The sequence below is a fragment of the Tauraco erythrolophus genome, chromosome 7 (assembly GCF_009769465.1).
Source record: "Tauraco erythrolophus isolate bTauEry1 chromosome 7, bTauEry1.pri, whole genome shotgun sequence".
In the NCBI taxonomy this organism is placed as follows: Eukaryota; Metazoa; Chordata; class Aves; order Musophagiformes; family Musophagidae; genus Tauraco; species Tauraco erythrolophus.
Genome location: NC_141471.1, coordinates 4,290,563 through 4,434,741, shown reverse-complemented (window position 1 = coordinate 4,434,741; position 144,179 = coordinate 4,290,563). Strand labels below are relative to the sequence as shown.

Below are 144,179 nucleotides of genomic sequence, written 5' to 3'. Positions count from 1 at the left end.
TCATTTGATCTCTTAGATATCATCTCAATTTTCCACTGTCAGGAAATACAGAACCAAACAAAATACAGACAGTCTGATGTGAGAAGAGAGCCTGATTAAGTCAGAGATTTTAAATCTTTTGAGGCTTTCTGAATTACAGGAGCTCCAGTCCCTAAAATTGTTCAATCTTTTCCCATCTTTACTATAAATTTTAGAAACACAGCAACAGTTCACACACATATAATATGTATAAAGAGCAACATGAAGTTCTGTGGAAGTGCATACAGCATAGGAAATAGATTATAATGTCATTTGGCTTTTATATGCTGTCTTTTCATCAGGAGACCTGAAAGACAACACTCAAGCAAACAGCATCATCTTTTGATTTACACAGATAAGATACTGCAGCACAATTGCTTTGTGCAGGATCTCCCCCTCCTTGCTCTTGGTAGAGCCATGAATGGAATGAGTGATTGTAGGGTTGAGTCTGCTGCTTTAATCATCAACCAGTGTTGCCTCTCATATACATACTGGCCACAAAAACTGTATCTCAGCCTGTGTCAAACCTGTTTTGGATCTTAGCTGATGGAAGTGGATGCAGCTCCCCAAAATTCAATGGAGCTATATCTAGATTTGTCAGCTGAAGATTGTGTTCACTATATTTCATATTAATGTATCCTTGCAATATACTACATCTATTCTAAGTGTTTCTTAATCTTTTATTGTTTCTACATCAAGCATTGCAGAATTTCCTAGCTGTATATAATTTAGACGTCTGAGAACACCATAACTTTCCATTTTAATTCCTCTTTCTAGTGGATAAGTATATAAAAGCATTCCTAATCAGTTAGCCTTACTTTCTAGGACAATCTCTGAATAAGTAAACTGTGACAAAAATGAGCTCTGCAATACTAAGTGCCTTAGATGGCTCTGGCGTGATCTAGACTTAATAACAGATGAGTCCAGCCTGTTTTCATGTTAGCTGTCAGAAGGAATGAAATCCCATTGGAATCTGGGGGTGTTTGAGACTGGAATTTTTCAGTCTTGAAGCACAAAAAGGTGAAAACTCTAGAAAACTGAAGTGACTTGGAAGCTAAGGTCTACCTTCAGACAGGTATCTTTCATGATCTTTCTCTCACAAGCTTTAGGTCTAAAACTGATGTGTGGAGGTAGCAGATCCTGAAACCAGTGTCAGGAACTTGTGTCAGTATGTAGCGGAGGTGTGAGGGAAAACAACTGCATCTTGAGTCCTCTAGATACCTTCTTAGTTCTGAACTTCAGCTCTGATGACATAAATTCTAGAAATAGGCCAGCGAGCCCAGCAGGTCTTTCCGTGTTAGAAAATCCTTGTGTGACCCCAAAAGCCTGAACCACACAGGCCACCCTTCTGGGAACCTGCTTCCCCAGAGGTCAAGACTGTCTGTAACTCAGTGGTTTTGTTTTACCTGTTATCTTCACAGAATCATAGAATGGTTTGGGTTGGAAGGGACCTCAAAGATCATCTAGTTCCAACGCCCCTGCCATGGACAGGGACACTTTCCACTGAATCAGGTTGCTCAAAGCCTCATCTTCTGCAACAGTATCCTCAGACTTTGGCCCAGTGAACTAACCTAATACCTCCTCCATGGCTCCCCAGACAGAAGCACAGTCCTGAGGGGACAGACAGAGAAAAAAGGCTTTTAACTGTAATTTCCTACGTTCCTTTGCCCCGAGCTCTTCCCAACAGACACGCGCTCCCCATTACCACTGCCTATGGTAAGTAATACTATACTGAATGTTGCTATTTTAAAGTAGTGGACTTTCTCCTCATTGCTTTGAATTCAGAAAGAAAACCACAAAATTAATTTCATTCTCCATTTTCAGCTCCGGATGAGGGCAACTAACTTCTCTGTCTGAGCAACGGAGCCAGCAAGTCTGCAGCCACATACACCACCTGCAGATAAGGCCAGTGAGCTATAGAGCAGTCCTCCTAGTTGGCTGGAAGGCATAAAAATCCACCCCAGCTTATGAAAGTGTACCATGATCTGCTGGCCTTTAGCATCTTGACTTCTCTTCAGGTTGGCGCTGATCACTCAACAGGCTCTGTGTTCAGTCAATGCACTGTGTCCCAAGCAGCTGGAGAAAGCCTGTGCTGGTTAACTCACGTCTGCAGGAGCTCAGTAGCTATTCTTTCCAGCTGGAAAAATTTGAATTGTTTCCAAACATTTTCCCTCCTGAAATAGCAGAACTGATATAAAGAGCTTACTTTGTCTGGCAAGTTTGGCTTTTGGAAATCTAGCTATTTCCCCTCTGCAGGTCTTGCCTCTCTCTCTCACCCTCACTCCTCCTTTTGTGGCAGGACAAGAAAGCTTAACCCAGAAAGCAGATGAACCCTAGGCAAAGTGGGCTGCAGCTAAAAAACAGCGAGTGGTTCAGGCATGCAGAGTACAAATGAACACAGTTACACAGTCAAAGAAGTAGTAGTAATAATAATAAATATGTAACTAAATAAATGACTCTCTCTTCTCCTCCAGATGTTTTACGAGTGAGCTTGCCTGTAACTAGAAGCAATTTCCTTCTATGTGCTAATCCTCTTTGGTTTCTCATGTTGACATAACATCCAGGTTTTCTGGATATATCAGGCTTTTTACCAGCTGTCACAGGACAGCAGCAGGATTTTGCTTTCAGCTGCACGTTTGCTAGTTAAACGTTGCAGGTCCAGAAAGACGCTAAAGCGATTAAGGAGAAACTGGACCCAGCACAGCATACATTATTCCTTTTGAGATGTAGACAGAGATTAATTTCATCTCACTTCAACCACCTTTGAACTTGCATCTTAGACTATTGGCCAAGATTTGACAGGTATGCTGACAGCAAAATGATATTCAAGTAAAATCCTGGTTGCTTTGGGAAAGCTGTGGGAAGTTATTGTTCCTCTCTATGTGGCACTTGTGAGGACGTATCTGCAATACTGTGTCTGGTTCAGTGCCTCCTGTTCAAGTGAGATGTTGACAAACATGAGTAAGGCAAGTGGAGGGCCATGAATGAGCTTTAGGGTCTACCAAACCAGGGAACATGATGCCTGAGAAGAGCCTGAAAGAGTTTGTTCAGCCTGGAGAAGGCTAAGGGAGATCTGACTGACTTCTTTTAACTATCAAGTAGGAGGTAATAGAGACGAGGAGCCAGACTGCTGAGGAGTGCAAAGTGAAAGAACAAGAGACAGTGTTTACAAGCTGAAGCAAGATAGATTCCCATCTTAAAAATGAAAACTGTTTTTCCATGACAGTGGTGAAGTATGGGAATGGGAGCTCTGAAAGGCTATGCAATCTTACAGAATCGCAGAATGGTTGAGGCGGGACTGAGTGCACCCTCTCAGCAAGTTTGCTGATGACACCAAGTTGCATGGTGTAGCCAACACGCTGGAGGGAAGGGATGCCATCCAGAGGGACGTGTATTAGCTTGAGAGGTGGGCCCATGCAAACCTCATGAAGTTCAACAAGGCCAAGTGCAAGGTCCTGCACCTAGGTCGGGGCAATCCCAAGCACAAGTACAGGCTGGGCAGAGAATAGATTGAGAGCAGCTCAGAGGAGAAGGACATGGGGGCGTTGACTGATGAGAAGCTTACCATGAGCCGGCAATGTGCACTGGCAGCTCAGAAAGCCAACTGTGTCCTGGGCAACATCCAAAGCAGCATGGCCAGCAGTTCGAGGGAGGGACTTCTGCCCCTCTGCTCTGCTCTCATGAGACACCCCCTACAGCACTGCATTCAGCTCTGGGGACCTCAGTACAGGAAAGACATGGAGCTGTTGAAGTGAGTCCAGAGGAGGGCCACAAAAATGATCTGAGGGCTGGAGCACCTCTGCTATGAGGACAGGCTGAGAGAGTTGGGGTTGTTCAGCCTGGATAAGGCTTTTCTTCCTACTTTTTGTATCAGTTTAAGTTCATGAACTCCAACTTTACGTATGCTTTCAGTGATGAGCTGTAAGTGCATGGTATTATTTTTTTAAAACAGAAATGGATGAGAAACATGTGCAAAGTAAAAGGATAATGCACGATAGGCATGTGAGGTCCTATATCTGACATAAATGTTGCATTGTGAGGAATTACCTGGAGGTGTACATTAAATTTGTGCACATAATTAGGGTAAGGTTGAGTGAACATCTGGATTTGGACTCAAGATGACCCAAAATTATTGACAACCATAGATATGACATGTAAATGTACTCAAATACTTATAAGAGGTAGGTTTGTTCCTTCCTACCAGGGAAGAAGCATAAGCCAGGGGGATGGTAAATCTCCCAAGTATAAGCAAGCTGAGCTGCTCTAGGCAAATGCCTCTCAGTTCTACTCCATCCAAAAAAAAAAAAAACAATTCAAAAAAAGACTTTTGGAGCCATTGCTAAATATCACCAGCCAGCCATAAGCACTGTACAACAGAACTGCTGTGAAAGACTGTGACAAGTTTTAACCATGAGGAAGCTTAACTTCTGGTTTCTAGACAAAAACTGCTAATTTTGTACCCGCAGCTGACTGCTCTTGGAAGAATGGCCCAGGTAGCCCACATCTGTCTAGTCGTTTGCTTCAGAACGAGTGCACTTCCCTAAGAACACTGATAAAACCAGTCTGGTATGACTTGTTAATTATTGACTGTTTCCCCGCTTATTTTGCTGGTAGGGCGTTAATTTTCTCCTTTCTGAGTAATTTTGAAATAATGACAAGAAATCATACTGGCCCACATGTGAACGTTAGAGCAATGAACGTGTTCATTCCCAGAGATTAAGCAATTTTTTAAAATATATATTTGAGTACCTACTTGGGAGAGCATAGGAATGAAATTCAGAGAAGCACAGTATCAACAAGAATTCTTGCTCCTAAGGCAAAACTATACGTATCTATTGAAGACATAATGTCAATTTATTGATTCTTATCTCAGTTTCCAGGTATTTAGCAGGTATTTAACATTCCTTGCCGAGATGATGTTATCTGGAATTCGCATTACTTCTGTGGCTGTCCAGTGCAGTTCTTAGTAAAAGGACTGATTTATCAGCACCAAGAGCACAGAGGTAACACTGGTCCTTCAAAAAGTGCTTCAACAAGTGCTATTAGAGCTACATAGAAATTTCTAAGCGATAAATACATTTTCCCTGAGAGCCAAAGATTCCCCATTTCCGTGCTTACTCAACAAAAATCCGAAAGTTTTTCACCCAATCAATACTGGTCCCTCAAGTTACACAGCTTGACAAAATCTTTTTTTGGAAGCGATATATTTGGTCACAACTAAAACAATTTAAAAAGACACGAAAAAGGAACCACCTCTGCCACTGCCGCTGTCTGAAGGTCCCTTCCAAAGTGTCCTGCAAAATAAAACACTTCCAAGGAAGGCTGTGATGATTCCTCATCATATCAATTCTTTCCATTAATTATGTCATTGTCAGGGGTCTCGGTGAGATGGGGCTTTGTCACGCTAGCTGCTGTAGCATCGCTTGAAGAACAAAAGTGTGATGTCAAAAGCTTGCAAACTAACTAGAAAAGAGCCAAGGTGAGCGAGAAAGGGACAGTTAGTCCTGTTTTTTTATACTGGAAGACTTGAGAGGCGAAATGATTAAAGAGCTTCCAAAAAGAGTCACAAAATATCTATCTTCATGCTGAGAACAGACTCCCGAAGTCTTTGGTCTCTTTGGAGCATGGCTGCAGGCTATTTGTCCTCGATACCAATCTGGTAAAGCTTTTAAGAGTATTTTTACTCAAGTCAGACAGAAAATTCCCTCTCTTATCTCCATACTACAGCCTGAAGCCTTCATACAATAGGTGAAAGTGTCCAACAACAGCACTTCAGCCACAACACACAGACTGCTCACCACCACGGTCTCAGCAACACCAGCCCCACTTACACACCAGCCACAGCATCATCTAAAAGCCTTCTGCAGAAAGGAACGGCTACCCACCCACCGACTGGCTGTCTAAGTGTTCAGGAGGACTGGAATAGCAAAGGAAGGGCTTATAATTGATTCGGTGCTAATCCTGACAGTAAATGTGAACAGCAACGGAGTCAGTGCCAGTAATTTTGTCTCCTCTTTATAGTCTTTGTTCTCAGGGTAGCCTGAAATTTGATCTTCCAGATTTGATCATAAAGTGGCCAACGACTCATCCTTGCAAGAATTACTGACTTTTCCCCGTTTTCTTCTTTTAGTACAACCTGGGATTTATCACATTTCACAGCTGCAAAATTTTACTGAAATTTGAGTTATAACAATCTATTTTCACAGAACTACACTAGAAATCTGATTATTTTCCTCACCAGAATGCTTTAAGCAACTATACTAAGGGCCTCTACAGGAGAATATCTAATTTGTCCCTTGATGCAAATCCAGTCATTCATTTGCTACATCTACATTTTCTACATCTACTCATAAGTGACATACAAGCCCTACAGCAGAATGAAGGTCCACGTGGTACCAAGAGAACTGTGCTTGACCAAACATTAACATTTCCCTTGACCAGATCCCAACACAAACATAATTAGTGTCTTTTTGTTTTAAACTAATACCACGAGTAGTTCATGCATATTGTAACCCTTTCTACTCACATCAAACCAAGATATAAAATATGCAGAAAACATTTATTTCACAAACAGAAATGTCATGCTTGGGAATGAAACAATTTACTGTTGGCAGCTAAAGAGAGTAACTTCTCTCCCCCATGTCATTAGGTTTCCTCTACTAATTCTGCCATAACTGAATGCTGAAGATGTGCTTTGCTTTACAAGAGAGTCATGCCCTTGGTAACAGACAGGCATGCTCTGGGCTTGTGGGTTTTTTTAAGAATTACAGCCTGGTCTTGAGGTGCAAATCCCTCCATTACAGAAGTACATCACGAATAACCCATTAAAGTCAATGGGGTCAAACCAGTGACCAGGTGACAAGATGATGGAAGAGCAGAAGCTGTGTTATTTGTACTGCAAAACTGTCACAAGCCTGTTCCCAGCCTGGAGTAGGCACTGCAAGTGATAGAAAGCATTTCCCCCAAAGCTTTCATTTCAAGGGGTGGAGATGACAAAAGGATGAATGATAAAACAGAAACCCAGAGAGAGAACAAGCCAGACTGACCCAATATGACATCAGACACTTAACTAGGAACATCATCTTCTCTCCTAAGCAATGTAGAGATGCTGGCACCTCCTGAGGGCTAGTGTATCCTCTTGTTGACCACATAGATCCAACTTAGGTCTCCAACTTAGGTGCCTATATCAACTACCAGAAAATCACGTCAAATAACTTCCCCATATGCATAAAAAGAAGTCACTAGCAAGATGACAGTAACCTCAATCCAGTGGATCAAAAACTGCCTGAACTGCCAAACTCAAAGGGTTGTGGTCAGTGGCATGAAGTTCACCTGAAGGCCAGTCACTAGTGCTATATGCCAGGGGACTGATACTGGGGCCAATATTGTCTGATCTATTCGCTAGTGACTTGCATGTTGAGATACAGTACATGTCGTGGGTTAGGCCGATCCGGCAACTAAACCCCACGCAGCTCTCCCACTCCAGTAAAATGGAGAGGAGAAAAATGTAATAGAAGAGCTGAGGGTAGAGACAGGAACAGAGGAGCACCCACCAACCACGTCCCGGGCAAAAGAGGCTGTTTTCTAAAAGCAAAACTATTTATTAACAGCTACCTACAAAGAGAAAAGCACACAAAAACGGTTACTTGAGAGAATAACAAGAAAACAAGGCCAGGTCTTAAAAACAACACCACTCCCCCGCTTTGCCTCTTCTTCCCGGCTCTACCTCCTCCCCCCAGCGGCGCAGGGGCAGGGAATGGGGGAGTGCAGGTCAGTTCATCCCAAGTTGTTACTGCAGCTTCTCTTAAAGGAGCAGGAGTCCTTACACCATTGTCCCTTGATCCAGTGGATCCCCTACTCACGGCGAAAGCGTGAATCCTGCCCGCTGGGAGGCAAATCCTACCCCATCGGGTTTGCCCCAAGTGCGGGCTTTACCAGTCCTGGACCTTTAAGGAGCCGTAGCCACTCGCTCCGGCGTGGGCCATCACACAGACTTTAACTGCGCTCCGGCGAGGGTCGGCATATCAACCTGAGGCTCAGGCATCTTCTTTAACAAACCACCTCCCCATCGGCGGGGGGCATCCCACAGACTCTAGATGCGCACCGTGCTCAGGCTCTGGCATCTCTTCTCGACGTGGATCCTCCACGGGCTGCAAGTGGGTCTCTGCTCGCTCCACTGAGGACTGGCTGCAAAGGGGCTGCTCGCAAGGGGGACTCAGCCGCAGGACTCGTTGTTCTGTTCCATCTTCATTGACCTCTTATCTGTGTGGCCGTTTCTCTCAGATCTCAGTCCTTTCTGGGTGAACTCAGCCCGGTGGGCACCCCAGGAGCAGGGCTCTACCCGAGTTCCCCAAGTGGCTCTGTCAGGGCCATCCTCGACGGGGTGGGCACCGGCCCGGCCAGGCGCCGGGAGCGGGGGCCATGCCCCCCTCCCATGCCCCCCTCCCGTCTCCTCGCCCCTGGGCACAGGCACACACCTTTCCGGTTCCTTTGTCCGACGTAAATAGGGCAATTCGCAGAGGCGCCGATTGGCTCAAGCCCCGAGGGGGATGGGAGTCCGGTCTGATGGGCAGCTTCTGCCACCCAGACCTCCCCCCCCCCCCCGACTTCAAACCATGACAGTACATTTTCAGCAAATTCCTAGACAATATGAAACTGGGAAGAGCGATTGATACACCAGACGATTGGTTGTGCTGCCATTCAAAGGGCCCTCCACAGGCTGGAGAAATGGGTAGAGAGGAATCTCATGAACTTAAGCCAAGGCAAATGCTATGTCCTGCACCTGGGGAGGAGCAACTCCATGTACCAGGATGGGCTGGGCACTGACCAGCTAGAAAGAAGTTTTGCAGAAAAAGTCCTGGAGGTCCTGGGAGCCACCAACCTCCATGTGCCACCAATGCGCCCTTGCAGGAAAGAAGGTAGGCAGCATCATGGGCTGCATTGAGAGAATCCTCACCAGCAGGTTGAGGGAGATGATCCTTCCCCTTTACTCAGTATTGGTGAGACATACATGGAGTGCTGTGTCCACCTCTCCTCAGTGTCTTCTGGTGTCTACCCAGTTCCAACAGCTCTCCACTGACAGTTGGCCTGGGTAGTTTTTCAGTGACTTACACCCATGCTCAATTAGATTTTCACCAACATTTTTGTTAACTGTGCTGATGAGACTATTGCTTGGGATGTGTCAAGAAGCCAAACCCAGAAAACATCTCCCTTATCTGAAAAGGCCCTTCTCCCTCTCAGAAAAGAGCAAACACTGTTGTGCATAAATGGTATTGATAGAAAAATTTTACAGTGAAAAAAAGTTGCTACAACTGTGATGAAACCTGATGTTTCAAAACATTAAAAATGCAATTTCAATAATTCATAAGTTCCAAAGAACAAGTTTTTATGTTTATGACAAAATTGGTGGCAGTTATGCCTCACAAAAGAAATAATTGATAGGATGAAATGGTTTTGCTTCAAGTCATTGCTTTTAGCAGAGTGCTTGAAAAAGAGATGAGATCCATCAAGACAAAAAAAATAAAATCATTAGACAGCAGTGAAAGTGTACCTAAGTGGTTACTTACTATTAAAAACTTCAATACTAATGACAGAACGAAAAAAATAAATTCAGAGTGAGAGAGGTTTGTTATACTCTACAACAACACACCCTCTCCGGGGCTCCCTTTGCCAACGCATGGGTTAACATGCTGCTTTTTTGTACATGCTGGTAGGTAGGATGCAACAGGTTTCCGCAGGGAAAACCACACTGAAAAGGGATGCACAGCCTCAGCCTGTCCAAAAGGGCAGCTACAGACTTCAAAACATCTCTCCCAGGACACTGTGGGAGATGCGATAATCGCCTGCACCAGAAATCACCCACCCTGTCCAAGGGTGCAGTTCAGTCTTGGGTCATGTCCAATCTGTCACAGCCCTCCTAAGCATACCCTCATGGTAGGCACATCCCAAACAAGACCATGTCCTGCAAGAGCATGTCCCAGGGAGATAAATACTCCAGCCACAAAACCATGCAGATCCCACGCCTGCTTCACAACCACAAGTGGCAAGCGCAGTATGAAGACTGTTTATTTTGAACACAAGGCACAGAGAGGCCAGTTGAGGTGACTGACTCTTCTCCCCCAGTTCCCTGGCATATGGATGCATTCACACTCCAGTTAGTGTGAAAAACAAGGAACTTGCTCACCCTTACACTGTCACTTGGGGAGAACAGTTACACCTCTGAAGCCCCCCATGGCCTGCACAGCCTCTCAGAGACTCTGCATGGTGCAGAGCACTGATGGGGTTGGGGGAAATGGAGGCACACATCACCCAAGTGACAAAACCATCCTCAGCTTGCCTGAGAGAAGAGCAGTGTGGAAGAAGGCAGACAATCCCTATGCTAGGGCAGGATGGCAAGTGGAAAGAGGAGGAGACCAACAGGCTCTACTTTGATAGCCTGTGCTCCTTGCAGATCCTTAACAGGGCTGAAGAGCATCTGTCCACATCCTGCCCAAACTCTGGAGAAAGCTACGGTGCAGCATCCATTCCACTCTGCTCCAGCAAGCTGCATGTTAGCAGAAACTTAATTTAATAGATTTTTCTTTCTGCACCTGCCTTTTCCTCGTTGTTCCCACTGAAAAGTCATAGGAAGGGCAAGGGAGCGTAATCCACAGCACGACTTTCCCATGCAGGTCTGAGAACTGTTCTATCAGCGAAACCTCATCTTAAAATTTCTAGTCCACTGTGCCATATCACAGTTTGAGAGCACGATAAAGAAGTGCAGGTCTCAAGGAGAGAGACTTTGCATTTAAGTTAGTGCAGCTGAGGCTGGTTTATTCCTGCTTTTATTTATTCTTTTCAATTCACTTGCCTCCACCTTCTCCACCTCCCATTGCGATCGCCGTGCTCAGCTGTCAGCTCCACAGGGCAGGCAGCCCTGAGTCTGGGCAGTTTTCACACCAGATAATGACACGTTGAGCATGAGAACACAGTTCCTGAGGCAGCAACTCTTTTCTGTGTCAGGCCCTCCTGGAGCTTCTCACCAGGGCAGAGATTGGAAATTCTCCGGCATCCCAGTCGCAATTATTATAAAAAAAGTGGCAGAGGGAGGAAGGCCAATTCTGATAACTGAGCCAGGCGAGCAGAAATTTGAGCTGCTCTGAGTGATTTATCACTTCAGACCACTGGTGTAATCCTTTCCAAATTCAATTACAGCTAATTAGAAAGAATTCTCCCTTCTGAGCTGATCACTTACAGTCCCAAGTTACCATTAAATCCTGCTGTAACAATGACCGTAAAAATCAACACTCTAAGGAAAGTTGTAAGGTTTGCTACCGATGTAACGCTACAGTTATACCATAATATACTTAATAGGTAGCCCTCTGGCATGCTGGTTGGTTCTGAGTAAAGCAAGATGGGATTACAGTCCTGAGTATCCTAATCTCTCATGTTTTACCTGTCCCCTCAATTGACATCAGATTACCTGGGAGAAGCAGCGCTTCAGAAACTGTTGTTGCACTTCACACCCAGCTTCACTTGGAACTACATTATCTTACTTGCAAAGAAGTGGTGTTATGGCTCCCATCCACTCATTTTTTGGTCTAGCACCAGCAGACATATGAACATATTATGAGCATACACTTAGTCCGGGGTCAAGTTCTGGTGACCAGCTCCAGCATTTGGTTTGGATAAAAACACTCTGTACAGTCAGCAATCTTCCCCTGATATTTGGGATGCATATAAAGCTGCTTGTTAGAATAATAATAATAAAAGGTAGTAACTTTAAGCCATAGGCTCAAGTCTGGAAAGGTTTTTAAAAGCCAAGCCTCCCTTTTCTTCTAAGAGCATTCAGTAGGATTAGATCTCATCCAACTGTCAGGAGTTAGCCATTTGTATTCTTCTATTAATCACTGTAAAACAAGGGTTTGGGAAGCAGTTACAAGACATAAAGCACCTTCCTCTGCTTACTGCCCTGTAGCAATAAGTGCTTAACTCCAGGGACTCTCTATTAGCAATTCTTTCATTGTGTTATCTGGATAATAAACCAACTGCTTACACAGCTTTTACTGACATGATCAACTATGGGATTCGAAGAGGCAGATCAAAGTTGCTGTTTGCTTTCAAACTGCCAAGGTCAACACAAGCCAGAACAGCAGTCACAGCAAATATATTGCACTCAGGAAGGACATGCTTCAAGAAGGAAAACAATTTTCTGGTGTTTTCACCCTCAACCGAAGCAAGACTTGTCAATGACTGACCCTATTACAATATTTGAAAATGAGTGTTTCATCTCACAGGCTTCAGAGCAGAGGCCGATGATAATTTTCAGAGTGTATCACACCCTCTGTGTTCATGAGGGCACAGAAAGGCATGCTAAATATATGATTTATCTAGAAGGATTCACTGCTCTCTGATACATCACCTCTTGAAAGGACTAGGATAGGATACTTCGAAGAAAAGCAGAATACCCGACTAGACCTTCAGTCCAAGAAAATAATACTTCACAGGGAAAGAAATTTCCTCTGGCTCTTACGGAGAACAGTTAAGCCATGTTGCACATGATGTAATTATCCACATTTTTATTACCTTTTGTGTCTTAATTACTATTACAGTATGCTTGGCAAACCGTCACTCAACAGCTTACAATCACAGTCTTTCACTACATTATTTCATTCATTAGATTATAAAAGCAGCCAAAGAAAGCTGCAACACAGATGCTGGTTTCTGTCCAGCTACAGTCCTCTAAGCTCACACAGCTGACTGTATGGGCAGGCCTATTTACTCATTTTAAATGAATTGCCCTTCAATTAGGCTGCACTGCATCTTTTTGGCACATTTCTACAACAGCTGAGAAACTGCAAGTATTAGACCCTGAGTAGATCATAGAATCATAGAATGGTTTGAGTTGGAAGGGATTTTAAAGATTGTTTCAACCCCACTGCCATGGGCAAGAATACCTTCCACTACACCACGTTGCTCAAAGTCTCATCCAACCTGGCCTCGAACACTTCCACAGCTTCTCTGGGCAACCTGTTCCAGTGCCTCACTACTCTCAGAGTGATGAATTTCTTCCTTAGACCTAATCTAAATCTCCCCTCTTTCAGTTTAAATCCATTGCCCCTTGACCTATCACCACATCCCCTTGCAAAAAGTCCCTCTCAAGGGACTCTCCCTCTGTAGGCCCCCTTTAGGCACTGGAAGGCTGCTCTCTCAAGTATTTTTTGTGTGTTTTGAGGATGGGGAGAGAAAGTTACTGTCAAAATGCTGAGTCGTCAGAGCAAACTTCATCCCAAAAGAGAAGCAGTAGTAGTTCGCAAGTGGAGGGTCATAAGAAGCCTCATTCAGTATGATTTTTACAAATTCTGTTCAGGTTGTCCTACTTGAAGCAAGGCTCAGCTCTGAACAAAGCTCTTCTGCTGTCAGGGCATTCATAACATTCCTCTCCCAGGCTCTCTGGAAGATAAGTAATGGAGCTGATCTCCTGCACCAGCACTGGGGATAGCAATGGATGTGGGCTAGGTCCTTGCCAATGACTTTCACAGGACTGGTAGGAATGCTAAGGATTTCAGACCTCTTTCCTGCATCGTGTTCCAAATCATGTAATCCTATTAAGGATATGAAGAATTAATAGGAAACTGAAGAAACAAACAAAAAATTACCTTTCCCAAATTACACTCAAAATATTGTTGGATAAATTAGAGAATAGAATAGACAATTTCAGTTGGATGGGACCTACAACGATCATCTAGTCCAATCGGTAACTGAGTAGTTTTACCTCTCCTGCTTTTTGCATCATTCAACCAGGTAAAAGAAGGAAAGTGCAGAATAAAGCCTGCCAGTTACACTGCGTCAGTGCAGTTAGGGACAGATGAGATTTGGAAGTCCCAAACCTGCACAGGCCCATGGCTATGACATAGCTATCACATACATAGAACGTGCAACAGCCTGCAGGCCACAAGCATCTAAGCTAACCTATCTGTGGGTAGTTCAGAAGGTGAGAAGCCAACAGAACGATTCATAAGAAGCTGTTATCTATTGACATCTTTCAAAGCAGGTGAGAAACCCAGAACAATGGTCAATGACCAGACTGGCATCTCCAAATAGTTCATCCACGTCCAGTAATGCTGGAGTGGAAATGGTGGGATATCTGCTGCCATGAATATGTCATTAGTTTATATTTGATTAATTTCCATTGCTGGATGCAGTAACTTTTGTTGTTCAAGACAGTAACCAGTAACAGGATGTTGTTCTTTCAGTGGACCAACAGGCACTTATCAGTAACCCAGCCGTCAGATGAAGCAGCATTCTCTAAGGACACGCTAGCAATAAAGTTGTTGAAGTGGGACCTACATAAATGTTCTTTTGTAGTAATCACCAACTTCAAAATTAAAAGTCTTTCTTGTCTGATGGATGGAGCTTTACTACGAGCCCAGTGGCATGCATCGATGTTGCCATTAAGATTTACAACACTCCTTGATGAGCGTGTCTAATTTTGGATGGAGGGGTCGTTTCATTTTGTATTGCACCTCAGAAATAGCTGCTTCTTCCACTCCCTACTCATCTTCAAAGCATCATGGAAAGCTTCCTCCTTTCCTCCGAGAAGATGTTTTCATAGCAGAAAAGGCCTTGTGAAATCAAATCACAAAATTATGCCATTCTTTGTTGCAAACGGTGTTTCAGTATGGTAGAAATTCACTTTCCAGTAGACACACAGGCCACCATCATTGTTCTACACATTGAGCTGTAAACTGCAAAAGTTTAGGCTCAGATTGATTTCTGGGATGCACCATCAGAACAGAGATTCACTTGTAAATAGGGAAATTTAACAAATGTTTTGTAATAAACAGTTGAAAATAAAATCTGCAGTTACTGGTCTGTTCATGTGCTATAAGTGATTGATTATGGATGTATGATAATGGTAGCTCATCTTAAGATTTCCACAGAGACACAAATCAGCTTTAATTAAAAGATGATATGAAAAATCACTTGTTGAAATAAGAGTTTGTTAATAAAACAGTGATAAATTACAAGGTGGATTAATTGGAGAGAAAGCACTCTACCACACTTAATTCAATTCTTCTGTGTGCTTTCACACAGACTGTACACACTCAAAGCACTTTAAGTGCACCTCTGTTCAGATGATTTAAGGAAAGAGAAACCTCAGTCTGTGATTCAGTGGTGGCATTCAGACAATATGGGGTGATTTAAAGGACCTAAAGCAGTGCTGAGGAAGCACATCTACACTATAGCAGTGTATTTTTCAAGATCGAGTGCACCCTCAGCAAGTCTGCAGAGGACACCAAGCTGAGTGGTGCGGTTGACACATCTGAGGGATGGGATGCCATCCAGGTGGACCTGGACAAGCTCAAGAAGTGGGCCCGTGTGAGCATCATGAAGATCAACAAGGCCAAGTGCAAGGTCCTGCACCTAGGTTGGGGCAACCTTTGGTATCAATACAGTCTGGGGAATGAAGAGATTGAGAGCAGCTCTGAAGGAGAGGACTTGGGGGTACTGGTAGATGAAAAGCTGGACATGAGGCAGCAATGTGCGCTGGCAGCCCAGAAAGCCAACCGTATCCTGGGCCACATCAAAAAAAGTGTGGCCAGCAGGTCGAGGGAGGTGATTCTGCCCCTCTACTCTGCTCTCAGGAGACCCCACCTGGAGTACTGCGTTCAGCTCTGGGGGCTTCAGTATTGGAAAGACATGGAGCTGTTGAAGTGAGTCCAGAGGAGGGCCACAAAAATGATCCAAGGGCTGGAGCACCTCTGCTATGGAGACAGGCTGAGAGAGTTGGAGTTGCTCAGCCTGGAGAAGAGAAGGCTCCGGGGTGATCTTATTGCAGCCTTCCAGTACCTAAATGAGGTCTACAAGAAAGATGGGGACAAACTTTTTAGCATGGCTTGTTGCAAGAGGACAAGGGGTAATGACTTTAAACTAAAAGAGAGTAGATTTAGACCAGATAGAAGAAAGAAATGTTTCACTCTGAGGGTGGTGAGGCACTGGAACAGGTTGTCCAGAGAGGTGGTAGATGCCCCATCCCTGGAAACATTCAAGGCCAGGTTGGACCCAACTCTGAGCAACCAGATCTAGTTGAAGATGTGCCTACTCACTGCTGGGGTGTTGGAATAGATGGCCTTTAAAAGTCCCTTCCACATCAAACTATTTTATGATTCTATGATTTTGAAGGATTATCATTTTAGCAATAGCACAGAACTTTTACAAAGCAAGTCTTCTCTTTAAACATTTGCACTGTGAGAAGTTTGAATACACTTTTGGTGCATTTTGGGTGGGTTTTCACCTTTTTTTCCCCTGTTGCTACTTCTATATTGCTAAATGCATATACACCATGAAGCAATCCCAGGCTCTCAGAGAAGCTCCTCCTGAATAGGTAGGTTCACTTCAGAAGCATGCAACTCAACTGTGTGGTATTACTGGAGCAGTTAGACAATTCCTGTTGTAGTGAACGTCTTTTCACCACTCAAAATATTGATGGTAACAGACTATGCAGCAGTCAACCAGATGTTTTTAACATGTAAATTGGAAGACACATGATGCAAGGGTGAGAACACAGTTTGCTGGGGCAGCACTGGAGGACAGGAGGAGCTCAGTCTTGTCTCTGCTGATCATGGAAATCCTGGAATGAGCCAAAGCCAAGATTCACTCCAGAAGGAGCTGATATTTTAATCCTGTAAAGGGCCTGGGAATTAACTAACATGGTAAATCACAGACCCTAGAAAGCAGGGAGCCAAGTTAGTTGACAGTGTAGACATGTCCTAGATTAGTACAGCGAGGTCTGTAGTAATCTGTTTTCCAAAAAAGTAAATTAGCCCATCAGGGACTGAGTGGTTTGTTGTCACTGGAAGGATCCTTAGTTTCTGAAAGATGTAAAATATCTACTTTCTGCAAGCCAGTCCTAACAGGATAACTGGCCATCTAGGATCTGTCATAGTGTCATCCATGTTTTTCATATTAAATGTAATTTTTTTTCAGTTCATTCTGTTCTGAGACCGATACCCCAAAAATATTCATGAGAAAGTATGCGGTTGAATTAATGTGGGTAAATAAACCTTTACGTGTTTGGGAAGGATTGTTTTTGTGCTTGATTTCTATTGCCATAGCAATTTGCAGTGGGATGGTTGGCACTGAAAAAAACCTGGTTCAGTAGCGGAACTGCAACAGAACACAGTATTAACAGAGCAGCAATGTCAGCGTCTTAATGTCTAAACATATCACGATTGATATCGGAGCAATACCAAGCAGATATATGAGTCACTAAATCGGAATCGTTAAATCAAAGCTGTTACCTTCTGCTTGTCCCCTTGCCTTTCCCAACAAAAAGCAGGCTTTACCAACGTTCCTCAGCTGCCCTCATCTTCAGAGCTAGGACTGAACAGAGCTCAGGTTCTCTTGCTTCCACACTCTTTTGAAAATTGCAGGAGCTGTTAGACCTGCTATTTGGCAGTAAAGGCAAAGAAAGACCTTGTATTAGAGAGATGTAGTAGGAAAAAAAACCAAAAACCCTAACCAACATATGATTCTTTTTTACAGGAGGCTGTCACTTTGAATTCACTGATAAACAGTAAGAAACATGGTATGAACAGATACTGCAGACTTTTGTGTCTCTGAGAGCTTTGTCACTGTAAGTGCTACTAATCACCGCTTCCACTGAAGACAATCTCTTCTTTGAGCAAGACAGGAGACCAGCTGTTCTGCAACAGGCTTACATTCTTCCTTTAAGCTTCAGTGGAATATCCTGTTGGTTTAGTTGTTTAATTGTTTGGTCTGACCAAAGCTTGCTAAGTAAAGTAAAATTAGACCCAGGAAGGAGTAATTTCATTGAATTTCCCTCCTCTGAGGGTGGACAGTAAGCACCAGCTGCTCAGCTGGTATGGTGAATCTGGCTATCAGGTCCCAGCTATTTTTCTAGACTTCCATCATCAGCAAATGGAGAGACAGGCACCTCCAGGAAGTGACTTATTCCACCTATTTGAGATCCTTCAGATGGCACATATCACTCACTTCTCCACGCACTGGCAAGGCAACCTAGCTCAGCCACCCAGAAGTCCAGCACCTAGTTCAAAGTCAGATGATCCCAGCTGCAAGAAGAAATCCATCCAGCTCCTTAAAGTATCTGATGTATTGTGAAGTCCTCAATCCACTGGATTCACTTTGCAACGAAACCGCAGCACTTGCACAGTTATTACATGATTCTTGTTTTCAGGGTAAAAGCTCTTAGTTTAAAAGCACTCTCATTTTGAAGGCAGGTTGTGTTTGGTGCAGATTTAGTGGATGTGCAGAAAAGCCCTTTACTAGTTCTCCCAGCATCTCCACTCTGCAAAAAAGAAGAAAAAGTAGGTCTGAAGTGATTAAACGCAGTAAAATTATAGTAACACTGACTCAAAGCTAAAACCAACTGGCTCCAGAATTTCTATGTGTTGAAAGCCGTACTGAAAGAATGCCACGGTATGCAGCCCTGAGCGGCAGTGACCATAAAGCACTTGTGCCAGGCAGGAGAAATGATCTTCCCGTCCCACATCTCTTCTCCCTTTACATGTGAGTCACTATACATCCTTTTTTCTTCTTGATCTATGCAGGCTTTCTTTCAGGTTAGCTCTGCAGTTCTAAAGAGAGCAGGAAACGTAGCTGGGTGCTAGTCTGGCTCAGTATCACTGCAAGGGGACAAAATACCACATGTAGAGATGAACTGGGGCTTCTCATTTGCACATCAGATTTCCCAGGAAGGGGCAGAGACGCTGAAAACCTGCTGTTTGATTTACAGATACTATTATGACATTGTATGGTTGGGAGGAGAGTCAGAAAAACGCTGCAGCAGAGTGTGACAATGGAAAGAGACAAATTTCCTACAATTTTGTATTTTATTATTTTTTTCCTAACATAGGCACTTCTTCTAGAGTACCCTAGCACTTTAATAGTCCAAAAGTGCCGTCAGCCAGCATGAGAGAGGACAGAATGCCTTGCAGTGGCTACAGAAGAACAAATTCATTTCGTGGTCGATACTGCTGGAACAAGCAGAGTTGTTTTGAATAACTGGAAGTGGAGAAAAAAAAAAAAAAGAGTGATTTAAATTGAACTCAGCTTGCTGACTGGCATGAAGGATTCATCAAGGCCTTTTAATAATTCTTCTGGACCCCTTTCTTGTGTCCCCACAGTAGTCCTTCGCTTTCCCCATTTCCTTCTCTATGTCTCAGGCTTCAGGCATCTCCAGTTCCTCTGTGCTGCTTCCCAGGAGCTGGCTTGTCCAGATGCTAAACTGGCTCTTTCTCAGTGACTGGCTGGACTTTAGATAGTGTATTTCTCAGCTGTTATTCAGACATATTCAGGTAGACTTTCCTTTTCAAGAGATGATTTAGATCAAGTAATCTTTGTTTTCAGTAGTGCTGCATCATAAAATTAGGCAATTATTCTTGTAAATCTGTCAAGGCTCTAAGCAATTATCTAATTCAGAACATTTAGAAGAAAAGGCAGGAAAATTCCACTCTCTAGTATGTGTTTCTTAGAGGAATTAGCCTGGGGGATACGGGCATGCTGATGAACTCAGCATGTATTGGGTGAGCTGGGTCAGCAGGCAAAAACGTCCATGAATATATGGTCATCTTAAAATACAGTTTTCCTTCGGCTGCATTCATCCTCCTTTCCTGTTCCGACTGCACCGAGTAAGAAAGGCTATTGCAAGGAATTGAATTTCTGCCTTCAGCTATCTAGTGGAAGGTTATAGGGAAGACAAACCCAGACTATCCTCAGAGGTGCACGCTGAAAGGACAAGAGGCAAAGGACACAAACTGCAGCAAGGAGAATTTCAGAGGATGTGAAGGAACAGCTTTTTTCAACATGAAACTGGTGCAGCACTGGGACAGGAGCCTGGAGGGTTTGTGGAATCTCTGACCTTGGGGATTTTCAGCACTCAGGTGATGAAAACCCCAAGCCACACAATGCGACTTTGAAGTGAATCCTGCTTAGGACAGAGGTTGGACAAGAGACCTTGAGAGATCCCTTCCAACCTAAATGGTTCTATAATTCTATCAAGCAGAGACACAATTCTGTAATTCTGTACTTCTAACAACCTTGCCAAGTAGAGGCAAGGCTGACTCAAGCAAGATCACTTCCCCCATCAAGCCAAAACCATGTGAACAGGGTCCCTTGTGCTGGGATCATAGAAGCTCCTTCAGCATCAAGTGGGTGTAACTGAGGTGAACCTAGTGTTGAATCTGAATTTATTAAAAACTTGGGTAGAGTGGCTCTCCAGTGACATTTTAGACTTGAAGACATTTTAAAATTACTCTTAAATTGCTAGAAAATGAGAAAGAATGACTAGAAAAGGTTTTAAACAAGTTATGCACGCTAACACATTCTCCTTATTCCCCCTCCCAGTGTTATGTCGCTCAGAGAGAGCAACACCTGGGCTCAAATCTCACTGCGAATACAGCATCTGACATCACTGAGTTTGTCTGCAACAGTGAAGCCTGCTGTTGCAGGAAGGCTGCTTTCTATCCCAATTTATCATGGAAGCACCATGCCTAGCTCTGCACTAGCATCCACACATATTTCGAAGCGTCCCCATTTTTCACAAAGCAGATGTACTGTTTCCCAGCCAGTTCTACTTGAAAGAGTCCCTATACCTCCCTCCATCTGCTCTCCAGGCCTACGCAGGCAACAAACTGTGCAACCTTGTAATGATGATCTTGGCTTTATGCCTCCACACAAAAAAAAAAAAAAAAAAAAAAAAAATCCTCCACTTCAGCTAGTTTTAGTATCTATAATTAGCTTCTACCAAAAAAACATGAACATAAGACTGTGGATATTTTCGCTAAAGTTTGAGTGATAATCTTAAAGAGAGAGCAGGAATATTTCAGAGCCACAAATGTTTCAAAGTTTAAGGATGTTTGTAATTTATAACAAGCTTCTAATATCAAAGGTATGCCTTCAATAAGAACGGAAACAGAATGGTAAGTGTTTGCTAGGGCTGCTGGAAAGGCAGGACACAATTTCCATTGGAATTTTACCTTTTCCTTCCCCCGGTGAAAAATTTTAATGTTTCTCGAGAACAGCAAATGCCAATACCTTTGATGGCTGGACAGACCTCAAGGTCTTCATTCAAAATTAGATGAACATGTGAAGTAGGAACGGTCCTCAGGCACAAAACATTTTAAATCCAAATTTTAAATACATCCGAATTTTGAAAGAGATTCCAGGTTCAGGGACTGTCTGTTACAGGAGGGAAGAACAACACTGACATCAAATATCAAAATACAAGTTTGGTATTATAGAAGATGAACACTCTTAACATCTGGAAGTTTTAATTGTAGCTTAACTGTAAATTACAGACTGAAATGGAAAGATTTGGCCTTACTTTTTCTACAAAATCTCAATTAAAAATCATTTCTACTTCCCCCATGTTCTCCTGAATTTCACTGTGCCTAATTTCAATTGAATGTTCTTGTTGTAATCAATTATTTAATCCCTACTTCACTTTCCAATCCAACACCACTTCTATAAAGGTTTTCTCTAAACAGTCCTGTGACACAAACAAAACCTCCCTGCACATCTGGATAAACGTGGGAGGAAGCAGAGGCTCTAACAATTAGACATTATTGTTAAACAGCGTAACACAAACGAGAACAGTTGTTCAAAAAAGGAACAGCATTGTCAGAAGGAAACAAATGCCCTGAAAAACAGAGCAATCAAAAGAGCTGACATTCAAAGATATGCTGGCAACAACTGTAACCTTATAGCCTCTTATCCCTGCTGGAGTAAACAGGTAATTGCTCATGCATAAACATAAGAAGGGCTTAGGCCTCAATAAATAAAGGATTAAACTTTGAGAACATCCACAAACACCAGGAGAAAACAAAAAGACTACAAACCCCTCTTAGGAAGCAAGCACAGTGTTAGGCTCTGACCTCCTGCACTTACAGCCCAGTTCTGTGAAGTCCTAACCATCCTCTAGGCTTTCTCCCTCCGCCTGATTTAAAACATGGGGAAAGTAATTAGTAAAATGGTGACATCCAAACTAATCAGCTCTTCCCGAGGCTCACTTGTGCAGCAAAACCTGTGTGACCCAGGCTGATGCATGTGAGATGTGCACCAGCTGTAACTTCTTCTCAGACTCCAAACACTTGCCGTTCGTGGACGTCACTAAACTCACTCCTGACTCAATTTCTATGAATCTTTGTTTTTAAACTCTTCTAAGCATGAATGAATTTCCCCACTATCAGAACTGCTGTTAATATAAGAGATAATCCAATCAAAGTGAGGTTTGCTGAGTGCCATTAAAAGTATATTTAAGAATAGAAGTGAGGTTTTGCCAGACCTGTCTGCTGCAGGTTTTCTTGCACCTTCTTTTGAAATATCCAGTATGGCCTGGACAGATCTAGCCTAAAAAACATTATGATTTTATTCTGTTGGTACTCCAAATTATGGAATTACCTCCAAGAGTTGGACTCCAAACCCTGCAGTGGGGTCTTGATCAGTTAATCCAGTTCTGAGTCGAAAGCATCTAAGATGACTGTTTGGGAATTTGCCATAACCCAGGGCTGTGGTGCAAATTCCTGGTACAGTTGCCTTGTATTTGATGGGAGCAATGCTGAGGACGGGAAAAATGGCCAGGAGAGCAGCCACAGAAACCGTAGGGTTGTTCTTAACATACGCACACACGCATGACTCTAAGTAGGTGCTTGAAAACCTATGGGTAACTTCAGCCTTATTTTACAAAGCAACCATTAACCATTCTCAATTATTGTGTAATTTCTGCAGATCTCCATAAACTTAATTTTTCACACAACGTGGGTACAAAACCCAAACAAGTTTGTAAACTGCTGCGCTGGAATTGATTCAAATTACAGTGTAATAAATGCAACTAGGCTTGAATTCCTGCAGGAGCTTGGGACAGACATCCTCTTACATTGGCTCTCTGCAAATACCCAAGCATTCCTGTTTTAGCAGAAATACTTGTTTCAAGCAGAAATTAGTTTCAAGATCTCATGGGTGCATATTTGAGGCTCCAAAGACTCTGTACACACACAAGTATGTTATTCATGCCAGAACTGCTCATCCAATCAAGGAACGGAAATGCTACTCCTGTTTGTGGTTCATTTACCCAAACGCTCCCAAATACCGCAACGGAAATTTAGAATAGTTGGGACCACTAAGACAGTGAAAATATTCAAAAAATGCATGATAAAAATTCTAACATTACACTAAAAATCCTGTGCTGCTCTCAGAAGGGGGAAAAAAAAGAAAAAAAAGCCTATGTTAAATGGGTTCCAAAGCACCTGGAACTGTTACTGGCCAAAAAAATAAAAGGGGCTTGGATAAGAAGTGGATGAGGATCTGTAAAAAATAGTTTAGATAATTCATTATGGAGAATATTATTCAAGTTCCACATTAAATTACACTTCAACTTTAATTAGTCAAAATTTTGCTACAATATGGAGTAAAAGGCAATATATTGTTTAAAGTTTCTCTTTTATTTACAATTAGGAGAACCTGAGGAGGCTTGGCTCTCCAAACAAGCATCTGGAAATAAAAAAATCATGAATCATGAGCTCACCCTAGTGTTTTAAAGTAAGACTGCAGTGAGGAACTAAAAAATCCTTCATGTTATACTTAGCATTTTCATAAATCACTTTACTTGTCTACCTTTTCCTTATTAAGCAAAAAAATTACTTGCCTAAACTCTGCTTTATTTTGTTAGTATTTAACAAATGCTTACTCATCTGGATCTCTCATTTCACAACAAATTGAACATACTCAGATGTTTTGGTGTGCATTTTGAAGCCAGTTAATCAATTAAGGTCAAAGCAGTAAATTACTGTTCGTTTTGCAGACTATAAGCATTGCAGCATTTATCACGGAGAATCCCTAGCAAATTGTCAGCTCAGATTTTCCTCCATAGCTCCAGCATAAGACACGAGAAAAGAGAGGAGAAAAGAGCAATAGCTAAAAATCTGAAGCATTTCACATGGGATTTACAAGAAATTCCCAATTCATTCATGACCTGGTTTTCAGAAACTAGTCCATTTACATAAATACAGCCTGCATGCAGCTACGTGCATCTTTCTAATTTTTCCTCCTCTTCCTGCCTTTTTAATTTTTCATTCTCAATAAAACAATACATTTCAAGCATACAGTTTGATGCTGTTAATGATGCACTCCAGCTGAGAGAGAAGAAAAAAAAACACCAGACACAGGGTTTTTGCAAAGCAATACTTATCACCTGTAAATTGGCAAAGCGACCAGTCTCCTTAGAGGGCAGAAAATATGAGGAGTGGGATGGCAAACACTTCACTTTTAACAGAAGCGTGCAGAGGGCTGCAAATTGTGGGAGAAAAGAAAAGGAAGGAGATGTCAAGCCTTTGAAAACTATGGTAAGAAAAGCTTTTTCAAGGACAGACGCAGAGCCTTCTGCAGTTTGCTCAGCACGGAGAAAAAAAACAGCGAGCGTGTTGCCTACAGCAGGTGAATTTCCTAACAGTTAGAAGCTGGTTGCACATTTTAGGGGAAGAAAAGAGCGTTTTGCAGCATGTAGAGCATTGTTCTCACACAGCCACCCTGCAGAGATGGGGGGGGGGGGGAACATCATAATTTCCCTGGATAGACCTGTGCTCCAAAGAAATGCAGCTATTTATGACATTTTCCCTTAGAAAAAGGGACAATAGTATGACATGAAGAAGAAAACCGCTTGACTGCGTCAATGCGCCAGTGTCACTGCGTACAAAAGAAACAGAATAGCGATGATTTGGTATGAGATGATGGTGATCAATTCATACCTGAAGTCGAAAACCACAGCAAACACACAGCAGGAGGAAAAGCTCGAGATGGACTGAGAAATTTGAGGGCAAAACTAAAGGAAATAGAGCACTTCTGTTTATTCTTAACAGCTCTGAAGATGTCTGAAAGGATGCTATGGTGTCCTTCTGGTTGCTTCATCTTCTTCTTAACCCCTTCCTCAAATCCCCTCCCAGAGGGCAAAAAAAAAGAGAGGGGAAAAAAAAGAAAGAAAGGGGATCTCAATCTCAACTAGAAAAACTCTTATTTCAATCTCAACCAAAACAACTGAGTTCTGCAAGAAGTGACTGCTTGAGGGTAAAGGTTCTAGAGAGGAGCTACAAGACCAAGGCTAGTCTGGAGAGGAAGCCCTACAGAATCCTTAAAAGCAAAAGTGTGATAGATTCAAGGCAACAATTAATTTTGCTGACAACAATACGCACAGAAAAATATCTCCTGCATTCTTTGACTCATATTCTTGCATTAAACACATGTTGTATCTGAAGGGAAAAAATTCTTAAAAATAAAAGGATGTTTGAAAACTGACTTGACAGTCAGAGCATGTATTTTGTTCCTGTAATTTTATTCTGCATTCTGTTTATTTCTCAGTCTATGTGCCAAAGCATATTATTGTTTACTACTGGTCCTGAGTTAATTATTTTCCTGACAACCGTGCCAATTCCGATTTAAATAACAAAATACACTCTCGATTTTCCACACAGTCGTATTGCTTTTACTAGAGATCATTCAGAAGCAGTGAAATCTTCCCACAAAGCTTATCAGTTTCTCTGGATCTTTGAGGGGCAGAACATTGTAGAAAAAAAATTCTGTGAGCCACTGAACTTACCGTGCTTCTGTTAAGGTCTGCAAGTAGACAACTGGGCACTGGCCTGAGGTTCTGTTAACTGAACAGACCATGAAAAACTACTGGACACAACATTAGAAACTTCTGAACATAAATAACAGAGAGAAATGCTGAAGAAAATGATACATAGAACTGTGAAGGATGGCTGGATTTCACACATGATGAATTGGGAGTTACCTGAGAGATGGCCAAATTCCAGAGGTAACCAGAGGGACCGCTTGGGGACCAGGATCTCACAAGGCCAACAAGACTCGGGTAATGTGGTACCACATAAGGCCCAGATAACCCAGGTAACAGTATCAGAAGTACCAAATTTGGATGCAGATATAGTAAAATCAGGATCAATGGGGAAATGTAATTAAGGATGGGTTGTTCATTTAGGAGGACATAGGAGTGGAGAAAGGAAAAGATCAAAGTGCATGGGGAAAGGAAAAGCAAGGAAAAATAGAAAGAAGGAGGAATAAAAGCCATGTGTAAGCAGGTCAGTACCCTGGTCTGACTGACCCTGTGCCAGACCACCCCAGTCTACCCTATCTCCTCATCAAATCCTAATCTTAACTATTCTGTGTGAGATCTCACTCTGTTCTCCATGTCTGAGGGTGATGTAAGTGTCAGCAACTTGGATAGAGCTTTGAGCAATCTGGTCTAGTGGAAGGGTGTCCCTGCCCACGGCAGGGGTGTTGGAACTAGATGATCTTGAAGGACCCTTCCCACCCAAACCATTCCATGATTCTATGAACTGAAGAGCAGACTATCAGCCACAGAGGTCTGTAGGTCTTGGTGCAAGCAACTGGAGGCACCAGCGCTGTGGGTACTTCACCAGGGAACATCAATTCTGTGTGCGTGTGGAGTGAGATTTGCTAACAAACTTCAGGCTGGACTAGCTGGTGAGTAGAAGATCCGCATCTGGTAAAGCCCAAGGTCTCAGCTGAAAACTTGTTATGGTCCTTGGACAGAGCTCAGGCATGGATATTAGATGAACGAGCCTGTGACAATATTTGAGAGATCTGCCAACATGGTGTGCTTGTGAATCTAGAGAGGCAAGGCGTGCAAACGTCTTTTCACTAGTGAACTTTAATCCAGACCTGATGGAGAAGGGTAAAAGCACTGGGCCATCTATGTTCATGTTTATATGAGTGCTGTTAGGAGCTCACGTATGCTGTCTTAGGGTACTCTAAGATGCTCTGTGTTTATCACCTTCTAGCAGCTGCCCTCTTCCACTACCATTCTTCTCTTGATGGAATCCCAGAAGAACATATAGACTTGTTCAGCAGATCTGGTGCACTCTGTATAGCTCACAGATCAGTCACAGCAGCCCCTGAACTCCTGTCCAGAAATAGATATCAGCAGCTTCACTCACTGCACTGCGTGAGCTGCTAGGAGAGATGACACGCCTGTTCCTTTCGGACACAAAGAGTAGCCCTAATCTGATCCTTTGACTTTCGGGATGGCATCAGGTGGACTCAGCAAAGGAAGAATGGTCATTATCAAAGCATTTCTATGCAGGAAAATTGCAACATTTCCTATTGTGATGGTTTGATGGGGGGGGTGGGGGGTCCTGGTGGCAGGAGAGGGGATTTGCTCCCTGTGACCTCCCTGGTTTTGGAACTGAGTTAGACCTGGTTCTGGCCACCAGATCAGACTCCCATCCTCCTCGGGGTTGAGCCAATCGGTGCCTCTGCAAATTGCCCTATTTAAGTCGGGACAAAGGAACCGGAAAAGGTGCTTTGCCCAGGAGCAAGGAGAGAAGGGAGGAGGGCACTGCCCCCACTCCCCGGCTCCCGGCTGGAGGCTGCCTGGTCCGGGCTGGCGCCACCCACTGAGGATGGCAGTGGCGGAACTGGCTGGGGAACTCGGGGAGCGCCCCGCTCATGGGGTGCCCGCCGGGCTGAGTTCACACAGAGAGGACTGAGATCTGGGAGAAACGGCCACATCGACACCAGGTCAGTGAAGATGGAGCGGGAGGAGGTGCCGGAGCTGAGTTTCCCCTGCAACCGGTGGTGAGATGGCAGGCAGCCCCCCTGCAACCAGGACGGCCTCGGTGGAGCAGAGACCCACTCGCAGCCCGTGGAGAAGAGATGCCTGACGGTCGTGAAGCATGGGATGCAGGACAAGGTAGAGAGGCATCTAGAGTCTGTGTGACAACCCACCCGGCGCAAGTGGCAACAACCCCTTAAGAATCTGAGACTGTGGTAAAGCCCGCACTGGAGCAATCCGTGGGGAAGGATTGCATCTTGCGGGTAGGACTCACGCTGGAGAAGTTTGTGGATTTTCCTCGTGAGTAGGGGATCCACTGGAGCACAGGAAAATGGTGTAAGGTCTCCTCCTCCTTTAAGAAAGGAGCGGCAGTAACAGCATGGATGAACTGACCTGCACTCCCCCATTCCCTGTGCCCCTGCGCCGCTGGGGGGAGGAGGTAGAGCCGGGAGGAAAAGGAAAGGTGGGGAGGGGGAAGGTGTCGGTTTTAAGATCTGGCTTTGTTTCCTTTTATCCTCTCAAGTAACCGGTTTTGTTTCCCTTTGTCCTTTTAAGTAACCGTTAATAAATTGTTTTGTTTTGAGAAAGCCCAGTCTGTTTTGCCCGGGACCATGGTTGGTGGGTGCTCCTTCTGTTCTTGTCTCGACCCTCAGTCCCTTTATTACATTTTTCTCCTCTCTACTTTACTGGGGAAGGAGTGAGAGGGCGGCTGTGTGGGGTTTAGTTGCCGGATCAGCCTAAACCACGACACCTATGAAGGGTAGAGAGAGCACAGAGAGGCTTGAAAAGGGGTGGGAAAGATGCATATACTGAAAGCGCAGCAGTCACCTAGATGAATATTCCCTCATATGGACTAGAGGAATTGTTACGTTTATATGTGTTGCTTACATAGACAAGAAAAACAGGCAACTTTTTAATGTAATGTACTTTGTACAAGCACTTCCAAACACTGCACAAGAGCTTCCTACTTTCAGGATCCTAAGCAAGCCATCAAAGCTACCACAGTATCAAGCCAATGGAGCTTGTTTCCATGGTAGTATGGGCTCAGGAGTACTTCCATGCCCACACAATTGCTCCAACAAGCAAAGAATGCATATCACAAAAAGGAAAAAAGGTTTGGTTGAAGTATAGTAATCTAAAATAGACTGCAGTGAAGAGAGGTTGGCTGATAGGAAATGCATCCATCCATGGCCTCTGTGCTCTCTCTTCTCCTGCTTTATGAATTGTAGGCCAACAAAGTTTTGTAAGAATCTCAGCAGACATCAGGACAGTTATCCAGTAAGACAGAATGAAATAAAAAGGGGAGAATACAAGAAAAATAGGCTATCGGCTACCATGTGAGAATTGCACAAAGGATGGGCAACAAAGCCGACTGTTATCAGACCCTACGTGAATGCTCCAAGTACAGTCCGACTGTTAAGCTGTATTGCTTCCGTATTTCCAACAGGATAATGACAAACGTTTCTTTATAACTATTTTTCAAGCATTGAGGTAAGACTACTGTCTCTGACTCCTGCTTCTTAACATCCTGCATTAGCAATTAGTCCCAGAGATTTTGACTAAATTAGTTTTTAACTATTCAAAATGCAATATTCACAGCCCCATATTAGGAAACTAATAGCAGCATCGTACCCAAAAGATGCACATGTCATTACACACATGCGTATAGTTAATGGTGAAGTATGCTTCAGGATATCCAGGAGTCTCTTAACAACAGGGCTGATGAAGAACAAGGTATCCCTCACATTCCTATATGAAATATTACAAAAATATTAAAAATTACACAGCTGCTTACTCTCAAGTCCTCAGACGCAATTATAAAACTCAGTGGTAGAAAAGTACATATTGTTTGCTTTCATTAGTGTGCTTCTAAGAATCACAGAATCACAGAATGATTTGGAAGAGACTTTAAAGATCATCTAGTTCCGACCTCCCTGCCATGGGCAGGGACACCTTCCACAAGATCAGGTTGCTCAAAGCCTCATCCAACCTGGCCTTGAACAATTCCAGGGATGGGGCATCCACAACTTAACTGGGCAACTTTCACTACTCTTATTGTAAAATATTTCTTCCTTAGATCTAATCAAAATCTCCCCTCTTTCAGTTTAAAGCCACTGGCCCTTGTCCTATCACTACATGCCCTTACAAAAAGTCCCTCTCCAGCTCTCTTGTAGGCCCCCTTTAGGTACTGGAAGGCTGCTAGAGGGTCTCCCCAGAGCCTTCTGTTCTCCAGGCTGAACAGCCCCAACTCTCTCAGCCTGTCTTCATAGCAGAGGTGTTCCAGCCCTCAGATCACCTTCGTGGCTCTCCTCTGGACTCGCTCTAGCAGCTCCATGTCCTTCTTGTGCTGGGGACTCCAGAGCTGAATGCAGTATTCCAGGTGGGGTGTCAGCAGAGCAGAGTAGAGGGGCAGAATCCCCTCCCTCACACTGCTGCCCACACTGCTTTGGATGCAGCCCAGGATGCAGTTGGCTTTCTGGGCTGCCAGCGCACACTTAAAAATTTAATTCTTACCCGTGTTTCATATCTTTTGCATAACAGAAAGCTGAGGTTACCATTAAACCAGTACTCTTTTTTCAGAGAATCAAGACAAAAAGATGGATGGAGTTCCACACTGAAACAATGCCATAACTCACGCTTCATGTTATACAAAGGATTGCTTGACTGTATTCCAAGCTGCATCTGGCACCTTTGTGATTACTTGCTCTCCGTTTGTAACTCTGGAACACGTAGAACTTCAGAGACCTTTAGAGAAACAGCCAAGGCTACCATGCAGTACAGATATAAAGGCTTTTTTGGAGCCTTATCCTTTGTTCCCAATCCTCCTTAAATTGACGAGGAGTGAAGAATGCTGAAAAAAAAGCCCGGTGCCATGCCTTTTCTTTTTACAAAATGAATCAGCTTTTCAATCCCATATCAAATAAGTTTTTAAGAAAATGTTAGCCAAACCATATTGGAGGAATCCAAACCATCTCCAAGAAGACAGTTATTAAACGAATCTTTTTGTTTAATATACTTGTTAAGCTATACATAGCAAGATAAACAAAATCCACTTGTGGACCAGGCAGATTCTGCTGGTTTCAGTCAATGAAACAGCAGAAAGCTACCTTGATACTAAAGTCTTCAGAGGGTGGTATTTCAGTGTGCTTTTTCTTAAGAGTGCATTCTTCCTGTATCATTTTTGACAGGCTAATTTTTGCAGCACCAATTTACAGCAGTATTCCTTCAGCAGAAAAGCAGTGTAACAGCTTTTAAGCATCAGAATTTAACATCTCATCCTTGAAAAGCAGCCCAAAATTTCTTGCCATTGTTGTTTTACTCTTCCAGTCATTTCTGCCTTTGATGTCTAACACTTAAATGAAGATAGTTCCCACAAACACAGGCAACAAGATACTGGTTTCAAGTCTCCTCTTTAAATGACAGATACTCAGTTGCCTGGAGGGAGATGACAGAGCAAGCTCCCATCAGACTTAACGTGCACCCACAAATAGAAAATGGCCAGGGTGTAAGTGGCACTGACTCACCTTCCTGAGCAGTGCAGCCCAGGACGGTAAGTCAGTGCAATGGTGATGTTCTACATGAATGGAAGAAGTCTTGACCTAGATGGGAACCTGGGAGGAAAGACGTGGCTGCATGGAGCACCAGGTCCACCTTCCTGAGTCCAGGGCTGGGACTGCAGCTGCCTCACTAAGGCGGGTGTGGTCTGGTCAAATTACTGAGTCTGGAGACCTGGTGGTGAGTTAAATGAAATGCTTGACATCTAATGGCCACCCAAATAGCAACAGATATCCCAAAGACCCAGTGAAAACACAGTCTTTCAAGAATGGGAAGATTAATGCTAAGTTATCAACTTTACAAGAATAACAGAGCCACATGTATGGGTGGGTGTGTTCCAATATATTTGAAGAATTATAGATGTTTGTAGTGTAACAGCAGTATGAAGACGTTATAGGAAAAGAGAAGCATGGAAGAATCCTTGAGGTTAGGAATCCCGTAGTGTAGTTCTAGTTTAGCACTGGAACTGGACACCACTGACACCCATTAGAGCAATGGCAGTGATCACGAAATGCTGAGCACAGAAACTGTAAATTTGGGACTGGTAGTGATAGGAGGAGTTAAATTACCTACATACAGAACGGGTTGGCGATTCATCAGAATGAGATCCAGAAACAAAACCCCTAGAAGAACCTGTATAGGAATCCACATGAGAGATGCTATTTTGGATTTAGACTCAAGTGGTGCTTGGGAACCAGTTCAAGTGGAATTGAAGAAGAGCTGTTCTTTAGCAGTGATCACAACGCAATTAGGTTACTATAGAACAGAGCAGGTGAGTGAAGAAAGCACTAGATAAAAAATGTGAAGAAATGGAACAACATAAAACCAAAGCGTTTAGTCAAGAAAAAGATGAAAAGAACAGCCCCAAAAGGAGGAACAATCAAATCTACAAACAATCTAAAAACTATACAGAATACTGGATTCGAAACCCAGATAAAACACGGACCTAAAGGGAAAAAAGGAGAAAAAAACCAACCAATTAATTCTTGCTTGGCTCAACAGGGAGTTAAGAAGGCTGTCAGAAAGAAAAGGTCAGAATTTAAAGAAATGGAAAACTTACCCACATGCAGAGAATAGAAAAGCCATACAACATGGCAGGTCAAAAGTAAACAAGAAATTAAGAGGATGGAAATTAATTCAAACAGCACCTTACAATGGATCAGCTTCATAGGAAAAAGTTCTTTAAAAATATTAAAAGCAGGACACCAGCTAAGGAATCAACAGGACTGCTTGATGAAGAAAGTGTAATAGGAGTACTCAGGGGTAGGAGAAAACACAGTGAATTTCTTGCACTGGTCTCTTCTGATGAAGACCTTGGGAAGATTCTCACATCTCCAACATCCTTTATAGGGAATCAGCTTCAATACACAAGAAATATTGGACCAAAGCGATAGTGCTAATTATACACCAGAGGGCTGGAGCACCTTTCCTATGAGGACAGGCTGAAAGAGTTGGGGCTGTTCAGCCTGGAGAAGACGAGGCTCCGGGGTGACCTTATAGCGGTCTTCCAGTACCTCAAGGGGGCCTACAAGAAAGATGGGGAGAGGCTGTTCAGGAGGGCCAGTTGTGATAGGACAAGGGGTAACGGTTTTAAAATAGAGGGAGGTAGATTCAGATTGGATATTAGGAAAAAATTTTTTACCATGAGAGTTGTAAAACACTGGAACAGGTTGCCCAGAGAGGTGGTGGATGCTCCATCTCTGGAGACGTTCAAGGCCAGGTTGGATGAGGCCCTGAGCAACCTGATCTAGTTGGAGATATCCCTGTTCCTTGCAGGGGGGTTGGACTAGATGACCTTTGAAGGTCCCTTCCAGCCCTAACCATTCTATGATTCTATGATTCTATGATTCTCTCAGATGTGAATCTGCAAAACTGCTGGCGAAGGAATGCCACCTGCCCTTACAAACACCTGCTCTGCCAAAAGCCTGCAGCACTGCTAACACAATTCCCATCTACAAGAAGGGATCCAGAAGGTGTCTTAGAATTATGGGCTCATGGTGATCTCCTTGGCAGTGACAGAGTCCGTAATAAATTTTAAGCACATGCACAAATACATTCGATTTGGAAAGAATCGGTACAGATTCGTAAAGGTAAATCCAGCCTCTCTAGGCTGCTGGACTTGTATTGAGTGCTGTCAGTCAGGATTTGGGTAAAGTGGATCCCATGGACATGATATATTTGTATTTTGAAATAACTTCTTATTAACCAGCTACGTTGCCCCGGGGTTGGAAAGAAGATATCACGTTCTATGATTCTATGATACACCCAGGACGTGACCAAAGAGCAACCATGCTCAGAAACATGTTAATACCACCTCCAGGTGATGATCAAAGTGCAGTACCATGCTTCCTAGAGCAACCACTCTGGGGACATTTCAAAAGCCTTTCAAGTTTCCTTGTTCAATACTGTTTCCTACTATGTATTTTAATACTTTTCGAGCTTATCTGCCGTAATTTCCAAAATTCCTGTTCACAGCAGCTTTAGAATAGAATACAGTCAACACAAACTACTCTACATTTTTAAATAAAATGTACAACTGCAGAACTGAAGCGAAATTATTTCTAATGAATATCTGCACTAACGAGCCAAGTTCAAGCTAAATGCATCATTTTGCTCAAACTCAAATTCTATAAATTGGAAGTGGGTGTCATAGCCTTCAAGAGCTTAAGCGTTGCTTTAAAAGAATCTGTCAATTATTTAATAGAAATTCTTTCCTAGTACAATGTGGCTGATCTATGTCTCACATCCAAGGTTAATTTAATGCTTAAAATGTAGCATTTCAAGTACTGTTGCATGCAATAATTTATCTTGGAAAAAATGCAGAGAACAAGGGAAGACAATTATTCATGTGAATAAGAGAACATGAATCACAAAGGAGAGAAAATTATATCTATATAATGCAGACATGCAAAGATCAATCCATTACACTAGGCGACACAAAGAAAGGAGATTTAAATTGTAGAGTAAAATTATAGCTACATACAACAGCTTTGTATTTTCTTTTTTTTTTTAAAAAAAAAAAAAGGTTCACTACAGATTCTGGCCAAGTGAGTCAAGGTGCTACTATGCCATCTGGAAAACCTCTTTAAACCCACTCAGATATATCTGTACTGTCAATATACTTCCTTCTAAAGGTCTCAAATGATCGAGAACACACACAAACACTTCGTAGTTCAATAGAGGAACCCACACCCGTTTAGACAAACGCTAGTCCCAAGGCAAACCCAAGGAGGGTAAGTATCAGGGATAGGACCTGCTTTCTCAGCAGGAAGACCAGACACCTGACTTTTTCTTTATCAGTGAGCCTAGACAATGATTAAAAAAAATAATAATAATAACGGAGACCTCCCATGAAGTCTCAAAGGCTGGTTTCATCCTTTTTCCAAGGACATTTCAGCAAGTGGCCAAGAATCAATCCACTTCTCTCCAGTAGGCTGGTATAACTGCCCACATTATTTGTGACCAAATCATTTCAGAGTCCCTGGCACTTTGAGGCATTTTTGAGGTCTGGCACCTTACTGTGGAGAAGCCCAGAGTCAGATGAAAAGACAAAAAACCACCTCCCTGTCCAGGGAGATTTGCTGCTTCCCCTGGATTTGGATCAGGGATGCTGAGGAAAGACTGCCAAGGCTCATCCATCCCTTGGACACTTGCTGCTCATTCACATGGGCAGCAATGATACAGTCAAGGGAGACTGTGAGCACACGGTCAAAACAAAAGGCCTGAATGACTAAAGCTCTGTGACAGGCAGACTACAGGTTACAATGGAGGAACTCAGAAACGCTGCCAAAGAATATGGAGATGTTGTTAGAAAAGCCAGAGCTCACCCATAGTTCATGCCTGTAGGAGACTTTCAGGGATAAAAAGTGCTTCTTCTCTCACACCAGTAGTGAAAGGCTGACCAAAGAAAACGTGGGCCTGTTGCTCAATGGATTAAATGACTTTACAGTGGCAAAGACACATAAGGTTAAGTTAGTCAATTCCTTCTTTGCCCCATTTTCCACTGACAAGGTCTCTCAGGTGTCTGAAACTCTCTCCACGGAGAAGATGAACCACTGGCAGCACATATGGCTGAAGTCAGAGATTACCTGTGAAAGCCTCACTCATCCAATTCCATAGGACTAGATGGGCTTCACCTAGGGGTGCTGAGAACTGAATGATATCATAGCAAGGCTGCTCTCCATCATTTTTGAAAAGTTGTGGAGACCCAGAGAGGTCCTCAGTCACTGATGAAAGACAAATGTTGCATCTGTCTTCAAAAATGGCCAAAAGTTCTACCCAGGGACCTAGAAGCTAGTCAGCTTTCCTTCAGTTTGTGGGGAAATGATGAAACAAGTCCTCCTGGAACACACTTCTGAGTGCATGAAGAAGACGGTGGTTCTTTTGAGTAGGACATAGAGGTCTTGGTAGTCAGCAAGCTGCACACCAGCCAGCAGTGTGCCCTGGCAGCAAAGGCAGCTGACAGCATCTTGGGCTGTATTAAAAGGAGCACAGCCTGTTAATCAACGAAAATTGACCGGAGGAAATTATTAACTCCTTTGGCTCTGTACTCATTAGATCACATCTACATAATTTGTAGACATGAAATGTCACATGCATTTCTGGGACCCCTGGTACAAGGAAAACACTGATCAATTGGATTGAGTTCAGTAGAGGGTCACCAAGATGGTCAGGGGCTGGAGCACGTGTCCTGTAAAAAGTGGCTGAGGGAACAGGGCTTGTTCAGCCTGGAGAAGAGAAAGGTGAAAAGAATAAGGGATCCGTTAGGTTGTGTGAGAAAAGGTTCAAGAGAAGGAGCAGAGAGGAACAACAGGCAAGGGAACCCAGATAACTTACCCAGAGAAAAAGAGACCCAGTTCTTCCCAGGGTAGTCACAGGAGAGCCACCAACGAGGCAATGAAAAGGCTCTCCAACACATCTGTCAGACTGGGGGGGGTTACACGATGTAGGGAAGAGCTTTACAGGATTGTTCAGAACTTACTAGGGATGTTTAGGGAAGGAACCAAAGGCAGGGGAAGGTAGGGATCAAGGTTATTTGGGAAAGATTAGATACAAGAAAATAGAAGAGTAAAGAGTTAGAAAGGGCTGGATGTGTGTTAGCCAGGGCTGGTCAGTTCGTTTGTCTTTCTGCACCTGGTCAGCACAGTCTGTCCTGTCTCCTCATTAAACTTAATTTCTAACTACTTTCCTGGGTAAGTGTCTCTCTACTCTGCAGCTATGTGTGTATACAGAGGTCTGAGTCATCTGTTTATTTTTCATGCTTTTAACTCATTTTTCCCCACACCTCTGATTGAGCTCAGGGCTGAAAAAAAGACAGGCAACAGAAAAAGAAACAACAGTAGACCTAAAAAATGCTTTAGTAGCAAGCAGCTCAACCAGCTTTCTTGTTTAGCACCTCAAACACCAGTCAAGTCCTTTGCTGTACAAATCAGTCACTCTTCAAACCCCTCATTTACAAAAACGCCGTTTATTCACAAAAAAGTTTATGCATTTCACGTTTAAAAAATCTTTACACATTTTACCTTCTCGTTTAACATACAACGGCATGTTCTGCATTTTAACAAAAGACACAAGAGCATTAACTAGGCAAATAAAGGTCATTTTAAACAGCATATAAAACATCATGCTTAAGTGCAACTACGTTCTCCAGAGCACAGAGCAGAGAACAAGAACAGTCAACAAACCTGCAGTGCACACATAATTTTGTGCAATTATACAAGTAATGCATAACTTGTTCTAATTACTTTGCACCGATATCAGATTCCGTTGCATTCCAAATTCTGTACCAAAAAGACGTCAGCTAACTCCAGGTTCCTTTTAAAAGCCAGAACTATTCTACTCACTGTGCATTACTCACTCTGGAAAATAACAGTATTTACAGACACCACAATATTCAAAGTATAATTCAAGAAGTCTTTCTGGACCTCACAGTTGCTGGTTTGCTGAAGCCGTCACTCACATCACTGGCAGCGTTTCCCTTAGCCCCTCACCAGATGAAGGTTTCCAGACCATGCACATTCAGTAGCTAGCAGTGCTGAACCAGCCTGATTAAACTGCACACCATGCTATCCCAGCTGCTAGGAGAGCAGTCAGTGAGCTCCAAGTGTCAACCATGATTGTCACCGACTGGGATCCTGAAGCTGGGACAGTGATATCTGGAAGTCTGATGACTAATTAAAACAGAAGCCCTAGTTCACGTTGATTAACAGACCTATACCGACTGGAGTGCCATTTACCCAGAGTGTGCCCACTCAGCAGCCCGTTGCTCAGACAGAGATTAAGGCTAAGTGGGAAATTTGCAGTTATCAGCCTCAGAAACCCCTTTGCAGCAGCTGTGGAGATGCTGGGAAAGTGGAGCAGGCGGGATGCAGCTGATGGCTTAAGATGTAGGTAAGAGCTGGTGCCCCATCTACAGGTTACACAGCATCCTGCTGCCAAAATGGACTTGCTGTATTAGGGGGGGCTGCCACTGACCTGGCAGCTGATGATGTTAATCAAGATTGTGGGACTATATGGATGAGGTGGCCAGGCACCCCTGTGTCTCAATGGCATCACACCCTGACAGATGCTGTCACTTGCAACCAAAAATCATTCTGAAAACCTTAGAGAAAGGGAATCTCAGGGAGTGGGAATCTCAGCTCCAAGATGCTATGCAGTTAGTTAACACAAAACCTGTAGTCCACCACGGTAGCTCTGCAGAAAATCAAACACCTCAGATTCAACTAGGTCATACACTATCAGCCAGCTCTGGGTGTGCTCAGACCAAGAGCTGAGGCTGCATCTCTCCGTCTGCAGCAGTAGAAATCCCTAAGGAGGGAGTCCCTACAACCTGAGGACCAAGATTTACCTACTGGGTGGCACCTGATGACAACAAAGTGAATACCTTTACATGTAACAAATAGAATGGAGTACCAATAAAATCATGTTGATACAGAAGGGAAACTGCTGCTGGTGAAATGCCTACACTACAATGAATTGACATTGTTTACCACCCACTTTGGTTTCACAGGTAGCCTCAGAGCTGCTAGCCTTATCAACCTGGGGATATATCCCATAAAGGTGTTGTTCTTTGCCTGTATGCTTCCTTTGCTCTACACTGCTACTACAGCCCTTTGGTTGCCCAAGTTATGGCAAATGACTCAAAGTGTTAGGATGAGTCTGGAGCACAAGTCTTATGAGGAGCAGCTGAGGGAACTGGGGTTGTTTAGCCTGGAGAAAAGGAGGCTCAGAAGAGACCTTGTTGCTCTCTACAACTACCTGAAAGGAGGTTGTAGTGCAGTGGGGGTCAGTCTCTTCTCCCAGGGAGCAAGAGGTAGAACAAGAGGAAATGGCCTCAGATTGCACCAGGGGAGGATTAGATTGGATATAGGAAAAATGTCTTCACTGAAAGGCTTGTCAAGCATTGGAATAGGTTACCCAGGGAAGTGGTTGAGTCCCTGAAGGTATTTAAAAGATGTGTAGACATGGGCTTAGGGACATGGTTTGGTGGTGGACTTGGCAGTGTTAGGTTTACAGTTGGACTCGATGATCTTAAAGGTCTTTTCCAACCTAAATGTTTCTTTTCTATGATAATCTTCACAATCTAGTCTTCATTATGTGGTTCACAGGGATGGAGTTTGCAATGTTGTAGGCTCTAAGAAGCAGTGGGACACAATAGTGACCTGTGAGAGAGGACATCACAAACCACCATGTCTCAGGCAAAATCACTTCCAAAATCACTGCCCTAAGACAAATCAAACAACAGTGGAAAAACCCACTGTATGCCAAAACTTAATCGAATCAGAGAAGTACTTGAGCTTAAATGCATTTAACAAAATATATGGAACTCTTTAGGGAACTCTCAAGGGGAAAGAATATACCATGCCAGGTCAGGTACGCTACTGAGAGAGCTCCAGCCTCTGATGCTTAACACCATGCTGGAGCAGGAACCACTATGCTTATTGCCTCAAACTCTCACATTGCTCATCTATTCAACAGATGAATTTTAATGGACTGAATGTATCATCTGGTGAAAATAAGGGAATATGAGACTGGGAAAGGGGAAGATACAAGTGTTTCTCTAATTGTTTTCTCTTTTTTTTTTTTTTCCCCCACTGTACTCAAATCATGGTCAAAGAGTGGTGGGCAACAAACTAGCTCAAGTAGAACATCCCAACTATAGACTGCTTCTCCTGCAACACTGTTTCTCAAACCTGAGTATCCCTGGCCATGCAGAGCTCCAAACTCTGTTCTCTGATCAAACTCGATCGTAGGGCATGCATGACTAGAGGTGACAAGATACTACTCTGGTAACACTAGGGATGACTCAGCTTGTCTTGCTGTTGCAGAGAAACATCTTGGCATTATTACTACTGACTACCATGACCAGAATATGCAGTTACGGAGATCCAGAAGGCTGTAGCTACTGTAATCCAGACTTGGCAGTAAATTTGGAGAAACACAGTAAAAATAGTCTAGCCAATGCTTTTAGGTAAGTCTTTTTTGCTAATATAGCATTTGGTAACAAGGCTTCCCAATGTCTGGACTATCTGTCTATAAATAGTGCATTTTCCAGGCAGATCTGCCCTACTCGGGCAACGTGGGATTGCATCCCTGCTGGTGATGGGTAACCCTTGACACTCAGCTCACCTTCCTCTGCAGAGCAGATCTGCTTTTGCTGCTCTCTGATGTTGGGAAAAGGGATAACATCACCAGAGGCTTCTAATTAAATGTTCTCCCAACTGTGCTCATGCTGAGCATAAAAGATACACATCCCCAGCAGGTGCCTTCCAACTCCTGTTGCTGCTGATCAAGAGGAACCCAAAAGACAGAGTGAGGGACTGACAGCCAGTGTCCCTTGTCCCTACATGCTGCACAGAAATGATCCTGCCCAGACCACTTGGACATACAGGTTTGGGTGCTTTGGAGTATGTGGCTAACAAGGTTACCAGCAGAAAAAGTATGTAAAGCAAGACAGATTTTCCATAGTAAAAATATCCCCTTCCCTATGATTTCACATTGAATTTTCTTACATCAATTTTCTACAGAAATAGCACATTTCCTTTCCCACTGCCTGACGCAACCTTATTGCTGGTGGATGAGAAGCTCAACATGAGCCGGCACCATGTGCTGGCAGCCCAGAAAGCCAACCGTGTCCTGGGCTGCATCCAAAGCATTGTGGGCAGCAGGTCGAGGGAGGGGATTCTGCCCCTCTGCTCTGCTCTCCTGAGACCCCACCTGGAACACTGCATTCAGCTCTGGAGTCCCCAACACAAGAAGGACATGGAGCTGCTGGAGTGGGTCCAGAGAAGGCCACGGAGATGATCTGAGGGCTGGAGCACCTCTGCTATGAAGACAGGCTGAGAGAGTTGGGGCTGTTCAGCCTGGAGAAGAGAAGGCTCCGGGGCGATCTTACAGCAGCCTTCCAGTACCTAAAGGGGGCCTACAGGAAAACTGGAGAGGGACTTTTTTCAAGGGCATGTAGTGATAGGACAAGGGACAGTGGCTTTAAACTGAAAGATGGGAGATTTAGATTAGATATAAGGAAGAAATTTTTTACCATGAGGGTGGTGAAACACTTTGAGCAACCTGATCTAGTGGAAGGTGTCCCTGGCCATGGCAGGGAGGTTAGAACTAGATGATCTTTAAGGTTCCTTCCAACTTAGACCACTCTATGATTCTATAATTATTCAGCTGAGGAACCTCGTGACCTCAGGGGTGTTTGCCTTGGGCTGCAGGGAGGTAGAGCATGTCATTGGCAGCTAATTTTGCAGTGGGGCTATGTTGAGAGATCCGCCACGTGCCAATGCAGCAAATGCTTTAGACCTAACTGAGCCTGCTGAGTACTTCTCGATGGCTGTGGATACTGTAGAGACATTGTCCCATGTACTCAACAACTACTCAGTTCGTGTAACAGTTATGATCACTGTACACTACAACCACTACTGTAGACACACTAAGAGACACTTCACGTAGATTAGTTAGTGATAAAGGTAAAACTCATAAAATCAGTATTACAAGGAGGCTGTTATGGAGACTCTGTTTCAGAAGCCCACTATTCTTTGGCTTTGCTTAATAGCAGTTCTTACCCGGCTTTGAAATGCAGTTTCCTGATTTCTTTCGGTTTGTATCCTGTCTGAGGTTGCTCTCTGTGTCCTTGGGAGACCTTGCATTACAGGGCATGTGAACACCCATTGTTAAGAGGACCCTAAGAGCTACTTCAGGGAAAATCAATCCCTACATCACCACCTCATGTAATCTCTTTGTCAGGTTAGAATCAATCTACTTTTAACAGTAAGGGTTAAATTGAAACCTGTCACTGCAATGGACAGTAACAGCAACAACCAAGTGGTACAGAGGGTACCAAAGTCATCCTCTCTGTACCGAAGTCGGTAGCTGCATCCAGAGCTTGTCTCGGTGATGCAATACCGACGTATGGGCACGAGAGGGCATTCCCGGCACTTAGTGTCAGCTTGGGAAAACCAACTTCCAAGAGCTGTTAGCTCTCTTGTAAGGAGACATGGATATCAAAAGCTGGCTGCAGGTGAACAGTGCTGTAACAGCATTCATCTGTTCTAAGAGAAATGGAGAGTAAAAGGCTGTTAGACATTGAGAAGGAAAAGCTCTTAAAGCCTGAGCTTTGTCATTTTATTTTATTACACTCCCTTCATATTTCACCACCTGCACCTAGATTTTCCCTCCCCCCACGCTCCCCAGACTCTCAATATAACTTTCTCCACGGGCCTCCTGTGGTTTCCCACTGTACTAGCATCTGCAGGACTTCCGTGGTCTGCTACTCTCATCTGATCAATACTGGTTTCCCACCCCTCTCTTCCCCTCTACCCCAGGAATTAGGGAGTTCTTCCTGCTCCACAAAACCAGGTCCATGCGGAATCAGCTTGTGAGCAGAAATTGTGTCATTTTTGCAGAGAACATTTAATTCCAAGTAGCTGAAAATACCGTGTGTGATGTCTCTACACAGCCAGAGCCGTGCTGCATTCACTGAGCAGTGGTTACATCGCACCATCCTCGTTCCTTCAGACACTTCAGTGACCAGTGTACTGGCTTTAGGTGGCAAGGTGTTGTTAGCAGGAGGGTGGAGAGTGGCTGCAGGAGTGGCCTCTGTGAGAAGAGACTCAGGTGGCCTCCATGCTGGACACTGCTGGTTCCAGACATCTTCACAATGGGCTGACTGCAGGACACAGCTGAGCCCATCAGTGAAGCCAGCAGTGGCTCTGTGAAAGCGTATTTAAGAAAGAGAAAAGTGTTGTGCAGCAGAGCGTGAGAGGTAAGGAAAAAGTGTGAGAAATAACCCTCCAGACACCAACATCAGTGAAGAAGGTGCTCCAGGCACCGGTTCCCCAGCAGCCCATGGAGGAGACCACGCCAGAGCAAGTATCCACACAGAAGACCCCATGCCAGAGCAGCGGAAAAGTGTGAAAAGGAAGGAGCAGCAGAGAGAAGCTGTTATGGACTGACTGCAATCCCCATTGCCTCTGCATCACTCAGTGGGGAGGACTTAGAACTGAGTCAGGAATGAAGGAGTGAAGTTGAGCCTGGGAAGAAGGAGGGGTGGGGAGAACACGTTTTCATTTTATTTTTCCTCACCATCATGCTCTATTTTTAAATTCAAAAGAAATTTAATTAAATTTCCCCAAGTTGAATCTGTTTTGCCCGTGATAGCAGTTGGTGTGTGATCTCCTCGTCTTTAGTCTAGACCCACAGGAAGGACCATTACTGCTAAATTGTTGTTACCAAAACCGTGTTCCTCTTTAATTTTGGAATACAGTTTCCTGGAATGAAGGGGGAGAAGGGAACACGTACACCATAGCAAGCATTCTTTCACATGCCACATCGTGTTCTAAGACAACACGAAATGCCAGTGAGTTAATGCTCAGCAGACAGCCAGTACTGACAACCGGAACAACACTCAAGCCCTTTGCATGTCAGATTTTCTGAACGAGTGGCAAATTACCTCTCCCAATATCCTGAGGGAACGTGATAGTTAAGGTCCACCACAAGGCTATATTCTTTTCCTCAGATGCCCGCAAAAGACATGGAGAAATTAACCGAAACTTTTGCAAAATGCCATTTCCTTAAACTCTCCAAGAGCTTGTCAGAGTCCAATACCTTCTGACCAGGTTCTTTTAGATATTCCACACATGGAGGGTATAATGTTTAATATCAAATGTACTTATCTGAAGATATTTGATGTTACATGAGATTTCTGATTTAGCAGAGCGATATAAAATATACCAACTCCACAACACAAATGTACACTACACTTGGCAAAATACAGCAACTGCACTGCACAGTTCAGTCTCGATACCAGCATGATCCCCATTCCCGGTGTCTGTAATATGTTCGTTGTTACGATGCTGGGCATCCCTGGTAACTGGGAAGAAATACATGGATCGCAGCCAGGCCAAGCCCGTTGCCGTCTTCAAAATGCTTTTGCTGGTTTTTTAGTTTTTACACTCTCTGTTGAGATGAGCCGTGTATACGTTCCCCACACGCCAGTCTGGTTAAATCTGGGAGACATTCACACTCTTTTAATGAACTCAGGGAGAAACATTTATGCCATCAAGTGATTCCCTCAAGTGTTGATAGCTGTTTATCTAAAACAAAGACCACCCTCAGGTCGCCTTTGTGTTGAGATAAAAGTCTGCTTCTTTGCACTATTCTCTGAGCACCATGGGCACATCACCCTTGCCCATCTCCACCTTGCAGGGGTTTATTCAGTGAGTCACATTCCACCCTTTGTCAGTCATGGAGCTGACATGCACTTGTGGCAGACTTAAGCCTGAGATTTCAGCCCACACCCTACCAAGTAAAATTATACAAAAAACAGCTAGTTTTTCTTGCAGGTATATCATCTGATACCTCTGGACATGAAACTAATCCATAAGAAAGCAAAACACCAGGTCTAGAAGGAGCTAAAAATACCTCACCTGACTGGATGGATACAGGATTTCCAGAAAAGAGAAGCAGGGGAGATGAGGGGAGAACTGTGCTGTATGCAAAGCAGTTGTCTGAATGCACACAGATCTACTATGCAACAAATTGATGGGCCAGTCAAGAGCTTATGGGTCAGGACCAAAAGAAAGGTGAACGACATTGCTATGGGGATCTGCCACAGTCTGTTCCATCGAGAAGAAATGACGACTTCTTCAGAGAAGAAGTTGCAACACCATCACTGGGTTCTGCTTCTCATGGAGGACTTCAAGCACCTGAACACTTCATGGAAGAGAAACATGGCCTGGCACAACCAACCCGAGAGACTTCTGGAGTGTGTTGACAGTCATGTTTTGGTGTTGTGCTGGATAGACAAGCTAATGAAGAGGGGTGCTTTGCTTGATCTGCTACACATGCTTATGGAAAATGGTGGGTGATGTGAAGGTTAAATGCAAAGTCCTGCAGTAAGAATGAAATAAACCCACTCAATAATACAGCCTAAGGTTTGTTATACAAGAAAGCAACTTTGCAGAAAAGGATCTTAGAGACCAGGTAGACGAGCTGAAAATGAGTCAGTAGGATGCACATGCAGCAAAGGCACCTAACCCCATACTGGAATGTACTAGTAAAAGCACAAATGTTCCTCTATGAAACACTCCTAGAGTCACATATGGAATGTCATGTTTTATTTTGCTTCCTCCACTACTCAGTTTAAGAGAGAGATGAACGAAGTGGACCAAGTACAGCAAGGCACCAGTAAGGCTGAAAAAAAGGGGCTGAAGCACTGGAGATGCAAGAAGCAACTGAGAGGGCAGTGTCTGAAGAGCCTTAAAAGACCAGGTGAGGGTCTAGATGTTATATACAACTATTGAATGGGGGTTAAAGAAAAGACAAAGCCAGACTCATCTCAGAGGGCAAGTAAAAGGGGCAAGAGGAAAAAATCAGAAGCTGTAGCAAGGCAAATTTTAACTAGTTAAGGAAAATAATTTACTCACTTAAGAATGGTCAAATATTGGACGAGGTTGCCCAGGTTGTGGAATCTCCATCCTGGGACAATACCCTGCTTTGAGTAGGTTACCTTGCTACATGACCTCTCCAACCCAAACCAGACCTCCAAGGCCACAGTGTCCCTCACTCCAGTCTCTGCCATCAGCATATTGTGTTAGTGGCTAACAGAGGTGCAACCTGAAGGAACAATTCACTTGATGAACGCTCCTGCCCTGGAAGCTGCCAGTGTGAGACATTAAGCTTAATTTTAGCAGCTGCACTTTTTGTTTGTTTTAGATAAGAGTGCAATTTTACTAAAGAAACATATATATATAAGGTTAAAAATTGCATCAGCACAGGAGTAATAGGCTGCAAATAACAAATATGCTTCTTAAAAAGAAGACAGAAAACTGTCTCCTCTCTCAGATTCGAACACTCCTTTCTCAAATTTTCTCATTTACAGCAACTACCGAGATGCTCGCCGCAGCGTTACACCACGAGCTCTTTCACTTTCCAGTCTATCCTTGGCTTCCTTCCCAGGAGGAGGAGTTCTCCCTGCGTCCCATGCCATGGTCTCCATAGCAACAGCCGGAGCGCCCGCAGCCCCGCCGCGGGAGCGCAGCGGTTAAACGCCGCACGGAGGAGCGGCGATGCCGGCAGACTCGGCTGATTTGTCAGACGAAGGAAAGAATCCGCCCCCTAAGCACATTTGGGGCGAAAAATGGACAACTCCTTTGTGGAAGAAGTGGCCGCATCACTGGTGAGAGAATTTCTCAGTAGAAAGGTAACTCGTCTCCGTTTTCTCCAGCTAGTACGAATGAGAATACAGAGGAAAAATGTTAAGGGCTAAAAGATTAAGGAATACTGGGAAGGGGGGGGACTTTTTCCATCCTTAAAGCAGGGAGAGCTGAAGCGTAAGGAGCCTGTGGGGTCAGCATCTGCACTACATCTCCCACAATGCCTTTTGATGTCGGGACATGGCCGGCAGCCTCCTCCTTGCTTGCGACAGCCCGATGCTTACCCACACTCGCTCGCGAAACCCAGGATTGAATCAAGAAATGCAGTTTCAGCTTTTTTTTTTTTTTTTCTCATTAATTATCTATCTTGCTGTTGTCCTTGTGTCTACAAAAGGGATACAAAATTTCCCAAGACAAATATTAAAAAAAAAAAAAAAAAAGGCAAAAGGTAGCAGTTCCGGAGAGAACTGTAACCTTTTTTTTTTTTTTTTTCCTGGTTTTCAGTAACAGCTTGGCAGTCAGCAGATTTATGTGGAGGAAGGGGACAGGGAGAAGGGGAGGAAAGAGGACTTGTACTTTTCACAGACTGAAGGATATAAAGGAAACTTTGTACAGTACAGAGGTGTGCGGAGCGTGGGATGGAACAGAACAAAAGGCCCCGTCATGTTTCCAGGTGAAAGTAGCTACCACCTTGTATTTCTGTTCAAACCCAAGGAAATATTGCTGGTGTCCAGCCCAGTCAGCCCCTCGGTGTCAGGGATGAGTTGGCTTGTGTCAGAAATTAAAGTGCTCCACAGACCTCGATTGTCTTCATCTGTTTCACACCCAGTCTCCAAATGCACATTTTCAGAGCTTGTGAGCAAAGGTGCCACGTTTGCCAGCAAAATTTCAGATGCTGAATTCATTATTTGCTATTTACTGCCAGAAGTATGAGAGGCTCATGTCTGTCTGTTCAACTGATTGCAAAGATTTTTCAAATGAAAGACATTTACGTTTCTGAGTGAAATACCTGTAAATGGAAAACTGAATAAAAGCATAAAAGGAAAGGGAATGCCCTGCTGGTAAACTGACCACAATGCTTACAACAGTAACTTATGTTTACATTGCCACATCTATTTCATACTGTATATTCTGGAGTCAAAACAAGGGGCACTGATAATCCTTTATGGTTCCGCGTAAGTGTTCCTGTTTTCCCCAAATCTTTAATACACACCAGAGCCAACTTTGAGAACACAACTTGTCTGTAGTTTCCTAAATCTGAGCTAGACAATCCATCTGCAGAAAAACAAATCCTTTCTTGTAACAATAGGCCTTCAGAGAAATCGGGACTTTCTCCCTCAAACTGTTGCTCTGCTGCTGTATCACTTGAATTAGTTCGGGATCTGACTCTGATCTTTCACAATAAATCAGTCTCTCCCTCCAGAAAGTGAGATGCTGGTACATTTTGTCTCTGAAGTGCCCATGAATGTTGACTACAGATACAAAGCAGTTGAGGAAGACTGAAGACCCCAAACCAGCTGATGCCATGGAGATCTGACTGATTTCCAACCTGAGACTGATCAGAGTAACCTCAAGTCATGAGGAAGGTTCTGAAACCCATTCTAAACCCACCAAGAGATAGCGTACACCTGGTGTTCAGACTTTGTCATTACCCATGTCAGAATCACATTTATGAAAAGTTGTATCATATCCTGATGGAAAAAAGCAAACTCAGTACTTCTGGAGCTATTTGAACCAGAAGCCCAGGTATTAACACGGGCCTTCATACAGACCAGTCTTATGAGGCTGTTCAGCAGCTGAAGTCACCTGCACGGAAGTCCTTCTGGTTTTATGTTCGATAAATTTCACCTCACAGACAATATTGCCACCTTAATCATTTTCACATCCGTAGGCTGTAGTAATGCAAGATTGTACCATTAAAGCACAGATTCTAAGCGTTGGCTTGTTCCTGACATTTTAATATATCCACAAGTTTCACATTACATCCAACTGAGTCAAGACTAAGAGCTTTGCTAAGTTGTACTGTCTCAAGCACTCTGAAATCTGACACTTTTCCATCTCAGGGTTTGAAGAAAACCATCATGACCATGGACCGAGAGCTTCCACGTTCTGCACTTAGCATCAATAACAGGAACGAACTTAGAAATGTCCTTCACCTGCACTCCTTGTACAAACAGAACAAGGTAAGGAAACAGATGGTGCTCCCCAAAATGTGCTATCACATACCATGAAACCAGGCCAACCGGATCGAGACTGCAGTGTACGTACAAACTGCAGAGAACTCGAGCTCGTGTCTGGTGCTGCATTGCTGTGGACACACTGGCAGTTCTCCAAGCAACGGAGAGCTTAACATGTAGGTGAGACCACGGCTCATGGGATGAAGCTGAGAACCTGGCAGTTCATGAACCCTGGTTACAAACGGAAGCCTCCAATGAACCAGGAGCAGTTATTCACTTCAACACCTTTTCCATCATTATGGCGAGATTATTCAATTTGGAAAGCACCCTTACATGCCCATTTCTATTTGCAACTTTATATAAGGTCTGGTGGATAAAATTTCACTTCTAGCGTTTATTATTTTTTGAAATGTAACATAGACAGCAATATTTGATGCCAGGGACATCAACGGATAATTTCCATTTCCAGTTCACTCATGACTTAAGGCACCATGATGCTTTTGGTATGCAGTATGAGGCTATCCTGTAACAATTTACTTCCAAAAAATCTCCCAGTGTAGTTGCATCACTACAGCAGACATTGTAGCATATTTTACTTAAGGCTTAAACTTCTGTGGGGGGTTCTTTTTTTTTTGTGTGTGTGGCTTGTTGCTTTTTTTTTTTTTAATGAAATGCTCATGTACACAGAACACATTTTCCAGAGTATTGTTGAAAAACAGTACAATAAGTAGGGTGAGGTGTTTCCCTATACGTAAGAATTATCCCAAGCACAGGAATAGAGTTCTAGAGTCAACGCTTCTCACCAAGTTCTGGTAAAATAAACCACAAATACTGACATCAGGTACTAAAAAAGACTTGCAGTTCATTCTACATTCTTCTAAAGTTGACCAGGTAACATAAGAAAAGGCGTATTCCAGCACAGTTACCATACTTTGCAATGTTTAGCTAAAATGAGGATAAGGAATGACTGTTCCAGTTTGTTTCTTCTGTATCATGCTTGCTTCATTTAACACACCAACACCTCCAAGCTCTTGACGCTCTCTAGTTGACATCTTCCATTTTCCTGGATTGTTTGTGCAGTCACATCTGGGATACAACCATATTCAGCTAACTCTAGAAAGTAGTTAATATGTTCAGCTACTGTACAATGTAAAAAGAATATCCCATCTTAGGCTGCAGCAAGACTAACAAAGAGTTTCAATAGTCATCAAGAAGTTTATTTTTCTTTTTGGACAGGCAAAGGAAAACCCACTGAAAACACTTCTTGAAATTATTACTAATTACTTCCTGGAGCACCGAGGGACTTCCAGAAGCATCAGCTCAAGTTCTGCTCTGTCAACTCCTCAAAGTAAGAGCTCAACATCTCATCCACCTGACCTCTCGGATGAAGATCATGTGCGTGGTAGTGCCATTATGCCGGATGAAAGTGAAACTCAAGCCTATAGGTACAGTCTTATTTCTTTTTCTTTACCCTGTCTAGTCACTTTTTTTTTTTTATTAAATAATAGAAATAGTGTTAAAAGCTTTATCACATATATATCTTGAACTACAGTACCTTTTATTAGTTATCCTAGTAATACAAAGTTTAAATTTCCAGATTAAAATCTCCTATGCAAGACAGCCTGCAAAAATGCTCTTCTACGTTCCCTACCAATTAGGAAGATTGATAATTACATCTTTCAATCACTGAAGCACATAGAAATCTGAGCTTTTATGCCTTGTAAATTGGCAATATTCAAATTGAAACATATTCTGATGAGAAAGTAACCACCTGCACTCAAAACCACTGGTATATTCATGCCTTATATACTCAAAGGCAAGGCCTACTATCTTAAATTCATTATTGTTACAAACAGTATAGGTTCAGTTATTTCTGTCTTGCAGAATACCTGAAAACTGCACGTAACAGTGTCTTTCAACAGCATTTATTAGTGCCTCAAGGTGGAGTAACAGCCCTAAGCACGCTTCAATAGAAAGCTTTTAAAACGGGCATAAAAGAGTAGTTCACCTCCCAGCCTTGACTCTCAGGGAACTTCCCCAATTTTAATCCTCACCCTAAACACTGCATGCTCAAAGCAGCTGAGTGTCAGTGCTTGTAAAACCCCACAAGTCCTTCCTTTCGGGGGAAGAGAGCCAAGATTTTGAAAGGTGATGCTACCAGCCGAGAAGCCAGACTTGAAAAGGAGGCAGTGCAAAGGAGGAATTAGCTGCTGCTTTTTTTTTTCTGATAGAGGAGCTTTTAGCATGTTGTCACTGATCCACTCTCCCCCTGCCTGACCCTATCCCACCTCACGCTGCCTCAGAACTCACACCGGCCTCACTTTCTGCCCTTGCCCTAGACGCTGTGAGTTGACTCCATTCCCTGCGAGCCTCTCCAGCGCCCGCACGCCTTTCTTACACTGCAAAAACCTTCCTCCTACACAGGAATCCACCAACAAGTGGAATCCACCAATCCAAGTGTAGAGCCTTGCATCTGGGTAAGAACAACCCCACGTACCAGTACAAGTTGGGGACTGAAGTGTTGGGGAGCAGCACAGGGGAAAGGGGCCTGGGGGTCCTGGTGGACAGCAGGATGACCGTGAGCCAGCAATGTGCCCTTGTGGCCAAGAAGGCCAATGGCATCCTGGGGTGTATTAGAAGGGGTGTGGTTAGTAGGTCGAGGGAGGTTCTCCTCCCCCTCTACTCTGCCCTGGTGAGGCCGCATCTGGAATATTGTGTCCAGTTCTGGGCCCCTCAGTTCAAGAAGGACAAGGAACTGCTTGAGAGAGTCCAGCGCAGGGCCACAAAGGCGATGAAGGGAGTGGAGCATCTCGCTTATGAGGAAAGGCTGAGGGAGCTGGGTCTCTTTAGCTTGGAGGAGACTGAGGGGGGACCTCATTAATGTTTATAAATATGTAAAGGGTGACTGCCATGAGGATGGAGCCAGGCTCTTCTCAGTGGCATCCAATGATAGGACAAGGGGAAATGGATATAAGCTGGAACATAGGAGGTTCTGCTTAAACATGAGGAAGAACTTCTTCCCAGTAAGGGTGACAGAACACTGGAACCGGCTGCCCAGAGAGGTTGTGGAGTCTCCTTCTCTGGAGATGTCCCAAACCCACCTGGACGCGTTCTTGTGTGATCTGATCTAGGTGGTCCTGCTCCGGCAGGGGGATTGGACCAGATGATCCTTTGAGGTCCCTTCCAATCCCTGACATTCTGGGATTCTGTGTAATTCTGTGATAACAACCCTCCCCTGACACCTCACGGCAGAACGCAGCACACATAACCGAGCTCTGCGCTCCCCCTGCCGACCGCCAACAAAATGGCGGCCCGCCCCTCTCGCCGCGCCTCACCGCGCGCTCTGCGCATGCGCTTGGGCAGCGGCGCGCGCGCGTCCCTGCCCCGCCCGTGGCCGGCCCCGCTCAGTGCCGGCCCAGCGCGGCCGCCGTCGCTCCGGAAGTGGTGCGCACCGGCGCCGCTCTGCTTTCAACCGGGGGAGCACTCGATGGTTTTAGTCCTCCACTGTCGGGAAAGGCATGCGCAGTGCGGTTACCCAGCCGCGCGCGGAGAGGGCGGAATCCTGCCTTGACCGGCGGGTTTCCATGGGGCTTCCATGGGGTGTCCTTTGTAGCGGGCTTGGCGGATTAACGGCCGAACTCGGTGATGTCCGAGGCCTCCCCCGACCGAAATGGTTCTGCCTGAACCTGTGTGACTTTGTACCGGCCTTCACGCGCGCCGGACCCGCCGGTTGTGCCTTCCCGGGGCGTGCGAGGAAGGAAGAACGGGCTGAGCGGGTGTGACAGCGGGATGTGGGTGTCGGGGCTCGTCCTGGCACAAACCGCTGTCTGAAACACCGCGGCAAAGCGCGGCGCTGTGATCCGCCCAGCAGGTTCCGTCCCCTCCGGCCGAGGAAAGATCGGGCATTGCCGGGTCAGCCAGCCCGTGCCCGAAATTAGCTCTAATTTCAACCAACTGGATGATTTTTAACAATGTTTTCAGGAGTGGAAAGTGTAATTAGACAGGTACTCTTTACTGGTTCCTTGTTAATCACAGAATCATAGGATCGTCTGGTTGGAAGAGACCTTCAAGATCATCGAGTCCAACCATAAAATAAAGAATTAAAGAATCCTCTTTCAGCTCACCTCTGGAAGTTTTCTTCCATGTCTGTACCTCTTAAAACAACCTCTAAGCTGAGACACCGTGCCTGTTGGCAGTGAGGGGTTGTGTGATCCCAGGTCAGGAGTGGCAGTCCTCAGATTCCCTAATGCTCCCAGAGACTGATCCTGCTCCCTTCCGTTTACATAGGCGGTGTATCTTCACAACATACTACTTCAAAAACCAGTTTTTAACTGGTTCCGTAAAAGGAGTGTTTTTGTGGTAGGAGATGCTTAACTCAGGGCGTTGCTTTACTGTGAAATGGGGTGGAGAAAGCCATCCTCAATTTCAAGGACAGTTACTGTAAAGAAGGCTGGCGTTTTCAGGGTACACAGAATAAATAATAAATAAATTTATCAACTGACAAAAAAGAGGTCTCAGTGAAGGGGGAACTACTCAAAGAAATGACATTTAGCAGTGATCTAAGGTTATGCAGACAGCGAAACGGATCCTGATGAAGATCATCAGACTCATCATGATTTCTTACAGGTGCAAATGATGACTTTTTTTTAAATAAGAACATAATTTGTTAAAAAGTATTTTTAAGAAATAAATGCATATAGTATTGTACGAATGGAGTCACAGATGCAGATGAATCTCACTTGCATTTCAGAAAAGCTCGTTTATAGCATTATAGATGTGTAGGAAAACAGATGCAAATGACAAACTACACCTTGTGTTGCTAGCTGGAGGCCCGAAGTGAAGAATATGGAAAAGGTAAAGTGACAACAATGTAGCAACCTATTATCAAGGAAAAGCCCGAAGTACCTTTCTTTTTGAACTAAAATAAGTGTTTTACATTTGAACAGAGTGAAAGAGGTCAGTAGAGTCAAAGTTATACCTTAACAGAGAGTGTTAAAAACAGTGTTAACAAACTTTCAAACTGCCCACCAAGCAGATGGAGAAGGAATGGGAACTGCTGGTGGTAGCTTAGGACCTGTCTGCTATGATACATAGAGTTTTAATTCTGTTATGATATAGTACATGTCAAAATAAGTAAGCATAAAGTGTTGCACATATTATAATCAATTGTGACACGTAACAATATCCTGAAGACCTACATATATATAGATGCTTAAGTGAAAAGTGATAGTGTTTGAGTACCATTGCTAAATAATAAATAACTTAATTTGGCTGCAGCGCTTTAATTAGCCAGGCAGATGTTTTAGTTGGTTTCATTGTGCATTATTTTGCTGTTTGAAGTTTTGCATTTTTCTTCCTTGTAGATATGATGTTGAGAATCCACTGGATAAAATCCTTCCATCCAAAAAACATCAGCACAAAAGTGAAAAATGCCACGCAGGGACAATACACAACAGCCACTTACCCTCTGATGGGGATAAGAAATTAAAAGACAGTCGAGAAGATTTAAAAGCAGCAGCTGTTCCTGAGGAGCTGAAATCCACAGTGAAGGAGAAGCCAAGGCCCAGGTCTGGTCTCATTGTCCGAGGAATGATGGCTGGACCAGTATCAAGTTCACCAGAGGTGATTTCCAACACTTACAAAATATTTGGCTTGGCCATGGATTTTGTATCTAATCTGTGATAAAGTCATTTGCAAATAATATTAAAATGATTTCTGCATGCTAATCCATTAAATCTGCAGTCCAAAAATATGGGGTAAATTAGGGAAGTGGTTCTGGTTAATTCAGAAATTCAAACTGTTTCAGATGTAACCACTACGTGCAACTGCCCCCTGCACGTTTGTGATCTTAGGTTACAGAATTTCTTTATAAATCTTTTTTATTCTTGATATCTCTTATTTCTTGACAGATGGGATTTTCCATTTTCCAAGGAAAACTGCTTTTTTACTTTAGCAGCATCTACAACCTTCAAAGTTTTCTTAGCCATGGGTATCTGTTTTACTCAGGTTTTTCCAAAACACAACATTTAATCAGTAGCAGTTTGGAACTGAAAGTTACTTTCAGTTGGAAATATGTTCTAAATCGGTCCAATCAAACCATATTCCATCAGTAAGTGTTTTCAAAACACAGTTCTAAAATTCTTCCCTCTTTTTTTCTCTTCTTTCATGCTGCTTTCATATAGACAGGAACTTTCCCTGTGTAAGAGTAGGCTTGTAATAATGAGAAATTGAAATATTTTAAGCACATTTAGATAATAGTGAAGAGAGTATGGAAGTTAAATGAATTACCTGGATTTTTCTAAATATCTCTGATTTGGAAGTAAAGACTAGATACCTGTAGTGGGAAGTCTTTCTAGTAAAACGTCTTCTGTGTCTTCGTTTCCTGAGTTGGGTACAACCCTTAAATTAAGCTTTTAGGAGGTATTTTGTTGATGTTCTTATGTAAAAGCAGTTTTAAATGGTATATAGCATCATTAATACTGTTCAAATTTTAAGTAAAAGCATATATCTGTCTTATTTATTATATTTATTTTTTTAAAAATCTGGTTTACTATATAACCTGATTCCTAATAATAAACAAATCACTTAGCCCAGAAATTAGTGATAGAGCTTTCCTTTGCTTTTCATGTTTATTTAAAGATTTTAATCTATGGTTTTAATGGCACTTACTTCTAGGATCCTCAAAAAAGGAGGCTTTCAAAACGATCCACTAACATAAGCGGCACAGCACGGTTCAAGGGTGAAGAACATGAAGAAAACGGTCTGAGTTTCCCAGACGCTGATTTTCAAGGAAGTAAAGGATCTTCAACTCAAGTAAATATGGAGTTTGTATCAAAGACTATGCCAAGCTCACACACAGTGTCAGCCTCTGAAAAACTAAGAAACATCTCCAAAGATACGGATGACTCTTTTGCCAAACTGCTGTCTGAAAGAGAGAAAATCAAGACAGAAGAAAGAAAATCAGTTTCAAGCACTGGTACAGATAGCAGTGAGAGAAGCCATAAAGTGAGTGCCCCTCACAGGCATTCAGGGGCTGGAAGGGAGAAGAGAGAAAGATCCCTCAAGAAAAATGAGAGTTGGTTGTCAGGCCACAGGTAAGAATATTTGTAAGAATATTATACTAAAATGTTCAGGAAATCTGATGCAGGACTAGGAGTGACTGAGATAGACCTTCTGATTTCATTGAGGGGAAGTAGCTGGAGGAGGTGAAGATACTGAAAAGCAGAGAAGTTTTAAGATTTAACTTTCTAACTTTTGACATCCCAAACCACTCAAAACTCTTTTCTTGGTCAGTGGAGAAACCCTAGAGGTGCTCAGGTGCTGTTGGTCGAAATATTTTTGAGTTTATATCACCTGTTGCTCCCTAAACTAATACACATGCCAATATCCCCTTCTATGTGCCATAAAGTAGTATTCCTGTTTTACTGTTTAAGAGCAGCCATATTTTTTTTTTTTTTAAGTGCTGGAAAACATCATTAATATGCTAAAACTGTATTTTTTATTATTACTTAATTATTATTAATTAAATTGTCAATTAAATTATTATCAACTCAATATTATTATATTTATTTTAAACCCTTTTTTTTATTATTACTGTTTTGTTTTCCTCTTTCTTGTAAATCTTGAGACACAGTGTGGTGAGGCCCTGTTGGGGTCACGAGGAAGCAATTCTATATTAGATCTCTCCACATTTATGTTAGGATCTGTGGGAGTTAACAAACAGGATCTACTGGAGCTGCAAATGGGCACTTGCTTCTTGTCTGGAACAAGAAAGCAACTGAAAACAGCCATCAGCATTAAGCAGTTATGTGTTTGTCTTGGGTAACTTAATTTGTAAAAGGTTAATGAATGACAGACCAAAGCACTGCGGTCTTAAGTCTTGAAATCCACCAGAGGTCAGTTCTCTACTGTGTTGTGTTCTGGAAAGCTGAGCTATGTCCAATAACAGCTGCACCCAGGCAATACAAGTCCAACTCATGCTGGACTGGAACTGATGCCCACAGATCTACTTTTGATATTGTGCTTCCAGAGGATTTATTAGGCCTTGCATGACTCCATGTGAACGCACAGAGCCAGCTCGTAAGTCGTTCTGGAAGCAGAAGCACTGGGGTCTGACTCCATGCAACTTTTGTTCCCTGTAGCTTGGCAGGGTGTATAGGGTAGTGCTAACTCATCACTTACTTCATCCTTTCCAGTTTCAGGATAGTTTATTGCTTCACACTCAGCATTAATTGAGGTAGAGAATACAGCTTCAGTGGGCTTTTGACAGCTCCCCAACGAATCCGAGAGGAGTAAGTGCATTCCTGGTGTTTGACCGTGCATGAATATACAGCACATTCATTATTTATGAGTGGCATCAGAGACGTATTGGACGGGATAAAATTCTTTGGGAAGACTGTGTCTCACCAAGAAATCTCTTGTACTGACTTCACTCGGCTGTAGCTGGGTGTGCTGACACTTCCTAACCTCATGCAGTAATAGTGGAGGGAGCAGAAAAGCAGCTGGTCTGAAAGGGGACTGCCCCAGTGCACTGCGGTGCTGCGCTCCGGTGCTGCAGGAAGTGGTTTGGAATAGTTCCCTTCCTTCAGAGGACTGCTTGGGCTCCAGCGAGAACAGAAGATGGAGCTATTTCCTAAGCAGATTCCGTGTAATCTGTTCCCGAAGCAGAAGGGGGACATTCCTGCCAGATGACTTGAGTTAAAGCCAGTAGAGCTTTTGAATTCCTGCTGAGCTCTGAGCTCCTGAAAACTTTCACTGAAATCAGCAGGGCTGCTGCTGTGCCTGAAGTTAAGTGGAAGTAACAGGGAATGGAAGGGAGACTCCGAATAAACATCGACCGTTCCAGTTTAAGGCCTGGCTTTTGCAAGACTTTCGTATCCCTTTGGCCAAATCCTGCAGTGTTGGAAGCCTTTCATGATTTGGCCAGAGTGCTTGAGCATTTCAGGCATGAAAAATTACAATGTAGGAGCGGATACTTCTCCAGATCCTCTTCCATTCTGTTACTGCCGCCTGACACTTCTGACAAGTGACAATCTAAGCATTTCGTTGAGCAGCTGAAAATCCATATGGGATTAACCACACCTGGTTCATTCGCAGGCATCTGCAATTCTGATTTTGTTTCCCCTAGAAAACTAAAATGACATGCAAATCTTATTTTTCGTTCTGTTTGCTGTACTTTTTTGTTCTCTTTTCCCATTTGCAAAAAAAAATGTTATTGTTGCCTGCGGGCTGCAGGCATCCGTTGTCTGCATGTGAGAAAAAAACGGGCAAAACCACTGCCATGCTTCAAAAGGCAAGCTGAATGTTATCAAATAAATGCTTACAAACTGAGTGGGCAGAAACACCTAGCTATAAAAATACCCTGGGGAAATACAGATTCACTGTGTTTTAATTAACACTTTTTAATGAAACAAATGATGATGCTTTTTTTTTCTTCATCAACAATCTAATTCTTAGCTACTGCCTGAAGTGTAAGAGCAGGGGTAACTCTGTCAAGAGGCCGGATTTGTGACTTGATATTTCAGTCTTATAGTGTCAACATGAAGTTAAATTTCTGAGTGCCATATTTCACACAGGAGTTTGTCCTCATTAAGAACTAAGAGGTTCTGTCTTTGTTTCGATAGATGCCATTTTGCTATCGTGACAGTGAGGAAGCATTTCGATTTCTGTAAGTAAATGCTTACCTGCAAAGAGGTTTATGTCATTCAAGAGCGAGCACCAAGTTTTCCAAAATGACAGATCAACACACTCACCACAGACAGGAAAAAAAAATGAAAATTCATTTATTTGCATTGCTATTGCTGCGGTTCCTTGTTTCTTTTTAGGAAAATGGAATTAAGTTAGTGAATCAGTCAATTGGAGACTAATGCTACAGCTGTAGTCTTTGTTTGTTGAACTGCTGCTGCTGAGAGAAGCTGCTTTCAAATTCAGGTGACTCTAGTGATGGTTTAACAGGCCAGTGCTTAACTGCAGGTATTACCTAATTGCTCATAAAATACTGACTTTCCATAGAAAACCCCTTGTTATTTTTTCGGTATGCTCCAGAGTTAATGTTGTTCCCCTTACAGACATATCGTCATTACAAAACGAGGGCACAGCATTCTTTTAATCACAGAAATATAGAGGTGAAGAACGATTTGTTCACCTGCATCTTCGTTTATCTCCATAGTACCCAGCAATATGATGTCTCGGTTCTTCCCCAGAAAAGAGAGACTAATTATGGCAAAGAATGAGAACAAAAAGATTGTTTTCTTCCTTGTATTACAGGGGAAACAGACATTTTTGTTCTGCTGACTCAATGGTAGCTGTCTGTGTCACTAGGAGTTATTCCATAAAGAAGTGTAATATGCTGTGCAGTTTGCTTACCTACTCAGATGTAATTGTGAATGCAAGCTATATGCCTTTTTTTTTATAATTCCTTTATTTTTAATTAATCCAGGAAAAAAGTAATATATAGGTGGCAGCAAATCTTTGTGTATCTTCAGCTCTAAACAAACAGCAGCCAGTTTAGTTTCTCGATTCATCTTGCACCATGTAGGTTGTGGTATTGGTGATGGCAATCATGCTGCTCCCTGGAAGCCGTAGGTACGGAAGGTTAGTATAAGGACAGTATTTCCATCTGAGTTAAACTTACTTTTCTCAGGAGTTAGGTGTCTGACTTTTCATATTCCATGGCTTTAGCTTTTAATAGTTTAGATGTAGTGCTTCAGTGGCCACAGTACATTGCTTCTTTTCTGCCCAAACTGTATAAGAGTAGTAAAATCATTAATATATGAAGTAAATAAGGAAAGGTAAAGGTTTGCTTTGATAGAGAAATCATGCAGGAGAAGTAATTAACAGGGAATCAGTTTATGATGCTTTCCTATGTGACTTTATCATGCAAAGGTAGATAGTTGTTGAGTTTTCTTGTTGCATAAACTAATACAATGTATATAGCGCTCCCATTGTTTTACTGTAGAACCTTCCATTTTAAGGAAATGAAACTGTTCCTCTAAGAACGTATGAAGACAAATACATGATCCCGTATTTGTATATTGGTACCAAACTACATACACATATGCATAGAGAATTATGTCAGTAATTCCTCCATGCTCCTTCATAGAAATTTTATTTAACTTAACAAATTAAAAATGACATTGATGTCTCAGTGTCACTTCAATGGAGAATTTGAAACCCCATCTATCCTTTCAAGTCATTTTGATGCTGTTGTTTATAGTTCATTCTCAAAGGGGTGTTTCTCACTGTTCTCCTTTTTGTTGAGTCCTTGTTCCTCTTAGTAGTGTTAGTTGTGTGCAAGGCACAAGCAAAATGTGAGTGACTCATCATTTTTCAAATTTTTTTGAAATTCTCAAGGGAATCAGAAATGATATGTTTAAATATACACAATTCAAGTGAATGATCCAATATTCCAACTAAAAAGTTACTGTATCTGTAATTATGATTTTATTAAAATACTGCAAGTTCCACAGGAACTTTGGAGAGATGATGTTGAAGGAACATTTTAGACTTAGATTAGATCTAAGGAATAAATTCTTCACTTACTTCACGGAGGGCGGTGAGGCACTGGAACATGTTGCCCAGAGGAGTTGTGGATGCCCCATCCCTGGAAGTGTTCAAGGCCAGATTGGATGAGGCTTTGAGCAACCTGGTGTAGTGGAGGGTGTCCCTGCCCGTGGCAAGGAGATTGGAACTAGATGATATTTAAGGTCCTTTCCAACCCAAACCATTCCATGATTCTATGATTCTATTATGATTCTGTGATTCTATGAATGTATTCAGATCAAAGGTAACAAACAAAGATTTCCTGAGTCTTTTAACCTGGCCAGAGCTTTGAACGGCAGTGAGGAAAGATTCTCTGCTGCCTTTAATATCTTGAGGTGGACTTGAGCAGGGGGAGTTGGACGAGCTGACCTCTGGAGATCTCTTCCTACCTTGACCATTCTGTGGCTCTGTGGTTCTCCTTAATGCTGAATCCTCTACAAGAAGGATGTATTTATCACTAAACTGAGCACACAGAATAAAGAATGAGAGGGTATATTGGAATAGAATTCGTGATCTCTAGGAACTGCAAAAAAATAAATAACTGTTTAAGTTGATGCCTGACCTTGTATTAAAATCTCTCTATTGCTTTTCCAGAAAAACCATGGTGAATAATGGGTGATTTGGGAAGGCTAAATGGTGTTAAAAGGTCAAGATTTCCCCTTGTTTCATGGCTTGAGTAAACAAAATTGGGGAAAGACAAGCAAAAACACTTCACAGCAGTTGAGAAACAGTTCTTGTGTCTCAGCTGCAGAGACATACTACAGTTGTTGCTTTTGCAGTCTCTGAAGTTGAAGTGCTCTCCTGATTTTCCATGCCCCTTAATTCTGTCGATGTAAGGTGTGGTGGTGATGTGGAAAACCTCCAGTTCTCAGCTGAATAGTTTCTAAATGAGTAAATCTGAGCTGGCCAGCTGTGTTCTGACTGGGCAGTACTGCAGTATAGCGGAACCACTTTATGCTGAGTTAGATGGCCAGTTACTATCTGTAGACCTCAGTTTCACTTCTAGTAGTTAAGAACAACAACAGAGGTTTGAACTTCTAGTGTTCGTATATAAAGCCAACCACCCTCCCTACCCAGTCCAAAGACAAATGACATGGAAACTAGAATCACAGAATCACCGAATGAATCATAGAATGGTTTGGGTTGGAAGGGACCTCAAAGATCATCAGGTTCCAACCCCCCTGCCATAGGCAGGGACACCTTCCGCTACACCAGGTTGCTCAAAGCCTCATCCAACCTGGCCTTGAACACTTCCAGGAATGGGGCATCTACAGCTTCTCTGGGCAACCTGTTCCAGTGCCTCACCACCCTCAGAGTGAAAAATTTCTTCCTTAGATCTAATCTAAATCTGCCCTCTTTCAGTTTAAAGTCGTTGCCCCTTGTCCTATCACTACACACCCTTGTAAAAAGTCCCTCTCCAGCTTTCCTGTAGCCCCTTTAGGTACTGGAAGGCTGCTATAAGATCACCCTGGAACCTTCTCTTCTCCAGGCTGAACAGCCCCAACTCTCTCAGCCTGTCTTCATAGCAGAGGTGTTCCAGCCCTTGGATCATCTTCATGTCCCTCCTCTGGACTCGCTCCAGCAGCTCCATGCCCTTCTTTTGTTGGGGACTCCAGAGCTGAACACGGTATTCCAGGTGGAATACTGAATCAGACCAATGAAAGAAGAGAAAAGCGTAAAACTGAAATCAAGGGAACAAAAGGACTTAGCCATTAGGACCTGAAGTTAAGCGTATCTTGCCAATTTCATAGACACTGAAAGGGAATGGCTATCAGGCAAAAAGAAATGGGAATATCGTTACATCAGAACAAAAGTTTCCTCTTGCCGTTAGTGAGCAAAAGGATACGGCAGTGGATCCCATTGTCCAAAGGCTGAGATCTGTAATACAGTTTCAGGAGCACGGAAGAGAATTGATTCTCCACTCATCCTTTCATTGTGAACAATCACCCTACTTATCCGGTTCTCCTAATTGCGTCTGCCATACCCTCCTTTGCCTTGCCATCGGTCTTGGCTATAAACTGAAGGAGAGCTCGTGTTTTCCTTTCAGAAGTCTGCCAGTACAGATGGATATTTCAGACAGTAGGGACCGTTTTATGACTGTAGTTTGGCTTCGGATGCCTTTTCCAACCAAGACCTAAGTATCTCCAATACGCTCCACCACCAGGAAAGGAAGTGCCAGTGAGTTCAGAGCCAGGATTTCTCTTCCTGCAATAATCTCTCAACTGAGTTTGCCTTAGCTGGGCACTTTTTAGTGGTTCCCAAAATATCACTCATTATTTGGTAATAAGCCTTTTTCTAGCAGTGCTCCGCATCCTAACGCAAACAAGGCAGGGTTAGTAAATTGTCATAGATACCAAGTTCCTTAGTGGAACGTTACTCATTTTTCATAGAATGTTAGAAATTACAGATGGAAAAGATCTTTTAAGGTCATTTGTATGGCGTATTATTCATTTCTCTCTCTCTATATATATTTACTTAAATACTTTTTTCCAGGATTTTGTCTAGTCCAGTCTTAAATGACTCAAGTGATGCCTCTCCCTTGAGGATATATTCTGGCGTCTAACAGTCCTTAGTCTTAGGAATTTTTCCCATGTATTTACCTTGCATTTGCTTTTTTTCTGCCCTGTTATCTGTAGCTGAAGTTGATTTTGACTGATCTTTCTGTTCCTGACTACATATTCGCCTCTTCTAAAATACTTCTAAATATTTTTCACACTCCTTTAGGCATTTTTTGTCTAAAGCTTGTATCATCTGCTTGTATTTTTATTTTTCCTGCTCTGAAATGTTACTGTTCTTTTTCTGTTAGGCTTTATTGATTTGTTTTATATTTCTTCCATGTATTTAAGGACTGCTCTAACTTTGTTTCACTGTGATTCTCACTAGTACAGGGTAAGAACAATGACCTGCTGCTCATGGAATGATTCTCAGCATTGTAAAAGCACATTAGCACATTTGTCACTGCAGTTTATCACAGGCATATGCTGCCTTAGTTTCAGTTTCAAGCACACTGAATGCAGAATGTCTCCTCACTGTTTTATTTTGTTTTGTTTTTCCTTTTAAATGGCCTTTATAGTGTAATTATGAAGTCAGCCTAATCTTCTGTGATAAGGCAATATGTGTTCCTATTTATTGATAGAAAAGGTACCTCCCTTCAGCTCCCTGCTTTTATGTAAGACCGACAAGGAGTGAATGGCTTTACTTTGCATTCTGAACCACCTGTGGATTTCTTCATCCTGAAAGGACACCAGTACAGGTGAATCCATTGTGTTACCGAAAGTTCCTGCCTTTTGCCTTTCATGTCTTCCAACAAAAAGTACCTGAAAATTCACTTTTATGGAGCTAGGACATCCTTAGAGGAAAACAAATACTAATCTTATTCAGAGACATCCTTTAATCCTTTAAAAATATATGCAGGTTTTTTTTTTTTTTGTATTCTTTTAGATACCTGAGACTTTCAGAGTAATATTTTGAATGTGTTACGATCCTTGGAGGATTAATATTCATGTTTTCTGTTATTAGTAGGAATAAACCATCTGATTATTTGTATGAGGACCAAGCCTATACCTGTCAGTTACACAAGATTGAATGCTTGAAACTGCCAAGATTCTCTCACACATTTTCATTCTGCATCATTCTTGGCCACAAGCTGTGCTGATTTACATTAGAACATTGGCAGAGAATGTTGGCTGTGAATTTCTAACCAGGATTTGACATTCCCTCCATCAGCATGAGCAACAAAGCAGAGCACAAGCAATCCAGGAGGTTTCTGGACTGCACTGATGATAATTTCCTGACACAGATGATGGAGGAATGGCAAGGGGTGTGCTCTTCTAGACCTGATGCTTACAAGGAAGGGAGAGCTGTTTGGGAACAGGCAAGAAGGAATGTCTGGGGAACTCCAGGCTGGTTAGCTTCACATTGATCCCTGGGAAGGTGATGGATCAAATCCTCCTTGAAGCCATTTCCAAGCATATTAAGGACAGGAAGGTGATTTGGAATAGTCAGCATGGATTTATGACAGGGAAATTGTATTTAACCAGCTTGATAGCTTTCTATGATGAGATGACTGGCTTGGTGGGTGAGGGGAGAGCAGCAGATGTTGTTATCTTGATTTTAGTAGGGCTTTCAATACTTTCCCATAACATCCTCATAGACAAACTGATGAAGTATGGGCTACATAAACAGACAGTGAGAAGGATTAAAAACTGTCAGAACTACTAGGCTCAGAAGGTTGTGATCAGCAGCATGAAGTCCAGCTGGAGGCCAGGCAGCAGTGGTGTACCACAGGAGGTTGATTAAGATTTTCACTAATGACTTAAATGATGGGACAGTGTATCCTCAGCAAATTTACAGATGTCACTGATTTGGGAAGAGTGACTGACAGACAAGTTGGTTATACTGCCATTCAAAGGGACTTTGATAGGCTGGAGAAATGGTCTGGTTGGTGCCTTATCAAGTTCAGTAAAGGCAAATGCAAGAACCAACACAGGCTGGAGATTGACCAAGCAGCTCTGCAGAGAAGGACTCAGAAGTTCTGGTGGACACCAAATTGAACATGTGCCAGCAATGTGCCCTCATGGCAAGGAAGCCCAACAGCATCCTGTGTTGCTTTAGTGAGACCCTTGTGAGATCAAGGAGGTGATCTTTCCCCTCTGCTCAGCCCTGGTGAAACAAACACATCTTGAAGTGCAGCATCTAGTGCTGGGTACAAGAGCGACATGAATGTACTGGAGTGAGTCCAACATAGATTATTAAAGATGTCTGGGATCACAATCCACCACAAAGATTATTAAAGGATTGTCATGTCTGACATACGAGGAGGGGCTGAGTGAGCTGGGGCTTTTCAGCCTGTATAGGACAAGGCTCAGGGAGATCTTACCAATCTGCAGAAATAAACAGTGGGGTTTGGGGAGCGAGTAAAGAAGACAGAGCCAGACTCTTCTCTGGTGCTGTGACAGGAAAAGAGGCAATGGGCACAAACTGAACTACAAAATGTCTGTGTAAATGTAAGAAAAATCTTTTTTCCTATGAGAGTGGAAATGCTTGAACAGGTTGCTGAGGGAGTCTGTGGTGTCTCCATCCTTGGAGATACTTAAAGCATGACTGGACATGGTCCTGAGCAACCTGCACTAGTTGAACCTGCTCTGAGCAGAGGGTTGGATCAGGTGGGCTCCGGAGGTCCCTTCCAACCTCAGCTTTGCTGTGATCCTGAGCTCATGACAGAAATAAGACCGAAGCATCTGCCCTCTTTTGAATATGGGCTATCGCTGACACAGGAAAATACAGTGCCTAATGAAGGTTAATATGTGAATGTCAGATTTCATAAAGAATGCTAATCAACATTCCAGTTGTAATTGTGTTGTTTAAATAGAATTGAATTTCCAACTCAAAGGAAAAAAAGTTCCAGCGAAGTTATTTAACGTACATTATTTACCCAACAGTTATGATTGGCTCCAGTCTTTTCTGCTATGCATTTTGGTGTAAAAATAGGTTTTCTAGGAATAGTGAATATTTTTAAGTCTACTATTTGCCCAGTGGGCTGTAATACCTCACTGTTATATACAAAATTGGTGTGTCAGATGAGATTGCTTTGTCTAAAATAATATCTGGCATTTTGGTAAGTAATACAGTTTTGATCCTGGGAGATGTTGAGCAGTTCCTAAAAGTACTCATCATCTTGATAGCCTATTCTATGAGTTGAGGTCTGAGCTCAGATGTTCATATTCTTATAAACTAGAGCCTGTTTAAAATCAGTCAGAAACCCCCAACTGATTTCAGTGTGTGTGAGCATACTCGGTGACATGCAACGTGGATGAGCAATGTCTGAGAAATTCATTAAATTTTTCCCACTATGAGAGGAAGAGGATGTGTTGGGCAATGGTGGCATTTCTAGGAAACGGGAGTTTAGTCAGAGTGCAACATTTCAGATAAAAGAGCGGAAAGGAATGCAGGGTTGGAGCAGCCTAATAGTAAATTACCTTTGCATGTTTCCTTCCATCTTTGTCTTTTGTGATCTGTGCGTGGCACCAGGCATTGTCCTTAAGCCACATGAAGAAGCACATGGCGTCATCTCAGGCTTTCATCAATGCTTCGGTGTGGCTTTGTAGGCAGGAAGCACAGTAAGAATAGTGCAGTAGGCACCTTCCCTGTGAGACCAACCAAGCCCTCCTGGATGTGCTCAGCTGCCAGCCAGGCAATAAGGCTATATTTGACTTTTGCAATTGGCTGTCCAACAAAATGGGGTCATCACTGGGGAGTGTGGGTTTAACTGGCTCGTATGCAAAAAGAGGGAGAGAGAGCTTGCAGTTGCCAAATCACTCAGGAGCGAGAACCTTCAAGTATCTGGAGTTGCATAACACCTTTTATAACATAATGCTTGGACCGGAAAAAAGAACCTAAAATAAAAGTAACTATTGTGACTTTTGTTTTGTGCCAATGGATTTATGGCATCAGAGCCTTCGACATAACATCTGTGTGTGCTGCCATTTGCCCTTTTAGTATTTTTCCAGCACTCCATAGGAAGAAGCACTTTGCAATTACTGGAAATGGCAAATGGCTTCTGTATCATTTCTTTATTTTTGGAAAGGATGTAAAACTGGAAATGTCCAGCTCATTACCTAAAATGCCTTCAGTCAATTGAGAATTTGCCTTGTTCATGCATAGAAGAACTCCAGATTTTCTCAAATGTAAAGCAAGAACAATATGTCCGATTTTGCTGCAGAGCTTCACAATAGAAGAGCTTCTTCCAGTACCTAAAAGGGCCTACAGGAAAGCTGGAGAGGGACTTTTTGCAAGGGCGTGTAGTGATAGGACAAGGGGCAATGGATTTAAACTGAAAGAGGGGAGATTTAGATTGGATATAAGGAAGAAATTTTTTACAACAAGGGTGGTGAGGCAGTGGAACAGGTTGCCCAGAGAAGTTGTGGCTGCCCCATCCCTGGAAGTGTTCAAGGCCAGGTTGGATGAGGCTTTGAGCAACCTGGTGTAGTGGAAGGTGTCCCTGCCCATGGCAGGGAGATTGGAACTAGATGTTCTTTGAGGTCCCTTCCAACCCAAACCATTCTATCATTCTATGATTTACCTTCACTGTGTCTACATATGGGCATCTGAGGGAGCACAGTAGGAAGCAACATAAGAAATTCCCTGTGCCTTAAAAGCAATCCGTTGTTTTCAGGTGGCACAAAGAATTTTTGTCCCCCTATGTGTTATTCTCCCTAAGATTACTTTAACAGTAGGTAAAAGCTCTCTCTGCGGTACATGTGCTCACCAATAGGCTGTTTTCTATATTTGGCTTGTTTCATAATAAAATGAGATATGAGTACTCCCCCACTCCTCAGTGTAAGCTCTTGTCTTCTTCCAATTTCACAAAGATAATTTATTTTGCTAAAATCTGTCAGGTTACAGTGGTTTGGACTGTTAAAAATCTGAGGTTTCTGACAGGAAACGTAATTCCACATCCTTAAAAATAAATGGCCTAAAAGTTGAAAGCCAAAACCAGACAGAATGGGCACTTTCTAGATGACAAAAAGATTAGAGGGTTGTATTCACCTCCACTGACGCGAATCAATTGAGTATTGAAGCCTGAGACCTTCTCAATGCTTTACGTAATGTCTCTTAGGTGGTGTCTTGTAAGCATCTTCATTTAATGGAATTTTAGCTCCCTGTTTAATTTTACTGATGCTTGTTTATTTTGCTGGAAATTGTTTTGAGTTGCTGGATGTAATGGTCAGTTCACACAAGCGGTACTGTGCTCCTTGGAAATTCCAGTGTGGGTTGTTGCACTTAAAAATCTTTGATAGAGTACAGTATGAATAAAGGAGCTACACTTTTATTATAGTAGATCTGGTTTTATAGCTGGAGATAAATATTCCTTCATTAATTATGAGGAGGCATTCTGTTCAGGTGAGCCCAACTCATCATGCAGTTCATACCATCTTTGTAGCTCAGCCCATGACTATTATCATATTTTTAATCATATCTTCCCAGAAAAGATGTAGTTTTCTCTTGAATTGTCACTGCAGTTATTAAAATTCAGCAGGACAAAAGCAGATTTGTGTGTGAACTCATTAGAAATGACTCTTTCAATGACAATTTTTCATTTACCTTCTGTATATCTGTCAGTGAGCCATCTGTTTATGAATTAATTTTTCATACTGCTAATGTGCGAATCAAATCAGGTACAGTGCTCAACTAAAAAGGAAGCTTGGAGAAATTAAGCGTATGGGCTTTGTTACCTTTGTCAACCAGACTTGCAAGCACAGCAAAATTTATACTGAATCTTCTTGACAAGGTCTTTTTCCCATCAAAATGTGTTGCCTGGTATTGATTATGGTAATTTCATTTGTGTCTTTACAATAGAATCATAGAATCCTAGAATGGTTTGGGTTGGAAGGGACCTCAAAGATCATCTAGTTCCAACCCCCCTGCCATGGGCAGGGACACCCTCCACTACACCAGGTTGTCCAAAGCCCCGTCCAACCTGGCCTTGAACACTGCCAGGGATGGGGCAGCCACAGTTTCTCTGGGCAACCTGTTCCAGTGCCTCACCACCCTCAGAGGGAAGAATTTCTTCCTTATATCCAATCTAAATCTCCCCTCTTTCAGTTTAAATCCATTGCCCCTTGTCCTGTCACTACATGCCCTTTGAAAAAGTCCCTCTCCAGCTTTCCTGTAGGCCCCTTTAGGTACTGGAAGGCTGCAATAAGATCTCCTCGGAGCCTTCTCTTCTCCAGGCTGAAGAGCCCCAACTCTCTCAGCCTGTCTTCATAGCAGAGGTGCTCCAGCACTCGAATCATCTTTGTGGCCCTCCTCTGGACCCGCTCCAGCAGCTCCATGTCCTTCTTGTGTTGGGGACTCCAGAGCTGAATGCAGTATTCCAGATGGGGTCTCAGGAGAGCAGAGTAGAGGGGCAGAATCACCTCTGTTAAAGTTGTTAAATATCTGTTAATAATTCTGTTTTTGTAATTTTGCCCTGAAGCAGTGACACGCTGCATCACCTAGAATGGCTTTGCTTACCCTTTCTCAAATAGAAACAGTCTAATTTTTGTCTTACCTACTCTCCAGATCTTACTCACTGTACCAAGAATGTCCTGTAGGTCTGTATGTGTCATAACAGCACAAGACCAGAGGATTGGACTGTGACTGGTAGGCATCCTCATGACACTAAATTATTATGGAGAAAAGATATGTGTCCAGTAAAAAAGCTGTTGTAATCAGCCAGTGAAAATACGTTTTACCAACACAGTCACCTTAAAGCCACCGGTGATCAGTGTTTATTTTTTAAGCCTCTTTGTTTATTTGACCTCTTATATGTGGTAGTTTAAATAGGAAACAGTGGAGTGTTTTTGCATTATTGTGCAGAGAAATGCTTTCTCTGCGGGTTCAGATATTCTGCGTGAATTCGGTTTTCTGCAAGGCACGAAGGTCGGATAGGAATGTTCAAATATTTAGAGAAAGTACTGTATAGTATGTTTATAATGAAACCTATTTTCTTCCTGTCCCATTTTCCTGCCATGATGGATGACTTCCCCCTTCCTAAGTACTCTAACGGTATAGTTTTATGTGGACAATAAATTTTCCTGGAACAGTAACCATCTGCTGAAATGGAAATTGCAATAAATGTCCTGACAGTGTTTTGAGAAACACGAGTTCTCCTTAAGGAGGGAACCTACACCTGCAAAAATACCCCACTTAACCAGAAAACATCCTACATCCATCTTTGATGTCAGCTCTTTCCTCAGCTTGATGGGAATTTCCTTGTGCCTTGAGAATTCAAAGCACTTTGCATCTCGGGCTTGGTTCTTCCTGGAATGGGAGTAGAACCAAAATCTTTTAGACTTTCCGGAAAGCCATAATGTTACACAAACTGGTGCCAGGTGAGCTCGATATGAGTTGTGCCGTAGTTGACTTTATTTTCAATTATAGGTATTTTCAGATGAAGCACTACCAAGGAGAAGTGTTTGGGACAGCAATGAATCAAGGGTGCTAATCTGATAGAGGGAGTGGTCTATGTGCCTAAATGTGGGCATGTAGTGTTCTTGGAGGCTCTAAGGTATCCAAAGCATCTAATGAAGCTAGGAGATATGATACAGCACCTAGAGGAGACCCAAGCCCTTCTGAAGCAGCAACTGAGGCCAGGTAGGATGCTGTAACCTGTAGTGCTGCATCCTTAATCATAGAATCGTCTGGTTGGAAGAGACCTTCAAGATCATCGAGTCCAGCCATTCACCCTGCACTGTCAGGGTCCCTAAACCATGTTCCTCAACACCAAATCCACACGGTTTTTAAACACCTCCAGGGATGGGAACTCCACCACCTCCCCGAGCAGCCTGTTCCAATACTTCACAACCCTCTCTGTAAAGAAATTCTTCCTGATATCTAACCTAAATTTCCCCTGGTGCAACTTGAGGCCATTCCCTCTCGTCCTGTCATTCATAATGTGGGAGAAGAGATCGACCCCCATCTCCCTACACCTTCCTTTCAGGTAATTGTAGAGAGCGATAAGGTCCCCCCTGAGCCTCCTCTTCTCCAGACTAAACAGTCCCAGCTCCCTCAGCCACTCCTCATAGGACAAGTTCTCTAAACCCTTCACTAGTTTCGTTGCTCTTCTCTGAACCCGCTTCAGCACCTCAACGTCCTTCTTGAAGTGAGGGGCCCAAAACTGGACACAGTACTCAAGGTGTGGCCTCACCAGTGCTGAGTATGGCGGGGGGCACTTATATATTAAGTGCCAAGAGCTCTGTTTTTCCAAAACTATATCAGAATGGGTTGACCTAGGAAGAAACACATTATTCTCTAGGAAACGAGAGACAATAGTGTGCAATCTCAAGCAAAACAAAAATGTGGATTGTGGTTATGTTTAAGTGCAGTTAAGTGACATAAGTACTTGGCTGAAAAGCATTTTATTCACAAATTTAGTGTCATTGAGACCCTTTCCCTGACCAAGAAAGGTGAAAATACTAGCAAGTAGCTGGCAGAAACAAATCTCAGCTGAAATTCAGTATCAGCAAAAAGCAAGGGGACAAAATTGCTCTCAGTCCTTTTGTTTAAATTGACCTGCTGGGCCTCCTATTTATTTTTACCTCGAGTCCTTAGTAACATGAGTGATTCATTTCCATTCTGTCTTTTCTGAATTGTGGCCACCCACAGTTCATTGCATGAAGCCTTCAACTTGTTATAGAGAAAAGGAGAAGTGTTTCTTATAATATCAAAGACTATCAGTGAGAAGGTGCCAAAATGCTTTTAAACTGGAAAAGTCTTGAGTGTGATATGTCTGTGTTGTGTTTTTATTCGTTTTTCACACACTGAAAAAGGAAATTTAGTTAACGGAAAGTATGTGATATGACAGCAGTTGTTGCTATAATAATACTGTGCATACAAAGAATGTTGCTGAGGAAATGATTCCATACTATTTTTGAAAAGACTGTCAGTGCAATACCTTTTTTCCAAAGCAAAAGCCAATGATACAGTATTGCTCTTTTGGAAAAAAAAAAAAAAAATAAAAATCAACCACCATCATTTTACACTAGTTATTTGAAACTTTTCCTTGGTTCTGAACTCATTTTGGTATGAATTCAACAGGAAGAATAAACCCGTCTCATCTCCAAAAACGAACATTCTATTTAAGTTCTCACTTCACAGCCGAGTTTAAATGCTTAGTCCTTTTAGTAGTTGTTTATGTGAATTTTTAACCTGTTATTTATATAATTTTCAATTAAATCACAAGGGCAGTTGAGCAACTCCTGCCTGTTAGTGGATTAAAAAAATTACACTGGTAAAGGAGGCCAGTCTAACACCTACTCCCACTTATATTATTTGTATATTTGAAGTGTTTTAATGACTAACTTGAATCTCATCCTGATCCCTGTCAGGAATATAAATTTTATTTTATATCCTGATCCTTGGAACTCAGAGGCAGGCACATATATGTGAATATCCTCACTTGAAATTCAGGGCAGTATAAAATTTCCCCCTCTATATGAGCTTGCAGGACCTGCCATACACTGAAATCACACAAATGAAATGAAACTGATGTTGAAGCAGGACTGAAATCCTGAATCAATTGCAGTGTGTTGCTCTGCGCGAGGTGCTTTTCCTGATGAACTCCTGATACAAATGAAAGTTCAGCTTGCTTCTACTGAAAAAGATTTTGCTCTAACACCCTTTATTTTTTTATACAAAAAATGTTAGTGAGACTGAGCTCCTCTGTATAGAACATTTTAATAGCTAAAGGTGAAAGCCATTGAATGTGTTTTTGTGTTTTTTATCTATCAGCATCTTTTATTATCTCTCTCCACACACTCCTCTGTGTGTATATATATATATACACACACACATAAAAATTCTATCTTTGTGTAGGCATACTCCATATTTCTTCTTGTTTATTCAAACAACTTTTCTTATTTAAAGTGAACATTTGGTCATTCACTTTTTGATTAATTTTAATGTAGGAAGTCTCCAACATCCACTTCCTGTAGAGAAGACCTGATGAAAGATGTCCTAGAATTAGGTAAGTTATGTCAAGCTTCAGTTTGGCTTTACCCATCATAACCAAATACATGTGAGTCGCTTCTTTTGTAACTCTTAGTTGATTCAGAGTAATCACATTTGTGGTATCTTCTCGGGTGAGACCATGTAAAGAAGTCATTAAGAAGTAACCAAAGGCTGGCTCATGTATTTTTTATCTATCCTTTCTGGCTAAACCAATATTTTCCTTTTATAAAGACAGATGACAAGAAAGTGTTAATTGTCATATTGATGGCTCCCTGGCACCAAGCCTGCTGGGGGAAGCAATTTTTTCCATCCAACACATTATATGATTTTGTTTTTCTTTCAGTTGATGTTGAGGATGAAGAAACAACTGCAGAAGTTAGTAAGAACACAGATCTTTCAACACCATATATGCTTCAAGTAATATCGAAGGCAATTGATATTTCTCTTGCAAAAGTAAGACTAAATATGATGATAAATACAAAGAGATGTGTAAGAATGTTATTTCAGTTAAGTTACCCAAAGCTGCAATGAATTGCAGTGTGTTGCGTGTTTGTGTGTGGTTTAACGTGTGCTGTATTCATTCCTGAGTATATTCCTTATTTGATGTTCAGGTGAAAAAGTAATGTAGGGATGCCTGTCCAAAATTCAGAAAAATACCAGAAGGGCACACCAGAATGCATCAGCCCACTTGAAGCACAGATAATAGCTTTAATTAAAACAGCTTGTTTTATTTTATCAATGCCTCTAGTCAGTTATTCATGTACTTGTTCTTCAGTTCTGTAAATTGACAGTGGTTCAGAAGTAGTTTATTATTCCCCTATCACTGTTTCTCCCTTGCTTATCTTCCTTATTTTGAGCAGCGACGGAACCATTAAATACTTTTAATACCTTCCACCCCATTCAGACAGAAGGAAAAAAAACAGAGAAAAGATAATGAAGGTGTCTTCCACTTTCATTTCTAGATCAAAGAGGTCCAAGTAACTATACAAGCACTCAGCTTTACTTCAGCATGAACACAATTTCTTCAGTATAGCTATTCCTGAATAGGAGTGGTCTGCAGTTGTTCGAGAGCAACATCTGAATTTGGCGTATGCTGTTATGCCAACCAACATACAACAGACAAACATTTGAGTAACATCTCATACCAACAGCTTTGACAGGCAAACCAGGCTGCCTTTTCTCCATGCTGTGTCCAGCAGCGTCCTTTTAGAATCATAGAATCATGGAATGGGTTGGGTTGGAAAGGACCTCAAAGATCATCTAGTTCCAACCCCCCTGCCATGGGCAGGGACACCCTCCACTACACCAGGCTGCCCAAAGCCTCATCGAGCCTGGCCTTAAACACTTCCAGGGATGGGGCATCTACAACTTCTCTGGGCAACCTGTTCCAGTGCCTCACCACCCTCAGAGTGAAAAATTTCTTCCTTAGATCTAACCTAAATCTCCCCTCTTTCAGTTTAAATCCATTGCCCCTTGTCCTGTCACTACACGCCCTTGCAAAAAGTCCCTCTCCAGCTTTCCTGTAGGCCCCCTTTTTGTCTCTAATGGAACCATTAGTAGGTGTTGCTCTTAAATTTAAGGCAATATTCTGTAAAGCTTTCATGGGAAACTGTGCCCTAGACAATCTGTATGACCAGTTTCCTATGCTGAGCAGCACACACCATTATGAGTTGAAGGAGTATTGCAGGAAAAGGAAAAAATTGCTCCTTTTCATTTGAACGTTGCTATTTACAGTATATATAAAACAGAAAAGGATGGTTGTAGTGAGTTAGTCATTACCCTTCCACCCTCCTCCTTTCCTTTCTACAAATTACTGCAAGAAAATGTACCTGTGTTCTTGATTTGTTTTTAAAATGAGAACTTTTTTCTTTTTTTTAGGAATTAAAAAATCTTTTGTTTGGCTCTAGTCTTTGTTGCTTCAGTGAAGAGTGGAAAATACAGAGTTTTACATTTAATAACATACCACAGTTAAAATATGGCATTGTGCAAAAAAAGGTACTCTAAATGACTTCTTTAAAGTGATCTTTGCTTTTTTACACTAAGTTTACAAAGTTTGTGTGGTTCAGCAGTTTAAAAAAAGTCTTCTGAGGACTCTTCTCTTTCTTTAACTTCTCTGGTTACCATTGGGTGATGTCACCTTATTAAATCTTGCTAGGAGACTTGAGATGGATGGAATGTTTCTGAGGGAAACTTAAAATAGCTCCAGAAAGTGTGCATGTATGTATGTGTGGCCAAGAGTTACTCACAGGGAGGAAGATAAGCTAGTGGTAGTAAAAGAATAAAAGGACATAAATCAAAAAACACATGGGACAGTATCTGTGGAATTTAATATGCTGAATCCTCTGTTAAGTTGCAGTAATTCCCAGTACTACCAGTGATATGTGGTATTGTGGTATGTGTGATATTAGTCTTGTGTCCTGCATAGCCTGCTCTGTTCATGCATAGATGTTCCAGACAAGGGATGGCTTTTCTCTGTCTCCTCAGCAAACCACTTGAGTAAATAATATGATATGAGGCACCTGGGAGAGAGTGGAGTGACAAGGGAAGGAGAGTTATGCTGGATGAGGTTTTCTAGACGAGAAGAGGGCATACCAGTTGCTTCTCAGGACAACTTGTGCAGCTGTCTCTGCCATACAGTTAACCCATAGGATCAGGTCTTGGTCATGCAATGGGTTCAGGTGGGCTAGATGGCAGGGAATAAGCAAGGAGAAGGAAAGACAATGCTACCCCATCCCACGGTCTTTCAAAACAACTATGTATCTGTTTTCCATAAAGTTTAAGGTTGATATATATATTGTGATTTTTTCCCCAACATTAATCATTGGAGAGGTTCAAACTTCCTTTGTTTTCTTTCTCTTCTCCAGTGGGATAGCTGCCTGGTGCAGAGGGTTATACATAAAATGGAAATCTTTGTTTAGTGATGTGAGATCTTGATGGGTGGCACAGTTTCTTGGAGGAGATAGAAGAGCAAGGCTGATTTTCACCCTTTGGAAAACAGTCAGATTTGATTTCTCTCTGGAAGTTAAGGTAGACTGTGGCTCAATAGAGATCAGGAGGTCTTTCATTAGTTTGCATAATCACAGAACAGGTTTAAAAAAAAATTTCCTTTGATGTTATAGATGTCTAGGTGTTTTCAGGAAAAATAGGTGGGAAATACAATACCGGTTAGTAACACCGATTTTCATTGGCTTGCAAAAACAATAAATAAATAGAGAAACAGAAAGCAATACAAAGTCATGGATAGAAAGAGAGAGATGAAAGAATGGTTTAAGCCTGAATGGAAGCACGTGACTTGCCAAAGTTTTCACCAACATCAAACAGTGCAAATTGTTTTCCTTATGGAGCATCCCATTCTTCCCCTCAGGGTGGCCCATGTGGAGTACTGGCCGCAGTTCAAGCTTGTGTCCTACAACAGCTTATCTTTGCAGACAGTAACAGGAATAAAGACATTTGGTAAGTCAGCAATCGACATCAGAAATTATACTCCATACAGAAGTAAAAAATTTTTTTCTCTGCTGCAGCCACTTGGGAGCCTTTTGAGTTTGAACTCACTGAACTTCTCTTTGTCTCTGAGAGAGAAAGAAAGTAGCATATGATTTACTTGTATTTACTTCCCCTGCAGGAATTGAGAGGTTGGTGTTTTATTTGTATGATTACTTGCTTGTGATTAACCCAAGAACCTCTAAAAAAATCCAACAGCTTGAATTGAGGCCAATGAGAATTATTTAACCTTGAGATCCCATGGAGATGTGATTTCAAGAAAATGTAGTCAAGATTTGAAAGACCGTGAAATTCATGCAGTTTTCTACACTAAGGATCTCAAGGAGGGTGAAAAATTAAAGTTATAGCTATAATTTTTTTTCTTGCTACTTTGTTTGATCTTTCACAGCTAAACACTTTAATATGATTTGAATTTAAATTCTGTGACTGTATATTCTAATTACTTTAAAGGAATATTGTTAAGAATTTCAGTGTCAAGAAAAATGGCTTGGACTGTTATAATAGTAAAATACTTGTCACTTTGCTAAAGGAACAGAGCTTATTCAATGAAGTGCTGGGAAGTAATGTCTAAAAAAATTACTTTATTACCAGCCTCCTTGTATTTGCCTTTTATTTTCAATAAGAAATCAAGTCCATTACAAAAGAAAAAATTCACAAAGCTTTCCTGTGCTTTATGGGTAGAGTTTATTGAATAGGTGTAACAGTATTTTACTGGTTTACACTGCCACCACCTTGTGTTATTTGTGGGTGAAACACTGACCACAATTTAGTCAAAAGAAAGGCTTTCATGCTGAGATTTTTCTTGAACTTCATTATCTTACACTGTAAAAATGTTCATAATGTATAAAAATTTGGCCTTAAATATACATTTTTCTGCTTGGAACTGTTTAGAAAAGTGACAGGATGTCTGTTGATTTTCCTTGGTTTTGTCTGACTGACACATAATGTATATTCATTGTTTGGAAAGAAATATGCACCTATAGAACATCATTATTTGTCTTCAGCACCCAGGATGGGAGGTGGCAGTTAATCAAAGGACTACCAGGTCCTAGGGGGTCCAGGAGTACTAGTGAGTCGACAGCTCTGATGTGATACGCCTAGTAAGCCATTAGAAATGTTGAAAAGCAGGCTTGGAGTCTAAATACAATACTGAAAGTTTTACTGTGACTACTACTATTGCTGTTGCCACTTGTTATTGACACTGATTGCTTGTGGACCCCAAGACAAGGACCAGGTAAACAAGATGCTGTGAATTCATCACTTGAAAATTGCCTCTTCCTTGAAATCAGTTAGCATGGACCGATAAAGAGGTAGGGTCAGTGATGTAATACATGTGCAGAATGTAATTTCGAGTTAATCTTACAGCATTATGCAATTTAGTTTTTTCTTCTTCTGTTCAGTTCTTTCAGTACATCACATCTATCTGTAATTCATATCAAGAGCCTGCTGTTCAGAGGACTTTTAAAAAGTGCAAAAATTAGCTGGCAAAACTTTATTATTCTAATTCAGATTATAAGGAGAGTAGACTTGTCAAGGCAGAATGAGACTCTTGTCTGAGAAAAAAACTCAGAAACATCCATGCAAGCAAATCAGAACATATTTAGATTTTATGACCAGGAATCTCCACAGAATTCACCTAAGAATTATTTCTGGTTGTGAAAACTAAGAATTTGTTTCAGCTTGGAGGACAGCCTTTGATCATCTCCTCCTTGTTCCCTTTGAGTCTCAGGTCATCCTTACTGAAAAATAGAGATATTAACCTTTTCCTCTTTCAATATGATTCAGTGATCATAAATGTCATAAAATTATATGGCACTCACATAAGTGGATTGAGGCCAAACTGTTTCAACTGTAAGTGTCTCAACTCATTCCAGCTACAACCTATCCTGTTTACTTGGCAATGTTTGCCTCTCCAATTTTTCCTCTCATATTATCCACATGGTTTTAAAATATTTTTTTTTTGCATATTTATTTTGTATGTGAAAAATGGTGCTGAAGTATGCAGAAAGTCTCCAAGGAATTTCAGGTTAGCAGGTGAGCTCTTTGTCTTTATGCACAGAAATGCTAAAAGCCTCCGGCCCCCTAAAAATGAATAGCAAGATGGACTGTTGTATTCATGTGATGATAAACATATTTGTCTTATGAAGTGTTTGCCATGGGCAGAAACTTAGTCAGGCAGAAAGAAAGGGAAGTATCAGAGCTTGAAATGAGAGGATTAGTATTCCTTTCTAATTCTAACCTGAATTTTCAAATTATTAGCCACTTCACAGTAAGTGTTTGACTTCAGGCTTCTTTGACATTCAAGAAAAAGTTATAATGTCTCCACTGTGCGGCCTCTGTCAGACACATAAATTAGTTGCTATGCTTCCCATAAATTTCTGAGTGTCTGTATTAGAACACAGGCAGAGAGAAGAGAAAGTTGTGATTGTATTTTTTTTACTTGAAAACTTTCACCGATTATTTTCCATATCTCACATCCTTCAGAGAGGGAAATATTCTCTAAATGAACATTATATTCAAGGCAGACATTGAACTTGAAAGTCTGTTTAAGTTTTTGATGTTTGTGTGTTTCTTGTTTAGTCTTTTGAATTATTAGATCTTTTACTCAAATGGTGGGAACAGGTTTTGACATCATCTCCCATGCTTGTAATGCTCTAAGACTGATAATATCTGAATTTCAGACTGCCATTCTTGAAGCCACTAGAGAAAATTCCAATTCTGCGCTTCCCAGGGGCGTGGGTCTATTGTCCACTTTGTCAGGCTTATGGATGTTGGGTTTCATTCTTAAATCTGCCAGTTTTCCATTATGTGACTTTTGGCCTCCTGATCCTTTATTTCTCCATTCACATTTCGGAAGTCAGAATAACGGGAGGTATTAGAAGACTTCACAAAACACAGCTTGTGTGATGGCATTGCTTATATGTTTGGGATTTATAGACTACTGTAAATATTCTATAGTTTTGCACATCATTGAGTAAGTTCCAAGCCAAGCATCTAAGTGAAAATATTTCAGAAACAGTGTGGCTCCACAGACCAATACTGGGTCAGTTACCATGATGTTTTAGGGTACCACTTTGGGGCATACTTTATTTAAAAAATGCACGCATAGTGTTTATTGCAGATGGTAAATAAAGTTTAGTAGTGGGTAAGAATATTATGGTGTATATTTGTTGACAGGAGTTAAGAAATAAAAATTTAAGAAAGAAGTATGAAGGCCTTTATAAACTAAAAATCATATTTAATATATAAAACAATCCTGTTACAGAACATTAAAACAATTTTATTACAGATTTAAAGATGAATTAACTTCTCTTGTCCATTGTTTGCCAATACACTATTGTTCCCTGAAGTACATTTACCTGTTTTTTTGTCCAACCAATTATAAACATGTATTCTGAAAGAGCATCTACTCTTCCTTTTAGAAGATTAGTTTTCAGGATATGATTACAGATCTGTATGTAATCAGTTCCTGTTATTGATCATACCTTATTTAGTATTCTCTTGATTTTGGTCCATTGGTCTTAATGATAATAATAGGATTTTTTTAATCATTCCTTATAAATCAGACACCATCTTTAGTATTAATCTCCTAGAAGCAGAGGTTGTGCATTTCATCTCTTAGATTCACCTATATTGCAAGGTAGAACACACAGATATAGGCTAGCAAGCTTAAAATTGCTTAGTTTAAGTACCCATAAAAGCAATTAACCATCATTATGAGCAACATAAGCTCATCCAGATCCACCAAACGCAACAAACTGCTGTTAAGACTTTACCTAGGTGAATTAACTTCCCTCATATTTCTGTTTTGCTTCTGACTTTGGAAGAGACCTACCCACTGTGCCCGATTTGTTTTATTAGCGATCCGAAGAGGAAATTGTTCTAGATACTGCTCTATTCACTAGATCTGATTATCTTCAGTAGGTCCAAGATACCTTCTTAAATGCCTAAAATGAGATTTAAGGAATCTCAAGGAATGATTCCAGAAAGCCCATATTCCGGTGGCGACTTTAGTTGCACCTCCCTCTTTAGAGCTCTTTAGGTGCTGAACAGCAACACCACATCCTCCTATCACCTGTTCATTCCAGTGCTGAGAAGTCTTCATGCTGGTGCACAGTGAGTGCTCTCAGGGCGTTTAATTCAGATACTGAATCCTCAGAGAAGTGTCAGATTCAACTGTATCTTTGTACCTGGTACGTCTTCTCGTTAACAATGCTAGCTTCTTGTTCAACTCAGCATTTTTTTGAGTTGGCCATCCAAGTTGTCTCTTTCTTGACTGTAGAAGGAACTGAGATACCTAAATGATAATTTCCGGAGGCAACTTGCTGGAGCCTCATTATTAGACGTTATAACACCTAAATAGTCTTTTAAAAAAGGCTTTTGTTCTTTTAACTACAAACCTGCTATCCATCTGTATGTGCTGTAATGGGGCAGTTAGACCTCTAATGACTAAGCTTCCCAACACACGTTTGGGTAACTGTCTGTTTCTTGCCTTTCCTGGATTGCAGTTGTCTTCAGCCTTCAGAAGTTCACAGAACCAAATGCCTCACCATGGCTATTGCGGACATACTGTGGCGTGCAGGAGGCAATGAAAAAGCAGTTGTGGCACTGTAAGTAGCAGGAGCAGTTTTTGTACAATGCTCCTATACTTGTGTCTGTTATAAATGTGCATAGTTTACAAAATGAAAGTGTTGTAAGATTTATGAAGGCTAAAATGGCTTAGACATAAACACAAAATGTCATTTCTGCTGTCCCAGTAGCTGGGACAGAATAGTCCCAGTGAAAGATCCTGTGGATTCCATTTAGACTATGATTCCTCCAAAATCTCTACCAAGAGTTGCTTTTCCATATGCAGCATTTTACTCCAACAATTTTGTATTGCAGGATATTCTATTATGGCTGGGATTAATATCCTTTTGCTGTAGCTGCCTACTAGTTATTTAGTTTATGCTATGTGATTAGGCTGTTGTACACAAGACATCTAACATAGATCACTGGCTTTGGCTGTACTGCATCCTACATGAAATTTTTAGGAGACTAATTGTGAGAATAGGTCATTTCTTTTATTAGATCAACTGAGATAGCTGAAAAATGGCAGAGAAGCTTTTGGGCACAGAAGTCTTTCTACAAACCTGAAATAGAAGCAGCAAATTCAAAGACATTTCAAATGATATTTTGCATATTTTACATTTATGAAACGCTTCTTCTGTGATGATGTTATGCATATGTTCTTCTGCTTGTTTTAATGTCACTGCTCTAATATTCTTTTCCAATAAAAACTGTCATTAACGTCTTAAACCTATATTTATCCTCTCTCTGTATAAACTTGTAATTCATATTAAATAGACTGAGAGAGCACAGCACAGCTAAAGTCTATGTTACATTGTTAAAAGATTATTTAATATGCAATATGAACTTATTATGTAAGAGATCTTTTTTAAAAAAGTGGTTAATAATAATAATAATAATACAAAATCTTTGGCTCATCATTCAGTTCTTATAACATGTTGATTTCTCTTTAATGCCATTTTGTTGCTTTTAATATGAGCTTTGGTTTTGTCTCAATATCCTCTTCAGGCCATCAGGAAGACAGCAGTTCACTCCCATAGGAAAATACAAGGCAGATGGAATCTTAGAAACTGTAAGGCTCTGTGTAACTCACACTAATATTCTCCATATAAGCCTCTTTCTAGCTCTTCTTATTTTAGTACAATGAATCTGATTTCCATTGCTCTCTTAGTGTTTTAAAGTCTTTTACGTCAAATTAGTTAATTGTGATCCAAAAATCAATAGGAAATAACAAAATCCTGTAGTCTGTCTGGCTCTGAGTCGTCCCAGTGTCTGTGGGCCATTGGGCAAATTGCCAGATTTTGTGGGCAAAAAGAACTCTGAAGTTCTTTTTTGTTCCATCTACCTTTCAAGCTCAGAAACTGTGCCCACTTTTATTGATATGCAGTAAAAGTGAATGTGGATCCTTTCAAGTTGACCAGTATGGCCATGAGCATCAAAAGGCAGTATTTTCTTCTTGTCTTACACAGTATTCTTTGCTTTTTTTTTTTTCTCCCTCCAGAAGCTCCAAGTAGCAAAATACTTTCCAGTTATGCCTTTATTTCCATCTGAAGCTCTCAAAGGGCTTTGCAAACAGTTGTGCCATAAGCCAGGCTTTAGTGGTTTGAGGGAATATTACTGGCCTCCTAAATGGAGGAATGGATGCGTCAACAACTTTTCAGAACCAGACAGTTTTGGAACAACTGAAAGTGAAAACCTGTATAAAGAGGGTGAATGCAGCAGAAAACCTTGGCTATTCTATGCTCTTCCAAGAGACAAGACAGATTACTTAATTAACATGTTAACATAATTGTGAGCTGCTGGCAATTCAGAGTGCAACTAACACCATTATGCTGCCTCTAACTACCGCTAATCAGAGGTGATGTGGACGTAGGCACAGTGAAAGTGTGAGTGAAAGGAATATCATCCAGACTGCTTGATCTTAGCTCACACAGTGTCTGCAAGACCATAATTTCTGTCAAAATCTGAAGATGCAAAAGTAGACAAAGAATGCTGAAGTCAGGGGCCTGGATCCGTGAACTCTCCTAAACTTCATGTTAAATAGGAGTATTCATGGAAGTGTTCTCTGACTACGAGAAGAAGTGCTCTGATACGTGCCCACTATAAATGGCTCATCACATAGCTACAAATTCCTGAGCTACTTGCCCATTCTGTGTCTTCTAAAGCTGCAGTATTCCTATGTTTGTTCTAGGAATTGTTTTTTAAATATCACAAGAAGTGATATTTAAAAATTCAGAATATACGAAGTGCTGAGATACAATATTATACCAAGTGACAACAGTAAGAGGTTGTTAGATTGTTATTCCATTTTGTTAGTTCGAATCTTTCCAGTCAGATTTAAAATTTTGGCTGCTTTAGTTCAGCTTTTGGGTTATAAAAATGAGTTGGTTTTGTTTCAGTTACATTTTTTCTTCATATGTTTCTTCGCAGCTAATACTCCATAGTGCCACAAGATACGAAGATCTGGTTGTATTTCTTCAGCAGAATATTCACCAGGTACTGTGTACAAAGAACACACTGAACCTGTTGCAGTTCAGCTGTCAGTCTGTCTGTTCATCAGTCTCTTGTGATGCCTTCTGAACGTTGTTTCAAACACTGTATGGACATGTCTTGCATTTTAACAAACGGAGCAACAGATTTAGTTTTACCATAAATGAGAACAGTTCTGCTTTCGGTTCTATTTGCATTTCTTTAGGGTTGGGCAAAAAACGTACACAGCAAACAAAATAAAACCAGGCCTTTTCTTTTTCAGTTTGAAATGGGTCCCTGTGGGTGCATCCTTCTGACGGTGTCTGTCATCTTATCAAGATCTATCAATCTGTGAGTGCCTTTGTGTCTCTGTTTCAAAAACTGCAAACAGCCTGTGCAAAGTGAGGAAACAATCATGATGTACTTAACTCTCTGGCCTTTTTAATCTATTTTGATGTTTACTCTGTTAAATGTAGGGAAGTTATGCAGATTTGCTCCTTTAATCTTCGCTTTTTTCATTGTATACACACACATATATATATACATGTGCTGTGATATATATACATGTGGCAGTGATCAGTCCACCATATCTGATATAAGTGTCTCCATCAAAACATTAGGTGTCATGTCTAAGGAAGTTGCCTCTGCTCCCTGTCTTGACAGTTGAAAGCAAGACTCATTTAGAGGGTTATTTCATATACTTTAGGTATCTGCCTTAGGTAGTAGGGATGGATATCTTGCTCGTGATGCCCCAATCTCTCTGTCAATGATAGTGACAAAGAAAGGCTAGTATAAAATGGATTAGGCAGCTGATTTTTAGATGATTTAAAGTATGACAAATCTGGACCCAGTTTATTGGTGTAATAAAATTGCTGAGCTCTAAGTGGTAGTCATTATAGCCTCTTTTAAGAACTCACTGAGGCTTGCCCAAGCAGTTGCAGTTAATTGTGCTTTTATACAGATTAAATGTATTTCTGTGATACTGTGAATATCAGAGTGGGTCAGAATATAAAAGCTTTCTTCATTTTGTCAAATTCCACTTTTGTAAAAATCTCCTAGAGTTGTCTGCAAGTGAAAAGAACTGGTCCCTGACAACTTAAAATAACAACTGACATGAAGAGAGCAGATGCACTTGAAAGCAGCATGAATTTGATTTATGTAAGCTTTTATTTGTTATATCTCTGCAGTGTCTTGAAAATAAATAGCAACTTAGTCCAAATTTGTGATATGCATTCAGTTGCTCACCTGCAGAGATTCCTACAAGCGTTTATAGATTGGTTTTCTGGGTTTATTGTCATTTCTTCCTTGCTTTTGCTTACAGTAACACTACAGGCCATTGGCTTAACTCGACTTTTGCACTCTGACACAAATGATATGATAATTTTATAGCGTATGTCACTTATTCGTATTTTTCTGAGCTAGTTACAGCAGAGAGGTCCAGATTAGTAGAAGTATTTGAGCAATTAACAGTATACTTGGCATTTGGTAGGATCACCAAAAGCAGCAATGTTCCTAATTGCTATTGATTGCATTGCTATAAAATGGTAAACATTCTTTACTAGTATAAGCAAGGAGCTTATTTTTCCCATCCCCTCTCAATTCCTAACAGATGGATTATGACAAGGCCAGTCAATCATCTGTGTTTGTATTTGGGGGAGCTAAGTGTCTAAAGTGAACATGAAAATTCCTTATGGTGTCTATTTGCATTTTTAGGTATCTAAATATTTTTACAGTTCTGGTCCACAATGTCAGAATTGTTTATAAAATGTAGCTGTATTTCAAGGAAGATTCATGACTTTCTCACAGAACTTCATTTTAAAGTTCCACTACTCTTCTAGCTTGGTACTGTGCAATGCATTGGTACCTATCTTTTATCAAGAAATATGTACCATTTAGTGAGTGTTACAAGCACTGTAAGTCATTATTTACATAACTGGCATAGTTCTAGATGAATAGTTGAAAACAAAAAAGAGTTGGTTTAGGTAATGGAATTTTCATCCAATAATAGATCTCCCAGGGATTCTTTTTTTGTCTCAGTTTTTTAACAGAAAACCAGTGGGTATTTAAAAAAAAAGCCAAAACAACAAAAAACCCACTCCATGGAAGTGTCAGTTGTCCTGATTTTTGTGTGCATATTCTATCAAAAAAACTAGATAGATGATATAATTTTAGTTGAGAAGTTCACATATTTTGGTTTCTCAAATCACGTTGAAATGCTTCTGTTTTGGTCAGTTCTTCACCATGTGCCCACGATGCTCTGGGTTCCCTTGTTAAACATCTCTTCTATAAATAATTGGCGTTTCTTGTAAGCAAGTTGAAGACTAAGGATGGGATAGTCTTGAACCGTGGTTATCATAGAAGAACATTGTGTATGATGTCCAATGAAGTCAAACAAAAGCATTTATGTTTGGTTCAACAAAGAGAAGACTGGTGTTTTGATTAATGAATATTGAAATGTTTCTTTCAATCAAAAATTTTCTTCCCAATGTTTTTTGTTCCATGAATAATTCCAGTGTTTACTGAAGCTTTCATTTCAGGATATAATTAGAAGAAAGTAATAACACCTTATTTGATATGGTGGGGAAGCATTAATCACAAGTTAAAAGACAGAGCACTGAATGTGGACTACATGTTGAGGTTGATTAATTGAAAGATAAGTACCACTGTACCAAGACCTGTGCAGTTCAACCCATCCAGAAGTGATCTAGAAGGAGTGCAGGATAATGAGACGCCAGAGCTTACAGACTTCCTCAGAGCAGTCACATCTGTGGACAGATGCTTCCCATGTTTGTACAGATGGAAGATGTCATGCAGTTGTGACCATGCCACGTAACTTGGGAATGATAGCTGCAGTAGTTGGTGTGGTACAGAATGACCAAGACCTGATAGCACCTTCTTAAACCTGTGACTAAGTTCTAGCAGTTCAGAAGGATCTCATAGTGCAAGCAGGGAGCGAGCAAGCAAGCATCTAAGTTTACCCTTCTAAAAATTACCGCAAGTCTTTATCCTCCCAGCTCCCTCTGTAATCAGTGAAAAAAGAGAAGCTTCTCTAAGAGAGAGTCATCTCATCCAAAAATAAGTGTCAAGAAAGGTGAGGAGAATTGCTTTTTTCTTTGATTTTGAAGGAAGAACTACTAGCGAAGACTCCAGTTTCTTAGGTGCTTGCTATTTTGAAGGTAACGATCTATCTTACTTGTCTTTAGTTACTTTCTATGGAAATACTTGCATCTAGGCTTCCTTTATGCTCAAAAAAGAGAAAAAAGTCGTGATTCATTTGACTTATTTTGAATGTTTACCTTAGAATGAGATAAATCATCTCCTGAAATGCTTACTTATCTCCCTTACACAAAAAGAAAATCTAAATGGCCTACTCATATTTACACTGTAAACATCAAAGTGGTGAAATGAATTCTTAGAGTGACTGGTCAATAAAACGGGAGGTTAAATGAATAGAATCATAGAATGCTTTGGGTTGAAAGGGACCTTGGAGATCATCTAGTTCCAACCCCCCTGCCATGGGCAGGGAAATCCTCCTCTAGATCAGGTTGTTCAAAGCCTCATCCAACCTGTCCTTGAACTCTTCCAGGGATGAGGCATCTACAGCATCTCTGGGAAATCTGTTCCAGTATTTCACCATCCTCGTTGTAAAAAAATTTCTTCCTTATCCAGTCTAAATCGACTCTCTTTCAGTTTAGATCCATTGCCCCTTGTCCCATCACTACATGCCCTTTGAAAAAGTCCCTCTCCAGCTTTCCTGTAGGCCCCCTTTAAGTACTGGAAGACTGCTATAAGATCAGCCTGGAGCCTTCTCTTCTCCAGGCTGAACAGCCCCAACTCTCTCAGCCTGTCTCCATAGCAGAGATGCTCCAGCCCTCGCATCATCTTCATGGCACTCCTCTGGACCCGCTCCAGCAGCTCCATGTCTTTCTTGTGTTGGGGACTCCAGAGCTGAACACAATATTCCAGGTGGGGTCTCACGAGAGCAGAGCAGAGGGGCAGAATCACTTCCCTGACCTGCTGCCCACGTTGCTTTGGATGCAGCCCAGGACACGGTTGGCTTTCTGGGCTGCCAGCACACATTGCCGGCTCATGCTGAGCTTCTCATCCACCAGCACTCCCAAGTCCTTTTCCTCACGGCTGCGCTCAATCCATCCTCTGCCCAGCCTGTACTTGTGCTTGGGATTGCCCCGACCCACGTGCAGGACCTTGCACTTGGCCTTGTTGAACTTCATGAGGTTTGCACAAGCCCACGTCTCAAGCCTGTCGAGGTCCTTCAGGATGACAGAGAGGGAGATGGAAATTCAGTGTTAATAATGCAAAGTATTATACATGATGAAAAACCAGTCTCAACTAGACTTACCTAGTGATGGGCTTTAAATAGGCTATTATGGAAAAGGAGATAAATTCTGGCACTGCTACTAGCAATTTAATTATCTGAATATACCAGTTCAATTTTCTGTGATAGACAAAAAAGAAAAAATGTGTTGGGAGTTATGGTGAGAAGAAATAAGAATAGAATAAAAATATGGTAATGTCTTTGTAGAAATACATGATCTTCTCATGTCTTTGTCTTGCATGTAGTCTTTTCTTCACAGGTCTGTAAAGACACGTTAGAACTAGAACACACTGGAAGAGAAAAGCAAAGTTTCTCTTTAGAGTTGAATAGCTTCTGCGTGAGGACAGATGAAATCTTTCCTCTTTGGCATTGAAGAGGAATAACTCGGATGTAATAAACATTTAGACATCCATTATGAGGTTGAATAAGAAGTGATTATACATTATTTCTCAGAGTCCAAAACTTTGAGGGCTGTTGTGGAAATGCTCAGGCATCGACTTTAAAACAAAACACAGTACTTTTTTTCCACAGCAGAAGTAACTTTCAGTACTGAGAGATGAGGAGGCCAAAAGTATGAAGAGGTTCAAATAAATTTCGTCAAGGTACTGGAACGTACGTGCTTCAGTACCTTTAAATCTCCCTCTCTAGATGTGATCTCCATGTGCCCCGTCTGTGTGTTCTGCCTTGGTGTGTGCTTCTGCTGCTGCCGACTGAATGCTGGGATAGGCTGGCTTTTGGTCTGGCTCCATAAAATTTAGATTGTTACTGATTTTTCTTGTAAACGGAAATTCCGGGTTTCATCTAGGTCTACCCGGCACTTTTTCTAAATCCCTGACAATCTCAGTATTTTTATTTAATGGGAACGCATGTCAGGAAATGCAGGGGTTTGTACTGCTTTGTAGATTTTGGTAATGAGTTTATCATACTCCATGCACTAATGATCATCACTGGTAGAACTGATAACAAATGGCCAAAGAGGAGTGAGAATTCCTGAGGAAGTCGCTGAGAACGTGTTGTTGCTTCTGGTAAAGGAAGGAATGCTGGTCAACAACAATTGTAACCTCTTTTTTTTTTTTTAAACAACCAGTAAAAAATTAAAAAATAGTGGCGTATTGTACTAGCTCAGGGGACTAATCTTCCTGAATGTGCAAAATATGTACTAAAATCTTCATGTTGTTAAGAGCTCCAAGATATTTTCCATGTGCCTGGGACAGACTGAGCTTCAAGGTGGGTTGCAAGTCCCCAGGTGGGTCTCACCGTTGTATCTGAGCGTGGCACATGGCATGTAGGAAAGTTATGAATACTCAGGAGGGGCTTACTCTGACCCAGAAATGCAGTTTTAGTAAATCCCACAGTCTTACTGAAGTTACAACGTGTACTGGAACTGCTGTGCAAGCTTTCTCTGCTGGATGCTGTCTCATCACCTCTAACACTTGGCACATTCCCCTCTGTGTTTACTCATGCAAAACCATTGCTATACTGGGATGTGGCTGATTCCGATCCATTCATTGAAAATGAATTCTTTAAATTTCAGCTTCTTACCAACCAGTCACACTGTCTGTTTTCATTGCCATGTGTTTTAGTCAGTGCCATAACTTCACTGCACAAAACCGTCATTACTAGAACTATAATAGCAAAGAACCTATTGAATGAGAAAATTTATTAGGTCAGATTCCTTTGTGGAAAAGTAGTGTGTTGCCATTTTCAGGCTGCTTGGAGAAAATAAATAGAGCCTCATCTGAAACACAGACTCATTGTGTTACTCACAAGTTTGCTGACCAACACAATCAAAACACCAGTGTTTGCAATCTCTTTTGTCGACTTAGGGATACTTTATTGCTTACTGATAGTGGATCACGAATTGAATTCTTCAGTCAGCATTGGCCATTTGGGAGTCTTTTCAAATTTTTTTCTGAAGTGTTTGTGTGAGAATAAAGGAAGCTGGCTTTATCTGTGGGAAAAATAAAAAGCAAGTCAAGAGGAGGCTGTGTACTTCATTAAGTTTGGCCACTTAGGAACCTAGGAAAATACATGTCAACACCTTTTTCCTTATTGTTATCCCACAACTCTAATAACTATCCTTCTGTAGTTACTACTCCAAAAGTAACTATATATGACCCTGTTTTAAAATTATTTGTTCTGTTTCTGAGTTTGGGAGTTTTGGTTGTTTGGAGATTTTGTTTGTTTGTTTTTTTCTTGCTTTCCCCCCCAAAAAAAGCCAATGTCTTTTTATTAAATGGAATAAATCACATTTTTATTCCTTATCAGTCTAGGGCTTCTCACGCCAAGTAAGTCTGCCCTTACTTATTGGTAATTTATCTAGTTCTCTGAAATCATCTATCAATTAATAAATTTTTACTAAGAGGAATCATATGATTAAAACTACATTGTTCGGTGAGCACTTATTCTTCATTCCTGTGGTACCATTTTACTGAACTAGGGCAGTTAAATTTCTGTCATCTTTCATTCTAATCCATCTTGAAATAAACACCCTCAAACATCAAATCATGTTAATAGCTGTCCAGCATATCTATTCCATCTCAAAAAATACCCTTCTCATAATAAATGAAGCCGAGCTGCACTTGGCATGTTGTAGGGGAGAGAAGTTTTGACTTGTTTGGACTTCATGTGAGAAGAAAGCCTGATCAGACAGGCTAAAGGACCAGTGGCTACAATCTGTCTCTGGCTAATGCAGAGCATCTAGCTTCAGCATTTACTGAACTAGTGTACCTTCCTGAATTAATAACTTGTTCATCTGAGGAATCTGATTTTGAAGTACATCCGAGGATGTTGGACAAACTATACTTTGTTATCATTGTTATGCCCTGTACTATGCTCAAATATATCCATTTGTCAGCTTGGTTTTGCTTCTGTAATTGTTTGGCTGGTTGCAAGCCATATCCCAAGAATCTTCCTGCTTTGGTCTATTGGCAAACTATTTTTATCAATTTTTTTAAAAATATAACAGTTCTATCTTTACTTATCTCTATAGGACAGCATTTCACTGAGAGACATACTGTTATGTATGTACATTGTATATTTATAGTGCAGTAATACCTATAGGCTGTAGTGAAGATCAGAAGCTCTTTTTGCCAAGAGTCAGAAAGAGTAAGAGTGTGTATAAATGCAATTACTACAGGTCACATTCCACCTGGCTTCAAAATCAGTTGTTTGCCCATAGCCACACAATTCCTGCCCTACAGAGTTTTCATAGAGCAGGAGGGACATATGACAAATGGGAAGCAGAAACCTATGGGAATTGATTTATCAAAAAACTTCCAGATGAGTGTAATCTGTTGGGCATGTGCTGTAAGCAGGTGAGCACACTGGTTTATCGTGGCCAGAACGAGGTGCCACGAATCAGAGAAGACACTGTGAACTGACTGCTGAACTTTGGCATCTCTAGCCACGGTGTTACCTGCCTTTCAGGTATGATTTGCTGGTCCATTTTCATCTGGATTATTTCGTATTGCTGCAAGCACAGAATAAGCACTCTTACTTAACCGTACACTTCATTATGGTAAATAATCTTAAATAATCTCAAATAACCATATGAAAATTATAAAATATTAGTGCAAATAAAACATATTGAAAGCCAAGCTCTGGGAAGACTACCTTTACTCAGTGAGACAAGTTTTTATCAAGATGTGTGACAAGATAATCATCATTGTAGTAATAATCTGTATCAAACTGTTTGTATCCTTTTCTGTATCCTTTCTGTGTCCATTTCTGTATCATTTTCTGTGAAATAACCTTGATTCTGACATATTACTTGACTTTCAAACTCAGTCACGTAGGACATGAAAAAAGAAAGTGATGCTCTGTTGGCACATGAATTGCAGGTGGAACAATGGGTTCTCCGCCCTCAATCCACTTTCGTTAACCGACACCTTTTCCTGTCTCAGAGCCAATCTCTAATTTGGAGTTCCCATAAAATGCACCTACTCTTCTCAGGCTATTTGGTGAAGAAAGGCTTTCTGTGAGGTGACCATTTGCCTCATCCAATGGTAAAAGCACTTACAACTTCACATAGAAGATCCAGTCACATGGGACATACTGAGTTCTTGATGGAAATACATTTTTCTATGAGCCAGTTTTTTGGGAAAGGTTTTTCAGAGATAGTTCCCCCCTGACTTGAGAGTGCCTGGGAGAACAACAGCAAGGGGAAATTACGTGTGTGAGTAGTTTTCACTCCATGTTTGCAGTTATGTAATACAAATACATGTCATCATGTATTTTAGGGCTTAGTCTTTTGGTGTTTGAAAAAGATAGGGAAGCAGCTATTTTTAATGGGAAACAGCTGTCAATTACGTTACAGTGCTAAAAACGAAGCAGTTTGACTTAGCTGAAAAATCCATATTTGAGACTCTCAGACCTCTCCAAGACCCATTTGTGATTTTACAACATGAAGGAAGCACGAGATTAGATTTACTGAGAACAATGGGAGGAGAGCAAATAGGAGAGTTTGTGTGGGATCTAGTCCTTGATAGGGAAGAATTGAGTCCTTATTTGTTTGAGTAAGTGAACTTCTGTGCCTCCTGCTTGCTAGGTTGCATGCAATTCATAATCTTCAGGATCTTCCTTGTCTTTTGAGGGTCTGTTGTGTGAAATAGACAGAGGCCATTCTAGCTGGAGTGTTCACTGAGCAAGAATTGCTTGCTGCGTTAATAAATATATTAATAACCATAGAACGTTAATGAAGCACAGATTGCAGCTTTGACTGCTAAAAGACAATAAAGAAGGGAGCTTATTTGAAAGACAAGAAGGCAGAGATAAAAAGTGAAACAGCCTTAGCAGTATTTGAAGGAGGATGTGAGACCAAGATTTAAAGCTATGAGATTTATATTCTTTCAAATGTGGATCTACCGTGGAATGTATTGATGTATGACATGTCACTTGATAACACCTGAGAAACAGGGGACCCAGGGACAAAAGAATAAAGCTAGAGATTATGGTAGAATGAGGTTTCGAAGACAAGATACAGGAAAATAGAGTAGGGTCTGACATAACACAAATATATAAGCATCTGTCAAATAAGATCTGACAATAAGGAAGCTGTATAGCCTGCTAGATAAGAAGCGTGACCCAGGTGGAAACATGACCACAACGCAAAGAAGAAGAGTTGAATTAGGTTTGAAGAAGGTTGCTGCACCGAAGAACAAGGAACAAAAGTTAGTGGTAAAGGAAAAAAAAACCAAACACAGCAAAAAAGGGAAGAATCAGGATGACAGAGAGGTTGTTATACTGATTCTATTTGACATCTTGCTAGGTAAGGGACTGCTATACGGGGAAATGATGAAAAAAAATTAAAAAAGGAAAAAACCCTGGGATTTGCAAAAAATAATAGAGAGAGACATATGACTCTTGTCTACCTGTTGAGAAAATTCAGGAGGACTGTCACCAGCATGGATCCACGGAACAGAGAAGTGGACTGGGTGATGGCAAATTTAGTGTGGATATGCAACAGAAAGATTTCTTATGGCAACAGGGGGAAAAGCCAGATTGTTCCCCCAACACATGCAATTCCCTCTAGAACAGATCAGGATAAATCATAAAACTGAGGAATATGCCTGAAGAGAAGGAAGCTTTTTAGGACATTCTCTGGGGAATTTTCTGATCTCTAAAGAAAGAGCACAAAAGAATTAAAAAAATGTGGTGAGCAACAAATAGCTCTAGCACTAGTGGTCGGAGTCTTGGTGTTGGAAAATACAGAAATAATGTGATTGAGACAAGGTCAGACCCAGATCTTGAATCACAGAAATTAAACAACAAGCAATTTCCTTATCATATCAATAAAGATATCAGGAAAATATGTGAAATTTCTGTGTAGAGTGGCTATGGCTGCTATTTGGTATAATGTAAAAAATGCTCCAACTATGTAATAGCAAACAATACTTACATTTAAGAAAGATGGAAGAGCAGACCAAGCAACTTAGCCTTTATCTCAGAAGATTGAAAAGCAAAATTCTGAAAAGAGAGTAACTAACTACAAAGATAAATGGAAAATGGCAGGGAATGCAGTCTGATTTTACAGAAGATAAGTTATACAAGACTGAACTTTTCTTCTACTTTGATAAATGAGCTGTTTTTTTAAAGTGAGAAATTAACTAGAAGGAGTCTGTCTGAACTTCAGTACAGCATGCAATTTTAGTACCAAAAGGAGAACTGTTAGTTAAATTGAAAAAAAAAAAGGAAAAAAGAATAAAGTTACTTAAAAGGTTTTTGTATTTGATATGCCAAATGAGAAGTTATTTGCTAATGTAAAAATAAGAGAGCTTTTAAGAATTATAAAGGTGATAAAGGAAAGGGACTCAGAAAAGAGTTATCGGAGCAGGGAAGGTTACTGACAGAGTTCCACAATGATCAGTGTGAGATTAAACTTAGTTTTTATTCCCTGCAGTACTCTTGGAAAAAGGGACTGGTGTGCTAATGAAGTGTACTGAAGTCTCACAAGTTGAAAGACACTGTCAGTGCAAAGAACAAATTGTATTGTACAAAAAGAGTTGGCTTAGCTTCATGATGAGGGTAATAAAAAAAGAATTAATTTTAACTACAGAAACTACAAGGTCATGCAAACAGATACTACTCACTACTGTACTGTGGAGGTTCATAAGTTGTAAATGACCGAATAAGGAGTTGACAAGAGTAGTGGAGTAGTGGAGCAAACAATGACTTTGAGCCAGCATTATAAAATAACATTGGACCTACTCTTAGGGTGTATCAGCATAAATAGTTTTAGGAAATGAATAAATATTACTAGATTGTACAAGGCACTGATGTGTCCTCATTGAAATGCCATGTTAAATTGAGTTCACCCTTTAAAACTGGGAGAAGTGTAGGGAAAGGGAAGACCAGAGGAATGAAAAATCTGTCTTATAAAAGAACAACAGAAGTTTTTATCTTTTCTAGCCTAAAAAACAAATTTTGAGAGTGGATATAACTATTTTCAAAAAAATTGAAGAGTAGCACTTGTAGGTAAACAAGAAGGACCAAGAGGAGTTATTTAATTTAAGGAACAATATTAGTACAAAATTAAATTATATCAGTAAACTTAGCCTGTGACTCAATAAACCAGTCAAAGTGTGACTGTATTTCAGGTTCCTAAGCTACCACCGAAAAAGTATGGAAAGCCTAGAAAGCAATTAAGAAATGTGATTTTCTGTGAAAGAGAGTAAGTGGAATGGCTGAATTTTACCTGCTAGATGCAGAGCACATCATCTTCCTTTCTTCCTGCTCTCCACAACTCTGCTTTATCCCCGTGTGGGACATGACTGTAGTCCACACCATGACTAATATAAACATAGAGTGTTGTTCTGAGAAGTATCTGAGATATGTGGATTTAATTGCCCGTCAGTTCCACAAGACTGTCCATATAGGATCAAAAGAAAGGTCCATCCAGCCTATTAGCCTGTCTTTGATAGTGGAAAGCTGTGGCTGCTGAAGGAAAACGCATAAAAGATGGAGTGACTATAAAGCAATTATTCTGCTGGTATATTCTCCACGTTTCCGATAGTCAGTAATTCAGAGACTTCCTAAGCTGGCAGTAGTATCCGGACCATTGAGCTTATTAGCCCTTGATGAACCTATCCTCCATGAATTTTTCTAAAAGCATTTTGAACCTTTTAATTCTTTTGGCCTTCTCAACATCCTGTGGCAATGAGTTCCCCATCGTAGTTATGTGCTTTATGAAAGAGTTTTTCCTTTTGTTTGCTTGCACTGGTTGCCCAATAAGTCTACAGAGTGTTGCCTAGCTCGTGTTATGAAAAGTAGTGAGTAAATGTTCCTTAATCACCTCTTCGCCATTGAGGTGTTTTTGAACTTCTATTGCAGTCCATCAGTTGTGTCCTTTTGTAGGGAAATGGTCCTGGTCTATGTAGTCTCTTTTCATATGAAACCTGCTCCATATCTTGGCAGTGATTTCTTCTGAACCTCCTCTGATTCTACTATATATAAACTCTCAAATTATGTTACTGTTGAGCTAAAATTTATAACAAAATGACTCTTTGAATCCAAGTGTTCATGCATTGCTTTCAATTGGCTTCTCCAATTGAGGACTCTTTTTTTCAAGGCTGGCTATAGGTGTTGTCGTTTCCATAGCGATCTTATTTCTCAGTTTATAATCTAAAAAAAATATACTCAGCCTGTCAGCAGTGCTGGCATATTTGTGAGTATGATTTATCTGTCCAGCCCCTGGTATATAGCAATTAGATGGCCGTGCCCAAGTCATGGCAGGCTTCCTTGACTTTGTGTTCATCAAATGGAGAAAAGACATTTTCCAGTAGAGTTTCTTTCTCTACTCTGCAAATTATCTAAGGAAGGTCACATAAATTACCTCCAGGACGTACCATTTTCTCTCCGTGTACAAAATTGTAAAGAAGCCCAGAGTGATTAGCTGATGTTTATGTGGCCATCTTTAGACATAAAAAAGTTAGTGATATAAAGCCCATCCCTAAGTGATTGATTAGCTTTGTCATCCTTCCAATCTTGTTTTTTCCCTTTCCTTCAGGAAATCAAAGCATTTCAGAAATGAACTCTTCTGATTTTAGGCAAATAAAGTGTATTTATCAAAAAGATGTAAAAGAGTTAAGTGTGACTCTACTATGAAATAGAACAGTACAAAAACAGTGTCATATTTTTGCCAAATTTCAGCCAGTGCATTGTCATACTGTGTATAATTCAGCTGTTTGCTAAATGTGAGGTCAACGTGGTTAAACAGATCCGAGTTTAGTATCTTCGCATAACGTGTTGGGCTTGAGAAGACATATTGCATTGAATAAGAAAGATAATTTATTTTTAAAAATGAAATAATAGGTCGAGTGTGCCAATACATTAATCACTTTTCGCATCAGAGCTATCCCTCTGAAGTATAAATACTTGCCATAGCATGCTAGCACCCTGTAGTAGCAGAGCTGGTGAATTAAATGTGCCCGATTACCTCAGTACATGTACATTTTAAGAACTTTATGAAATTAACAGGTACGTGAAAAAAGTGATAAATAAAGAATGAAGCCACTTCCTTGCTTTTACTGGTTTGAATCCCAAACAGTATTCTTTTTTTTTCTTTTTTTTTTTTTTTTTTTCAGAGGGGCTCTTCCCTTCTTTTTTGAATATTCATTTGAAACCCTTGCAGTGTGCCAGTATAAAAAAAAATATTATGGAACATTTACACAATAAGCCACTCACCCATCCTGTCATTTTCCATATCCCCATTGTAATTATTTGAAATCCTTATGCTCGAAGACGAGTTTTTCTCCCTCCCAACCCAAATTCTATTTTCAGAGTAGACTTGTAATTGTGTGTTTGTTAATATAGCTGTCTGTTGCCATGAACAAAGTGAGGTCACCAATTTTCTATTACAGCTTTGCCACAGAGTTGCAGACTGTAAAACAGCTAGCACTTACTTGAATGCACCGGTTTTTTGTTTTACATTGTTTTATTTTCTTCTACTACCAATCCAAACAATATCTAGGGTAAATAACTGACATGAACTAACTCATTTTGATAGTCTGGAGTTATTCCTAGTGTTACAGTTTGTATGTGACTTTCGTATTTAATATTCAATGCTCAGATGTTCTCCATTTAAGAGTTGGCAAGAATTTTCCTGGAAGTAAATTGAGAATTAATGTGTATAAATCATTTTAAAAATGTCTTATTTATCTAATTCAGTGTTATTTGCTAAGAAAAAGTTCATCTGATTACAGATTATATTATACTGTAGCATCCAGTGCTCAAAATATTTAGATTTGGGATTTGTATTTATGCATTTTAAAAACTTTAGTAGAGTCATACAGATCACTGTTAATTTATTTTATCAATGCACAATCAGTGCTAAAGTTTGTACTGCCATTAGAGTTTCTTCTAACTGGTATTTTTGTCCATCTTAAACTCTTGGAATATTTTTTATAATTTGTATATCCCAGAATGGATGAATGAATTGAAAACATGAGGCAGATTCCTAACACGAGCTGTCAGGGCTACCTTGAAGTCAGCAAGTTATGTCAGTACGTCTGTGACAATTCAGAGCAGTCAAAGGTTTGGCTCAGAACATCTTCAGAGCTTTACATCCTTAATAAACACATTATTTATAAATTCAACCTAATAGTTTCAGTAAGGCTGAAGATTAACACAGAATCACCAACAGGAGCATGGACAGAAAATGAGATTTCTAGTATGTAATTATATTTTTTGGAAAGGCTGTTTCAGGCATTCCTGCCCTAAAACCAGCAGCATTAGAAAACATGAAAAAATATGTGTAATCCACACCAGATGTATTTTGTGGATTTCTGTCGTGATGAGATTTCTTCAGTTACTGTAAAGTAGATGTTTGCTCTGAAGCCACCTTACACATCTCTTGGTTTTGCCACATAATGACATTGATTTTATGTGATAATAATGCGAGGAAAAATGTTTGGTTACACACTGATTGAAAAGACAGTTAAGCCCCAGGATATAGATACCTCACCCTGATCACCCTGTTACGGAAAAAAACCACAACCAAACCCAAAGATTTAAAGAGAAATATTTTTTAAAAGAACAGTACAAAATTAATTAACTATGTGGAGAAGAGTTTTGCTATGTCATTTAGGTTCTGTGAGTGTATAAGGATACATCCACATTTTGTCAAGGTACCAGGAAAGCTGGACTAAGCAATTCGAGCGCTGCTGAATGGAGAATTCAGCAATTCAAGAGTCTTAGGACAAAAACTGAAACACAACAAAAATTGAAACTATGGCTTTACACCCATTAGGAAGTACGTACTCTGAGTTTATTTGCCGCTGTCTTTCCCTGGTCTGAACAGGCTACGTCTGCCTTAGCAGAAGCCACAGCTTCACTCGCTCCGTAGGGAATTCAAACTCTCTCCTCCCTGCTGCCAGTACAGACGTAAGCCACGTAACTTTCCACACAGTACAACTGAAAATAAAAACCAAACTGGGACATCTTACAGAGTGATCTGAAATTTAGCAGATCTCGTTGTCAACATTTTGGTTATGTATCAACTGAGGAAATGATTCCTGCTGAAGGCTGCGCTTAAACGCATTTGAACACTTGCTTAATTTTAAGTATTTGTCCAGGAGATTTTAAAAATCAGTATCTTGCTCTCTGATTAAACAGTTGTGGGTTTTTTTTCTCAGATATTACAATACTACAAGGTGAGACAAACAACACCATTCTGCACCAGCAGTCAACATACCCCTAGCTCACTCTCCAGTTAGACTTATGTACTACCACGACGATGGAAAATACTGATAATATTGCATGTGGGAGAAATATTTAAAATATTTACCCTTAACACTGTTCTCCTTTGTAGTACCTTTTTACTGCCCTGTGATGCTGTCACAGCAGCATGCAAAGCATTGAGTTGTAAATCAAGAAGGAGGGTTTCAGTAGAGTCAAGCCTTTAACTCATTGTCTGATGGTGACCGGGATACTTAAAAGTCTCCGGGCTTAAAATTAACTGTTTTAAAGTGATTTAAAAATTATAAATGGAAAAGTCCATGCAGGGACAAAGTAGTAATAGTAACAATTTATTCATTGCATCTGTTTTGATGTCCGATAGCCAGGACACCAGAACAAGCAAATGCTTCAGATTTGCTTGTCATCAGTGAACGTCTTCACAGCCCGGCAGAAAACAAAGCACATTGTTACCATTATCTGATATTTTTACAAAGCAAGAAGTGTATTTGCAATTAAAACCTGATGCCTTTTATTATAATGAAATAAATACACCTGCACAGAAGCTAGTAAGTCTTATCATGAATAATACTCTTAAAACTGTTTAGAATAAGTGTAAGTCTTATGCCTGATGTTTGTTTCCTCATTAGCAGAGGTGATGTGAAAGGCAGATGTTCTTCTTGAAAATCTGAGATACACCTCTCAACTCCCATATTGTTTGTACCTACAGATGAAATTAGAACTTCCTCCTATTGTCCTTGTCGTATGTCCCCTCGTCCCTAACTGACGCATATTGTATAATCTGCTCATTTCAAACAAGGCTATGGCGTTTTCAAGATGAAACTGTTTCTAAAACTAAAAAATGGCCGAAATCCAAAGATTCTTATCGCCTCATCCATTCCTTGCAATGTTACACGAGAGAATTTTCCGTATCGCAGGCATGCTTTCCGTGGGCTTTTCTTTGATTTCATACTAGAAAGAGATGCTATGGTGGCACTTTGTTATGATTGACACTTATAAATTATTGTTAAAATAAATTTTTAAAAAAGGGAGTTGTGATTCAATTGCTATGATGATTTGAATTATTTTTAGTATAATTAGGGCTGGAAATCTTATAAATTATATATTACATTCTGATGTTGGCACTCAGAGAAATCCCAGGAGAGAATAATTATGTAAAATTTAGGATGAAGGCAGGGAATGTCCAGCTTTTTACTTAAGAAATCTTTTTTTTAACAGAGCATGTATAGCAATGTTGAAGGGAAATTTCTAGCTAGCTCTACTCTAACCACATCAATTCAACTCTTACTTAATCACAAACAAAATCTTTTCTTTTTTTTTTAAATAATTTTGCTAATTGCCAGGAAACATGAATATTTATGTGCATAGAAGATTTTACAAGTCAAATGAGAGTAAGAAGGCCAGATGTGTGATGAATAACTAAGTTTTGATTGAGAATCATTCAGGCATTCTCTCTACCTTTGTAACAATACAAAAATAAGGATGTAGCCAAAACAATTGAGATCGACATGTTTTATACAGAAGGGAAATAGCTTTTCCGTGAGCCATAGAATTAATCCGTGGAGTTTATTGCCAGGGCTGTCCCAGAATATAGTGCACTGCTTTTTCTCAAAACTAGATTAGACATTTATTTATGTATAAATTAATAAAATATGTATATATGTATGTATAAAGTATAAAATAATTTTTGCAATTACTTTATATCTGCAGGATAAAAATGATCCCAGTTACAACCTTTATTTTTTAGGTCATCAACTAATCATTAATTCAATAATTCCAGGAGGTATGGAAGAGGGAACTTAGTTTGGGGAGATATTATTTAATAATTATCAATAATGCAATTTCACAGACTTTTCTCTTTGATGTCATAAAACAGAAGAAGGCACCACAGATAAATGTGTACATCTAGAGTCTTTTTTTTTCCTTATTCTCAAGAATAAGATAGTGTATAGATTATATCATCTTTTGTTTGTGGGCATGTTTCAAGTATTGATGACAGGAATAGCAAATAAATGCATTTGTGAGAGTATCTTAATTGAGTACTGGAATAGGTTTCCCAGGTAGGTTGTGGAGTCCACCTCCTTAGAGTTACTAAAAAAACATCTAGACATGGTCCTGGGCAGCTGAGTCTAGATGGCCCTGCTTGAGCATGGGGATTGGATAAGGGGACTTCCAGAAGTCCTTTCAAATCTCAACCATTCTATGGTTCTGTAATTCTGTAAGACAAGTAGATCTAATTTCTAAAGTTCTAACTAGCGGTGGCAATGGCTTCTTTTCTCCTCTGCAGTTATTTTCCTTAGTCCAGCTTTAACGAACTTTTACTTGCCACAGGTTTAGTTGTTATATACACTTTTTTTTTTTCACCATGCAGAAAATCAGCTTGAAAGGATTCCAAAATGTAGAACTATATTTATGTTTGGAAAACTGTTTGTTTGTTTGTTTTCCTCAAGATTTAGAGATGTTAAGTCTAATGAAAAAAGATGATAGTATTTAAATTTAACTGTTTTCTCCCCTCCTAACTTAATTGTATTCTCCACTCCTTTCCAGGGTGCGCAATGATTTTGATGTGCTAACAAACCGGCTGATTGGCAGCCACGGCTATTGTACTCAGGTAAGTTAAGCGTGTGGTCTTGGACGTGTCATACACTTCTGCGTGCAGAGCTCTGAACTGACCCCTAGGAAGAGCTGACATTTCTTTTTTTAAATTCCTTATATTTTTCCTTAATGTCAAGCACCTTCATTCTTTTTTTTTTTTTTATTTTCTGGTCCGTGTGTGTCTATACATGTGCGTGCATGTGCTCATACTCCTCTCATCTGCCTTTTTTGAACTCCTTTCTTTATTTTAGTGCTGAGATGTCACTGAGACTGCTAACTATGTTTCCTCCATGCCATTTCAGAAAAGTGGTTGAGGTTGCGTGTCCGATGGTACAGTTCCTCTGTGAACGGTCACTACCCAGCTAACTGAGATGATGCTGACTGAAGCTAACTGGTGCTTCAAACTGGAGACACTGACTTACTTAGTATAGCTGTCTCTAAAAGAAATGTGGAGCTTGAAAATAAGCAGTCTGAATTGCTGACACTTAGGACCACAACTTTAATTGGCCTAGATTTCAGCTTGCATCCTGTACCAAATGTCTCCCACTGGCTCTAGGCCTGTGGAGGCATCCACCCAGTTGGAAATGCTTTGCCTTGGACAAGTAGATGGAATGTAGATCCCAAAATTCTGGTACATGGATTTCCCCAAAGCTGGGACATGGGCAGTTCTGTGGTCTGAATATGGTCCGCAGCCATTAAATGTACTGCCATTTTGGCTACAAAAAGAAAGGTTCATGTTCTTCTCTTGTACTGTTGTGTCGTGGTTTAACCCAGCTGACAACTAAACTCCATGCAGCTGCTTGGTCTCCCTCCTCCAGACCTAGGGAATGGGGAAGACAATTAAAAGGGGAAAGGGAAGGAGACTCATGGCTTGAGATAAGAACAATACAATAATGATAATGATAATGATAATAATAAACCATAATAATTAATAATATTATTTTAAAAGTAACAATACAATAATAATAATATAGGAATATATGTGAAGTATAATAATAATAATATATTCAAACAAGTGATGCACAGTGTAATTGATCACCACCTGGTGACCAATACCTGGCCTGTCCTGGCAAGTGATCCCAAAACAAATAAATCCTTACACTGCAATCCTGGATAAGCAAGAGTCCTGAAAAAAGAGTGAGAGAGAGAAATGAAACTCCAAGAATCTGAGAGAATTCCCCAAAAGAGTGATTCCAGCTTCCTGGTCAACCCTCATCTATATGCGGCGCATGACGTTGCATGATGTAGAATACTCCATTGGCCAATTTGGCCCTCAATGCCAAGTCTAAGTCTAAATCATAAGGGGAGTTGTGGCCCCTTTGTCCCGGCCATGCTCCCACCCGGACTGTTGTGCTCCTGCACACTGGCGAAACATGGGAAGCTGAGAAGTCCTTGAGGTCTCAGCACCAACTATAAACATCAGTGTGCTGTCAATATTTTTCTCATAACAAATCTCATACTAAAACCAAACCAGAGAGCTATTCTGGCTTCCAAAAAGAAAAACTAACTCTGTCCCAGCCAAAGCCAGGACATGTTGCTAGAAGACTTCTATACTGTTCTATACTGTGGTTACATGGTAATTCCTCCAGAAGGCGATGGAATATCACTGGTGGATTAGAAATCCTAAAAACATCAGCAAGAACATATAACTTTGGGGAGTCTTTCAGAAGAAACATGGGGCTTGAAATGTGTGCAGTATTTTTAAAACTATACATCAAGTCTGAACTGCCAATACAGCTGTTATTCATATCTTCAGGCATGGTAATTTTGGCTACTTTTTCTGGAAACTTTCTTCTTATTATTTCCCCTCATATTTCTTGACATATGTTATTTATTAATAGCTAGCTGGTTCATTGATGTAGCACAGTCTGCTGCTTGGTGTTGTTATGTGCTGCTACATCCTAGCTGACTCTTGTGGGATTTCATGCCAGGCAAAATTTCTAGTGTCTCTCTTCCTTGAATTTTACACACACTCGCGTGCGCGCGTGCAGCCACACTGACCCTCTCCCATGTATTTAGCCTCTGACACACCCATACTTCTAGTTCAGTTGGAGAGGAAGTAGTCAACAATCATAGAATAATAGAATCATAGAATGGTTAGGGCTGGAAGGGACCTTCAAAGGTCATCTAGTCCAACCCCCCTGCAAGGAACAGGGATATTTCCAACTAGATCAGGTTGCTCAGGGCCAATCTGCTATAGTAAATATATTGAGTGGTATGGACCAGATGTGAAGCCAGAGTCTTACCGAATGAGAATTCAGTTCATCCAGAAATAATCAGTGAGGAAGAAATAATCTTGTAGCAAATCCTGACCAACGTACAAAATACATAAATAAGCACATGCAGAAATATCAGATAGTACTGTGCACACTTTTTGATTTATGTCATTCATGCTGTAGCTTTCATTGTGGAGAAAAAGGGACACCAAAATGTTTTAATTTTTTAAAAAAAAACACTAATATGAGAAGATTGAGAGTTGGATGTAAGAGTAAATTGATTATCAGCAGTTTGCCTCTGGAAAGATGAACACTGAAAACTCCACTAATATTTCCTCATTTTACTTTGGGAGTAGGCTTTCACCAAAATATCTGGAAAAACTTTTATAAGCAATCCTAATCCTAAATTTAAAGCCATCACATGAATTAAGGGCCTGGTAGATGTGCAACTTTATCAATCCTGAATCAATCTTGTACCTATGTCTGTAGAGACAAGACGTTTAATTACTGCTTTTTGTTTGGTTGTTTTTTTTGTTTGTTTGTTTTTTAAATGTCACAAACAGGAATTGGTGAACTTGCTTTTGACTGGCAAAGCTGTGTCCAATGTTTTCAACAACGTGATAGAGCTGGACTCTGGCAATGGCAATATCACGATTTTGAAAGGTATCACAAGCCGCAGTGATATTGGTTTGCTGTCTCTCTTCGAGCACTATGATGTTTGTCAGGTATGCTTTCCGTTCTTTTGATTTTAATTAAAAAGGACACAATCAAATTTAAAATTGTCTTGGAGTGAGTATAGCAGCTAAGAAATTATGGACTTGATTCAGTTGCTCACTCAGAGGCATCTAACGCTGTTTTAGATGCGCCAAGGTAGATTGTGGTCTCCCTTCTGGATGCAGGTTCTGTGTCACAACTGCCACCCCTAGTGAATGACTTGGGTAGTCTACAGCATCACAAATCTGACATGCCTGTGTCTTTTCCTAACTGCTCTGAGGCAGGAGTCAGCTTACAGACTAACATGCTTCTGTTTAAGTGGCTGCTGTAAAGAGCTGTACACGTGAACTAGGACCTGCTCAGTGCAGTTTCTGGAGTTAAAGCAGTTCAGCTGACTAACTGTGTACTCGATGCTGAGCTGAACAAGTTCCCCTGATTGTATTCACTGGATCTCCACTGATTATAGTGGAGTTCAGACACCCACCTCACGTGTGGACACCTGTATCTGAGTCATGTATATAGAAGCAACTGAATCTGGAGATGAAACTCACTCTAAATTTTCAGTTTTCCATGAGTTCCTATGTGATGGAGAGTCAAATTGACTGAATTCTCTACTCCATGTTGGTCATATTGTATTAGCAGTAAACAAAATAATAGACAATCGAATGTTAACATATTTAAAATAAAAATTCCCAATGTAATGGGAACGTTTCCTTTAACATGTCTTTAAAATTAATTTTTTAATTGTAGTCATCATGAAAATTAAAAGATAGATAAAATTTCAAAGAAGTGACAGCCATTAATTTACCTCCGGAAAAACTTGTATATGGATTTCACTGATTCTCCATCAATAAACATTGGCGTCAAGATGAACATCTTTCCTAAAAACATGTTCTATCTTAAACAGACAATCTTGTGTTTGATGCAAGGATGTTATCTGAAATTCTCGTGCTTGTGTTAGATGCTAAACTAGATAATGGTGAAGGTCCCGTCTGGATTTGCAGTCAGTGCCTCTGTAAAAATTTGATAGCAATTAGCAAAGAATTTGTTTGTACTGATCTAATATAGATGTGTGACTGAAAACAAAACTTGATTTTAACTGTTTCTCATAACGCTAAAGTCAGCTACATTTTCCTACTACTGACAAATTATATATTTTTTCAATTTTTAATTAACACAATCTTTTACATTATTCACAAGATTACAATAAGGCTTAAATTCAGCCAGGACAGCATATTGGTGTATCCAAATCAGATTAACACGGAACAAACTGGACTAAAAATAAATTAACTTCTGTGTCTAGTTCAAGCTCCTTGTCCTTTTCTATAAACAATGTAACATTTAAAACCTCAAAAAATGGTTATGCACCACTGTAGCATTTTTTCCATTCTCTGTGAGGAAAATGACTTCTAAGTAGCAAAATGGTAAGTGAGGTCAGTGCAGGTAAGAGCTATTTCTTCCCCATCTGCCCTCTAAAAATAACCCAAAAAGTTACCCAGAGAATCAGACACCGTCTTCCACTTATTCTGCAAATTATATGGTGGAGGGGATCTGTTTCTTCTGCTACTATACTCTGGCATGGGAGCTGGACTCATGAGCAGTGATCTGTTTTCCAAGCCAGTGACTCTTAATCAGTTACAGAAACTCCAGTAGACAGTTTCCTTTTTTTTTTTTCAGTCTACACTAGTTAGGCATCTGATGCAAATTGTCGTTTTGCTTTTTATTAAGAACATCTGTGAGTGCTCCACATTTCAGTTCGTACGTCTCAGTGCGTGCTACAATGCCTGCCTTAGGTCTAGGACAAAAGTCAGATTCCGATGGATTTGGCCTCAAGTCTGGCGAGTCTCCACTGTGGCTTCAGCATGAGGGGCCAGATTCTGCTTTCTGTTACAAAGATATAAGTTTAGAACAATTTAGAAAAAATAAGTGTCACTGATAGTTTGCAGTGATGGAACTGGGATAGCATTTGCCTGTAAGTCTTTCAAACTGACTCTTTTCTTCCTCCCAGTGTTTCGGTAAATGAATTCAACATCCAATTACATTGTGGCTATGAAGATGGTAACTGAAACCAGTAATGGAAAAGGGCTGTCATTTTTGGTTGTGGATTTTTTTTTTGTTGTTTCCAGGAGTAGGAAAATCCTGAGCGTCATATATGGTGAATCATAGACAGTAGAGTAGGAAAACTCCCTTTAGGTCACATCCAGCCAGTCTCTCAGGGGATAGTTCAGGATATTTTTATGTCCTGTTAAATAGTAGGCTTTCTTTTAAAAATCTGTATCCACGAAGTTCCTGCCTTTTTGTTCAGATGGTCATTAGTTGATTGTAGTGCATATGACTGTGATCTTACCTTTTTTCTCACACGTCTCTACTTTAAAATATGAAGAAGTGCAAATACAGATTTGCAGATTTTAATATCTACTACACAGCTTATGCATTGAATATACTAATATTAAATCTGACTGTTCATTTACTTAGTTTCCTCTGATTATCATTCTTACTTCTAATCCAACCTGCCCCCTAAACATTTCATCCCTGTCCGCTAGACATTTGCAAGCTGATGTAACAGTTCCTCCCTCTTTCATCAGTACATCCTGTCCAAAGCTTCTTTTTATTGCTCTACTCTAGATTTCTCCCAACTTACCAACGCATTTAAGAAGAGGTATGAAAGATTCCAGGCTAGATGCAGTAAATTCACATGGAGAAAGGTTTCTGTACCATTTTATCTCCTTTGTCTGATGTATATTGAGTATTTGTATATAATCCACAATTTCCTTGACATGTCTTCGATTTGAAAATAGCATGAGGGCATGATAACCGAATTAATCCTTCTGTCAAACTTCAACAGTAGCAAATAAAAAAAAAAGATCAGTCCCTTTTTCTCCAGCGATTGCCTGAAGGATCCCTCTGTTGCTGATCCATTAGTCTCTTTCAGTGGGTCATGCTGAATGTGTTATCTTTGCTGATTAAAAAAATGTGTGCTTCTTGTAATTTGTCTGGAATTATTAATGTCTAGTCATCACTCATAGTCCTAACATATCACCATACTCAGTATATTTTTTGTAAAGTAATTACTCGTTGCAGATTGTTTCGCAATGACAGATGGTTTCATTCAATCTATTTCATATGCAAACATTTAGGTTCGTAGTAAAATTCTGTATTTTAATGCAAAAAAGCTAAAAGTCCAATTCTATTACTTTTCGGTGGGCAAATTACACATCTTCGGATTTCTTTTCTTTGAGCTAAGCCCATATTTAAATTATATTAATTCCATCTGATCTTACACATTTAACTAAGAAGCATAAATTCTGACTTCAGGTTTTCTGGGATTTCTTTAGAGCTCTTAAAGCAGTAGAAACAATTCCAAAAGCTGGTGAGTCCACATAAAGTTGGTGCGGGTTTTCCTCCGTTTGCTGGACTGCGGCATGTAGCAGTTTAGTGGGAATCCTCTCTCCCTTCTCAGGGACGCTGTGTCCTTTCTGCAGTAGGGACAAGACCGCGGAGAAAGGGATGAGGCACAGAAGTGAGCAGGGCCAGTTATAGCAGCTGTGAGTGAGAAAGTGATTGCATTTAGGTCAGAGTCTTTGGCCTAAATGCCACATTAAAATTGCAGGTGAAAAAACTTTGAGTGATGAAATGCGTTTTTCAAAACTTATTGTGATGTTCAAAGTAGAAACAAATGGAAACAGATGCTCCTCATATTTATACCAGATCATTTAAGACACTAACAGTGACAAAAGGGAAAAATAATCTGCATTCGCATCTGAAAAATTTAAAAGATATTACCATTATTGTCATTAATAATAGCAATAATAAAAATACCAATAATTATATATAGCATTTCTGTCTCATTTCCTATGAAATGATCTCTGCTTTGCAAAAGAGGCAAGTATCATCACCGTTTTACGTGGTGGGTAACAGACGAACAAAAGTCAAAGTGCTTGTCCCAGTAAGTCATCCAGTAAGCTAGTGGCTGAACTGGGAAAAGAGTACCGGTCTTCTGAATCTCTCATTCTATAATTAGCGTGATACTGGCTGATGAATTTGGCCATCCTTCTGAAGTGCTTTTTGAAACCACTTTAGAGATGTGTTATTGTACATGAAGTAATGGAAGTATTCGAGGTTACTTGTCTCTCTTGAACCTTGACTCTGATTCTTCTTTGTCTTCACTAATTCACCATTAATTCCTGGGCTGCATCAAGAGGAGCGTGGCCAGCAGGTCGAGAGAGGTGATTCTTCCCCTCTACTCTGCCCTCGTGAGACCTCACCTGGAGTACTGCGTCCAGTTCTGGAGCCCCCAACATAAGAAGGACATGGACCAGTTGGAGAGGGTCCAGAGGAGGGCCACGAAGATGATAAGAGGGCTGGAGCACCTTTCCTATGAGGACAGGCTGAAAGAGTTGGGGCTGTTCAGCCTGGAGAAGACGAGGCTCCGGGGTGACCTTATAGCGGTCTTCCAGTACCTCAAGGGGGCCTACAGGAAAGATGGGGAGAGGCTATTCAGGAGGGCCAGTTGTGATAGGACAAGGGGTAATGGTTTTAAAATAGAGGGAGGTAGATTCAGATTGGATATTGGGAAAAAATTTTTTACCATGAGAGTTGTAGAACACTGGAACAGGTTGCCCAGAGAGGTGGTGGATGCTCCATCCCTGGAGACGTTCAAGGCCAGGTTGGACGAGGCCCTGAGCAACCTGATCTAGTTGGAGATATCCCTGTTCCTTGCAGGGGGGTTGGACTAGATGACCTTTGAAGGTCCCTTCCAGCCCTAACCATTCTATGATTCTATGATTCTATGATTCTATGAATTCTCTCCTGCTTTTAACTCGTCCTGCTATGGTAGTTAAATCTCCTATCATCTGACCTCCCAAACTCACTCCACTCTGATTCTTGACAATGTTTCTGTCTAAGCTGTCAACATTTCAAGAGACATGCTTTTTAGTTTTTGCATTTCTGAAAATGAAGGCAGAACGTGGCATTGACCAAGAAGTTATGCTCATTTTTCCTATTTCTTTTCAAAAAGAGAAAGAAACATAAATAGACAGAATTTATTTATTAAAATTCCACAGATGGGAAATATTATCTTCGGTCCTTTTGATGAAACCGGCACACTCCGTGCTATAACAAGACCTACTTGAATTATTAAATTCAGCACACATGCTCTGTCTTCTGGCACCTCACCTGTTTATTTGCCCTGTGGAACGTCCTTCCTATAACCTTCTTCGCTGGGAAATATGTCTGCTAAGCAGGCGCCTTTCTCAGTCAGATGGACTGGATTCAAGCCAGGTCATTGGTGGGGTTGTGGAGGGAAGGTTTAGGAGGAGGTTTTTAACCATCTCGTTTAAGAAACCAACAACAAAATATGCATGTGCGAAATGGAAAACGATGGTTGGGTTTAATTTTCCACTTATTTTTCAGTGATGGGTATCCGGGAGATATTGTGCTGCCTAGATGCATTCGGCAGGGGACCCTGCTGTTCATGTAAGACATTTGCCACTGTGGGCAAGAACATGTGATACATACAGGTTTGAATGAGACAAGGCTGACAAAGCATTGGCCATTTAAAAAGTCTGTTCTTCATCACTTGTTTTTACATCCCCCTTTCTAGCCTGGAACTGAAATTTTCTTTAATGAACTCCTATTGTCCTCCTACTTACCCATGGACAGTTATTTTCCCAGAGGCCAGTCAGTGTTGCTGGGATATTAGCATTGATTCCTTCTCAACGTCCTTCCAAATAAAATAGGATCACAGCGTTTTTATTTAAGACAATAAGAATAACAAACCCCACATGTTTAAAAGAGTTCTGCATGCTTTGCAAACAGACAAAACAGAAAATGATAAGTCAAATATTTTCCACATGTGGATCTGGATTGATCCCGTGTAACTTTGGATCCTTTATAGGCTGAAAATGTTTCAGGTAAGAGTCCAGCCAACTCCCATTATAGCTGATGAACAGGGGTGCCTAAATTTCTGACAATCATAGAATCATAGAATCATAGAATGGTTAGGGTTGGAAGGGACCTCAAAGATCATCTAGTTCCAACCCCCGTGCCATGGGCAGGGACACCCTCCACTACACCAGGTTGCCCAAAGCCTCATCCAACCTGGCCTTGAACACTTCCAGGGATGGGGCAGCCACAACTTCTCTGGGCAACCTGTTCCAGTGCCTCACCACCCTCAATGTAAAGAATTTCTTTCTTATATCTAACCTAAATCTGCCCCCTTTCAGTTTAAATCCATTGCCCCTTGTCCTGTCACTACACACCCTTGTAAAAAGTCCCTCTCCAGCTTTCCTGTAGGCCCCCTTTAGGTACCGCTTTAGATCAGCCTGGATCCTTTTCTTCTCCAGGCTGAACAGCCCCAACTCTCTCAGCCTGTCTTCATAGCAGAGGTGCTCTAGCCCTCAGATCATCTTCGTGGCCTCCTCTGGACTCTTTCCAGTAGCTCCATGTCCTTCTTGTGTTGGGGACTCCAGAACTGAACACAGTATTCCAGGTGGGGTCTCATGAGAGCTGAGTAGAGGGGCAGAATCACTTCCCTCAACCTGCTGGCCACGCTCCTTTTGATACAGCCCAGGACACGGTTGGCTTTCTGGGCTGCCAGTGCACATTGCCGGCTCATGTTGAGCTTCTCATCCACCAGCACTCCCAAGTCCTTTTCCTCAGGGCTGCTCTCAATCCATTCTCCGCCCAGCCTGTACTTGTGCATGGGATTGCCCCGACCCACGTGCAGGACCTTGCACTTGGCCTTGTTGGACTTCATGAGGTTCTCACAGGCCCATCTCTCCAGCCTGTCAAGGTCCCTCTGGATGGCATCCCTTCCCTCCAGCATGTCCACAACACCACACAGCTTGGTGTCATCTGCAAACTTGCTGAGGGTGCACTCAATGCCCATCCCTTCCTTTGATTTTACAGACAGCCAAAGCCTAGGGGCCAGGATAAGTTAGAGGTCCTAGAAATAGATACTGAAGAATTAATTGGAATGAATCTTGACCAAACTTTGTCATCGCGATGAAGTAACTTACTGAAACGAATTCGAAACTCCTTCATGTGTACTGCTGGAATGGTAAAGTGCTGAAGTCTGAGTGAGGGTGTGAATCTCCCTCAACATTTCTTCACTTCCTGTGACATACTAGAAAAGCAGCAGAATGGGAGAAGGATAAAGAAAAGATCCTGAAGCTACCTGGTGCCCCGATGTCTATTTGCCTTGCTACAGCTGCTATCTTCTTTTGTATTGTGGCAGCATAAGAGAGCTTTAGTCCAAAGCCAGTGCTTTCCAGGAGTCTTTTCTTCCATTTGGTAGCCCTGGGATTGAGCACACATCTCTTTCTGTTCTTCTTCATTAATATTGCCCTTTTTTCCCTCCAATTCATTATCAGAAAGGTTTCCTTTTCTACAAGAAAAACGATTCAAAGCTGCAGAGAAATTATCTAGGGCTCTCACATAGCAATAGTGTTTTCTACTACAATTTATAAATATCTGGCTAAAAACTCTTATAAATATCTGGCTAAAAACACTTCAATTTCTGCCTAACCTGGCACAGTCATTAATTATGCTTACTCTGAATGTCAGATCTTCTGAACATTAATTTTATTTTTCTTAATCTGATTGAAATCAAGTACATATCAATGGCAATAACTTTATTCTCACAGTGCCCCTTAACTGTATGCAAATATGACAGTAATGGGGCTGACTTGGTGTTTTAATAGTGCTGGTGAAATAGGTTAACTGAGTCATTGGTATTCTTGATCACCCAGAGGCCATTGCAAAGGTATCTGGTTTTACAGATTGACACTTCAATCCTAACACTGTTGGACCATTGTTTAATATTATTTTGGTAAAGGTCATTGCAATTGCAATTGCAGGGAAAAAATGTTGACAGAACAAACAATAGGCTGTGGCCTGTAACTGTGAAAGCTTTTTGTTAATTATCTTTTTGTCCATCAATCCTATTGGATTCAGTACAACTAGCGAGTACTTGGTTTGACAGAACCCAGACCTTTGTGGAATCACATGGGTCTCTACTGCACTGTACGATTGCTTTGGAAACTAAGCATCTGTAACAGTTGTATTCAGACAAACAAACATAAAGCAAGAAATGGCTGAATATAATTTTAATTAAAAAGAAAAAGTAAAATCCGACAAGCGAGGATATGAAATGATATTAAGTGATAACAAAACTCCTTGAGAAAAATGCCATCACATTACCATATCCAGTGATCCCTCTTGGTTTTGGTATCATATTCTCTTCTTCTTTGAATCATGACCACTGTACAGGACAGATAACCTAATGTTTGTTTCTGTTCAAAGTAAATTGTGTAATGGAGTCCAAGAAACACAGAATCTAGGTTATGTTTCTTGTTTGGTTCTTTGGGTATACACATGGCAAAAGATAGCCTTGTTCAACGAGCAAATAAAATCTGAATGGTGAAGTACCATTCTGGCAGATATATTGGAATAATTGTCCCGTAATAAATATTTGTCTGTCGATTTAATTTCACCACTGTGCGAATACACAATAAAGTCAGATGGGGAAAAAGACCACCTGTGGTGTTGAAAATGAGCCCTTTGAAGGTGCTTGCTTTTGGAAGTTTGACATTTTCCAAGGATAAGAATTGTGCCCCTGAAATTTATGAGCATTCTTGAGGGATTTCTAAGGGAGAGGATTAGGGTTAGTGAAGCCTCCATAAGAATCAAAAACGTGTAGCATGGAAAGACATCTAATTCATTCCCGTCCCCTCACCTTTTTGCCTGAAGAAGATTAATGAGCCTATTTGAAAACAAATATTTGAGTAGTAATACATTATTACTTCTTAATGCATTATCATACTGCAAGCAGCAAAAAAAAAACCATTCTTTTTTGTGTTCTGCAAAGGAGAGATACAGCCATTGAGCCCTTAACAAAAATAATATTTAATAAAATAGATTCAAGTCACATATCTCTGATTTGCCTTTGGAAGTCAGAGCCAGGATTACACTCATAGGGCAGCATACAACAGCTGGAAAGAAGGGCCCCGTTCTCTAGCAAGCACTTGTTGGATGTTGGATGACACACACACTGACTGAGTTTAAAGCGTTTCCTGAGGAGTCAGAGCATTGGGTGTTTATGCTGGTTCTTCTCTCTCCTGCTTTAAGGTCCTGTTTTATTCCAGGATCACTGTCACTGACCAACCTGGCCAGGCACTTGAAGCAGCACTCACCACTCACCAGCTGGACCTGTGAACCGAGGGCATACTTTTAGTCCACTCAACAACTGATTCTTGAAGAAGTAGGCAAAGGAATCCTCACAACAAGGATTGTCCTTTCTTTGTCAGTAGCATGGTCCCGTATTATATTTTGTGGATAAAACCTGGACACGATTTGGAGAATGCTATGGGATAGGGATGCCCCTCATAAGAAGTCTAGGCAAAGTAATATGTTTGAGAAGAGGAAGAAACATTAGCTTTATTGATAAAAAACATTCCATGACACTTGATCTTAAAGCTGGGACACGAATCCCAGGCCTATTTAGTCTACCAGTGTAGGAATAATGTGAGGTATCTGGAGAGCCACAAGCCCTTGGAAGGTGATAGTGGGACAGAGTGGCCAGTAGTTTTACAGAGAAGCACACCTGTAGGGACCAGCCAACACCTGGAATGCAATTTGATGTTAAAGGCAGCAGCTGATCCTCCACTAGTATAATTGATGTAACTGAAATGAAGTTTCTTCTCCCTTTTTACTGGCGATGAGGATTTGACCTGCAATGTCTTTATACTCTCCTTATTGTCTTAAAGTTTATGCCCTCACCTTCTTCTGCAAGCACTGTAACTGAAAACTATACATATTTGGAAAATGTTCCTACAGACCTTACTCATCTGAACGATTTGTCCTGACTTCGGCGGGACTATTCATGTGAGTAAGAATTGGAGTGGATGTGTGCTTGGAAACAGTTCTGTATCTCTCTAATCTTTTGTCAAATATTGTTTGATGAAGCTTGAAAGTTACTGTAGCAGAAATACGTAGGAAGAACACATTTTTAGGAGAAGACTGGCTGTTCCTTTTCAGCTTTTATTTATCTAAAAACTAAAATATGCATGTTTGTGAGACGGGATCTTTTAATCCATATCCCTCTAATTTGCCATCTTTTGTTGCATCTGCGTATTTCCCTTGTTGATAACTCCTGTTATGAGTATTTTTGTAAGCTTGTAAAAAAATTTCTGTTCTTTTAAGCCAAGAATTTACGCAAAAAGCAAAACTGTTGTATAAAAGGCTGTTTTAAATAGATATTAACAAAGTAGTGAATCAGGGAACAGTTACTTAATTAGCTAAGGACTTGTTATCTAACATCCGAAGACATTGTCATTGAGGAAGATAATTGAATTTGTACTGATATAACACTTCAGATACAAATTCTAAATCTCAATAACAAAAAAATCCAAACACTCCTTATGACTTAAGATGCTCTTTAGACTTTTAATTACAACATATGTTGGCTTCTGCCTTTTAGCAGTATGTTGGACAACTTTTGCACTTGCGTGCCCGAGGTGCAGAACTGAGGGCTATACTGTAGAAGCTGTATCCACAATCTGTATCTAGAAAACATGTATGAGAATCTTTCTGTTAAAAGTTCCACTAGCACCCACTGCATATGCTGAAGCATGATTTAAATCCCATAGTGGTAAAGCTCAAGGTAGCAAAAGGCAGAGCTGATTAGATTATTTCTTTAGATTGTATCACCTACCATATTACTATGCCAATATCTTCAGAACTACCTGAGCCTCTAAACTAGCAGTTTCTTTGATCCATGTGTCTGTGTTACGGAGACAGAAACTGAGATTATATTTCTGTGCACATCTATTTGCACACTTGGCTGCCGTTTCTTATTTTGCATACCCGCAGTGCAACATCTGTTTATTTTATCCCTAGTTTTATGTATTCTTTACTAAAGATGGTTATATGCATCATCCTGCACAGTAGCCATTCTGTGTATTATAAAAATAATAAGCAGAGTTATAGCCAGAAACATTCCACTGGAAGCAAAAAGTTTTATTTTGGGTTTTAATTTCCCTGAGCAATTTGTTAAAGATACAAGAAACAACAATTCAATGGCAGAAAAAACAGTATTATTTTGAACTTAGAATACAGCTTTCAATGACAGGAATATAACTAATAATAAATATTGTAGCTGAATATTAAAATCCTAGCTGGGAGAAATAAGACTTTTTTGCTACATTAAACAATCTAATCCCTATTTTTACTGTGTTATTTACCACTGAAGGGGCTAAAATTATTAACTGATACTGTAGCTCTAAAGTAGCAGCATGCAATAGGAGAATAATGTCTGTTTCAGAACACGTTAGTGTGAGGTGAAGAAAATACTACAAGATATTCACTGACCTCAGGGGATGCAGGAAACTTCCCTGACTCATTTTATACTAGCATATATTACGTTTCAAAACCATAGATACACTCCCCAGATATTAAAGCATATGTATGTCTGCCTTAAAACATAAATTCCATAAGAAATAATAGATATGAGCCTAAATATATACAAAATTAGCCTCAATCCTTTGCTGGATTTGAACCTTAAAGACTATGAGGTGAAGCAGCGGAAAAATATGATCACTTTGACAAATGGATACATATATAAATAAAAACAATTGCTCACAAATCCAAAGAATTACTATAGTAGTCCACATTTTAAGTAGTTGATAGATTTAAGAATAATACTTATTAAGTCAGTAATGAGTATGAAAATAACTTATATGCAATTTCATACAGAATGTTTAGGACATTGATAAATAATGATAAATAAATATACTTTCAAACTTTCAAAGGAGAGCAAAGGTATCTGGTAAAGAAGTCATTGATTTTTTTCATAGAATCATTTAGGTTGGAGAAGACCTTTAAGATCATCAAGTCCAACCATTTCAGCTGAGAATACTTCATTTTTAAGAATAATGAATCAAAACAAGTGCTTCTGTTGCTGCTTTCTTCTAGTAATTGAAAATATTTTACATATCTGAACTGTGAAGCTAGAAGAAGATGCCAAAATGAAGGGAATGTATTATATTCTTAATCCAAGAAAATAATTTGGGCTAGATTTAGTTTCCCACACAGGGGTGTCTTGTGTCATCTGAGATCCTATGAAGTCTCTTGCCTGGCTTCCAGGTACTGTTGCATAAGAGCACGGTCTCCCATTGGTCTCGTGTGGTATTCCTGACCTAAATTTACTGGTTTCATAGCTATTTCAGAGGATAGGGCTTCTTTTGGTTCTGATCATCTGGGATGTGATCTTCTTGCTGTAAGGATTCTACAGTTGGATTTCATTACCTGCCTGTGACTCAAGGCCAGATACTTGCGTTGTATGTTCCATGATTTACTAGATCTATCCTGGTCTGCTTCATCAGCAGTATATAATGAGCCTCCACTAATGTTTGTAGACTATAATAAATAAGTGGTCTTATACATCTCATGTTTTCCACAATGAATTGTTTCTCCCCCTGCCCCCTGTGATGTTCTAATGTTTTGTATCTTTCTTTTAGGTTGGTTGTTACTTGAAGACCCCTAAATACCCAATTTGGTTGGTATGTAGTGAAAGCCACTTCAGTGTGCTTTTTTCTTTGGAAAAGGATTTACTGGGTGACTGGAAAACAGAGCGGAGATTTGATCTATATTATTATGATGGCTTGGCCAACCAGGAAGAAGAAATACGGTTGACGGTTGGTATGTACAACTCAGTAACTCTGCATTTCTTCTCTAGTGGTGGCATCATATCAAAAAGAGGAATCCAAGAATACCAATAGTGATGATCTCGGACATTAAAGATTAGTTTCCTAATTTCATAATTAGTTTTGGTGATTAATTGGGAAATTAGATTTCATGAGGAAATTTTGAGAATATTGTAGAATCATAGAATCATAGAATGGTTTGGGTTGGAAGGGACCTCTAAGATCATCTAGTTCCAACCCCCCTGCCATGGGCAGGGAAACCCTCCACTACACCAGGTTGCCCAAAGCCTCATCCAACCTGGCCTTGAACACTTCCAGGAATGGGGCAGCCACAACTTCTCTGGGTAACCTGTTCCAGTGCCTCACCAGCCTCAGAGTGAAAAATTTCTACCTTATATCCAATCTAAATCTCGCCTCTTCAGTTTAAATCCATTGCCCCTTGTCCTATCACTACATGCCCTTGTGAAAAGTCCCTCTCCATATGCTCTTGAAAGGGTGAGCAACGAGCATGTGCTGCTTTATGCAGACTGGTAAATCTCTCACTGATTTCCAAGGTTGTGATCCGGCCTATTCATGTTCCCAAGACTATAAACTGTGTTTAACTACTCCCATTCTCCTTTGCATCTCGCATGGCATCCTCGACCCTACATGTCTGTGGTAAAATGAGCAGAGAGGAAGCATGAAATCATTACCTCCAAAACCATCTACTTCAGAAGATGGCAGGAATCTGCTAACAAAGTCTAGTCTCTTACCTGCTCGTAAGCATACCTGGAAACACAAGCACGCGAAGATCTTCTGACTTGTTACACTCATTCTTTCAAGAAACCATGCCAAATTATGCAGTTGCTTTTACAGTAATTACATATTTGGACAACGAGTATTCTGATGCTTAGAAAGCTCCTACTTATTGCCATATTAAGTTGTTCTTGACCACTGAATTGCTATTTGCTAATAATATCCTACTTATCTGTTGTTTTCTTTCCTTTGATATAGTTATACAATCTAATCAAATTCCTTCTCAGTCTTAAGGAGCCACTCTATTGTAGTCCACTCTTTAAAAATAAGCTGTCTGTACTCCTTGTTTGCATCTACATTCTTCTTCTTGGACAGGATGAGTTATGCAGGGGTGTTACATGTTCTAATTGAGTCCATGTGGCAAAGCTGTTTGTATGTTGAAATGCTGGGGGCTTTAGTGTCTCACGAGATTTGGTAGTTAATTTAATCAGCTTTCTGCCTGCTATTTCTCCTCTTATTTTAATTTGAATCCCTGTCATTCTATTGTAATGATCACATTATATATCATCTCAAAAAAACAACCTTTCCAGGACTATAGTTACTAACTGGTGCCCACACAGTTTGTCACAGATAGAAGATTCTTTGTAGGTGACACAGATGATCGAGACACTTTTCTTTCTGTTGTGTTGTACCATGTAATATACAGTTCAAAACAAGTGTCCTTATCTGTCTCTTCTCATCATTAATAAATCGGGAACGTTTCCAAAATCCAGAGCTACCAAGCACTCTGAGATCCCTGAATGAGAAAGTGTTCAGAGTTTGTGTAAATTTTTCTCTTTACTGTTCAATTTCTCATGCCATATCTGCATGTTTCTCCTTAAAGAGTAAACTTGCATTGAGAGGTAGATCTCTTTTTGTTGTGGCTATAGCCTCTTCCAGGGATGTGTCCTAGTAAATCTTTTGTTATCTGTGAAATTCTGCAAAAGGCCATAAAATGCAAATAATTTCATCATTCCAGGGAAATGCTTTCCTAGTTGTGGCTGCACAGTAATCCTTTGTTAGGTCTGGAGAAAAACTGAAATTACTTTACATCCAAAAGGTAACATTGATCATACATCTAAGCCACGCATACAGTACCAGATGGAAACACCAGAATGCTGAGTATTACTGGCATTTCTATTGTGGAAAAATCAAGAAGCTATGATGGTTAGACAGTGTTCCTAGAGATATAACGTGAAGTCCTGGATGCCATACAGCCAGATCTCACTGGTGCTGGTTAGCAAAGTTGTTTGCTTTACATGAGCAAGAAGGTGAATTCCTTGAAATGGGAATCTTGTTTATAATTAGGAAGATTATAATCAAGCTCACATTTCAGGAAATCTTGAGGAAATTGCACTGGGCAAGACAGACAAAAAAGCCGGAAAGAAAGAGTAGAATTACATTTTGGAGGTAGTGCCAACTTTATATTGAGAATTGCAACTCTATATTGCCACTTTATGTTGAGAATTTGTCCTGCTTCTCATACTCATAACCATTTGCCAAAATGTAGGCAAGGAATATAAAGTTCCTTCCTAAAAGCAGACAATGCCTGCAGTGAGTTCAATGTACTATCCTAAATGGACAAAGGTTCTTCAAACTTTTGAAGAAATTTCTGATGGGCAGAGAAGGAAAAGAAGCTAGTGTATCCAAATTACTAACCGTCTGCGTTTTGCTCATCTTCCTTTATCAGCTGTTTAAGGGCTGAGTGGAGATTCTGACTTTTTTTTTATATCTCACAGAGAGCACTTGTATGAAAGAGCGTGTTGTGTTGCTCAGAGAGATGGTGCTTCTCCTTTCTAACATCTACAGTTAACGCCTGCCTGTGTTAACGTTTACAATATGTTGTCTCCAAGTGAAGATACGGGGAATTTTTGTACAATCTGTTTTAATAAATCATTCTTATCTCTCATTAGTGCATACCTTCAACTTAGTGTCCTTTTAAAGGTGTTTTCAAAAAGCAGCTGAATAATTGCTAAGAAGAATATAACTGAATTTCTCAGAAGATTCTTCCAGAGCCATAGACACCATCCTTAGCCCCTTTGCAAATCCCACAGAAAGTGAAAGCAGTGAAACTAGCAGAGGTTCAGATACTGAAGATAGCTTCTAGGGAAAGCTGGTATGCTGATCATGACTCTTTCAGAACAGTTTTCTCCCACAGTTAAGATGAGCTTGTTCCAATGTGCAAAAGTCTTCTGGAAAGGTAACAAATAAAACATCACTTCCTAAGGTTACCATTTAAATTGTGAGCAGTATTTCTTCTCTCAGTGATTGTCTGTTCAGATTCCCCTCTTCTGAACCTGTACTCATCATTTCTCCTGAACAGCAAGTTTGTTTGTAACTGTAACCACTGGCACTGTTTCTCACTACCCTTAGCTTAGAATGCAAGTGAAGATATGAGAGATCATATTCATGTCCCTCTTGCTGTTGGTGACTCCAAGACAGAACAGTGTAACTTCAATATTGCTTGCTCCAAATGAGTGATATGAAACACTTTAACACAGTTTGTTAGTTAATTAAATAGCGAAATGTTCCTTACCTGCTCCTGTAAGATACGCCTTTAGTGACACTTTTTTTCCTATTTCTATGAAAAACTTCCATTTAAACCTCCTGGTTGGAAGAACTGAAGTCTAAAAATGACAAAATTCAGCAACTTGGCAATAACTGGGAAAAGCATCCGTGCCGTATGCCTATCGTGCTACCAGTGCTATTGTCAGGATAGTGGTTGTTGCTTCTTAACTATGAGAAGATCCAGAACATCAGTATCAGGAATTCCTAGAGGGATCCAAATACTATTAGAGACCTCCAACTAACCGTCATAAACTCTTCAATATTAAGATAAAAGAGGCCCTTTGAAACTTGAAAGATTCATAGAATCATAGAAATGGTTTGGGTTGGAAGGGACATCAAAGATCATCTAGTTCCAACCCCCCTGCCATGGGCAGGGAAACCCTCCACTACACCAGGTTGCCCAAAGCCTCATCCAACCTGTGTACATGTGCATTCTAGAGGTACATTCCTGTGTACCTTTAAGTTCCTGAGGATCTAAGAGAAAACGACCAGTCCTTTATGAACTTTTAAATATTGTCTATTTCCTGCATGTATTTATACCGACACGATCACCAGGAAAGGGAGAGCCACGTTCACACTATGACATGAGGAAGCCAGATAGATCTGAGACTGGCAGCTGTGAATGTGAGAGTAATTGCCTCCCATCCTGTCTACATCAGTCTCGCTGAAGCAGACCCATATCCTACACCCTGTCTTGGCATCGTTTGTTGCTCACAACCTGCCTGTTGGCTGGGTGACAGGCAGAGAAGAAGAAAAAGAAAAAACCCTAATCTGCTGCAGTTTTAAATGTTCTACTCCAAAACAGGAAACAGCTGAGCAAAGTGACATCCAAGCTGGTCTCAGGATGTTTTCTCTCTGGGAACTTCAACGACTACTTTCACCGTTGACAGATCCAGTGTCTGAGACACTGACCTCTCTGTTTTCCCCGGAACAATGCAATTGCCTCTCTGTCCCAAAGGAATGCTCAGAGCCTATGGGAGCTCTCTTATATCCAACACAACTCAGTCTTCTCCTGCCTGTGCACTGCTTTCTTGACAGTCAAGGGACAATCTTCTTTTCCAGGGTGAAGTAATCTTTACCCAGCTTGGACTGGACTTGGGGTTTCCTGTTGAACTACCGCTGTCTTTAGCATTTGAGTAATAAAAATTGCTTTCTTAGTAATTGTGACATCAGTTGCGAAAGAGAAACCTCATGACAGCTCTCCAGCATATTTTTTCACCTTCTAATCCATGTTTTGCTTGAAACTATCTCTATTTTAGTAAACTAACCTGGGTCAGGGCATGAGTCTGAATACTGTGTCCCACAAGCATCTTTACTGTTAAGTAGTCAATCCAATTCTGGGCAAGTTTTTGACCCAGAACAACTAATACTGGCCACAATCTGGGGATCATTTCTGACAGTAAGTTTGCATTCAGTCACTCCTTTTCAGCCTTTAGGTTACCATCACACTAACAGGCAGTACACCATGAGCGAAAAAGGTTTAAGAGATGGTAAAGCAGTGAGTGCCAGACTGTCTGCTCTAAGGTCAGCTGTAAAGCCCACACTATTTGCAGAGAGCCATGGTCATGGTATCTACTCTGAGGAGTCCTGGCCCTGTCTGGGGCCACTCTGTTCAGATGGCATGAATGAGGCCCAGAGATGGTTATTCAAGAGCCAGCAGTGCTTATCGTCTAGGGTATTTCAATCCAAAGGGGATACATGGCTATTGTGGGCTCACAGATTTACAGTGTGAGTGATAGTCCGTCACTTCCATGGGTGAAGTTCCTAGAAGCTACTGCAGTAGCTTCTATTCTGTATGAATAGAAATATACTCCAGCCACTAATAATGTCTGATATGTCTCTGCAGACACAACTCAGATATGCGCTGAAGATAAGGAAAATGATCTTACTCCTCCACTTGAGCACTGTATTAGGACAAAGTAAGTGAAACTACAGTTTTTCATACAGATATATTCAGTTATGGATATAAACAATATATGAAAGGCTAGAGTGTGGTAAAAAATATTGCAGCAAGTAATCTTGCAAAATTACTGCTTAAAAATCAGAAAGGAGCTGAACAAGCCGGGCTGTGATAATATATATTACACATTTAATTGTGTGTTACTGTTGTTAACATCAAACTGGCTATGACGTTCACTCCATTCTTAGAGGAACCTTCATTGCATAAACAAGAACTGACTGATCCAAATTCAGTTTGAGAACACAACTTGATTTCAATAGATATAAATTTAGATTCCCCAAAGTGATTGATTCCTATTGTAGAGGTGTAATGAGAAAAGGAGAAAATTTCTTCCAACTTCAGCAGTCTTTTCTGAAAAATATAATTGCTCTGGGGGACTTGGGTACCATTCTTGATGCATGAAGCTCTGTGCTCAATGGTCTCAGTTTTCTCAAACTTTCCATGTGTCTACGGGCTGCACAGAATTTCTCAAGATCACAGAACACTGTGTTTTGTGAAGTCAGTTCTTAGATCATATTCTCACCTTAAATACAAGGCTAGTTCCTTGTTAGGATTTTCATGGCCGCTTTGAGGTCTGTATGATATTAAATGATGGACTTTTAAGCAGTTTATCCAAGTCATACTGAAGTTAATGAGAAGTCATACTGAAGTTAATGAGAACATTTTCGGTTTAGTGAGACATGAAAGAAGCAAAACGGAGAAATTTAACTGGGTAGAAAAATCTCCTTTGTATCAACTCCGTCAGCATGACTTTGAAAGCTGCTATCTGAATATCTTTGGAGCAAGAAGTAAAAGCCTTATTGTCAGAGACCGTAACATTTTTTAAATCAGCAAGCCAAGCAGCTTCAGATTTCTCTCGTAATTTCCCTCCTCTCCTTGCCACAATTTGTCCTGTAAAAAAACACCAAAAAAAACCCCAAACAAACAAAAAAAAGACAGTGGCTGCCAAACAATGTGTTCATGCAGGGCTGCCATTATAAAGTTACAGAAATGTAGAAGAGGCATCTTGTAACATGACAGCAGTGACATTAGTCCAGACTCCCTGCACATATAGATCGTATTGATTCCTCTGTTCCAGTGACATGTAGGCATGACTATAAACTAAAATAAATAATATACAGCCTCAGAAACCCACAGAGTGGGGATGAATAATACGTGCAACTACTTAAAGTTGCTCTTAGAACATCTTCTATTCCTGGCATGGTATCAAAGTTACACAGTTTTTGTAATGGTGATGTTTGTTTATTTTAAATTCCCTGCTTTAATCTACTGGAAGAATAAATTACCAGCAAATTCCAGTGTCAATTTATTTTGTTTGTACCATTCTCAGGGCTGTCTGATTTACCCTGATCAGTCTGGCTCCTTGTTTTCAGTATTCTTCATTTGCTTTGAGTGTATTTATTTAAGCATGGCCTTGCTGCTAAAGGTTTTTCATGTTATATTTTTCCTTTTTGTTTGAAGAACTTTTTCTTCCAACTATGAAACAGTGTATAAGGAAAAGTAAAAACAAACCAAACTAACCCATATTTTCACAAATTGGAAGAAATGTTTTCTGACATAAAACCATAGAAAACACTTCTAAACTATTTTTTAGTGAAGCAAGGAAGCAATCAAAGAGCCCTTACTTATTTTGACCAAGCATTCATGATGAAGCTCCTTATCAAACCTTTCTCGTCAAAAAATGCAGGATAGTTTCTCAGGCAGTGTGGAGAATTCGCAGTCTGAACAATCAGAACTGAGAAGATTGACTGTTGTTTCCAAATGTTGATTGGGGTTTTTCTGTTCGTTCACATGACTCAGTTCTGGTTTAATCCATGAAAAGCCTTTCCCATTGTTTACCCCAACACCTGAACGCCACCATCCTGTCATGCATTGAGTTATACGGCCAACATCTGTCTGCTGTTTGTTCTCTTATCTGCATGTGTAATAGACTGTTTCTGTATTTAGGCTTTTTTTGGTATTATTATCATCAGAGAAGGGTTGTTTTGCTTCTGGAGGAGGAGGAGGCTCATGTTTTTAGTCCTTATTCCATAAAATGTCAGAAGACCGAGACTTTAAGTCAGGTAACACTTCAAATGCTAGAATGACTAGTCACCCACAGGTATCACTTTAACTTACAGGCTCCCAACCAAAGAGTCAGTACAAATACATGGGCTTTTGTTGTGGCTTTCAGCCCTAGACATCTGTAGAAGCAGTCAGATTCTGACCAAGAGATGTCTGGAATGTGCATCCCTGTGTTGTTTGGGAGATGCCGTGCAGATCCCTCATCCCATTCTTCTCTGAAGAATACTTTTATATCGCAGTCACGTTCCTTGGTGTCTCTCTGCACTGGCAGAAATAACATCTGTTAGCTCTGCCTGAGGGGAATAACACTTTGATCCGATATTATAATCTGAATTCAGCGGTATGTTTTGTTAACCCTCTAGCATCCGCTTTCCTCTGTGATAGTGGGGCTGTGTGATGCGTCAGTTCATCTGTTTGGCTTTGAAGTGACACATCAGTGGAAATTTAGTGGATAAGAGGAGAGCAGAGCATGGACATTTCGTCCTGAATTATTAGTGTGCTTGAAAACAATACCAAATGATTAGTACAGGAGATAGAAACTCTCTGACTGTTATTCCAGACTGAGCATTGATCAGGGCCTGAACCACTTCCTCTTGGGTTCCTGTTAACTCTGACTCTTGGGTGTTGCGGTTTAACCCAGCCAGCAACTAAACGCCGGGCAGCTGCTCACTCACCCTCCTCCACCCTGGGAATGAGGAAGAGAATTTAAGCGGAAAAGGAAAGAAGACTTGGGGGTTGAGATAAGAATAATTTGATAATTATTATTATTAATAATAAGATATGAATATGTATGTATATGTCTAATAATAATAATGCATACAAACAAGTGATGCACTGTGTAATTGCTCACCACCCGGTGACCAATGCCTGTCTTATCCTGGCTGATGATCCTGAAATAGGAAAGTCCTGACACCACAATCCCAGACGAGCGAGAGACCTGAAAACAGAACAAGAGGTAGCACTCTGAGAGACTGAGAGAGAGAGAGAGTCCTTGGAAGAGCAAGAGCCCTTCTTCCCAGTTAACCCTGATCTGTCCACTGGGCATGACGTTGCATGATATGGAATACCTCATTGACCAGTTTGTCCCTCAATCCTAAGTCTAAGTTCAAATCGTAAGGAGAGTTATGGACCCTTTGTCCTGGCCATGCTCCCTGCCAGCCTGTTGTGCTCCTGCACACTGGCAAAACACAGGAAGCTGAGAAGTCCTTGATATCTCAGCACCAGCTATAAACATCATATAAACACTATCAACATTCTTCCCGTAATGAATCCCAGACTAAAACCAAAACACAGAGCTCTTCTAGCTGCTAAAAAGGAAAAACTAGCTCTGTTCCAGGCAAAACCAGGACATTGGGTGAGGTTGTAGTTGAACCAGATGGGTCAAATATAGTTTTCATGTTGCTAATCTGATAAATTATAATTGAAGCAGAAGCTAGAATCTGAGTTCCATTTGAATTACATTGTGGCAGGAGTTCGGGGAAATGATCACGCTGAATTGTCTGGACAGTTTTGTTTCTGTCTGTAAAGAAAAGACTTGTTCAGCACCTGTGAGTGAGGTTCCTCACTATTTGACACCTTTTCTTGTGCAGATCCGATGAGTGAAAGTTAAGTTTTGAATCCAACTCCATAGGAGCAAATAGACTGCTCTTCAGTCTACAACCGCCTCAGCAAAAATAGTTTGGAAACAAACACAGGAGACAAGGCTTGTTATGAAAGTTACCTTGAGTCCTGCTTCAACATACGATTTTCTGTTTATGCTCTTGATTGAAAGCCTGTCCTAAAATAGGCCAGTTTCTCACTGCATAGTGATTAGCAACATCTTAAGCCATAACAGCAAAAATGATGTCAGCACATGTTAGTGTTTTCGCAGAGTTCAGTGTAGGCTCAGAGCAGAATTCATTTGATGTCTTTTGGCCTCTGTGGGGTCTCTGTGGATCCCCCTCAAAGCTTTAATCACCCTGGTGACATAGAAGATGGTACCTCGGGAAGGTTGTACACAAAGATAAGGGATGATTTGGTGACATTACCTGAAAAATCGAGTGGGGACAGAAGGTGGTGATTGTACTTCCCACTTGCATTTGGTTGTTCTGGGGTGATATTCTGAACCTGTGTCAGAGGCAGCTCTCACCACTGGCTAATGTCAGACTATGTCGATATCCCCAGCTAGAACGTGTTCTGCTTGTAGCTTAAGATGTGAGGCATCACTGTTGTGTATATCTGCTAAGCCCTGGCATAAGGACAGTCTTTCTGCAAAGTTTCTGTTTTTATTTTCTCAGCAAAATGAAAAAAAAAAAAGGAAAAATTTCACAACAGCCTCAGATGGTCACTTCCTTTGAGACTTTGCACTGAATACTCCATTAATTCAGCTTTTGGTTTTGTTTTACAGTTAATTGACTTGCTCAGAGGAAGGACTGAGCTGCCATATCCTTGCTGACACATTCTTTCCTCCGTGACAGAAAGAATGTGGCACTCTGGCAACTCACTGTTGTCTCCACCCCCTCACCAGTGTCTTACTACTGTGCACATGTACTCTGAGGTGGATTTTCAAAACAGATATAAATAGTTGACACTGGGAATGCAATAGTTTAGTTCTCAGAAGATGTAGACCATGAACTTGCAAGCATGAGAAATGCCATGGACAAGGGTGCAATTCATTCAATGAATGACTCTGTGCAGTAAATTGACTCACTTCAACCCAGTGGGGTCACTGGAGAGCATCATCCTGCTTTTGACAAGTCTTTGTTCAAATCTTTGTTTTCTCACATGATTTAAAGACAGATTTGGTGACAAACGCAGGATTTATACCTTCTTTGCATTCAGTGTTGGTCATGTTCCTGGAGTGGGCAGCTGAGAAGTAGCAGTCAATACAGAGCCAGGAATTAAAAACATGGAAGGTTCTTGTGCACATATGTGTGGACTCATTTGGAAACATTGTTCTCAGTATACCTCTAGTGTTATTCTGAAGAAGGAATGAGAGCAAAGAAAAAGCAAAACCTTAACATTGGAAAATCAAAACATTTCCATTAAAGTGAGCCGTTGAATACTTCAAAGGAACAAGGTCAGGAGGAAAGCTGCTAAATTAAATGATCCGGTCTCAGAGTCCCAAAGTTCCTAATCAGAGGCCTGCCTGAATAGGAGCGTGCAAATTGCCTAGTAACAGCTGAGACTGAGCATTCCGGTTCTATAGGGTTAATTCTTGTACCCATCTCGGGGATTCCCTAGAGTCCTTGCAACACAAAGGTACTTGTTCTAAATCAGCTGCTGCTGAGGGCTCTCCGTTGCCTGGAAGAGACTGGAGGAAGGGTAGGGAGAATGACCTCCAAATTTTGGCGCCTAAAATCAAGGGGCACAAGTACCTCACTTCTCTTCCTTTCTCTTTGAGAAGACTAGTTATCCCAAATGAGTCCATCGTGGTCTCTTTAAGGTTTGTTGGGTGGTTGAGGGGTATGGGTTTACTTTCCAATGACCTGATTAACTGGTGGATGTAAAATGATTGCTTTCATTTCTAGGTGGCAAGGAGCTGTTATTGACTGGAATGGCACAGAACCAATCTTGTGACTGACCTGACCTGCACTTTATTTGTAAAGACATAAAGGAAATGACTAAATTAGCACATTCCTATTCCCACCAATACAGGAAATAGGACAAGAGTTGTGCAGTTTACGATGAGGAAGAATGACATGGTTTGCAGTCTGGAAGAGTTGCACCTCAATCACCTCGTGCTTCGGATATTTTGCTTATAATACAAACAACACTTACGTAAATTCCTTGTCACTGCCTTTAACATACAGCTTCTGAGAGCAGATCGAGTTTCCACCACCAAATCAAGGTTACAGATGAAGCAGTGAAGTCGTCAACGTCCCCTCGAGGTCTCTTTCTGGATCCACTCTGTATCCTGCAATTGTTTCAAAGCATCTGATGAAAGACGCTGCACCCAGATTTCTGTCATTGTACAGGCCTTCTGTGTTCTGCCTCATTCTTCACCTACAAAACTCGAGTGAAATTATAAAATATCATCCAAGACATGTATATTCACTTCTTTACCTGATATTGGTAAGTCTTGTTTTCTGCAGATTGGTAAACGTATGGGCTTTTCAGATAAAGCCTGAGCTATACGAAGTGCTTGTTGTGTCATAAAATTTGCAGTAAGGATTGTGATTCCTGTTACCAGAATAACAACACTGTTACGTTCTTTATAGTGGGTGCAATTGGTTGGTGTGTGCCAACCAGTGCCTCCCACTGATGTAGCTCATTTTTCTTTCTGGATGAGAGCTGTATCAGTATCTTTACATTTATACCATTGTAACTACTTATACACTCGGGTTTATTTACACCAAAGTGATGGAAAAGATCTGTGGTTTACTTCATAATTACAAGAAGAGCTGTTAGGTTTTAAATTTAAATGGTGCCTGTCTGTGATAGATACCATTTTTTGTGGTTAAATAAAGTGGATATAGTGAAATGATGGACTGTGGAGATACATCATGAGGTACTGAAGCTGCAGTTTGTGTTCTGAAATTAATTCCTTAAATGACATATTTTGGCAACAGTTTACCAAAATTGGAACAAGTTGCTGAACTGAAGATTAGAAAAAGTGCCTTGGAAAAAAGGCAGATAAATGGTGTTTCTAGAATTATTCCTCTTTCTTGAGAGTGAATATTACATGAGAGTTTAATAAAGAACTTTTATTTTCTGATATTTATCATAGCACCTTCTTCCTAGTCAGTATGCAAACTCCTCTGAGTCCTGATAAACTAGTTGCTCTTTCCAAACTTAATTTCCAACAAAAATTCCACGTCCTACTGTGCGTAGTGTGGAGACACCAACCTGCCTATGCAAATACAAATGTCGGGGAATTGGCACTTGAGCTACGTTTGGAAACCAACCTGATTATAAGCCATAACGGAGCACCAGAGAGGTTTAGGTTGTCTTTGGATGAACATCTGTCTCCCCCTTTACTTCCCATTCACATCAAACTATCCATGTGCAGTAACGCATCTCAGGGTTTCAGTTATTTTACTTTTATTTCATTCAGGGTGATGTAATTTGTTTGGTTTAGATCAGATAGCCAAACTTCTTTAAACTTTGTGGGATTAGTATATCCCATTCAGCCTCTGAGGCATAGGCAGTGCCAGTTCTGAGCTCATTCCTGACTGCTACAGGGATGTTACATGGCCTTTGGCAAACCCTTTCATCTTTGTATATATAACGATATGTATGTACTGTCAGCTATAGGTGGAATCAATACTGCCTTTAAGATACACTCATGATCCATCATTGAGCACTCCAGTTTCCCAGGAAGAGCCCTAGTGTGAGCTTCAGTGTTTCTCAGAGTGGGAGATCCCAGATCCAGTCAAAGATGCCAGATCCAAAGCCTTTGCTCCTCTTGAAATTTCTCTGAACTACAGTCCACATTTTGTTTCATGAAGCAAATATAGTTTGATTTTCCCACCTGCCTCACAAGGCATCTATAATGTAAAATATTTTTTTTTTTCAGAATGTATTTGGACAGAAAATACTGTAGACATGAAAAATGGTGGAAGATTTTTGGAACTAGGTTTAACAAAAAATTCCTTTCTGGATTTCCCAGTCTAGTAAACCTACACCATTTATGTTAAAGCACTGCTTTAAAGTATGTCAGTTTGGAGATAACCTTCCGCTCCCTGATGGAAGAGCAGCAAAGATAAGCGTTCATCTGGAGAAGGAGGGAGCTGCCTTGTGACAGGGCAGACTTCATCTGACTAAAATATGGATGTCTCCAGTGCAGACGTGTTCAGAGGAGCTGTTCACCTCTGTTTAGAGGAGGGGAGATATCAGGATGTTACGTGTCTTTGCTTTATGATAAGAACTGTGCTCCAGACTGTAGGATGAAAAGACAAGTATAAAGGGAGCCCAAGAGCATTACCTCAGATGGATTTCACCCATGAAGACATAAGGATTTTTCAGGGTAGAAGAAAGAGTATAGATTAGTGAATAGGGCTTGGGAATAGATTGTGTTTTATGGTTTATCTTGGAGGGTAACTGAAGAAAAGGAGAGGCCCTGAACTCTGACCCTCTTTCTAAAACAGGCTGCAAAGAACTTGGAGGCTCTTTCATCACTAGTTTTGAAGAGTATTTTTATTGAAGCTTAATTTCTATGAAAATAGAACCTCAGTGAGACAGGTCTTCCTTACCTATTATCTGTCATTGTGTCCACATATATTCGTTTTGCCAAGTCCACTGTCTACCTGTCATCTGTTCAGGATGAACTAGCTCCAGATTCACCTGTGCCCTCACTCACAAAGGTAGAAATAAAACACTTGGACCACTTCACTGAACCTCCACATGTGTAGGGTAATTCCACCAAGCTAGAGCACTGAGAACCAAGAGAGATGGCTTTTAAGATTTGCTAAGGCAAAAGGAAGAAACGTGCAACCAGAGCATTAATTCAGATCTAGTTCTTCTCAGGAAAATGCCAGAGCATTACCTCAGTCATTGTCTGCATCAAGAAGACGACTTTATTCAATATCTTTATTCAATAGAAAGCACCAGAAGTTATTTCCCTTAAGACATTATAGGGCTTTTTGAGTCAATTAGACAAGGCAATGCAAAATGTTATGTGGCAATGCAAAAACCTTTGCACAGATCTATGTAGAATTATACCCTGTTCCACCAGCATGTATCTATGGATTTTTTTAGTTATGTTTTCCTCTTTGTTTCTCATTTTCTTTTTCATTGCCCAAAGAATGTGGCTTCCTGAAATGAACAAAACAGCAACCGTTTGATAACCGAGCACTAAAAGATATAGACTCCATTGGTCTACGTGATGTCTTAATTTCGTTCTCTTTTCTTCTGTGACATAAAAAATACATCCTCTGCTTAAAACTGGCCCCTTAGCTAACAACAGACATGGCATGTTGTGTATGTAGATGAATATGTAAGCAGGGGTGCTATTTTGGTAAGGTATCATGTATGTCACCTTCGTACAAAATGTTTATTTAACTTTGTCTCGTACAGAATGTCCCACACAAATAAAACATTTAAAGCAATGGTAATAGTAAAAGCCCTGATATCCTCCTCATTATTTTGATAATTCATTTGCTGGTGGAAATTAATCTGGGAGATTAGATTATAAATATTTCATGGGCCTCATCAGGTCAGTGGAATAATGACGGCGTTAGGCCTCCTCTTCCACGAGAGGAACCGTAGCACAGGTGGAGTGGGATAAAGTAGCCTACGCTGACCTCGCTGTTGTTACACCTACAGATGCTTAAACCAACGAGTCTGAAGTTAGTTCAAAGCGTGAGGTGCTATCTGACTCCATGGACGCATGTCCACCATGTTCTGTTTGGAACCTACTCAAGGGGTAATGAAAACTGCAAAGATCTCATTCCTTGTCGTTGTTTAGTCTGGTATGAGTCGCATCACCCTGATCAGAACCAGAGCAGAGGCAGTCATGTTGCAGGGTTTTAGTGGGAGTCTGGGCAGGATGGGATGTGCACACGCTAAATGGGTTTCTTATCCATCTGCAGGTCTACCCTGCAGCAGAAAAAATGTTTTATTATTATAGCAACAAACACTTGTGAAAATGTCATCGTGGGTAACATTCAGACTTAATTTGATGAAATTGCTGGTGTTTTTCTACATATCTGCACTTATACTGGTCGAATTTGGGAAAACTTAGAGATGTGATGACTGACTATCATGAATGAATCTCTGCTGTCACTGTCTGTCTGTTTTGTTCCCAAGAAGAGCAAAAATGACAACTTGGGTCTGTCATTTCAAAGTCTTCATTTTACTGAGGCAGATTTCTTTTTGGTTTTGTTCCTGATAAATCTAATGGGCTAATTTGAAATGACAGGAAATAGTCACTTTAGAAATGAGAGAAAAGCTGAAGAGCTTAGAAAAATGACACAGCCGTAAGCCAAGTTTTTCAGAAATGATAAGTGGCTTAGAGACTCTAAAGATTCAATTGCTGAAGCTGAAGTACTTGAAGAAGACACGATTTCCTGGTGGTGATTTGGAGCTCCATTGTGCCACAAGGACCTCAAATCACTGGTTGTTTCTGAAAATGCTGGTACCGATTTTTTTAAGGAGTAAAATAGTCAGTTTTTCAGAGTGCCTACGTGATTTGGAGCATGATTACAAAAACATAACGTGATACAAAATATAGATTTACATTATTTTGGTAACTGTTTCATTTTCCTGTCCTAGGGTAAGTTTACTGTGGAGGAAACTGCTTTGAATTATTTCACATTGACCACACCTGGTGTATGGACAGTTATTGTGGACTAGGTGATAAAAAGCTAACCCACACCAAAGTTTGTCTTGTAATAATTTGCCTCTTCAGGTTTGTAGAAGCATAAAACTTCAAAATCAAGCACTAAAGCTTTTATGACTGATGTGCATTAATTCATTTTTTTGTTCATCAGTAAGGCCATGTAGGAAAAAGAGGTTTCTTCATGGAAAGAAAATGGTTGCTTCTGCGTGTCCGTATGATCCAGGACCCAGTCTGCTGCATAATCTAAGGAAAACTCATCCCATTAAGCACACTTTGTATATACTAGCACTCTTCATTTATTTGTTTTCATTGGCTAAAAGATTATAAATCCAACATTAGCTTTGAAATAAGGAAGCAGTTTCTTCTTAGCAGCTTTGTTTATAAAACTAGAGAATGAAAAAGGGTATTTTCAATCAGATATTTTATTTGTCATTTCAACCAGGGTAGGGAGGGATTGTGGTTGCGGTGCAAAGCAACCTTATTTTTGTGATGTCTGTCATTACCAGTAGTTGTTGAGTGTATCAACATGGAAACAAACATTGATTTTAAAAAGAAAAACCCTCTCAAGTATGCAAAGTGACTTTCTCCTGAGATAAATATTTATCAGCAGGCCAAGATTTCAAGTTTGAGCTGCTGTGGGTTTTTTTATTTTTCTTTTGCTTGAAGAAATTATGCTAAACTTGCAAAAGTTGACACTTCATGGAGGTTGTACTTAAAGGCACAACTCTTTGCTGTTCAGAAGAATGGATAACTTTGAGACTCTTGCTAGACTCTCAAACTACAGCACTCTTTCTTTGACCTCTAGCTCTTGGCATCAAGGTGAGTTTCAGCTAGTGTGTGGTTTCCATGGCACTGTACACATTACATGCTATTCACCGCATGCTTTACATACCACATCCTTCATCTGCACGGATTAAAATGTCTTGTAGCAACTCATGGATCTGGGTGCTTCAATTTTCAAGGCCCACTTGAGAAACCTGAGATCATTTATGAAAACATAGTGTATTATGAGTTGACTGTAGACAGCTTGAGATGAGGAGGTCCTGTGCAGAGACTAGGTTCAGATACAGATAGTAACTCTGGAAGCAGCAGCATGATATTAATACAGTTCTGAAACCAAAATTATAAACCCTCATGCTTTTATAGAATCATAGAATCATAGAATGGTTTGGGTTGGAAGGGACCTCGAAGATCATCTAGTTCCAACCCCCCTGCCATGGGCAGGGACACCCTCCACTACACCAGGTTGCCCAAAGCCTCATCCAACCTGTGTACAGGTACACTTCCAGAAATGACACATCTACAACTTCTTTGGGCAACCTGTTCCAGTGCCTCACCACCCTCAGAGTGAAAAATTTCTTCCTTATATCCAATCTAAATCTACCCTTATGGAGGCCAATTGACTGAGATGCAACCAGGCTAATGTGTTCAGATGCAACACCAATTTAATTTACCTTCTGCGAGATGTTTTTGACATGGTCAGTTTGTTTGATGTACCAATGCCTATAAAGGCACTGGAAAGTAGTGTGCATCCATGATGTCAAAATAAAGGTCTTTCATGTGTCTGAAAGTGGTCATGCCAAACCAAAACCTCCCAACATTGTCCGCTGTTCTTGGCAATAGTTATCTTACTTAGGCGACTTTCTGCTGTAGGAAGTTTAGTCTCATCTATGAATCTCGGACAGGATCCATCTAATCGAGTCAGAGATGTCTACAAGGTAGATATCTCCATCTAATCAGTGACCCAGGACTATCTTTACAGCCACTGATGAGAAACAGGCACAATATGGGCATGGGCCACCTGACCTGTTTTAGGTGCCTGCTAAGTGAACAGAATTTTTCACTTCCCTGCCTGCTGCTGGCTGAATTTCCACTGACTATCCTGCCTATCGTGAAGCTAGGATGACTGGTTCCAATGAATCCCACAGTGTGTGAATGATAACATCCGAAAAGAAGAAGAATGTATTTATAGACCCATATACTTGACAAAACAAGTGAATGAGATGATGGATTAGAGATTCCTCCTGGCTCCTGCACCTCTGTCTTCCACTACACAACTTTTAGCAGTGAGACAGAGAAACATCTCTTTGTGACAGAAATCACAGGACTGAGCAGCAGGAATTTACCAGCATTTATCAGCGTTTACCAACTGATAAAATTTAGTTGCTCACACGGGCACACAAGGAGATTTATCAGAACTGAGACCTGGAAAGTGTCCAGGACATGAGATTTTGTAAGCCTAGATTTCTTGTATAGCAGCACTAGGACTGTGTCACAATCTTAAATCCTGATAAATGTCTGTACCTCGTGTGGGTGTTCTGCTTATTTTCTTATCAATATCTTATTATTTGGCAGGGACTTCCAAATTAATCTGAGAAATATTCTGAGCGTTTATGAAAATACTCCATGCACTGGAATTCAGCAAATATTTATTAATTGACAAAACTCTAGCAAAAATGTGTAACCAAAAAAAGAATATAACTGTTCAGCTCCACTCTGTACAATACACAAAGAATACGAGGTTAAAAGTTACATTCCGCAAACATACCTTGTGCTGAGATGTATTTTGGTTTGGTAAGTGTTGTGGATATAAGCCAAGGTCTCCAGACCTTGAATTCTGGATCATTGCTGCAGGGAGCATGGAAAACATAGCTTCTGGCTAAGGGAAGGGAGTGGTCCATGGTCTCCACCTGTGCAGATCTGCGCAGCACAGTTTCTCTGAGGACGTCCAGGTTTCTGCGCAGTTATTTCCAAAGAGAAGTGAAAGACCCAACTGAAGATCACAGAGTTACTGAGTAGCCGCTTACTCAGCTGTGTGTATGACTTGGGTCACATCAGTGAAGTTTTGGTAGGGATTAAATCTTAAACATTAAAAAGGCATCGTCATAACTAGGGTGGAAGGTGCAACAGTAAATTAATTTTATAAATTCAAGCAAAATAAAGTCCATCTTAAACATTAAACATGGAAGAGTCTGCAAAGCATTTCAATCTAGAGGTAGAATCACTGATTTTTTGTGTTACTTAGATTTTTTTCTTCTTTGAGATGCGGTTTTAGGCCTACACTTCGTTGACTTTATTGACCATTACGTTCAGGATAAAGACATTTTAAGAGCCAAACTCATGCCAAGTGCAAATCAGCTAAATACTGTTTTCAATGTGTTCAGGAGGGCCAGTTGTGATAGGACAAGGGGTAATGGTTTTAAAATAGAGGGAGGTAGATTCAGGTTGGATATTAGGAAAAAATTTTTTACCATGAGAGTTGTAGAACACTGGAACAGGTTGCCCAGAGAGGTGGTGGATGCTCCATCCCTGGAGACGTTCAAGGCCAGGTTGGACGAGGCCCTGAGCAACCTGATCTAGTTGGAGATATCCCTGTTCCTTGCAGGGGGCTTGGAAGGTCCCTTCCAGCCCTAACCATTCTATGATTCTATGATTCTATGTTTTTTTTTATCTCACGTGGAAGATAACTGTCTTGCACGCTGTTACATTTTGGCTGAGAAAAAGGTTCCTGGTTTGTGTCTTTAAGTCTTGCTGCTATGACACATCTCCGTATTCCTGTTTTTAAGTGGCTGTAACAGGTTGTTGATGCGATTTCAAATCTGCTGTCGTGCGTTGTTTGCGTTTGGTTAGTAGAAGTAAAAGGGGAAAATATCATAACAGCAAATCACGGCTGGTAAATGTCAGTCGTAGACAGTGTGACAAATGAGGAATTCTTTGCAATGGCGTGTGAAGAAAGTCGCTCTTTTACGAGCGTTTCAGTTCGGAACAGTTTTGTTATGACTGACATCCTTCTCAGGGCTGAACTCCTATCACGCACGATATCCTTCCTGAGTCGCTCTTGCTAGAGTCAGTTCTGCAAGAAACAACCCAGTTTCATTAAAGTTATGATTCCACTTTGCAAACCTGGCAGATGCAACACGCACATTAGAATCTGCTCTGCTTTTATTGGTTTTATTTTTTCAGGAGTTTTCAATGTCAGCCACAGATGAACATAGATGAAAATCTGAACATCAGGATGCTTTTTTTACAATATGAAATATAGCTGTGGATACTCAATTGTTTGGTCATCTGAGAGAGAAAATAGGTGTCTAATGGGTGCATACCATATGCTTTGAGAAATACATGTGTGCATGACTAGCAGAGGGCAAAGAAAGAGGAATTAGAATGATAATTATGACTTCTTTTACTTTTGGTTGGAATTTTTTAGGTTTTATGGGATAGTGATACGTTATCCACTAATTTTTAACAAAAATACAAAGGAGCATCCTGAAGAGTGAGAGGCTAAACAGCCATGAGACCATGTTAGGAGCTGTTAGGGTCTCCTCTAATTGAACCAGCCTAGATTTAAATTCTTGTAGCAACTTGTGCTTTCCAAATACACATTGCTCCTATGCTTCCTCCCCAAGTTTTCTCAATTGCTAGGAGCAATGAAAGGCATACCATAACTTACAGTATAACCATATCATTAATTTTCACTCCCTCCTTGCTTGTTTCATCCACTTTTACATGTCCTATGTCTAATGTGTAACTGAATTAGGAAGCCTCTTTATTTTGTGAACTCTGACAGCAAAATGTCAGTATGGTCTGTGAGGAGAAAGGTGATTTATGAGGCTGCCAGACTGTGGGGAACAGGTTACTTTTGCTTAAAGGAAAAATTATGTTCCTTGCTTAAAAAAATAATCAAGTAAAAGTAAAGCCATAGAGAGAATATATGTTATCTACAATCATTCCAGAAAGAGCTTCCTACAGAACAACCATTACAAGTCATTGTAAGTCTCTTGGGAACAGCAGTCAAAAACATCAACAGTTAATTACTAGAGCTTCCTAAATCAACCTTCTTTGGCATGACATGAAGTGAATGAAAGCAATAAAAGCAAGGAAGTGCATTGTGCTTTGTCCTGTCCAACTCCTGTTCGGACAGGCGTAGGTCACAAGCGCAAATGTAACCGGGCATGAATTGTTTTTTATTTTAATTCCTGGCCTTGGGTTAAATTAAATCAGCACACTGGAAAGGCCAAGGTGAAACGTAGAGCCAGGTCTTCAGACTGCGTAAATCCTCTGACTTCAGTTGAGTTGTACCATTGCCACACCTTCAGCACATAGTCCCTGCTCTAGGAAAGCGTCAACGAGTATGGAAAACGTATGCCCTGCAACGACTGGTGAAATAAAGAGAGAAACTAAACAATTTGTTCTCATTGAGGTCTTCAAAGTATTAGCTTTGGGGAATGTACATTGGCATGCTGCTAAATTTTCTGAAACATGGCTCTGGGAGATGGAGATTTTTCTTTGCCGTGCCCTGACCGCAGTCGGTCATGAGGGCAGCAGAATGGTTCTGCGGCTACTGGAATGAGTCTGGAAGGAGGAGGCTATGTACCCTCATGTTTGCTACCAAGTTTGGGAAAGGGAAATATTTCATGTTGACCCCTCTTCAAAATTGATTTCTTCTTTGCTTTAAAACCAATCTGCAAAATCTAGAATATTTACTTGATAAATCAGAGTTATTACTGTTTTTCACTGATCTCTTAATGCTTGCCCTTATACCTCTCAGTGGGGTTGGAAAAATGTTTCACCAGCTGATCTGGTGAGTCTTCCAGGGGAAATGAGTTGCAAGCAGGGATGTGAACAGGGCAGAATTTCAGGCTGTCCATCACACATCTTTGACTCAGGGTGAATAAGAAGGAAACCTGGAGAAAAGACTAGCGTATTAACTGGAGGGAAGGAGCCAAAGGGAAAGAGGCAGAATAACAAATGAGACAGAAGTTGTGTGTCAGGGAGAGGTTTACAGAATCTCAAAACCTTCACAGATGTGGGCAAGGAGAAGCTGGTGTTTGATGTAGGCTGGCTGAAAGGAAGAGAACACAATGAGATGTTGGCCAGACAGAGTTCCCTAGACCTTGGGAGCTTAATGTGGTCTGGGCAATGGGAAGCAGCAAAGCAGGATATTTTTGGATCAGCAGGTGGGCAAATCATGCTCGGTGCCATGCAAGGGCTGGCCAGAAAAGTAATAAACGAGGCAGCAGACAGGATGTTTCCTCAATCCATTAGTGTATGCTAATCACCATAAACACAAAGGCTCATCAAGGAGTTAAGAAACTACAATGGGTGGAGAAACCCCCATAAGGTAATGAGTGCCCATGGAGTACCCTGACTCAGTGGCTCTTGGGGCTACCCAGGGAGGGTGATCAACCCATGGTCAGGGCTGAGAGCCACTGAGATGGCTTAGCCAAAGAAATGCTTCCCAAGTGGCCTTGAAAGCTGCGGGGTTTACATCCTCCACAGGAAGAGGACTCAGTGGGATGCAAGGGAGGAGCATTTGAGGAGAGCGTAAAACTTATTGTGGGATGTTTTTACAGGAATTGTGAGAGTGTGTGAGACATTATAGGATGTTTGGGGAAAGGATGAATCAATGTGGCTTGAGGAGGAGCAAGTGTGGGAAAACAAGGAGTTGAGCATGTATACATGTGGGCCAGTCATGCTCTGTACTTGCTCAGCTCATTCTGTCCCATCTCCTTATTAAATTCCATTTCCAAATATTTTCCTGGGCGAGGGGGGCCCTATGCTGTATGCACATGTGTGTATGGGATCTGAGTGCCAGCAGGTGGAGAAGGGGCCGTGGCTCACAGGGCTCGTGTGTCTGTGGGGCCAAGAACCAGTGAGACCAAGATGTGTGACTGTTTCCTTAAGAAACTGCCATCCTCTGTGTGTGCACATGGGTACACCTAATCTGTTAGAGAACTTCAAACCAGCCTAAATGGCGAGAAGAGGTCTGGGAGCCAGGCATGGGAGAGACAATGGCCCTGGGACCAAATACTGGAGAGACAAGAAGGTTGACAGGGTGACTACTGGAGGGTCTGTAGGTCTGAAGAAGCTACTGGAGAGATTGTGAGTGTGTGTGTGTGTGTGCACGCCTTTTGGGAATACATGCTGAACCTCACAGCTGGCTGAGCCTAGTTCTCTGGTCCTTCATTCCACTGCAGGCATATGTGAAAGCCACATCACCACCACTTTTGGTCTGAGGAGGTTTCAAATTTCTCCCTCCATGACGTCATCTCTCTGACTTCTTGCTTACTAAACAATTCAGATTATTTTTTCTCCATGTCTCTACAGATCTGACTTCCATGTAATGGACCAATGGGTTTCTGATATAATATTTCTGCATATCTTTTCTATAATAAAGGTGAACAGTTGTGAAATGCCGTATCAGTATGTTGTACCTCACATCCAATATTAATGACAAATCCAAGATTAAATGTCAGGTGCCTGAACTAGAATTTTATTATTGATTCTGAACTCCATGACACCTCAAGTGAAACTCTGAGTAATACCAGATTCTGCTTTGCTGTGCTTTTTAATGACATGTAATATGAAAAGATTCTCCTTACCAGAAAACATTCAATGTCTCGACAGAATCAGGCACAGAGAATTTATACCATGGATAACTTTAGTCTGTGATCAAAATCCAAAGCAAAACCATTGCCCATCATCTTACAGTAAATGCACATCTACTATCTTCTTCAGTTCTTCATGTTCAGAAATATTTTATGCTTAGATGTGCTTACCTGCAGTTTACCAGTGTGTGACCTTTATTTTCACCTGTGATTTGTGCTTTTCAACTTATTGCTAAGGATTTTGAAAATAAAGGACTTTTTTTGAATGAACAAGCTAATAAACACATCTTGATCATGATTTACTAGGAAGGCTTTAATACTCATGGCCAGTTGTTGTGCTACATGTCTGCAAATCATACGGAAATTTTAAGTGTGGAAACAGAGAACAACTGGAGAAACAAACCAGGCAGATAGGGAAAGTGGTAGCTACCTAGAAGATTTTATCAGTTTTGGTGCCAAAACCATGGTTATCGTTTTTCTCGTAATCACTGCTATGTTTAAAAACAAGTGTCCCTTCAGGGTAAAGTAAAATTGCATTTTGTTTACTGCAGCACTGGTCTATTTTCCATTGTATACCAAAAATAGAGCAAAATGAGGGAAAGAGTTTTGCTTTTTCATTCCCTCATGAAAGACATGTTGTTGTGCGTGTGAAGTGATGGTCTGATCTCGAGCACCCCTAAACCAGACTAATATCTGAATAACATAATTTTGTTAAAAGCAGTTTTCCTCTTGAGGTGGAAGCTGCCCACTTTAATTTCATTCTTGAAATATTATGTCTGAACTAATTACCCTTCACATCTTTTAGGGTTAGATGAACAGATGCCTCCTCCTGACCTGCCTTTTACAGCTACTTTAAGAAAACACAAAAAGGCTTCTGAAAGTGTAGCACAGCAAACAAGATGAAACGTGACTTCAGAAAATGCTTCAAGGGACCCTCTTCTTGCAACTGTAACAGTACAGATTTATTTTTTTTTAATCCCCTTCCTTCTTATACATGGATCATAGCCAGTGGCATCTGTTTGCAGACCACAGGCTGGTGAAAAAAAAAAAAATACAAAATCAAGTATAATTTTCTGCGCTTTTTCTCCATGCTCTTTCTGAGCTTACAGAGGGTTTGACTACTTCTTTCAGCATCAGGACCAGTGTCATTGATGTACGAGAAGCCCTTTATGATCTCAAGCCTCAGCAGGCTGTTTTCCAGCTGAGATTTTTGAGCAATTCCAGCGCAGCGTGTAGGAAACGGCCTTTGGTGACATTATTCTGCTTTCAATTCCTGTGCCAGCATGTGCCGAAATGATTGCTACTATAGCAAATAAACTAAGCCACGCTGCAGTTGCCCTTTGTGTAAATTAGGAGTGAGAACTGTGAATGTCCCTAATGTTCTTCAGAGCTGAAATATAAAACTGCTGGTTTATCCAGAATTAACAGCATGTGGCATCCCCACTTAAGATTGTGCATGTATTTCTGAATGCACTCGTGTTGTAAACAACACTACAATTTATTATTAACTTGTTAATATTTGATGAAAAGACCCGGTCTATTAAGCTTGGGGAAGCAAGCAAGAGAAGAGACATCTGAAATTCATGGAGTGCCAATATAAAGACTTAAGTAAATAACAAAAAGCAGTTGTGCTGGATAGAGTCACAACACACAAAATGAATCATTTTGTTCCTTGAGCCCTCTGTACCTGAGAATTTCAGGGAGGACAAACTCTTTTAATGATCCCTGAGCCCATCAAGCTACCAAGCAGAACAGCTCCAAGCAAATTTAATTTCCTTAAAGCAGTGGAGCTCTAAGCTGATAATGAGAAAAAGAATGAATCTCAGAATTTTTTTTTTAACAGTTCCATACTACTGATTAAGAATCCCATTTAAAATAAAAAGATGAGCCAACTGTGATGTTCTAATTGTGTTCACTCTGAAACTCACAGTAAATATTATAGCATAAGCAGAGCTAAATCTGTATTGAATGTTTTGAACAAGACTGCTATATGTAAAAATAAAAAAGTAAAATTGGAAATGAATAGCCAAAACTTCCTGGTTGCACTTCTGTAATCTGAAAATGAAAAATAAAATATGACAACAGCAATACACATGATTGCAGTAAGATGAGGGGAAATTCAGAGAAGAAAGAACATAAGTTCAAATCAAAGACATATAGAGTATCACCGTCCCATTGTCTTACGCTTATTTCTGTCCTGATATACTTAAAAATATTTAGGAAAACCTTTGTTGAATGAGATTTATTTTTTCTTTCCTAATTCTTAACAACATGGAGCTTGAGAATAAAACTGACACCTTTGTACTCTAGCCTTAAGGATCTCATTGCAAAATCAAAAAATTTCCCCATGTGAATACGAGTGGGTATTGCAAAATTAGAAATGGAACATTTATATGAGAATTAAACAGAGAACTTCTGCCTTTAAATGCTTGTCAAACAGTATCATGACGTCTTAAATACCTCCTGTTAATATTGGCATAAGATATGTAGAGTAATTCATAGTAGAGCCTTACAGGCTTACTCATTTCTTGTGACCAACTAATGAGGCTGACTGCATCTCTACCCAAAAAACAATTATGGCAACGAATGAAGGGAACTAACTCCATTTAAAAGTTCAATATCCCATTAAAAGGCTTTAAAGGTGAAATTCCATTCCTGTTGAAACCAATATGATTAGATTCCAAAATAAATAGATTTTCACTAAAAAAATCAGTATCAGCTCTGAGGTGTGTGGAATCAAACAAAACTCCGTGATTGAGAATGGGTTCTTAATTTGGTAGCTCCTAAAGCATAAAATAGTGTGTAAGCCAACTGAATAAAAGGTCTGTGTGTGGTTAGTAAGTCCATTGGGCTGGCCTGGTTGAGCTGCACTCAGTTTTACAGCCACGGTGCAGTGTTAGTCGTGCATCGTGGTGAATAATGTGTGATTCCCCACTCAAATGATCATATGGCCACTTTCAAATGGATTGAGTAAGTAGTTACAAATTCCTAGACAAAATATAACTTTGATTTAAACAGAAAAATTCTGCTCATTTGATGTAGAAAATCTATTTCCGTTTAACTAAAGAATAATCTACACCAAGATATTCTTCGTGTCACTTAATTAGAGTGAAAACTTAAGCAGCAGGGAATAAATTGTTTCATCCATGCAGTTTTTACCAAAAAAGGAAAAATATGGAGTCATCAGCCAGGTGAAAATAATCAGGACCTGACAAATACAGGACTGTTTACCAAGGTTCATAAGAAAGAAAAAAAAAAAAAAAAAAAGAGAAAAGAAAACAGTGCAAAAACTTGGAATCAAAACAACCAAATGACTGATTCAACAGAAAATAGGGATGTAAAAAAGCAGTGCTGCTACCAAGGCAAACGTGCTGAAAAATTAGTCTGGGCCAGAGCAAACGGGACCTTTCCTTGCCCAAGGAGGCACGAGAGGATCGTTACTGCCTAAACGCTCACTTAACATTCCCTGGGAAGCAATTTATGGAGAGCACTGCATGCTCTCCTCCTCTCCTTTTAGGGAAGCTGTATGGAGTGGATAATCCCGGAGCGTTCTTATGCCAAGGAGCAAAAAGAATCATAATTCTGTATCTGCTGCGTTTAGTCAACCTCTCCCCAGGCTTATTCTGTAAGAATGAGAACTGAGAAGAGAACAGAAATCTGTCACACACGGTTCACTTTAATATCAGAATCCCCAAGACATCCCACCTCCCTCTTTTTAAAGACGTTTCTGGAAAGTTAATGACATTTTTAAATGGTGTTCACAATTTTAGATCTGTCAAGAAAATGACAGCTATAGGGACTGTTGTTTTAATGACGGGACTCCCTCGCTTTCTACCTTCGTGCTTAGAAATGGTGGACCAGATTGATCCCATTTCCATTTAAACATCTGATTGAGATGTCTAAGTTATGGTATGGTTGCCTTATGCTTCCAACAATATCTAGAGAGATATTATTTCTAAAAAATTATTCAGATTTTACGTTCTCCTCTAATGATTGGGTCATGTAAGAAATAAAAGCTCGTTGCCAGATAATGGAGTCCAAGTGATTGGCTTCCATGCTTTGAATTCCCAGTGTTCCAGGTTTTCCTCTACTAACAACCCACGCAAGCAAGTTTCTCAGAATTCACTTATTTCTGCCACCTACAGCAAATTCTGCCAGTGCTGTCTGAATAATTTTCTTAAAGTACCCTAATATCTGAGGAAATCCTGCAAACTAAATTGTAAACATTTAACTGCAAACTGTAAGGGAAAACATTCTTCTGCTGCATGGCAAACATCAGAAAAGAGTCCACGACAGTGTTAAATCACCAGTAGGAAAGAAAACCACCACCAAATTCTTGAGTTTGATGTTTTATTCCAAACTCAAACATCTCAAGAAAAGTGATACGATTTTCAGAAATGTTTTTCTGCCTGAACATTTACCTACCCTTGTATATAAGCATCTAACTGGAGATATATGATAATGAAATTATGGAACCCTGCTTCATGATTTTGAAACCTTTGGAGTAAGTAGATAAATAATGCTTAAATTCATAACAGTTACAAAAAAATCTTCTGGACACTCAAGGTATAGCAAGCCCAGAAGACACCTTGCAATTATTCCTTTTCCGTATCTTTCTGCTGATATTATATCATAACCAATATTCAGTAACCACAGTCTAAACTGTACATCAGAGTATCTGACAAAAACAATTCTTATCCCTTGCTGGATCCACAACAGTGTGGAAATGAAATAAAAATAATAATCTCCTTTCTCTTCTCATAAATCTATGGTAACTTCTCATTAGGTTTTATTTTACATGTCAGAATAAAACATAGATGAGAC

At 40.8% G+C, this 144,179-nt stretch overlaps 1 protein-coding gene across 1 annotated transcript; it reads left to right on the top strand.

Annotated features, from left to right (window-relative positions):
• Positions 1-45,818: 45,818 nt before the first annotated feature.
• MINDY4 (MINDY lysine 48 deubiquitinase 4) lies at positions 45,819-127,265 on the top strand. The gene is made up of 18 exons (XM_086614917.1): positions 45,819-45,881; positions 47,898-48,017; positions 49,248-49,456; positions 53,375-53,633; positions 54,687-55,105; positions 72,002-72,060; positions 72,388-72,497; positions 73,923-74,039; positions 75,409-75,497; positions 80,054-80,155; positions 81,123-81,186; positions 82,545-82,610; positions 82,867-82,934; positions 100,660-100,723; positions 103,487-103,648; positions 116,156-116,336; positions 121,530-121,602; positions 127,217-127,265. Exons 1-18 carry the CDS (start codon positions 45,819-45,821, stop codon positions 127,263-127,265), a joined length of 2,274 nt encoding a protein of 757 aa, XP_086471043.1.
• The last annotated feature ends 16,914 nt before the right edge of the window (positions 127,266-144,179 follow it).

Bases quoted from the DNA above. Each gene is read 5' to 3' on its own strand.
- MINDY4 (XM_086614917.1), top strand. From the start codon at position 45,819: ATGGACAACTCCTTTGTGGAAGAAGTGGCCGCATCACTGGTGAGAGAA. The intron at 45,882-47,897 runs GTAACTCGTCTC...TTTCCATCTCAG, and splicing joins GAGAATTTCTCAGTAGAAAG to GGTTTGAAGAAAACCATCAT. The intron at 116,337-121,529 runs GTATGTACAACT...ATGTCTCTGCAG, and splicing joins AGAAATACGGTTGACGGTTG to ACACAACTCAGATATGCGCT.